The 142,976-nt window shown below is 44.9% G+C and overlaps 2 protein-coding genes and 1 long non-coding RNA gene across 4 annotated transcripts in view; 2 read left to right on the top strand and 1 right to left on the bottom strand.

Moving 5' to 3' along the window:
* The window catches only part of AFG1L (AFG1 like ATPase), a 66,616-nt gene extending 27,564 nt beyond the window's left edge, over positions 1 to 39,052 (top strand). The window contains exons 8-13 of one of the 2 annotated variants that reach the window (XM_027454745.3): positions 13,092 to 13,174; positions 16,346 to 16,416; positions 16,673 to 16,773; positions 32,386 to 32,526; positions 33,910 to 34,023; positions 34,760 to 39,052. In XM_027454745.3, the coding sequence (XP_027310546.2) occupies positions 13,092 to 13,174; positions 16,346 to 16,416; positions 16,673 to 16,773; positions 32,386 to 32,526; positions 33,910 to 34,023; positions 34,760 to 34,894 (645 nt within the window). In that variant the 3' untranslated portion in view covers positions 34,895 to 39,052. The remainder of the gene's footprint in view (positions 1 to 13,091; positions 13,175 to 16,345; positions 16,417 to 16,672; positions 16,774 to 32,385; positions 32,527 to 33,909; positions 34,024 to 34,759) is intronic. The other variant, XM_027454746.3, reaches the window with a different exon arrangement.
* A 7,900-nt stretch (positions 39,053 to 46,952) lies between these two features.
* LOC140002217 (uncharacterized) lies at positions 46,953 to 49,066 on the bottom strand. The gene is made up of 3 exons (XR_011808439.1): positions 48,874 to 49,066; positions 47,235 to 47,411; positions 46,953 to 47,072 (listed from the first exon to the last, which is right to left on the bottom strand). It is a non-coding gene; the product is annotated as an uncharacterized lncRNA (long non-coding RNA).
* Positions 49,067 to 57,697: 8,631 nt separating this feature from the next.
* On the top strand, positions 57,698 to 138,743 carry FOXO3 (forkhead box O3). Its single transcript, XM_038176048.2, has 3 exons — positions 57,698 to 59,243; positions 122,977 to 124,412; positions 135,395 to 138,743. Exons 1-2 carry the CDS (start codon positions 58,644 to 58,646, stop codon positions 124,375 to 124,377), a joined length of 2,001 nt encoding a protein of 666 aa, XP_038031976.2. The 5' UTR covers positions 57,698 to 58,643; the 3' UTR covers positions 124,378 to 124,412; positions 135,395 to 138,743.
* The last annotated feature ends 4,233 nt before the right edge of the window (positions 138,744 to 142,976 follow it).

Raw genomic sequence — 142,976 nt, 5'->3', positions numbered from 1 at the left:
GCATGAGAATGTAACAAAAATAGTAGGTTCTATGCCTGCAAACGTTTAATTTGCTATCTTCTGTACTTTCACCCCATTCTAAACCATGTGTGTCTTGTGTTAGTGTCCTTACAATCTAACCTGTTTTGTGGCAATGGCTTTGACCACTTGGACTAACTTCTGTCTTAGCTTTCTCTGGATTCAGAACCTCCTGCCATGGTTTTGCTTGGGGTTTGGAGCTGGTATTTTTTGTTGCTCTTTGTTTGTTTCAGAAGTTCTCTTTTTATGATCATAAATCTTAAAATAAGGCTTTAGCACAAAAAGTGATTCAACGTAGGAGCTTTGAATTCCTTTAAATAGCTTTATGAAGACAGGATGACTGGAAGATATCAACAGTACGTTTTTGTGAAGAGCTACTTCACTTGAAATAGCACAGATTTCAGGCTGTTTCTATTCTTCGTAAATGGAGTGAATAGCTCCTAGATAACCTGATAAATTAAGCAAAAATCTTTCCTCATCTTTATATGATAGATAAACAGTTTCTGTCTTAGATCTAGAATTACCTATGCTAATCTTTGGTTGTTGTTGTTGTTGTTTTTATTTTATTTAGATTATACAATTCTGGTATCTGTGGTTGAGTTCCTGTTTTTTGCAAAGATAATTATAAACCAATTATAAACCAAGGTAGAATAAGCACAAAGAAGAGACAATGGTCTAGGAAAAATGTAGTTATCCTGCAAAGTTTGCCTATGTTGCCTTTCTAGATGATGGACTACTGTGGACAAGCAATTACTGAACACCTATGGTGGGAGATGCAATTAATAAGTTACTTAAGGCCAGGTAAAAGCTGCAGGTACTACAGCCTGTATCTGTAGTTGGACAGATGGTCCCTGTCCAATCTAAACTTCTCCTAGTGTTCTGATTTTTTTAAGATCTTATGTAGCTAAAAATCTGATTTTTCGGGAATTTTTTCATCCTGTAACACAGTTGTAGGTTTCATAAATAGGGAAACACTCTCAGTGGACTGGTTTGTTGTTGTGGCTAAAATTTTAGGGCAGAATATTCTTTATAGAAGGGCTTAGTTTCTGCAGCAGAAACGGAGTGCTTCTTCAGTCTGTGCAATTTTATAAAAATACAGCTTTTCAGAGATAAGTATTAGGAAGGAAAATCTTTTAATTCTATAATTGCAATTAGATTCAGTCCCTTCTGATTGAGCTTTTAATCTCGCAGCATCACTTACAGAGAATTTTGAAGTGCATGAAACTCCCAAGTGATTTTTTACAAAGGCAGTTCTTGACAAGAAAACCATACGTATTGGTCACAGTTTGTTCAAATGCTTAGAGCAGAAATGCTCCCCAAGTGAATAGTCCAAATCAATATGAAAACTTTATCAACATTTTTAAGCTAGTGTGCAAATAAAACTATACATCTCCAGCAATTTGGTGTAAGATCTAAAGTCATTCTCTTCCAAAAAAAAAAAAAAAAAAAAAAGAGAAAGCACGCTTTATTTTACTGGTTTAGAAGTAATTTGTCAACAGTTGAATTTTTGCAGACAATTAATGAAGATATCTACATTAAATTTTCTTTTTACGTTATTTAATTAAAATATTTGCACTAATCCTTCACTGTTCTGGAATCCTAATTCGGTGGCTAGATCAGTGTTTAATTTTTCAGGCAAACAGGAAGGAAAGCTTCTCAAATATTTTGGTGTGTATAAACTCAAACTTAAACTAGTGTTTTTGACGCTTCCAAATATTTCTTGTAGCCATGAAGTTTTAAACGTCAAGCCAAGTCAAAATACCAAATAATTAACTTCTTTTTTGTTAGATTTTTTTTTTTCCTGCAATAGACATGAAATATCAGAAAGTACTAACTCAAAATCAGGAGGTTTTAGGGATTTATTAGCCTGCATATATCTTCAAAAGGTACGGATTTATGATAATATAAAAAAATCCATCTTTGGTTACCTGTATATTGCTTTAACTAAAGATAAAGAATCAATCAACGAGAAGTCTGTTTTCAGTAGGACATGAAGTTACTGTAAGCTTCCTATAATGAACTTTTTTTTTTCTGCTGCTGCTAGAGACCAAATCATTATTTCTTTTTTAAACTTTGGTTAAAGTGACTCTTAACAATAAGCACTGCAAACACCTTTTGAACAGAAAGCAGTGTATGTACATGCTGTGCTCTGTTTGCTGTTTTTCTCAAATATTGTTATTTGAGAAAATTGACATTACTACCCACTCTGGCCAGTTCTAAATAAAATATACAGATTATTCCAAAGCAATAAATGGAAGGATTTAAAAGTATTTTAAATTTCCAGAAACTATAGGTGAAAATATTTTAAATGTTTTGAATTGTCCCTAAGGAAACTTGCGAGAGTTGGTTTTGTACAAAGGCATTTGGTAGATATAAAATTTCTTTGATTGTGCATTCGGCTTTTGTCCAACCACCTGTGTAAGAAATACAGGGATTTGTTGATTGGCGGATCTGCCTATTTCCAAAAAAAAAAAAGTCATCTCATTGATGAAATTGATTTGTCAGTTTGCTCCATTCTAATGGTGTGATAGCCCAGCAGCTTTCAGTATGTTGAATAGTTAAAACCTGCTTTTGAGGTCAGTGTCAGCCACTCTGACCCCTGTGAACTGTCACCTGAGTCAGAATTGCTGGGATTAATCCTTTGATATTGTGATGGCTTCGCCTATCAATTGACTTTTTCATTACTGAAGATGTTAGGCCTTTTGTTTCCCTTCTTAGTATGTAACCAAGCAAACTCCTAAGTAGAAGGAGCATTTGTTCTTGTTCTCTCTCTCTCTCTTTGCAAGTAATAGAAGCATTCATCTTTTGTGAAGTGTACCTAATTAAACACATAAAAATAGAAAATATAGCATGATTGCAAGTATTTTCATGCCGAGCATCACTGTCATTTATGGGTAATTTGTGTGACAAATTTGTAAGACTTAACTAACAAAATGTTGTATTTTGAAAGCAAGGTGTCAGAGTAGAAGTTATCAGCCCGTTCTGCATCCAGCCTTCAGAGTTTGTATGTTTTAAATGTAAACGTGAGTGTTGCTTGAATTATCTGGCGTAAAGCACTTCACTGCTACAGTATTTTTATAATGAGCCTATTGCTTCAGTGTGCTCTGCAAATATTGAGCTGTTCAGTTTGTTTACTTCCTATAACTGCGTTAAACACACGTGTGCACACATCATCTCTAGACAGTTTATTTAGATGCCGACCAAAACTTGATCAAAGGATAAAATATTTCCTATTGTAGCTCGGTGCGAGGCTCCCTGCCTCCTCACTTCCTTTAATTGTTGTTGTTTCCCAAGCTCTTGCTTGGCTGGTTTGCTCTCTGATTAAAATCAGTAAACCAAAGCATATCGTAGATATGGAATAGTTGATTCCTGATGTATCAGGGTAAATTAGCCTAATTACACGTGGCAGTTTTATTTGCTTGTGATGTAATGTGAAATGAGGTCCTGCCTCCCCCCCCCAAAAAAAAAAAAAAAGCCCGAGCCAATTAATAAAGCTTTTAAGCTCTTTGTCACAGGCCACCGTGGAGGTCTGCAGAGAAGAACTTTAATCCAATAAACATTTCATTTAGATCATGAAAAGAAAGCATGAGGAGAAGCTCCTACAAGAGAGGGTGTTACCAGCAATCCTAGCCATGAAGAGATGTGAGGAATTTGCCAAATTAACCAAGCGGCCTTCATATTTAACACATAAATGTGTCAAAACTAATAATAGAATAATTTAATTTGAGTTGAACCTTATATTGTTAAAATTCTAAGAAGCCACAACTGTTTTCTTCAAAGACTTCGCTGTTGAGCTGGATGGACAGGGCAAGAGGAGGTTGTGAGAAACCCAGATAGCAAATAACACTGGCCGAAGCTGGTGGAAAAAAAAAAAAAAAGGAATAGATAATTAGGTGTAATTAGCGTGTTTGAATTGTTGTCTCCCTGCCCTTGGCTTGAATAAATTTCGGAGAAAAAAAACCCTAGTGGCGAAAATGCTTTGATGTAAGAAGAGTCATTGTGGTTTGGCAGCATAAAGGCAGTGTTTTATACTTCTCGCATAATGGTCGTGATACAGAAAGAGTGAATGGACTCTACACCCCCCAGTCTGCTTTACAGCAAGGACTTTTGGATTCCCTTGAAACAAAATGCATCAGAAGTTTTCAGTTGTTGGTAATGAGGTAGTAGACCTCATCGGAGCTAAGCGTAAGCCATCTTTAGCCTTTGTTTAGCTCTTTAATCGCATTTTTTTCTTATTCTGAGAAATCGAGTTTCGTAAATCAATACTAGTCTTTTTTTTTTTTTCTTCTTCCCTGCCTGCCAACAGTTCTGGCAGGAGCAAAGGCTAACACTGGGAAAAGAAATACAAATCAAACGTTAAAAAGAAAAACAGCAGCAAAAAAAAAAAAAGAAATCTTAGACAAATAACTTCAGGGTAAAATTTCAATGGAGTACACACACTGAGGTGAATTTGACCCTTAGCTTATGAAACATAACGTTATAAACTCAGAGGGAACTTTTGGCTTTGTGTTTTTCTCAGAACAGCAAGGTTTGTTTAGTTGCAGATTGAAAGTTACAGTCATTTTGGTTCTTTAGCAAAACAGAATTTAATTTTTTTAACAGTAAGTTCTTTAATTTATCCTTACTCTGCAAGGACTTTTTTTCTCTCTAAGCAATGTGAAACAGAGAGTGTAATACTTACTGCACGCAAGTTTACTTTTTGCCATTCTTCTGTTCCCTGACTAGAAAAAGGAGAGACTACTTGTCTCCTACTCAGCACTGCCACATCTGTACCTCCTGAATTCTTGTACTTGTGTCTGAATATCTGAAATACTATTCACCCAACAATGCGTTTTAAGAGTCTCTGTCTGTATTCATGCAGCATTATTTTACAAGTTAATTGTCTATTTTTCTTCCTCTTAGGGGGTAGCTGATTTATAGATAGATGTTAAAATAAGTTATTGAAAAGCCGTACAATGGATCTTATGTTCCTTGCGGTAGCAAGAATAGGGAGGTTTCTTAGTTGGTGAAGTTTTGAGGGCTGTAATGTAAACTCATGCAACTTTCACTGAATAAATTTCATCTCAATGCTACCTCTGCCGAACTCTTGGTTTAAGGTTTGATGTGTTCCTGTCACAAGCGTAAGATGTTTTAAAAAATCTATTTGTCAGTATTTGACTTCCTAGAGCTTTGTGCCACGTCCATTTAAAAATAGTTCAAAGGAAATGTTTGCGTTCTGGAGTTAACCTAAGCACGATTAGTTGCACTGACACTATACAGTACACTTGGGTGGCATTTTGAAATTGTTCCTCAATTTTTTTTGCAGTGTTTAAAATTGGAACAAGCGTGATGTGCCTAAGGCTATTGTAGCAATTTCCCGTGTTCCATTATTGCAGGTAATGAAGAATATGGGAAAAAGACTTAAAAATAAAATAAGAAAAAATTAACCCCTTACAGCACTTCACTATTTTTACAGAACAAGTAGGCTTTTGTACTTGAAGTTGATTTGATCTGTGAAAGGCAACACCTGAATATCATGCAAGACTAAGTAATTATGCCTGATTGTAGGTGTTTTTTTTTCCAGGTATAGGTCACAGGAAATTCAGTTAGGGTAGAGAATGTACAAAGCTAAGAAATATGCAGATTTTCTGTTGTAAGATTGTGTAAAAATTATTTACAGTTAATACTTGCATAAAGGTTAGAAAGGTTGATGAAGTGATATTTAGTTTTGCTTTACTATTCACTGCGTGTCAGAATGTAATTATGACTGATTCATGAAACTGTCTTAGCAATGAACCATCTTTATTAAAATGCTGATCAAGACAAGAGCTGACAGTAATAAAGAATAGAACATTTTAGTCTTGTTGCTTTTGAATGATTGCTAATTACCCCAGAGGTCATGTATAGTGCTTATGAGGATTCATTGACATTTTCTTTGAAGTCTACTGTTTCAACAACATGTGAACAGGAAGACAAAAACTGTATGCGTACCCAACAGTGCTCCGACCAAGTTTTTATCCCTCACAAAATACCTGACGATTCTCTTTCTCCTTCTCCCAAGTGCATCTCACTCCCATGAGTCTGTATAGCTGAAAGTTAGACGTCTTAGATTTATAAATTAGATTTAAAAATAAATAGATTTAAAATAAATAGATTTATTTTTAACAAGACCAATTTTAAGCAAGCATTGAAGGTCCTTCATCTGTACCGTGCTTGATTGTAACTACCGGCTGGTTTTCTTGAGGAGTTGAGCCCGAGCAAGGAAACACTGCGTGCATTTCTTGTGCTTCTTGGCAGGCTGTGAAGGGAAGGTAGGCTCCATCTGGCCTCCAGCCCATCTCCTGAGGCCCAGTCAGACCAGTTTCGTCTTCTGAAACGTGCTGGTGATTGCCACTTGCTGATAACTTTGAGGCTAGGCCAAGGTTAAAGCCTACAGTGCATCCTGTAGGCCCAAAACCATGTTTTTCGTGACACACTGCGTTTTGGCTGGAGAGGATTCTTCTTCCACCAGAGTTACGAATCACTTGAGAAAATGCTCATTGTAATGCTATGGAGAAACCTTTTTCTTGAAATCACTTAAAGAATTTTAAGAACAAACAAATAAAATTCAAGTGGATGATTTGGCACGAGGTGGAGTCGATTAACAGAACAAATAGGTAATTGTCGTGAGCTTTGTTGACCTGAGGAACTCTTCCTCTGTTGCTCTCATGGTGTCCACATGTTGTGTAATGTGAGATTTTTCTCTTTCTGGATGGATGTACGTGTATGAGAAGAGTGCCAATGAACAATTGCATTATTTTCAGGTTTGATGGAGGAAAGGAGTATTGGTGATTCTCCATATTATTAATGGAGACCAAATCAGGAAGACAGGTAGGGGTTGGTTGCTGTTTTTTTGTTTTTTTTTTTTTTTTCTTTTCTGGATATAAGCTAATATAAAAAATTAGATGCTGATGATACCTTTGAAAAGGGATGATACCTACATGGAAGGTTTAATTTATTCTATTCAGAAAGAGTGGTTAGAAGTTGCACTTCTCACTTAGCCGTGACACAAGACCTCAGGAAAGGCTGAGGAAATTCAGCAGGTGTGGAAATAGCTGGGTGAGTAATGCTCATCCCAGGATGAATCACTCTTAAGCCTCTGTCACTCTACAGCCTCTGGGGGGGTCCTCAGGTAGGGTTTGTGTGATCCTGTAGGTCAGCAGGACAATGCGTATGCTTTTGTATGTTTTTTGTGCCATTAAAACTCAGAGCAGAGAATGACGATTGCATTGACTTACAGTGGTCTTAAATAAAATTGAGAGATTTCATAGTCATAGGGTGGTTGGGGTTGGAAGGGACCTTAAAGCCTATCCAATTCCAACCCCTCACCATGGGCAGGGACACCTCCCACCAGCCCAGGCTGCCCAAAGCCCCATCCAGCCTGGCCTTGAGCATATCCAGGTATGGGGCAGCCACAGCTCCTCTGGGTAACCTGTGCCAGTGCGTATTTGCTCACCTGCATTATCAAGGGTTTTGAGCTGATCACAATATTTCAGTTGACAGGCACACCTTGCATTTAGTACAGCATCCTTCATGGACCCTAAGGCCATTTATTGGCATTTCAGATTTTTATTTTCGTGATACATGGGAAACAAACATGATAAATTGCAGGTTATCCATCTAACTTTGACTGTCTTTTGAAGTTTTCAGAAAAATTTGTTCCTGTACTTAAGGATCTGTCTTGTCATTTATTTTACGTTCTGGAGTAGTTTAACTATTTTAATAGTTACTACTCAGGAGTGCAGCAACAGAGACGTTAGAGGTGCTTATAGGAAGAAAAACGTATTCACATCAGTCTATGTTTAATAACTTCATACACAAAGTCTAATTTTATCTATTGTATCTGAAGACAGTCATTTGAGGTGTTCTGTCTCAAGTTGAGCCTCGAGGCTTTGTCTTTTTTCCGTCTGGAATAAAAAGTTTTTCTGCCACTTCAGTAGAAATGAGTGCATGATCATGTTGTATTTTTAACTTACTAATTGCGTTTTCAATTTTGTAATTGTATTTGTTCTTTGTATACATAAATACATAAATGACTTCAAAATAAGTTGTATGACTAATTAATTTTATGCATTTGAATTGAATAGGGTAAGTCAGACTTGAAATATCTCAGTGGAATAGAAAATCTGTTGGAAACTGAAAATGGTTCTACAGGAAGAGACTAGATGAGCTGTAGCTTTGATTTTAAGTGTTTATTTCAAAAGAAAAGTAGAAATTTAGCCCAAGTAAATGAAATTTGTAATTTTAAATCTCAGCCTTAAAAAAAAAAGTAAACCAATAATTACAATTGTGGCTTTGACAATTAAGTACTAACAATCTGAGGATGCTGGTTAGTTCTTTGGCTGTTGATTAGGATTCTGTGGTGGTGATTAATGAGTGTGAGGATGCAATCACATCTGTAGGGTTTAATCAGTTCAGTGCTGGAGAAGTTAGTCGGAAGACAGAGGGAGAAACCAGAACTTCTGTATGTAATGCTATCAGGGTTTTTTCCATGCTACCAGAAAATTAAGGGAACAAAGTAGAGAAGCCTACTTTTTTTTTTAATAAGAATTTTTAGGATTTGTGAATGCTAGTATTGTGTTTGTTTTTTTTTTCCTAATTCCATAATAGAGGAGTATAGTGTTGTCGGCACCTACGAAGGGGAGAGAAAATGCATCATGGTACTCACGTGTCCTGTATGACATTCAGTAGTTCATTTGTGTAGCTGTGAGCAGGATTTGTTTCTCCGTGCTGTCAACCACGAATCTGTGCTTTTATTTTTGCAATTCTGATATTGAAAGTTTTTAGCTTTGAAGAATATGATGTTTTTAGCATGTTTTACTTTCTTGTTACACATTTTGATTATAATGCTGGTTTTTTTTTTTTTTTTAACATCTAAAGCATTGACAAATACAAACGTTTTGCCCTGTGCGCTCCGGTGAAACAGATAAGTGAATGTTTACAAGTACAGAAACAAAGAACCTCAGTAGCTAACCTTGACTACAAGGGAAACCCCAAAAGGGAAAACTTTGAGATCTCTGCTCTCTGCATAGCTTCTTTGTGACCTTTTTGACTCTGGCTTTGAGTGAAGGGTGACCAAGTGCTGAGCCCCCCTTTAGAACAACCTTTACCATTGCATTCTCAACCTGGATGAGAAATGCTGCTGTTCCTGCCTGGTGGCATGGGCAATCCTCCCCTAACAGCCCTGTAGCCCACTGGTGCTGTTACCACACCGTTTCTGCAGCGTGCAAGCTGAGTTTGTGGAAATAGCATCGCCCACGCCAGTGTTGTTTGTGTGCTGTTCTGTTGGCATCCACATCTTTCACGTTACCATTTCATGATTGATTACTTTATCCTTGTTTGAGTTTTTTTGTTATTTTCCAGTAGTACCACCTATAGATCTGTGCTGTACTGCCAGACATTCACATAAGGAGAACGTTGTTCCTACCCAACAAAGCTAACAACAGCAGTCACGCTTTAAAGGAATGTTTTCTGGAACATGTTTCTCTACAGATTTTAATAGTTTGTTTTAGTGGCAGGGGCACTAAAACCTGCCATTTAATTTGTATAGTAAATATCCATATTCTATGTATATTTACATAATATAGTGCCTAACACAATAATGGTGAGCTTTGAAATGTTTCACTAAAAATAATTAATTGCAAGCAGCGGTAGATATTTATTTGCACTTATAGAAGGGTTAGGAAGTGCTTGTGCTTTTTTGTCTATGTAGAACATGGATTGTCAGACAGTGGTTGGAGTACACTGATGAGCAGAGCAGCAGTCTGCATGGGAGAGAAGAAACTGGCTTGGAGGTCCAAGTCAGTGTTTTTGGGGACTGAATCTTTAGCATAATTTTTTACTCATTACCAAGTAAAATATAAAGCAAGATTTGAAAGAGAATGCTAGTTTGAAAAATGGAAGACAAAACTGTGTTTGAAAGACAGGACAAAATTACAACAACCACCACCACCCCAAATACATATATATTTATTTAAGACTATACAAAGAATAAGACAGTAAAATGCTCAACACTTTCCATCTTTCAAAAGTTCCAGTTAACAGCCCCCTACATCTATGTTTATACCAGGTGTTACAGGAAACTGTTGTATATTAGAATTGTGGTTTTTTTACCTTGTTTTGTTAAGTTGACCTAGGCCTCCTAAGAAAGCAAACAATCAACAGGACTGTAATAACTATATTTTCTATCTCTCTGAACTAAATGCTGCTGTTGCTTTTCTGGATGAAAGGTGTATATATATAGCCCAGAATATCTAAGAGATATTTTCCAGATAAACTATGTAATGTTACATCACATTAGATTCAATTGTATGCCTACAATAACATGCTACAAGGTTTAGAGGAAGAAGTAATATGTTTCATTTAGGCAACTGCTTTGTAGCTTAAAATACAGCCCAAAATCATAATAAGCTTTTAAGCATACAGACTCTTCTTAACTAGTGTCACTAATGATAGTGATTTTTCCTGAATATTGTTAATACTAATTATTTTGAATAATGAGAAAAGGGAAGAAAGGCAGAAGAAATGCATCTACTTCACAGCTATATCAATAGCATTGATGTCTGCAGTTCTTACCTCCAGAGCTCATTCACTGTAAGGTTACATCACGAGTGATAAAAGACTGTGACTGCATTTGAGGAGCCTTAAGCTTGGAAGCAGAAGGCAAGTAGACTGAAATATATTGTAGCACTGAGTGCTGGTAAGTGTTTCAGCAAGCCTTAGTGGCCTGTGCAGCTTTTCCCAATGTTGCTCTGTATTCGAGCGTGCAGAATGTCTGCCTTACACAGCAGTCATTAGCAGCTGAGCTGCAAGCACCACTGTAAATATCAGCACAAGAAATTTACACCAGCTGTAAAAAGGTGCACTTTGTTCTTCAGGCATACTAAATCACGCAACGCTCTTAAGGATGTGTTCTGCATTCGCTCTTCACTCTGTGTGCAGCACAGCACCCTGAAGGAGTGGTATGGTTTGAAAACCTGCCTTGAAGGCCAACGAGACGAGGCTAAATTCATACAAAAAATACTGTCTGTTGTTTCCAGGAAGAAAAAAGGTATTAAACAGCATTGCTAAATTAAACAACATTGCTAAATAGCAGAGTATCTAAAGTTATTCTAAATAATCACCCATATCCTACATTCTGTAGTAGTATTTAATTCTTGATAATATGAAAAAAATAGTACTTTAGTTAATCTAATACTTTGGAAAAGCAAAGTGTTAGGCAGCAAGATGCCCAGCATCACTGCCTGGCAAGGAAAAGCTAAGTGTGCCAGCTCTGCTGTGAAATTTCAACAATCTTGTTTCTAGCTTTGACTGCCAGACTGATGCTGAAGCAAAACACAGACATCTTCTCTTCTTTGTGTGTGTTATAACATGCCTCTGGAACTTTTTTTCTACTGCTTTTACTCTTTTGCTTTGTAAGCTCTCACCAAAAGAAACGGAATAGATTGTAATAATGATATTGTAGCACCGGTGCTATCGTGTTTGCACTAGCCTTAGCCCAACAAAATGATTTGATTAGCATGGCTTTTTCACTTACCAGAATTAAAATACATGGATTTTCCTGGGTTTCTGTGCTTTCAGGATGATTTTCTCAACATCGTCTAGCTGTGTATCTCTGCAGATCTGTTGAAGGTTTAAAATAAGTACAGAATCCTCAGCAATTGCCAAAGGCAAAAAATTAGTGCGGTGAATCATCACAGTTACTCCTGCAGATATTTGTAATCAATAAGTCCTACGCAATACAATTATTTAAAAGGGACATTGTTACTGAAATCACTGATACTTCTCCTAAAATGTAAGAATGTCTCTGCAATGTAGTTGCTGTAAATGAGATTTGACATTTCCAATTTTGATGTTTGAAAAGCCTCAAGGAGGTTTTAAAAAAATTTGACACAGAATATGAAATCTCTAATGAGAATATTAAAAATAGATGGGCAGTTCACAGTGCAGTGAAGATGCAGAATAATTTAGTGAATTCTAGCAATCCACTCTAATAATTCACAGACCTTGAACTCAAAGAACTCTGTTGAATTACCTACAAAAAAGAAATTGGGTTGCTTTAATTAAATTGGTGATAGAGGTGTATTTTCTGAAATATTTAAACTTTTCCTCCCTTTCCTTTACAGCTTCTTTTGCTTGTGGTTGTATAACAGCCAGCAGTTGTGTATGTTGGCAGTAGTAATAACAGAGAAGCAGAGAGATTCCTTTTGCTAGAGGGTGTAAAATATTGATAACTCTGGGGTTAGTGAGAATTTCGTTCAACTTCAAAGCCTTGAATTAAAACACAACAAAACAAAGTCAAAAAAATCCCACCACCCTTTAGTTCAGTACAGCTGGTTTCTGTTTTTGTTTTTTATGTTTCAAACAGAAGCAATTGTTGTGAGTATTCAGGGACATCTATATCATAAACTTACAGGTCTTGTTTTAATTTTTAAAAAGTTCTTTTCTGAATCAATTCAAACATTACAAAAGCAGAACAAAACCTTTTTGATAGCTTTATTTATTTCCCTTTCCATTTCAGTTGATTTTGTAGCAAGATTTGGCGTGGTTCACATCTTTTGATGTTTGACTCATAAATTTTGTATTCTTAGTGGAAGGAAAAGGTTATAACTAATTTTAGTTGAAAAAGTTGTAGTTTGTCGTCTCTGTTGCTAGAATTTGGATCTTAAATGTTTATTGCTCCTATTTTTCTAAATTTATGTTCTTTAATGCCAAAATAATTATTTCTAATTCCCGCTCCCCAACAAAGTACTACCCAGAGAGAACGAGTAATGCCCACTCTCATTTCATTCACTGTTCCTCAAATCTGTATTCATTTTCTAGCTGATGGACTTTTGAAAATTGTCACTTTTTTTGCTTTGATTGTGGGAATAATTTTCAGCTTCTTTCTTTACTTCAATAAATGTAAAGGAGCCTTCAATTTTGTGGACTTGAATCTGTTTTGTAGGTGATATTCACGCTGATAGCTTATCACAGCAGTGTGCCTTCTCTCTAATGCAGACGATAATAAATACAGCTTTGGCTTGAGGAAAGCTTTTTTTTTTTTGTCTCTGTAGAAATACTGCAGCACAGTCCAGCTTGATTCTGGAATAGACTACAGGAAACGAGTGCTTCCTGCTGCTGGAAAACTTTACTACCTGTAAGTTGATCTATGATATGGTATTTGCCCTCTTTTTCCTTATTAGTCAATAATTTCCTAGTCAATGGGAAACGCAAAATGTGTGGTAGAATTAGCAGGGTGTGACTCTTCCTTTCTTTGCCTTCTGGTCCATTTTGTTCAGCAAACCGCCTTCCATTATGCCTTGATATTAACTTCATTAAACTACGTTTTCAGTATCCACACTAGCATCATTCATAATGTGTGACTGAATAAAAACTAATTAGATTTTTTGGGGAGGTGTGGTGTTTGGAGAACTGAAGTGACAGATGGTTAGAAAGTAATGAATATCCTCTTGTAAGAGATTGCACAATTCTCTTATAATAGAAGAACATCCTTATTGTATTTAAGTAATTAAGTATTTATAGAAATCCAATGACAAGGATTCATTTAATGTTGGGTGTTTCCAGCACTATGGATTAAAAAAAAAAAACACACCACCTATTTTGACGTTGTTTCTGTTTATCATGACTAAAATTCTTTAGCACTTTATTCTGTATTTGCAAATGTATTTAAGGAATACATTCAGAGTTGTGCTTATGGTTGCAACATCTATCAGCTTAATAGGAGCATCTTCTCTTTTTTAATAAGTTCTTTGAAACCTTTGCATTGCATGTGTTTTTTCTGTCTCATACTTGCTCTTAAGTTCCAGTATTATTTAATCAGTAACAACCTGAGCAAGGCAGAAAATAGCCTAAAATGAGGTTTATAACCATGGTATCCTTCAATCCAATGTACAATATTGATTTACAATCATGCTTGCATTAAGAAAGGGCAGTATTTTCATCTATGTCATGAATATTTGGAATGAAGTATGCCCCTATCACTTCACAATAAAACTGGAAGTTGTGCTTTTTCATCTGGAAGAAGCAGTACTGCTTAATAGAATTGCAACAGGTCTTTAACTTCTGTCACATCTTCGAAATACGGTTTGTAGCCACTGTTATCTCAGAGTTGGTCACCATGGCTCTTCCTCCGATGTCTGCTTGGCTGTCCTTGCTTCAGGCTCTGTGTAGCGTGCTTGCTGCACTTTGTGGCCTTCAGTTTGATAGTTCTGGAGAGCCCTTACCATATATTTCTTTCTTCACTCTCCATGCTCTAAAGAAATGGAAGACTGCATATGTGGATTTTAGCAGGTAACAGGCGAAATGTGGCACCTACAGCATCGTATCACAGGAGAAGGAATGTGTGAATAAGCCCCAGGAGCAGTATGCACCCTGAGTATTTATTTCATAGTGTTCTGCTGTAAAACTCGGGACAGAAATATTACCAGTCTCTGACATTCACTTGATACATATTCTGTTGTTAGATAGGTGTTGACTACCTCTAGAACTCATTATGTAATTCATTAGGAAGCAGTGAAAAAATAAGATGAATCCTGTAGCTGTCAATAGAAATAAGATAACTTACTTTATTGTCACTCCTTTCTCTGAGGGAATTGCATTCCTTCTTCTGTTCAGACTTGTTCATTGAAGCTCTCAGCCCTACAGAGCTGGCTTAGTGAGTGTTGTTTTTGATTTACTAGCTACTAGATAATATTTTGTTTCAGATTTTTTTATATGTATTTCACAGTACCTCCCCTAAAAGAAAATCATCTTGTTCAATATCTGTATGTTTCACTACTAATGGTTACAGTAATCATTGTCATTTTTTTAAATCCTCATGTTGCTTCACAATCTGTGTAGCCTTTTCTTCATGTAAAATAAGGGTTGCATCTAAGGATTGCTTAAAGCTGTTTCATACTCATCCGAAAGCAATCAGTGTAACATAATTACGAGATTCCTGATCAAAGCAACTTCCTTGATCTTGGGCTCAGGTGTCTATTTTCAAAACAAACTTTCTTGGCAATTAGGTGCAAATATCTACCTCGACATCATGCTTGGGTGTTTCTTCTTGCAGCCTTTACATCAAACTTTTTGATAGATACATGTGTACACAGGTGCATGCTCTCTGACACACATGCACTCTTTTTTCCTCCTTTATGGCTTTTCTTCTGGGGTTGTCTGTGCTTTTCATTTTATTTTTTAATTTTTAGAGGAAAGCAGCACTGAAATATCAATGTTAAGAGACACACATATATTTTGGAAGGTATTTTATCTAATGCAACCTCTGTTTCCTATCATTAATCTTGAGTTAAAAAGTAGTTATTTCAGTTCTACTGTTAAAATTTTTAAGGTGATTAAGGCCTAATAAAGAGGAAGGTAATTACGTAAGGTGCTGATCATCACTTGTCATTTAGAGGAGGCCTAGAGCTGTGTGAAGCAACATAACTTGATTGCATCGATGATCCACAAAGGTAGACTTTTCAAACCAAATTGGGTTGTACAAACTTCACTGAAGCATTACCTGATGTCTGAGTTCTAGTTTATTGCGTAGCTTAGCTTTAATTTGCTGTTCTCAACTTCTGAACTCAGCTAGAAATATCCATCTTCTCAAAGAATGAAAGACACAGAGATCAGCCCTGTAAGCCATTGTGAAAGAAAACACTCTGGACTGATTTATAATTCTTATGGTACCATAAGTTGAATATAAACTTTATCTGTGAGTACATGTATTTTATACCTGATATCTTACGTTTTCACAGTCTGTGGTTGAGTTTTTCCTAAATAGTATTTTGTGGGCTAGGGGGAAAATAAAACTGATACAATTACTGATGCTGGCATTTTGAATCTGTTTAATTTTAGAAGCTGTTTACAATTTGATTAATACAATCAGTTGACTTTTTTTTTTCTTTAGAAAGCCGCTCCAATATTTAATTCAAAAGTCCCCTCAGAAATTTCAAAGGATACTTCTTTAGGTGCTTGACTGCCTTGCCTTGTCTATTTGCTCTTATTTTGCATGCAAGATAGAGCCAGAAGCCTTTTTTCTCATTGTGTACACATAGTGTTAATGGATCTGCTCTGCCTGTATTGCCTCATTACTGGAAACGGCTCAAAACACAGAAGTCTTTCAGTGTATGCAAATAAGGCAGAATCATCTACCTGAGAGTTAATATTCTCTACTTTTAAGTGTATTCTAAATCTAATGTTTGTATTTAGAGCATAACATCCTGTTCTCTTTTTTATGGGCAAAAAGCTAAGCAGGCTCAGGCAGCTGTTTGATGTTGGCTTCAAGTGTTATTAATTTCATATTCTATTATTCTTTTCACTGTAGCACAAGTGAAGCTGATGTGGAGGCTGTCATGGATAAGTTGTTTGATGAGCTGGCTCAGAAACAAAATGATTGTACGTAAGTTAATTTCTCTTGAAAGAGAATACATTTAGAACACAATGCCCAATCTCCACTGACCAATTAATAAGTTCCATTGCTGTATATGGGTTGATGCCACACTCAAGTGGCAGTCATTGTATCAGCATTTTGTCTAATTTATGTGTTGAATCATGTGCTATTATTCATCAAGCTATGCATTTCCTATCTGTAAGAGATGAATTTTATAGTAATTATCCAGAGAAGATTGAGTCTTTGTTCATGTTCCCATAGTAACTAGACCAAGGATTCTAAAAGTGCAAGGCAGAGAGCTGAGGCTGAATAAAGCATGTGGAACCATTGCAGACTTCACGTTTGAAGAGCTGTGTGACAGAGTGAGTACCCAGTCAAATCTAGATCAGTTAACGCGCAGACTTTTCACAGTTTAAAAAAAAAAAAAAAAACGAACTTGCTGTTTTTCCAAATCTTACTGAATTAAAGGGGCTTTTTTAACTTGCAGAAATATTTTGAATTTAAAAGGGAAAAAAAAAAAAAACACACTAAAAAGAACAGTAATAACTTCCTTTTTAATGATACAGTAAATTCACTCTTAATTAAATCTAAAATTGTCTTCAAAAATCTCAGTAGAGTATATGCCTGGGCTAGCATTCTTGGGATAGTAGTCCCGACATATTCATATGTAAAAGACATTCAGATACTGCCTTTAAAATTTGGAATGTAAGTAGATGGTACTTGAGCAAAGGAGTAGTAATCCTGACACCGCTAGAGTAACGCTGTGCTGCTGTTCTTCTCTGTTGCATACCTTAGTTTTGACTGGCTGTATGAGGGCTGGTTAGTCCCAGACTTCCTCTAAAATTTCCCAGATTTCTCTAAATACTGCCAAATTCTGTTAGACTCCCCTGGGAGTCTTAACTGCAGTGACCTCTCTACTGACATCTGAAGTTACTATTATGTGATCACAACTCTAAGCTGGGCTGATAGCATCGTTTGTTCAGGATGTTGACCAGCCCTTTGATTATAACCTTGTTTTCACTTCCTTGTAGCTACTAAGGTGATAACCAGTGAGATTTCTGTTCAAATAATTATGTTTCAGACTGTAGGTTTTGGGCTTCGCTGTTTTTCAGTGTTGAGCAAAACCAGTTAGCCATTTGTGAGAATGGAGTTGTGCCATGGGTGGAACAGCATGCTTTTCACTAGAAGTTTTGAGACTTCTTTGCTATGCCTCTTAAAATATCAGAAAAAGGTGGTGTGCATAATTAAATAACCACTTGTATAATTATTTAACCCAATATATGCCTCCTGTACCTCAATGGGTTGATACATTGCTTCTAAGGAGATGTGCCCTGGTAGCTGATGCGGCGGCAGCAGCCAGTACTTTGGATCTGAAAGTTGATGATGAATTATCACCAGGGTTTCAGAATAAGTTGGTCTAACAGAGCTAAGTTGCTTGGTTTTCTCCTAGAACAAGACAATCCTTATGAAACACTAAAATTATTTAACAGTATTGTTATTATGTTGATCACCAAGGGTTTGAAATTCATGTTCTCTACATTCCAGAAGCCTTCTGCAGATGTATTACGACAGTCTCTAATGAAATTAGAGAATTTATTGGATTTTATTCTTAATACTAATAACACAGGGCAAACTATAAATGGTTTGCTTTAACAGCTTCTTCAGTCCTTGGGACTATGCCTTTTGTTCTTTGCCTACACATCTATTCATTTATCCTGTTAATTGTTATACACAATTATTTGTTTTGCCATGGTATTTCTCTTGGGATCACTGATATGCCTTCAAATACTACATTGGTATATTCGTAAGGTGGTATCTCTGTGCTTACTTCATGCATAGAGAGCTGAAGACACAAACTTCAGAATCATCTGTTAAATTTGAGTGAGTGGCTTCAGTTGCCTCTTCTTTTTTTAATGAGTATAAACTTTTATGGTATTTTATAGCAACAATAAAGAATTCCTGTTGGCTTAAACTGCATTTGAAAGCTTATACTGTCAGTGAATCAAGCCCTTGAGATTAAGAATCTGGAAAATTTTAAGAACTCGTAAAAAGCTCGTGAAAAAATTTTGGTTTGTGTTTCCCCCTTGTTGCTGTTTGATCTTCCTGCTGCTTCTAAACTCATTGTTAAAAGGCAAAAGAAAAAAATCAGTTGTCAAACCATGAAGCTGTGTTCCTTTTTCATGAAATCTTCTTTGGTGGAAAAATTGATGCATGCACTATCTTTGACGATCAGAATGGAAGTCATTCACAATGATGCCACAAGAAAAGGAAAAATAGGTAGGATGCAGGAGATGATCACTGATGATTCATTGCCAAAAAAGCCCTCAAAGTCAGGAGACATTCACCATGACAAGACTTATAAATACATTCGTATGTATTCAAGTGAGGTGGTTAATAGATGACCCACCTTTTGGTTTTTGGAGTGATTAAGCTGAAAATTGAGGAGCCATAGCTATGAGGTCTTTGATACTGCTTGTGGTTCCAAGTGGTGCATGGGCTGATAGCATCATGAACAAAGCTATTAAGAAAAAAGAAACTGAGGTTGACAAAGACATGATGAAAACGAAGATCAGAAAAAATAAATAAAATGGAGGAGCAAAAATGGAGGGGCTCTAACTGTTGGCTTCAGCTAGAGTGAATCTGCAGGCTCGTTTGTGAAGGGCGAGGGGATAGAGTCCCATGGGAAGGCAGATCCTGTGACTGGACACGGTATTTTGCACCAGGGAAAGTGCTTAACTGGCAGCCCAAGCAAAGTGTCTTAGGTCGATAAATGCAATTTAAAGTTGGTGCATTAGGACCCAATTAAACATTTGATAAGAGAATTGAAAACAAGATTTGCAGTTGGTTTCATATCAGTGATAAGACCAACTGATAAACAAGATAAACAGCAAATTCTCATTAATGGAGAAAAATGACATTTAATTGCTATTAGTGAAACCTCTTGGTGCAATTCATAAAATGGGAATGCAAAATCAGTGCTTACAGCTTGCTTAAGGATAGACTGGCTGAAAGAGGTGGAGGGCAGCGCGCAGTGTTAAAGACACTGGTACCTACCCTAAAGTTAATTAATACAAGGTTCTTGAATACATATCAATCAGCGTGCTAATTAACAAACTTAAGAGGGTAGTACTGACAGGAGCCTGATGTCAACAGAACGAGGCGCGTTACTTCTTGAGCACTTGGCTATAAAAAGCATTTAAAGAAAAAAAAATATGGTTGGACGGGAAGCTTGTGCTGTAGATGAAATGCAGAAAATGGTGAAACGTAATTAGCCTGGAAATTGCAAATGATAATTTTCTAGCATAAAATGTACTGCAGCCAGTACAAGGTCGTTTTGGTTTGAGCAGCTTGACGGTAGCTTATAGTGATGAATGTACCTAGAAATTTGTGTTGCCTACGGCCAATCTCCATAATTTTCTCACATTCAGTGCAACCAAAAGATATTTCCAAACGGTAAAATTTCATATTTGACCATTCAGGAAAAGTAATTCTGAAAAGCAAAAGGAATGCATGACCAAAACGAAGTGGAAAATGTAAAAACAAACAAACCCAGACGGAGAAAGGCAATAAAAGTATGTCCCGTGTTGCTGTCGAAACAAAATCCAGTAGCACAGGATGAAATAGCAAGTAGTTAAGAAGTGCAGGAAAATTAAAGAGAAACTAAAGGTCATGGACAAATATTGCTGCTCAGCTATGAGGCTTGTTGTTGAGTAAAATGGGAGTTTTTATATGGTTTATATTATCTGAACATTACTAGTTTATTCTCAGCGGAGGTGGCTGAACTTCTAATAATGATGTGGAAAAGGGAAACGTTTTTTCAAGGAATACTTGCTTCTAGAGGGGGCTGAGTGAAGTACTCTTTTCACTAGGGATAATAAATAACTTTCAATCTGTTAGTAATTAGAGAACATGTTAAAAATAGTCTGAAAATATATTTCAAACCATTGGTGGCCTGGAAAACTAGGCTGAGAACTCTGCTAGCTTTTTTTATTTTAAGTCAGTGTTGGAGTGCAAGAGAAATGCCACAGCCCTAAAGAGTGCTGCTATGTGCCAATATTTAAAAAAAAAAAAAAAAAAAAGGGGGGGGGGGGCAAAAAACACATGCAGGACCTGTATAACTGCAGGCAATCGGTGGGATTTTAGTCTAGAAACAGTACTGGAAAAGCTGGTTCTGGATTTATAGAGTAGATGGCTAAAGAAAGGAAATTAAATGAAATCAGTCTCCCTGATTTTGCAGGAAAGGTTGACTTTTGTACATACTGTTCCTACTAAGAAATTGGCACGCAGTGTTGGAAAGGATGTGTTAAATGGATTGAGAAGTTAGTTTAATATATAAAAACAGCAAGTACTGAGGGATTGTTGCTGAATGTAGCATTCCTAACGAGCACATTTTTATATCAAGCCCAGTACGTGTGCTTTTTTTTTTTCCCCGGAGATTTTGAACGTAACAAATGGTAACACAAATTTGCTGTAAATTCCAAGCATGGTGTGCATGTGTGTACAGGAGAAGCAATGAAATCGGACATACCATGTACAACAACTTAACTTCTCAGCAGAATTGAGGAAGGATAGGTTTTCTTTTGTCTTTTTTTTTTTTTTTTTTAATCTAAGCAAACACAACATTTTATATACAGGAGTTGGGAACACAGCTCATACCTACAGGAGCAGGAGACTGCATCCTAGGCATAGTGACTTGGAATAGATTTAAGTGTTGTAACAGAAAAGCATCTCAAAATGAGTTTACAGAAATGCTGGAGCATTTACCCTACCCATCACAGATGAAGTTAGGCCTAGAAATAGCCAGGAGGGTAGAAAGATTATTTTAATTTTGGAAGCACCTCAGTGATATTGATGGCAGAATGTTAGGTGTGGTTTTGACATCAGAATTTTAGAGAAGATGTTTTCTAAACCTGAATAGGCTGTTGGAAAAAAAGCACAGGTTGTTTGAGCTGAAGGATTTATGCCCTCATATGACAGATTTGAAGATCAATTTGTTAAACTTACCAAAAAAGAGGACTGGAAGATGATTTTCTAGGACACATGCATCTTATCAGGAAAAAAAACAGAGGTATTAATGGGCTCCTAAACCTAGCAGAAGGTGGCATGAAGAAAGTCAGAGAATACAGAGACACTCAGATTGGAAAAGGGGGAAAAAAAAAAAGGGGGGGAGGGAGCACACTTTCATACATTTAAAATAATGAAAGAAGCCTATTTGTACTATGTTTTGTGTCAAAACTGTATCGTTTTAGGAAGAGGTGTTTGAGCTAAATACTAGTTCTTAGGCTGACTCTCTCTAAAATTCAGAGCAGTGGAGGATCTCATGATCTCTTCTGGTCAGAAGCCAGAGGCATGAGGGAGTTGGGGTCCCCCCGACTGTTGGCTGCTGTCACTACCCCTGTGCATGCAGAACGAAGTACAGCAGCTTGCAGCAGAACGTGCCAAATCCGTCCCGAGGGGATTGTCTGCGCTCAGCCCACTTGTGCTTTTGGGAGATGGATAATATTTAGTCTACTGTCAGTCTAGGTAATGATTTTTCTGAGGCTTGTAACTTCCTTGGGTTTGAGTGATGTTTCACAGGACGTGTATGAGGCATTTCCCTGATACCAAAGCAACCTCTCTTCCAAATTTGATATTCTTGGTCAACACCATGGAAGCACTACAACTTCTCACCAAGTAAAGTTTAACTTCAGAGCAAGTAAGCAGCTTTGCTGTTAGAAATACAGTGACTGACACTTTCACGAGTAATATTCATTCACATATCCAGATGCATATTCTATATGAAGCCATTTAGGATGGAAAAGTTCTAAGATAAAAGTTAGTTTCATAATGGAAATTTAATTTGCATGTTTCTCATAGTAAACATATGCAAGGTTTTTTTTGTGTGAAAATGTTTACATTGTCACCATCTCAGAACAGCTCAAAATATTTAACCGGACTTAGTTAATGCACTTAATTTTAGTTAAAAAATGTTTTGGGAATTATGAACCAAATATATACTATGAGATAGGAGGATAAGTGACTGTAATGAAGGGAATCAGTTGTTTAGGGAAGTTACTTTAGATTATGCTGGGCTGTTGTAATAATGGAGGACTCTGAAAACTCCAGGTAACATCTTTCAAAATTGGCGTATACCAATGCTCATGGTGGCTATCAACACCATTGTCAAAACTTTGTGAATCGATTCCTTTGGCCCCCCATACATAATCCTTAGTGGTTCTGGAAAGAAGATATAATTTGAATTTTGCAAGCCAGCGTGAAAGGATGGGTAGGATGGATGCTTTTGAGTTGGAGAAACAATATATGCAACAATACCTCACACAAATGACTCTGCTTTTATGTTGTTGTGACAATGTCTTATGATCTGGTTATCTATCTTATGATAACTCCATTACAGTGGGGTCCATAGCAATAAACATCCTAAGACCTAAGAGCTCTGATTACATTTGTTGGTGTAGCATTAAGGGATACGTTTCAAATTAGAAGCTTACTTATTGAGACAGTAATTTGGTAACGTGACATGTCATCTAAGGAGTCTAGGAAACTGTTGAAAATTCAGTGATGATCCTTAGAAATGAAATCAATTATGTTTTAAAGAGAAGTATTCAAATATATTTTTCACTATCGTATCTCGTGATTCCATGAAATGTCAGCCAGTATGTAAAAGACGAAAATAGCGAGTCAGCAATTGATAACTTCATAGTAAGTGAAACATTTTGTAGCTTAAAGCAGAATTTTCAAAATAGCTGCCTTTGTAATTAGTACCTGAAGACTTTGGGAGTCAGAGTTGGTGCCATTCTAGGATTATAATACTTCTTTTCTTGTTTCGTATGTAAGCATAAATCTTGTCCTTGTCAACAATATGAGGAGATATTTGTCTAAAACAATGCATAAGATATTGGTAACTAACAGTTGTCCATTAATCTTCATAAAAGTGAAATACAGAAAATAGATTGTGTGCAATGCTGGTGCGGCATGCAGTTGACTCAATAGAAAACATTTTGTTACATCGTGTGCATCAATTTTTAAATAGGCTTTCCAGTTGAGGATAATTCCACGTTTTATCTAATTCAGTTAACATCAAAACCATACACTTAATTTTTTTATTTTACTGTATTATGTGAATATGTGGAGAACTAAAAAATGCTGGATAAGAGAATATTGATATATTTCAGATGCTTTAAAAAAAAAAAAGTAAAAAGCAGCTTTTCAGATCTATGACATGCCCAGGATTTATGTGGCAGTGTGACATGTTGTAGCATTTGTGGTGGCATGAAAGTAGTTACGTACTCATTAGCATGAATTCCTATAAGTGTGCTTCTCCTGTTTGATCTTCTAGAACTGTTCTTATTTATCAAAGGCATTTGTTATCATATCTTCTTTTCAAAGGCTCCAGAAAATGAACAAATTCATCCAAAGGAGGCTGGGAAAGGCACCAAGCAGAATACAGACATACAGTTCCTGAATTTAAATGCTAACACTAGCTTCTCGCCACTCTTTGTGGCCTTCCTTTGCATGAATTTCTCCATTTGTATCATGAAGTGTACATTTGCTGGTGTAGCCAGAGTGCTGTAAAACACAACCACCAAATTTTCAGTGTTTCACAAAGTTTAGGTGAAAATACTTTTTTTTTCTTTTTTCTTTTTTTAAAAAGAGCTATATATAAACTAAATTTTAACATCTCAATATCATAAACGACCAAGTAGTGCAAATAAAGTCATACTACATCAGAGTAAAGTTTTGTTTCTGTGCTTACACGTTAGGGTAACCATTCCTCTTTCTTCACTTTAAATAAAAGTGTTGTTTAAAAATTAGTAATTGTGATAGTTTTTCTTGATTCTTGATCTGTTATAAATATTTTAGGCAACAGTATACCTTATATGTAATTCTCCAAGGTCCTAAGGGAGTAAGAAGCTAAATAACTGTCTAGCTCCCAGTGTTGATTTTTAGTCTTCCTCTCACTTGGGCATAGCAACTGCTGCCCTCTGCTGGCACTACCGACTTCTTAATGTACTCAAGCACAATTTAACCTTTTCTTTACAAAGGTTGAATAACTGTTTCGTGGAGCCTATAAGATTTTCTTTAATTACTTAAATATATCCATTCATCCAAGTACCAATGAACATAGCGTCTTGATATGATAGGAAAATATAAAACTGATTTTGTGGTGGGTAAAGTAAAGAACGGTGATGTTAAATGCCAAAGGTTATTACAGAAACCAAAGGTTATTACAGAAACGTGGAAGTTCATCAGTGACAAGTCGCTGGAACCTGGGAAAATAAATCAGTGAAGTACTACCAAATGCATATCTTGCTCCCATGTTCACCCTAGGCAGCTGCTGCTGGCCACTGTTACAGGATATATTGGTCCAGGTAAATCTTTGGTCTGAGTCCAAGGGTTTTTAACTTCTAAAATAATTTAAATAAGGTCATGTTTTCTGTCTGAGCCAGAAAACAGAGCAAGAGAATTTGGGTTGCTAACTACTAGCAAGCATACCACCACGTAAAAAAGCTAAGAAAATGAATTCAGTATCTGTTGCAAAGGCTGTATTGGGATACATGTATTTTTTATGTGTCTGGAAGTTGTTTAGATTTTCTGCAATGGTCAAAATATTATGTTAGTGTAGATGAGCACAAAACTAAGGATTGGCAAATGTTGTTCTACTGCAGCAGCCACACTGGACTGACCAGAAGGAAGATCCAGTTCCTGACTTCTGAATGGTTTACACTTCAAAGTGAAAGAAGACATAGCCAAGTATTGGAAATAAATTAATTTCCAAAGGCAGCAAGTGATTTAGGAATGTAAACGTCTGGTCTTTAGTCAGTTAAATGTCTCCCCAACATGATGGCACAGTTCAAGCTGCCTTGGCAGTTTAATGGTTCTGAATCGTTTTGAGAGAATTGCTTTCAGTGAGAACTGTTGTATGTATCCACTGTATAATTTAGTGTTTTCTCTGGGATTGTAGGATTGTTAGGTGTAGTTCTAAATAAAAGTACTATGGAGTTGTTCAAAAGTGAATATTGTTTTCACTAACTTTTCAGAACTGTGGTTTTCCTCAGTTTGATTTTAATCTTAGCTTCATTCCCAGCAGGAGATGAGCTTTTGCACCTTGGGCTCTGCACTGAGCCTCTGTCTTTGGTTAGCTACATTTGCTGTAAGGACTTAAACAGTTTCTACCCCAAAGAAATATGTTGCCTTATCTAACTGAAGAGTATATTTTCTAAAATACATTTGGAAACTTCTTTCTGGTGGAAATATTATAGTGTAGTAATACTGTTAGCCAAGCCTCATTTCAGTTTTATACCTTACTCAGCATGTGTCAGGGCTTAACTTTGGAAAGCACTCCCATCAGTGAAAGCTGCACAGGCTTTGAAGGTTTAGATCCTGTACGATCCTGTATTCCTGGCCCAAGGAATACACCAAGCCAGCTTTAAAAATCTTGATTCTAGTTTTAAGGGTCTGCCTTTTTAATTCTTTTTTTTTTTTTTTTTAATGCCTGAGTGTAGGTAATGTTTAAAAGCTTTGTTGCCTATGGTTCTGAAATCTTAACAGTAATTGTTAATATTTAACTAGAGCTATAAATAGAATGACCTATGAATCCATAGTTTCTGTGTTCTTTTGAAGACTTAAAATACATGTATATGTATTAAAAAATTGAGAGATCATTTGAATTGTCATCTAGTAACTTATTTAAGGAGGACTTACTTTCACACGCACTTTTGATGTATATTTATATATATATGTACTTGTTTCTTATGGTCTTCAGAATTGCACCTGCTTATACGTTCTTTTTTTAAGCCTCCAGTAGCTTTTGACCTTTTCATTGACGAGTGCCACAGTGGAGCTGTAAATAAGTCAATGAAGGATTTGAGGGCTGAACATGCCCTGTGCTGTTCCACCAGTCTCTAGCCAGCTCTGACTGCATGGTAGGTCTTTGAGACACCTCCCTTTTCTAGGTTCAGCGTGGCTATCTGAAGCTACTTAGTAGTTAAGTTCCTCTAAAGCAGGAGTTACTGCTAAGTGGTAAATGAACAGGAGCATGCTCTCATAAGAGTAACATTTCAACTCAATTGGGCTAAAGCAGAGAAATTGGCAAAAGAAGTATTTGTATGTGGAAAAAAGGAGCTCAAGTAGAACAGGTAGGTGCAGGAAGGGTATACTGAGAGAGTCCAGACTAAAACAGCATCCATGTTGTGGTCACAGACAGGGTGGGGATGCAAGAAAAAGCAAGAACCTCATGCACCTCACTTGCTCCCAAATAAATACCAAGAATGGAAAAACACTATTTGGCTTGATAGATAGCACTGTCGTACAAAAATAGAAAATTCTTCAATTCTTCAATACCAAAAAGCTGGAAGTTATAACCATCTTCTTACTCATCAAGAATGACTTTGTGAAACAACTTTCCATTTTGAGAGATGGGAGTAAAACCAAAACAAACTTCTGCAGTAAGATCAATCAAAAATTTTACCAGGATTCTATGATGAGGTCACCTGAGATAGCAGGAGACTTGAGCCAGAAGATATCTTCTACCCCAGGGTTTATAAATCTCAAATTCCTGTTCTACTGATCACCCATGTAGGTGTCAATCAAGCTGGAAAACAGCTTACACAGGGGATGTAACAGAGGTATCAGATGACGTGCTATCAAAACCAAAATGCAGTTAGGACATTGCACAGCATCAGTCATTCTGGAATCTGATTTGATCCTCTTTCTGCATATATCATTGTTATGGGGTATTTTAATTGCAGGATCACGTACTTCTCCCAGTGCTTCCCCCAAGAACTGATGCTTCATTCAGGAATGAACTAACTTGGAGGTGATTCAGGCTGCATAAGAAGCCTTGACCTGTAGGGCCCATGCCTTGTTTTCACTTTCTTGAATCACAGCCATAGTTGGGAGGTGAATTCCTTACTACAGGTGAAGTACCTAGTTGTTGTTGTAACAAAAGCTTAAGAAGAGCAACATAATTCTTCTTCTGCACAAGCATTGGAGAAGTCCATGAAAAATGAGACCTTGTGACACGCCGATAAAGAGGACAAAGCATGTACTGATGAATGTGCTTTATGTGAGAATCACTGTTCTGCATGCTGGGGGGTCAAGGGTCCTGCGTGAGAGGGGGAGCATCAGATAAAGCAATTCAAGACGATATCATATATTCAAGAGATTATGGAGCACACAGACAACTGTCTAACATCTGACTTTTCAGTTTTAATGATGTTTTTTCAATGTAGCCTTAATTTGTGTGATTAGCAGTGGGGGCATTACTGTTGCGTTTATTTTTGGTGTCTTCCATCTGAGAGTAGTTAAAACACACTTTAAAGTGAGTATTTTAGAAGGAAGAATAATGAATCATCAAAACAGATTTAAAGTTGCAGGCCAACTCACAATGCTTAGTTAGGAAACACCGAAACAAAACTGCATGTTATTTTGATCTTTCCTTGGTACGTCTTCTTATGTGACGTGCCTATTAATTTATTTATTTTTGACACAAGACCCCTTCACTAAAACTTGGGAAGGAATTTTCTTCTCCATTAAATTCTCAGCATATTACTAGTATGTGAAATAAACATCTCTTCTTTGCCTGTAACTTATAAAACTTGCCAGAAGATGTGCACTGCCTTCAGCATCTTTAAATTTCTTTATTGAGTTAGCTGTACCCTGAATGTTTTATGCTTTTATTTAAATATACAGTTGCATTCAGAGTTCATGCTTCAGGATTTTCTATTCCTTTCTGGAATTGTGATGTTGGTTACCTTGATTACCTTGGTGCTCTGTTTTATCAGCCGTAGTAGTGATAGTGTCTGGCTCCTTAGGAAACAACAGAAAAGCTCTGTAGTTTTCTGTTTTTGCTCAATGTCTAAGTCGTAAATATTACATAAGTTGTAAATATTATATAGTCTTAAACCATATTTTGTTTTTAGGAAGTTTTTGGAGTATTGGAGTTTCTGCACTAAATTATAGCTATTCTGGATCGCAACTCTTCTGTGTTATATTAGAATTGGCTCTGGAATATCTTCCAATATCAACAAACGTAGATTTTCTCTGAAGATGAAATATCTTTTTCTAACATATGTAAAGTGTTTTGTATTCTTCAGGCAATCTCTAAAAGATGAGATACTTTGTTGCTGGTGAGTCAACAAAGAAGGATGCTTTATACTTTAATTAATGGCATATATAATAGGAACAGAAGACAGCTAACTCTTAAAACAGTCCACAGAGAGCTCCAAATAATAAACATCCTACTTGAACTGAGATGATGGTAGCTGAAAATGCATTAAGTAGGCAGAGAAACAAAAACAAATGAAGGTGAGAACTCAGTCAAGCAGGCTGAAGTGGCGTAAACACTTTGTCGGGAGGGTAGCCCATGCTCGTGCTAATGCGTTTTGCATTAGTACAGAGCGTATAAAATACTGACTCCTGGCATCAGAGTTAATGACAAAAATCTGCAGCAGTTTTACCGTGTGCAGGAACAATACCACAAGAAAGATCCTTACCTGTTCATGTTTCTTGGCACAAAAAATAAAACCACATCAAGTAAAAAAAGCTGGTAAGAAATGGCTAGTGACAATTGTTCTATTTATGTGTTACGGTTCTGAAGTTCAGTTTTGATCAATAATTGTTGAAAGAAAAAAGATCAGACAGCACCAGAAGCGCACACCAAATTAAGCTGTTATTTTTAGATTGCTGTTCAGAGGACCAGATTAATCAGGCTGAACTTCTAGTAAGACAATTACATAGATGTGTGTCAATTAGGAGGATTTCTAGTTTCATTAGCAACTTCAGAGCAACAAATACCTTTATGTGTGCTACTGAACAAAATAGATTACTTTCTGTGACTAAATGAGGTTCATAAAATAAACTTCATCCCTGAAGAGTTACATACAGGGCAGCGGTAAGTGTCTGAAATCATTTGTCCCTAATCTTGTCCAAGCCTATACTGCTTGAAGTCAGGACCCAGCCAACACTGAGTGTCTCGCTGCAACACGAGCAGAAGGGCCTGTAGGCAATCCTGGAGATTTGGGTGGCAGGCTGTTGGCTGTTGTGATAGTGGAAATCTGTTCCTAGTTAGTTGGAGCTTCTACATGTAGAATACACGCCCAGCATCTCTGGCAGTGGTGTTATTTCAACTTGAACCCATTTTTCTGTCTCCATTTCCTTTGTGGCACATTGGTATGTGGGTGTGTGTGCAATGCTGTCTTTACGAGGACAACAGGGCAGTGAGGACAAGAAGCTGCAGCATCTCTGAAGAAGAGAAGCTGTCAGGGTGCCCCAGCAGCGTCATCTCCTCCATTTACAGCACTGCTAGCACACCGGGTGAGATAAAAAAGCTTCTAAGCAATTGCAGGCGGCATAGAAATTGGGCTACTACTAAAATTAGGGGAGTACAATACAGAATTAGAACTGCCCCCAGTGTTTGCAAGTTGGCTGGTTGTTCCTTCTTTTTACAAAAAGTAGAATAAGGCAGAAGGAATTTCAAAGGACTTCTCCAGGATGAGAGCAGCTCATGTTGAGAACAAGATGAAAAGCTTTGTCTTCATCTCCAGGGTTACATCTCCCCAAACCCTAAAAGTAGAGGTTTGAGGATGTTTCTACGTGGAGAACTACAGCTGGTGCCAGCTGAGCCATGTGTAACAACGACTGGCTGATGGGGAGTTTTGGTGGTGTCTCAGCAGGCACGAGCCTTGGCAGGGAGGTACCCACTGACTGTTAAAATAGAAATGGCTGCTAGGCTCAGACCTTTCTCATCATAACACTTGGGAGTCTCCACAGGCATGTTTCTGCCAACATTTACAGAATATTATCACTTAGCACCGGTGTAGGTGTTTCAGAAATTCTTGTTAAAACACTCGAGATGATCTGCCTTTTATGTCTGTAATTAGAGGAATTTTGAATTGCCTGCGTTTTGAACTACAGGAGTAGATGGAGTTCTCGTCTGGCTGTGGTAAAGATGCATATTGTAACCCTCTATAAACTGTGTTTTGTCTGTATAAAAGAAAAAAAAAGTGTTTTTTTTGTCTTCCTTTCTTCACATTTGAAATGCATTAGCCTTATTTTTGTCCTCTACCTTCTTCCTTCCTCCCAACCCCTACGTTTTCGATTTCCATTTGTGGATATCCACCGAGATGCCCACTAAATTCTTACTTTAATTCTATGAAAGTGTGTATCTTGGTGCAAATTTTGCAAAAGTTTGAAGTTCTTTAATTTCCTCTTTTTTTTTTTCTTTCTTGGAATCAGATTTTAATATTTGAGGTTATCTTTGTGAAACGAGGAGGGTACGTTCGTATGGTTTAGGGCAGAATATGCATAGTGTTCGAGGCAAGAGAGAGTAATTCCTCAGGGTTGTGGGCTTCGGCAGGAGAGTGCTCAGGTTCATCGTGTGATAAAAGAATGAATCTAAACAGCAGTTTATTTATTTAGATATCCCTAATTTCTTAACTAAAAAGAGAGGTTTCATTCCTTTCTCATGTGCAATCAGACCATTGTACCTTCAGGTGTTCAACATACAGGTGTATTTGGTTTTCTCTGGACTTAGCAGTGTTTCAACCCTAAATGTGAAAGAAAAAATATCATTACCTGAATCATTTGCTTAATCTTAAAATCTCCAGCAGCATCCTAGCATGTTATGCTTTTAGTATTTCCATTACTTTCTTGTGTACTTGATAAGATTGTTGTCCACCTAGACATGACTCGTAGCTGACGGTAAGATATGAAGTGGGCTGTCTCTGCCGTGTTTCTGTCCACCAGTTCCTTTGGCTTCCTTGAATATTTCCATGCTTTCTTTTATCGAAGCGTTACAAGTCCAGGTACAGCCAGAGACTGTTTCTATGGGTTTTTCATGCTTATGTCTAAATAAAACCCAAGGTCCTGGTCAAGGATAGTCATTAATAATTGCCCTTAATTTCTTGAAGGATTCTAATGAAGCAGTTACGCTTGGCCTGCAGCGAGTTAGTCTAGCAATATGTTATATAAAATATTTTTGGTTTTCTGTTTTTAAGACATTAGCAGTATCGCAGTGCTTTATAACCATACTCTCCTGTTGGGACGATGCATTTCGTTAGCTAGGAGGAGAGTTGTAGCAGGATTATGCAAAATGCTGCTGATCTTACTCTGTGGAGTGGTTGCATCCAATATATTGAAGTACTTGCGCAAGTAAAACTACTGAGATGGGTTTCAGGAGTATGAAGCTTTTTTTCCTGAATACTGTGACTTGATACCTTAAGATAAAATACTGCCTGCAGGACTAATAGGGTAGATCTTCCAGGAAAAAAAGACCTTCCATGTAATGAAAGGCATTTAAAATGAATGTATTTGAATGAGTTACCACTATTTGTCTGTGTCTTCTGTTGATGGGTTAGATGCACCAATATGCAAGTTCTTATTAAATGTACAATACAAGCTCTTCTTAAAGCTTTTCATTTCATTCTTACAGGTGAAGCCACAAACAAAAGAACTGCTATAAATTGTCTTCTTGTCCTTTTCCTGTTGTATTCAGTGCTTAGACATGAGGTTATTTTTGTTTGAGTTGTTGATAGGTGAACCAAATGTCGCTGTACTCTAGGATTTAGTAACTGGCCTGTGCATTTGAAAATCTTGCTACTGGAGAGCATCCTAATAGCTGTTCGTTATTTGTGTTTCAGGTTGTTGTTGTAGCTTGACCATATTTATTCTTCTGTGTGTTATGGTTTACAATGGTTGTTTTATTTGAGTTGTAAGGTCATAATCCTGCCAGGGCATGGAAGAGCCAAACTTCCAACAATCAAACACGGTTCAGGTGCAGCAGACAGTTCAGTGAGGACCCACATTTGCCTATGTCAGTAAGGGCAAACTGAAGCTTTCCTGAAGTAAGATAGGAGGGAACAAAAATAATATGATCGGGGCTTTTCACTCATTCTTCTGTAACTGTAGTATTACATGATAAAGTGTTCATGTATCTTTCTCTCATGGGTTTCTATTTCACATGGTTTTTGTTTCAGCCTCTTGGGGCCAGTGACTATTTGGAAATATCAAAGCATTTTGACACAGTCTTTGTTCGTGAAATTCCGCTTCTTACCATGGCAAAGAGGACACAAGCTCGTCGTTTCATTACTCTTATTGATACCTTCTACGAGCATAAGGTGAGAACCAAGCCTTTCATATACATGTAGGAATAATATTGAGAGCCCTAAAACCTGCCTCTTACCACAAGCCAATTCTTTACTAATCATCTGTAAAATACAAGCAGCAAAGACTGCAAAGAAACATCATTCCAGGTTCACAGGAAGGTCCCATTACAGTAAGGCTAATATGTAGGTATTTTTTTTTGATTTTTGTGGGTATTCAACATGACCATAAATATAGGCTAGGGGATAGTTGTCTTTCTTGAATAGGGATGTAATTTCTTTCCTATCTCAAAAAATAAGCAAGAAAACTGAAGCCATCATTTTAATAATGAAATTTTAATAATGAAGGATTGTGTTGCTAACTGTGCTGGGGCTGAACTGAGAGTGATCTGTATGGGCAGTTGGTCAGGGATCAGTGTCTTCCTGAACAGGGTACGAAGGAGTTAATAGAGTAGTTGTGTTATTAATTTTAGAGGAAACAGTCACTTGAGGCTTCACATGGAATAGTAACGATAAATTCGGCACTTCACTTGGATTTACAGAGGCTTCAATTATGGAAAAAGCAAAATCAGCATTATTAGAACAAGGAAAAAAAGAGAAGTTGATGTTTAAAATGATTTTTTTAAGTAATGAAAGGTGAGATTTCCTATCTTGTGTGTGACTGTCTATGCATACACTTAAATATTTATGCAATCAGGAAATATCAATTGAGATTTTTTTTCAAGAGTGTCCTGGCAAGATGATCAGAAAGGCCCCGATCCAGCAAGGTGTTGAGCTGAGCTTGGGAGCAGTCTCATTCACATCAGCCAGCTTCCTTGTGCTCGCTGTCTGTGCAAGCCTGTTTGTGTGGACCTGTCCAAAATGCAAACGTATACACATAGTATCTCCTCCCAGCAGACATGAAAACAACATTTATTATTGTTATATCAAGCAGTGTGCACCTGAGTATCTTAGGTGAAAGTAGAGTGGCCCAGCTCAGCCGTTGGGGATATTTTGAAGTTGTGTATTCCTTAGATGGAAATATGCACGCAGTGCACTTACCTAACCATGGGGGGAAAGCAGGCATTGTTTACTAATATTTTATAGCTGTTAGTGTACAAAAATAAATTTGATTTCATTCATTGCCCATATAGCAGATATTCTATGTATTTAATAGCACAGTTGTGCTGTTCTCTGAGTAAAAGTTTCTTGAGGTGTTAAGAAAAAGATCCCATGAGGTTAATATTCCAAACGACAACGTAAGGTTAATCTTCTATGGCAGTATTAATGAGAGAAAGGAAAAACACCTGGAAAAAAAAAAAAGATCCTACTTAAGTTTGCTTTTCATAAAACATGCGTTTCATCCCTCTTCTATAAAGCACAGGTGTTGAATATTGTTGCCTCTCTTCTTTCTTTCAGGTGCGTATTATTTGTTCTGCAGTGACTCCTCTCCAAAGCTTGTTCCTGGTCGAACATGACAATGGTGAGCTGGAGGACAACAGAGTGTTGATGGATGATTTGGACTTGAGCCAGGTACATGATATTAGCATCGTCTCCCTTTTGTAACAAAATTGGTTTTGGTCTCATAATTACAGCAGCGTTTTAGGAAGAGGAATCAAGTAAACGTTTAACCAGTGATGTGCTGCTTTTGCTGCAGCGTGTCTGTCTCTTCCGTAATTGCACGTTATGTTAGTTTCTCATAGTCAAAGAAAATACCGCAATATATAGAACCATTTGGCATAAGTTTTAGGGTCATTTTGACTGTTAATCATTATATTTGTTTAATCATGTAGGAAATACTGATTTAAGCTTCGTTACAACATTTAAAGTACAGAAATAAAAAATGATCTGTTCTACCTCTTCGTAGACTGTACAGAGCTGCCTTGCAAATCCTCACAGACAATTTTGCATGTTGCATATTCTGTTTTTCCTTTTCCCTATAACCTATTGTTAATGGATCTTTAAGTGATTTGTCTCAATCACTGTACAGTTAATCAACAGAAAAGTGGAAGTAGATGGTTAGTGTGTTACCATGTTTTAACTCCAAATTATTACTTTTCTGTGCTCTTTCAAAGCATTGTTTAAATTAAATTGGTGTTTTTGTTTAATATTAGGGGCTTAATTTTGTTTTCCATTGGTGCCTTGCTGCTGTCCTTTATTGTCCCCGTCTGTAAAGCACTCAGCATAAAGAGTTAGATAGGATGAACTTTCACAGGATGAACAGCTGTTTCTCACAGTTTTTTGGTACTGTTTTTGTGTATTAATATAGGATTCTGCCAAAGGACTCTCCATGTTTACAGGAGAAGAGGAAATCTTCGCATTTCAGCGTACTATCTCACGGCTTACAGAAATGCAGACTGAGCAGTACTGGAAGGAAGGGGACAGAAGTAAAAAACAGTCGTAATTAAAAGTTGCAATTAGAAGTTATATAAAAACACCAAAAAGTATGCAGAGAAGTACAACTACAGAATTGGAAAGCTTTGTAGCACAACTGAAATAACAATTGCACTTTATCATCTGGACCATGTTTCTTTGCTCAAGTGGTTTTCATGTTTAGGACATGAAGACTGATTTAATTTTCTGTGCCACCAGCATGTGAACATGTGAAATTTTACCTTAATTTTCTTTTCTGTAAGGCACAGCTTTGATGTTCAGGAAGTTTAACTGGATTCGATTTTTTTTCTGGAGTATTGCTGTAGAGATAGAGTCTGGATTATTCAGGGTAGATTGATAATGTTATGTGAGGAGGGCACTTTGTGGTTCATGCACTACGTCTGTCACATACAATGCAATTTGCACAAGAAAGATTGAATGCTTGCTTTATGAATCTCCTGATGTTCTGTAGTTCTCTCCTAGAATCCTAGAACTACACTGTAGTGTATTCTGTTTTCTTTCTTTTTTTCTTTTCCTCTGTGTAGCCATCTGCTGACTTTCAGACTCTAAGAGTTTCATGTAATCAGCCTGTTGCTCAGTCTGGTTATTTGAAAATGAGCAGTTTGATCCAAGGGACAAGACTGAGGAGGAGCTTGAAGGCACTTGAAACCTCAGAGGATTAAACCCAAGTAATCATGTATGGTAAAAGAAACCATAAAACAGGGTATACTGTAACATGTAAGTGCAAGTTAATACTTTTATTTTCCATTTCTTGCAAGCTGTGTGTCTTGCATTCACATTACTGATATATTTCTATCCTGAATTATCTCAGGCTTCATCTCTGTGGCACCTTGCACTGCTACTAGCACATCAGCCCTGATCTGGGGATGGTGGTACGCAGTGCCACTGAGGCAGATTGTAATCATATTACAATACAAATGTGTTCTATAAAAAAGGTGATGGGGCTGATTCCCAAAATCACATCATTCATCTTCACGTTTGTTGGAAGCTTTCTTCAAGTTAAAACCACAATTAATTGTTGTGTCATTCTTGGCTTTAATCTGACTGAAACAAAAGACGGTACTGCTTGTATCAGTTTATACTATATTTTTATAAAAAAAAAAAAAAAAGGCACATTTTTAAAACCCCAAATGTAGAAAAATATTACGCAGATGAGCTGAAAAGGCTAAAAAAAAATTGTCTCAATTTCTCATGGAGGAGGTATATAACAAATCACCCACAAATTTGAGGGTTTTTCTTGGATATTGCAGTGTGACTTTTTCTTGTCACCGTATTTATTATTACCACTAATATTAGTTTCTGCCTTTATTAAGCCTGATTAAATTGTCTGAATCCTAACCCCCATCGCTAATACAGAAGGTTTTTAAAAGGGACTTTTTGGTAGGGGAAGTGAGGACTGGAGAGGTCCTGTGTGCGTGGATGTCTTACAGCAATACAGATGCTTTGGGAGTCGTGTGCTCAAGTCTGGTTTCCTGTTCTGACCACTTCTGTTTGCCCTGGAAGCTACTTGAACTGGCTACACCTGTTCTCCAAATAACTTTTAGAAGCTCTGCTTATCATTTACAATTTGTGCAACCATGTTATTCGCACAAGAGTGACTACAAGTGAGAATTTTAATGTATATTTACGGAAAATCCGATAAGAATGTATTGCAGTTAGATTAATTCTTCAGCAATTCCTAAGTATGTCTTCAGAGATTTTAAGTTTCTCAGTGGAGAGACTATTGAGATCCATGTGGGTGTGTCCGTGTGTATAGATGTATACTTCATTCATACATACATGAACATAGATAAAGCTAATATATATAATTTAAGTGTGTATGGTTACATATTTATATACATCAGTCTGTACTATCAGCCTGGCCTCAGCTAGGCTGTAACTGCCCTGAAGTTTCTGCTGAGTCTGGACTTTTTCTTCTAATAGCATTCAAGTGCCTCTGGCCTTGTCCAAACCAGAATTTGTTGTGGGAAAATGGGAGGTGGCACTGTGTTCCCTAAAGCATCCTGCATCTAGATATTTATCTGCATTATTTAAAGAAGCGTGCATGTTTAGCTCGTATGTCTTCCTCCATCATGTGGCAAATAACTGCAGAAACACAGGTGAGGCATCTGGGAGGCGTGAGAGAGGGGTTTGGCAGGCTTTGTGTTCCCACAGAGTCTCAGGCCGTGGAAGTGAAGTGGTTTTCCATGGTCTGTGTGGGTAACAACCAACCTCCTTCAACCAGGGTCTCCAGGAGCCCCCAGGCAGATGTTCCTGTGCTCAACCCAGTGCAGCAAATACTGAACAGGATTTGAGGCGTTTCTGCGTTGTGTGTGCTGATCCCAAAGTTGGATACTCCAACTTTTTTGGAAGCACAGCTCCTAACACAGCAGGGCAGTGGAATCACTGAAAGCCTCCTGGGATGCAGGTGAACTCTGTCAAGCCGTGGGAGGGAAGTCAAGTCTGGGATTCGCTGGTAGGTGCTGGCAGCAATCAGGCAGAGGAAACGGGGAGTACTTCAGGAGCGTTTTGGGGCTGAAAGAGACTGAAAACAGGAAAAGCTGCTTAAATCACTGTGCAGTACTTGTGGTTGCACCAGAGAGTGTGGATTGCTGCTTTGAGGTCAGGACCACAGGGGGAGGTTGATGGGACCAATTTGTCAGGCAGCCCGGACCTGCCCAAGGTGCTCAGTGCCCTGGCAGTCCCATCCCCTGCTGCCTGGCAGGCAGCAGCTGTCCTTCGCTCTCTGCTCCCACCTTAAGATGTTTCACTTGCCAAAATGTAACCAGTGAAATGCCTGCGAATGGATTGCACGCACACCTTAATGGCCTTAAAATTGCTGGATTTATGCTATATGCTTCCACCCATCAGGTCTGGAATGTTTTTATCTACCCTTTAGTCATTCAGCAAACGTTGTTGCTTAGTTGTTATTTTAAACATCTTTTTGAGTAACCTCGGGGATGTGGTATGAAATTTTGCTGTCACCGAAAGTAAAATCCTTGTGGTTATGGACCACGTGAAGGATTTCACATTGGTTTACGAAGGCCGTGTCCTGGCTGAGAATCTCTTGGTAACTTGTTTCAAATTACCAATTGACAAAGCTGTTCACAATCCCCAACAACTTAAACTACAACCTCTAGGAGTGTAGTTACTCCATCCCTACAGACTATCTTGAAAGATGTATTTGCAGTTCACGTTCTTGTGCTGTAGCTCTTATTTATTTATTAATAAATAAGACACAACTGTGTCTGTCTATCTAAACTATTGTTTTTCAGTATTTACCTTTGCACAAATAGAGGGAACAATTACCCCAAACAGGGTATAAGGAGACAGTCTACTAAAGGTCTTCACAGGAACTGAAGATGCACTTCTTGCTCTTGTCATTATTTTGATCTAAAAGGGAAAAACATTAATGGGTTTTTGTGAGTAAATGTGATCACAACAACACTACAGCTGGGTAGATGTCACCAGTTCTGCAGCAATGTAAACGCGAACAAAATGACCAGGTTTCAAGCAGTGCTCAGCATGGTCACCAGACACCTAACAAGGAGGGAGAACAGTCTCTCCGTCAAGACCTGTCTGAGAGGATCAAGATTTAGGGATTTCTTTCTGCAGTTGTCTGGATCTTTGTTACCCCTGCACCTCCGTTTCCTCGTTGATAAAATGGGAATTGTGTTATTTTCTTATTTGCTAGCCCTGGAGTGCTGCCAGGCTTGCTTAACTCATTAATATTCTAAGATGTTTTCTGAGGCTCTGGGATGAAAATACTTCAGTAAAGTATGTAAATAGTGCAAAAAATAATTTAGCTACTCCAAGTGGATTAGTTTCCTTGTTTGGGCTACAGAATTAATACCTTCAACTAAACACCATGTGCCTCTTTGTACAACACGTCTGCTTTAAAGAAAAAGAATATCTGAGGTATGTGATTAAAACCCCAACCAGTTCATGTAGTTTTTCTTCTACCTGTAATGACAGATTTCCTTTATGATTTATTACAACCTGAGCTCCCGTACCTGTGAACTGCAGTGGCTTTGTAAATTTTGTTGAGGTTTTCATTTGAATGTATACTGAGAATTTTTTAAACACAGAATTGAGTCTAATATATAACAAACCGAACCCTGTTAAATCTGTCTTAATTGAAAATATTTTGTTGTAACAAAGAAAAAAATAAATCCAGATTTTATAAGCATTTAACATGCTGTTCGTGCTGTTTTTCTGTACCTGTTCGGAATAGGTAAGAGTTGTAGTAACTCTGCAGTGAGCTGCTTGTCTCTGTCTCCGTCTGGGCTGCCTGGATCAGCCAGAACACCCCAGGCCATTCTTCATATTTAAAATAGCAATCTGCAAAATGTTTGACTGCTTTGCTTTTTAAATCAGGAAAAGAATCAGGAAAAGGATGCAGCACATCTTAGCGTTGTAAATGGGAGAACCTTTCACTGGAAACCTTCGATCTCCTCACTTCTTCCAAAGAAAGGAATTGGCATGTTGAAGATGGAGCCACCACCACTTCGCTTCAGTGTGTTGCCTGCAGCAGCAGTGATATCCACTGTTAGAGAAGAGCATCCAGAAAACTTCTAAGTCACTAATAAAAGTTAGCAATTCACCGAGGTGTATGAGGCAGGAGACTGCAACCTCACTTTGTTATCCATGTAAACATTAGGTCCTTCTCTAAGATGCCTTAAGATTTTTTAAAATTTTTATTTATTTTTTTTTGCCTCAAACATCCTGCAGTAGTTAAGTCTCTGGGGTCCAAATAAACATTTTGCTCAAAAAAAGGTCCCTTTGTAGCTTCTTACAAAAATACTTCAAAAACAGATGCAGTCTATCTGCCTTTGCAGGTTTTTTCCATCTTATACACATCTCTCTCATGCCCCTCTGGTCTGTTTGTCTTCTCAGAGGTGAGCAAACCCCAGCAGTGTGGGTTTGGGGATACTTTATCTTATTTTATTTTTATTTTTTTGTCTTGCAACCTTGTTTCTTGAGGCGAGGGCACAGGTTTGCAGAGGCTCAGCTTCCCTGAAGCCCCTGGGCTTGGAGCATCCTCCTGTTGGCTTTGAGCATCAAGAGCTTTGGCGTGTACAAAATTCGGGGCACGGGGTCTGGGTGGAGGTCAGAGAGTACCAGTCCTGGGTCAGAGACCACAACAGGATCCTTGGTGAACTCCTGGCCCAACCAACCTGTCGCGTGTTGATTGCACGCTTGGATTTTGTTTCTTACCTCGCTTCAGCTGCCCCCAGTGACAGCCATGCTCCAGAGCTGGCAGCATCCCATGAGGTGCTGGTTAAATTATCATTAACCATTAAAATGTTGCCACCCTCTGGGTGTTATTTTGCATGTCAAAATGTTTTTTTCTTAATTTATGGAGAAAAAGACATTGACGGTGTAGATATGTTTAATTCTACCCCCTTTATCCTGCTATAAACGGGGTGGCAATGCAGCTTCTCGCTGCATTTCCCTTGGTTACCTTTTTCCGTGGAGGTTCTGCAGAAGCTCAGTGCTGCTTCTCTTGGGGCAGGGTGCCAAACAGCAGGGATGTGGCCCAGCACCCATGGCCCTGCAACATGGAAGATGCTTTTGACCCTTGGGCTGTGGCAGCGGCCGTGTTTTCCTTTCTGTCTGCCGAAGAGGAGGACTCGCAGTGGCAGCTCCTTGTGCAAGAGCGGAGGGAGGACAGAGCAGATGGAGGATGCAGGCCACTTGCTCCCCCTCCAGCTTTCTGCATTCTCCGCATATTTGTAAAACAACTTTTGTTGTACATTGAATTGAATTCTAAGAGCGCCATTAAAACACAGAAGCGCTTCTCTCTGACCTATTACTCTGCATTCATGTTGGTAAAATTTTGGATGAGTTTCCGTCGTCCTCCCGCCAGTTCTTTGTCAGGGTGAAGGGTTTAGTTGGCTGCGCTCAGCCACTCTCTAGCTGAAATTGTTCATTTAAATCGTTATAAAAATCCACTCTTTTCCAATGCGAATCCTATAGCCCCAGATTCAGGCACCGCTGCCAGTGCAAAGATTTCGAATTCTTTCAGTGCAATCGCACTGCGTCAGTCCAAAGCCAAATTACAAACACTTATCCGCAATTCCCCTTACTCAGCTTTACGCTAATTTTTTTTTTCCAGCAGGCAACAATAGCCATGGAAGTATAGGAAAAGATTATTAGAGGGGCTTAAGACATGCTCGATCAATTCCTTCGAAAGCTGTGGTATAATTCTAGCACAGCTTCTCACCGCAGAAGGAAAACCGTTCAGCTCTGTCGCTGAATATATTTTTAGTGCGCGGTTCTTTAATGTCCCAGTAATTAAGAGAGATCACCGCCACGGGAAGATGAAGCACGCAACAAAAGATCAAGTGATTGTTTAAGCTAGAGTTAAATGAGCCAGGGCGAGCAAGCTCACTGACGTGGAGAAAAAGCCTCCTTTGTATCCTCTGTTCTTTCGCAATTAGCAGAGCCAAGCGCACTTGTGGGACTTGTTTGTTCTACCTCCAGTGATGGATAGCGCTCAGGTCACGAAGCGACGCCTTGGTCGGTCGGGATTTTTCCTGCGGGCTTGTTAAAACATCCCTCACGTCAGGCCTGTCCTGGAGCCCGGGGATGAGGGACCGGCCCTGCTTCCCCCTTAGCCAAGGTTCAGCCCCCCTGCAGGCAGCTACCAGAGTTGGTTGGGGTGCGAGGGGGCAAAGCCTGCTGCAAACACGGGCAGAAGAGCGGGCTCCAGTTGTGGCGGCGTCTCACGAGAAGCAAAATTTCCGCGGCCAGCGGAGAGAGGAGCGATCACCGTCCAGCAAAATTACAATCTGAATGGTCTGCCATTTTCGGTTCTGGGATGGGATGGCAGCGATTGCTATAGAAACTTCTGCGAGCGAGACAGAGAGGTTTTCCAGCACTGGGAACTGCAAATCGAGGAGGTTAGACTGGGTGCAAAGCCCATTCAGTGAGGCAGCTGCCAGTTGAGCCTCTTTGCCAAGTAAATTGGAGGAAAAGCTGAATAAAATGGCCCCCGAACGCACCAGGCAAATTAAATTTCAATCCCAGCCTCCTGGCTGGGGCTGGTGGGAGATGGCTCGGGCGCGGGGTGCACCTGCGGGCGCTCGTGCTCTGCCTGGGGCACGGCAGGGCACCGGTGAGATGAGGGATGGAGGGGGGGCTGATAAAGGGGGTCTGTGGGGACAAAGCAAAAACACCTCTCTATGAATCGATGGGATTGCCTGTCTTCCTGTCTTGCACTTTCCAAGGATCCTGGTCCTTCACTGGAAAAAAAATCTTGCGTTGAAGTACAACAAATTATATGGCACGTGTTCACAGGAGCAGTGCAATTTGTCTTACAGCATCGGGGTGAAAAATGTAGCAATGTAGAGCTTATCGAATCCATGAAGTGTTTACCGGACGTAATACTTCTCTGCAGAAACAAACGATGCACTTTTGGTATTAAGTGTAATTACCAGTTCACTCTAACTCTATTCATTTACAATTTCTAAATACAGAGATCTTTAAATCTTACAGACATCCTCCTCTGCTATCGGAGCATCTGAAGACTGCTTGCTCTGATTAAGACAACGTCTGTTGTTGTCCACTTTTTTTTTTTTTAATGTGCATTGATTATTTGTTTTACTAATGGCTAATACGGAGCTGCCACACGGCAGGTACCTATACACACACGTGTATGTGTACTCGAGGGCCTACTAATGGGCTTTTCAGCCCTTGTGGACTGTAACTGCTCCCGCAGTCAGGAGTTAAGGCTTGGTTAATGGACTCTAATCTGTCAATTCTTGAGCAATTTAGGAAATTAGTTATTGACATAATGGAGAAATTATCTGAGTGTATCACAGCAACCCATACTTGAGGACACCTCCATCTGCTAAGGTTGACCCTAATAATTAACAGCCTTGCCCAGAGCCCCAGAGGTGCTTTACAAGGCACAAGGCTGAAGGTTAAATAGCTTCTGTGCATCAGATGTGCTCATTACACCAGGATGTCTGTAATCACTTTCCTGAAGCCACAGCAGCTTGTTAATTGATTGCTCTCATTTTACCATCCTTCCATGGCTCCCCTGGACCATTGCGAAGCTTTGCCCTTGTCCTTGCCTGGTTGCCTTTGGCTGTTCAGCTTGCGACCAGGTGTGCCAGGCAGGACACCAGCGGCCTCCTGTCCAACCTTGTGCCACCACAGCCAGGTATCCCGGCTCCTCCTTTTGGTTCCTCAGGCTTTGTCTAACTTACAGTTTTCCAAAATGAGAAGGTGGTGATGAATCCAAGGCGAGGTGTCATAAGTGGCTTGGTGTGTGAGAGCTGCTACAGCTGGAAAAGCCCAGCAAAACGAACAAGAAAACACAACAGAAAAGCCTTCTGAGCGGACAACTCCTTTGCCAGCCAATGTGGAGCTGTTAATGACATGCTCCTGCCTATATCCCAAATGAGAAACAGGCTGCAAAAGCCTTGATCCTCTGGTCTAAATCCTCCAATGCACTTGGGTACCTCATTAGAGTAAAAGATATTTCCCTAGTAGCAGGAGTAGGGCTTCAGCACCCAGTCTTTTCAGCACAAAGACGTTTGAGTTCATGTGCCTTGTGTATAACTGTAAGCAGGGGCTAAAAACAGGGGTTTCAGCAGTGCTTCTCATTTCTTGGCTTAAAAACAGACACAAGCTCCCCTCTTCCCATTGCTTTTGCTCCACAGCACTTCCCACGCTCATACAAAGGGGATGCACAAAGACCTCTGAGCCCCTAGGAAGATTTTACTAGGGCTGAGATACTCCTGGTGAGCTGAAGGAAGAGGCCAGACAAGAAGTCAGGATTTGTTAATTCCCCGTTAACTTTGGTACATTTAGCACCAGTGCCAATAGACAAGTTCACTGCTGTATTTTAGGCGGCATCAGGCAATGCTGTTCCATAACCTAGCCAAAAATGTAGAACCCAGGCTGAAACGGGATAAGCTGAAAATGAACATGAAATTCTGCACCTGAGCACAGGAAGCCAGCCCCTGGCCCTATTCTGCAGAAATACCTTTGTACTTGGACTGTGGAGGCCGAACCCCTCATCTGCCATCATCTAGCTCCACCATGTGTTGGGATCTCTTGCCATAGGGGAGAGATTCGTTTATTTTTCCTCATGCCAACTTGCAAGCAACAGCGATATTCTCCCTAAAATGTTGTGCTTCAATACTAGCAGGCAGTTCCACATAAATCACACGTTATTTGTGAGGTTTGGTAGCTCCTTCTGCTGAAACTTGTTCCCTGTTCTCCTTCATTTGTCTTCTCCAGAACACGCATATCTGGCCTCTTCGCTGGCCAAAAAAATAGCAAGCTGGGACTATGAAATTCAGGTTTTGCAAAGATGTATCTAGGTACCTGTCCTTAGAACAAAGGAAGGAGCCACAAGGACAGCTGTGACCCCCACAAAACTTGCATCTCCTGGGGCTCTGACAACTTGCCCACCTGCTCTTTAGTCAATTATTTATTGGGGGATTGAACTAGATGACCTCTCAAGGTCCCTTCCAGTCCCCAAAATTCTGTGATTATGTGATGTATCCCTGATGATAAAATGGGTTGTGTGAACAAGGACTGTGACTAAGGCTTTCTCTTACTCTTATTTATTTAATAACTTTACTAATTAAAAACTGCATTGGTAAACTTACCGAAAAAAAAAGCTCTGGGATCTGTCAAGACTCGGTTGGCGTTTGCCTGCAAGTAAGAGGAAGACCACGAGATGGCAGGGTCGTATCACGGCATCGGTCCTGCTGGTTTGAAGCCACCTGGAAAGGGAGGAGGGATTTGATGCTGCTTCTGCCACGCTGTTGTGCAAGCTAACATTGACAGCCTCTGGCCGGATAATCGCTGTTGCTGTCAAAGATTTTATTTTATTTTTTCCCCTACAATTTCCAAGAAAGTAAGAAGTGGATAAAATATGCAGATGGCTTTCAACTTGCTGCTAGACTGAGAACAAAATAAAATACGTATACAGTACTAACTTGGATGGAGGTGGACTTTAGGAAGTACCAGGAAAAAAAGAAAAAAAAAGAAAAAAGAAAAAGAAAAAAGTAAACTCTAAATACCTGTGCCCCTGGCACAGCATAAAACTTCAGGCTCTCTTCAGTGCCCTTTGGCAGATCTGGCTTATGCTGCAACTGCCAGGGCTGAGCAAGCGATGTGCTTTATGACCACGTATTAAGAAGTCAGTTCAACTTTTCAGACCCACCTTGGTGGTTTCGCTTCGGAGTGCACACTGACATTGGTGTGACTAATGCCCCCAGCCACCTAGAAAGGTCTCAGCCAAGGCTTTGTTCTGGCACTGCCTTTGTGCAGACACATCGACAGATCCCTGTGTTGCAATTGGCCTCTGGGGCTTCATTTAATTCTGGGATGCTCAGCGCATGCACGGGTGGCCGTGTGACAAAGGGAGAATTACCCAACTTCAGGTGCAGCTGTGAATTGCCCAACTTCAAGGCAGCTGCGATGACAAGATACTGTCTGTATCTCAGTGAGGAAATCTCCTTAGTGCAATGTCTTCCTCTTCATCTGCCGGGATCCTGACGTTGTTCTCAAAAACTCATGACACCTGGAACAGATTTGGAGTTGACATGACCTCATTTCTTCCCAGTAGTATGAGCCTGTGGCCTTTAGCTGGAGAAGTCTGGCTTTTGAACAAGCCCAAAACTCTGCTGCTTTGAGATTTGGAGCACTTATAGGATTTGTCTTACAGTGGACTTCTCAAAGAAAACTCCATGACTATACCTCTACAAAAAGCGATGGACCTTCCCTGGGCTTGCTGTGGTAAGAGCTTTGGGAAGCTCACCAGTCCTGTTCTGCCACCTCTTCATCACCACAGTCTCTCCACTCCTCCTCCTGCACGTGGTTCAGCCTGCAGCAATCCTGTCCACTGCCTATGCCCTGAGGAGAACGAGCAGGCTGTGCCTGCCACACCACAAGTGTGAAGAAGGCAGGGAAGGCGATGGCTCAACCTCCCTTTAACATGTCATGTACTCTCGTTGCTTTGCTGCTTGTTGTTTGCTTGGTTGTTGTGGTGGAAGCTCTTTGTGGGGGCTTCCCTCCGTGACTTCCTTTTCCAGGCTCATATCCTCGGCTGGCTGGTTCAAGCAGGTCCTTGCATGGTCAGGTTTTGCTCTTTTGAGGCACCCAACTCTCCTCACATACTGTGCAAGCACCCCTCACGGCATTCAGAGAGCTGGATATTTGAACGGTCAGTATTGTGGCACATTGAAGAGCCTTTTGGGCTGGATATCTTAGTCCTCAAGCTCTAAAAATGCTTTGATGGAACTGACTTTTCTGGAAAATGAGCTGGATCGCCGGGGTAACCAAATCACAAAAGCACACAGGACACGACCAACACTCAGAGGGATACAGATGCTTGCCGAAAAGTTCTATGGGCACGACAAAATGAAACGAAACTGGATGTCCTAGAAAACAGTTTTTTACTTTCATCATGTCTCTTGGCTGGATTCCACGGCATCGCAGAAACGTTCCTGCAAGAATTGATTACTTCTCTCATCCTGGGCCCTGGAGAGCTTCCCACACCACTCAGAATAGGTAGGACTTTTTGAGCACTGGCTTAGAGGTGAGATCTCAGCCAGCTGGGCAAAGCTACCATCTTTCAGTTACACATTACTATGCATATGACTGAATCTTGCCATTGGCGAGCCAAATGAAAGGGGAGTAAAAGTCCTAGCATCTTATTTTACCCACATGGAGCAGCAGGATGTGCAAATAAATGCGGATGAACCACATGGGGGATGGGGTGGGACAGCAAGCTGAACCAGAGAGCAAAGGTGGATGTTTTCCTGACACTGAGAATAATCTTCGTCTGCCTATTGAGTGAGCAAGTGGAGCCAAGCAACGGAGTCAAGTCAAAAGCAGCATCTCCCCTCAGTTTTGAAGAATTGTTATTATATTCATGGGTTCAGTTCAGCCTAGAATTCAATACCACAAGTGAACGTTCTCTAAAGTTTGGGAATATTCCGGATCGGCTCCTGCCTTGGTCTGTGTTCAGCTGCAGTCTTTGCAGATAAGATCAGCCATTGCAAGGCTTCATGTGGTGCCCCGACTGAGCCGCTGCCAGCTCTCCAGCCACAGCCTGATCCTTCTTGTGTCCTCTGTGCCCTCCTGGGTTGGAGCTCTTTGCTCATGTAGATACTCCTGCTTTCCTCAGGCATGTGGGACTCTGACTTTTTACCAGCTGCATGGAAACCTACTTGCATTTCCTCAAAGAAGAAAGAAGACAAGAATTTAAAAGTGTTTCTTACTCTTAAAAAGATATATTTTCAACATAGAAATAAGCTCAGGAGTCTCAGTGTTTGGAGATCTTAGTTCAAATCTCTGATCTACTTCTGAATTCCCATGTTTCATATGTAGACTCCACGTACCAGGTTAACAGCTCATGGGTATTGACAATAACCGGATCTCTCTCCATCCCTCTGTTTGCCTTGTTTCAGCTCTCACTTTGTACCCTCTGGAGGTAGACTTTAATTAGAGCTCAAGAGAACAGCAAATTCTTACATCGTCCCAAGCAGGTGGGGAGAAAGTGCGAGAGCACCGGGACCCTGGAAAAGGCAACAGGAAATGAGAAATTCTTGATTTCCAACAGCAATTGGTTTTCCAGGAGAGAAGTCTTGTTTTTAAAATGAGATTAGGACACTTCTCTAGGTACAGGTTGCAGGAGAAGTTATTTTGCAAAGACACCTTTGCATGTCAAGAGCTAGAGTATCTACAGATTTGAACTTCTGAATTAAAGAAACTTTTATCAAAATTCTCCTGACAAGCTCTTATCTAAGCACAAAGCCTCCATGTGAAATCTGTGGAAGAGAGAACTCGTTGTCAAATTATGAGAAATAAATGATCCCAGAATAAGTAAAAATGCCTCCAAGATCTCCTGCACCAGAAGCTATCAATGTTGCACAGTACACTGAACCTGGTGGCAAAGGAAATACAAGGAAATGGGTTCTGAGGAAACTAGGAGGCCTGGAGGACGGGTGAGCATGAAGTTTGAGAAGATGAAATAACAACAAACAAAAAGGAAACTACTCATCCAAACTATTGCACGAGCAGCTGGGCATCACAGCTTTTTACTCACACTCTAGTAAGATGAAAGACACTGCGGGCTTGTGGACTGGAGAAAAACTGGTATTGAAATTGGTGTTGAGAATACAGCAATGGAGCCCTGAGCGGGTGAAAGATACAGCCCTCAGACACAGGGCACATTAGTGTGCCAGCGACGGGGCTGTCGTTTCAATCCTTCCCTTCCGCTTTCTGCTCAGTGCTATTTTTCTCAGTCTCTGAGAGGTTAAGGACAGATGGGAACCGTTAGATCTTCGTAGATCCTCTGGGAACTGTAAGTCAGACCTCCTGTATATCACAGCCCTTCAAACCTCACCTGCTTACCTTGACTTAGACTTGCCTACAGCATCCTTCGTGCTTTGAGATGCAGTTAGAGCCCATCCATCAGAAACAAGCCCATCTTGGCTTGGGCATACCTGTAAAACGTGCCAACTGCCCTGACAGCTTGTTGCAGTGATTAATCACCTTCAGCCTAACAAATTTGTGCTCAGGTTTTCATATTAATTTATCTGGTTTCAGCTTCCTGCTACACATTCCCATAACTTACCAGATTAAAGAGCCTTTCGGTACCTGATATTTTTCTCCCAATGAAGTTCCTTAGCCACTGTAATCAATTCTCTGCTCAGTCTTTCTTTGATAAGCTAGAGAGAGTGAGCGCTGCAAGTCTCCAATTGCAAAGCATTTTCTTCAGGGTCTGAATCATTTCATGTGGGGAAAAGTGGTCTGGGGAGAAGATAATCCCCTCCACGTTTGAGTAGAAGGGAACAAAAATACGTGATGGCTAACATTTTATAAGATAGGGTTTGACTAGAACAACAGACACTTTATCTTCTGGCACAGAGTTTTCTCCCTCATGTTATGTCAGTGGCAGAAAATGCTGAATCACAAACCTGGAGCTTAAAAAAAAAAAAAAAGAAGTACTTCATAAGCAGAAGAAACATATCTTACATCATTTCATGCTTCCTGCTCTGCTCTCTGGTGCCACGTTCCTCATTTTCAGGCTGTTTTAAAGGTCAATTTCACAGAACAAATCCGGCATGGGAAATATGCTGCCTCATCACTCTGGGATCTCTTCTCACGTGATGAGTCTCAAGTCCCATTCCCACAAGTAGAACAGTTCCCATCATCAATGCTGCATTAAAGAAAAAAAATATATATCTTTTTTATAAGATATTTTTTTCTTTCTGTTCTCCAAGTTAATATTCATTGCCACCACCGCCTCATTTCATAGGCTGGGGGCTTCTTCAACAGTGTTATGCTGGTGCCATCTATGGGCAAGTAGCAATGCTACCAGCCCTACAAAGTAGGAATATATACCTAAACTGACAACTATTCTCAGGAAAGTTTGAAAGGGCTTTAAAGAGGATTTTATTTAAGATCACCCAACAGCTACAATATAGGATCTGGATAAAAACTAATCACAGACAGTAATTATTTCTGGTGTTTGTCTTAATCCTAACTGTGTATTCGTTCAACTGGCTTCATCTTGCCTGAGGAATTTTGATGCTATAATTTGGGCAGGAGAGGTCATGGTGCCAATCCAGAAGAAGTATGCATACTCTATTTATTTAAAACAGAAGAATTTGGACATATTTGAAATGACTGCTATTGATTATCAAATGTTTAAAGAATGATGGAGGGCATGACAGTGATAAACAAGCTTCAGTGCTATGGGAAAGTTGCAGGTTAATTTACTTGCTTAATAAATTTAACTCTCCTAAAAATGTAAGAGTTTAAACTTAATAGAGGAACCAGTCAGCTACTCTACTGGTTATGAATTACAAATAGATAGTGACAAAATAGTTTGATTGAGGTATTAAAGTTACTCCAAACTCCTGCTGGCACAAAGTGCATGGCCAACTTGCCAGGCTCAACCTCTTGGTCTTGGTACCTGCAGAACTGGTGAAACAAAAACGTTTAGGTCCTGAGAGCAAAGACTGCCCTGCAGCTTGTCATTCAGCAACAAGCAAGTGGCTCGGGCCCTTCGCAAGAAGAAGGTCCGTAAGGCTGTAGGACTGCAAGACCAAACGTCAAGGGAAGGGCTGCAGCAGTCGCACGAAAAGAACTGAGGCGAAAAGTCCCCTGCTAATGGAGCTAGAACAAAAACGTTTGGCTAGGATTTCTGGAAGAAGGAGCCAGAGGTGTTTGCGAATAAGCACAAGAATAGGCACTTCCAGTTACTGCCGAATTGTAAACAAAAGTACTTTTGTGTGCACCCGGATTACTTGCTCTTATTTTCTCTTGCAGTCACATGCTTATGTGGGCCTGTACGGTCTGACAGCATGATTCATTAAGGCATCTTAAACTGCAACCAAGTATTGTACGATTTAATATGACTTTGCTTTAACTTTCCTGTTACTTAGTATAATTTATTTCATAACCGTATTGCTTACATGGCCAAATCCCCAGTGAATTATTTCAAAGTTTTTGTTGCTATATGCACTATATTTCCAAAGTGGTTCAGATTTATGGGCTCCCCCCCTCCCCCCCCCATCATTGTTTCATTGTTTCGGGGGCATCCCCTTCTTTTCAGCAGATTGAAACATCCAGTAATGTGAAACAGATTTGGTGACCCTATAGCACTAAATCACGCTTTGCAGTGCTTTATTCCTGCTCCAAAAGACTTTATGCATTAGCGGGTACATAAAATTGCACCAGAGAGTGAATACATATTGAAAAGTAATAAATGATTCCATATGGCCTTAATTTTTCAAAGCAGCTCACCGCTGTTTTAAAGCAATAGCGTTTAATTTTCCAATTAGGAAGATTTTTAAATAGCTCTTCTGACCCATTGATATGGGAACACTCTCACTTCAGGTATTTTCCCCCAGCTTGAGAGATTTGGGTGCACCAACAATTTTCACAGTCAAATTGTGTCCTTGGTTAGCTGGCTAGCAAGGATACAATTAGCCATGGTGGTTAATTTCTTCCTTTTTTTTTTCTTCAGAAAAGCTTGTGTCATCACTGCTGCGAAGACACAGGTCACAAAGCCTCTGTGAGCAAACTGAATAGCCGGTGTTCCTCTTGGAGCTTCTTGTACTTGAACATCTGTCAGACCTATAGTTCCTCCCCGATTTTCCATGTCACTTCCAAGGAAAAAAAATCCATTTTGTTAAAACAAGGCTTACAATAGCTCTACCTTGATATGTTTTAAGCTAAATAGGCCTATTATGAAGAGCAGCTCCTGCGTTTAGAAGCAGCAGGCTCTTCAGCAGATCAGTTCTCAGCGTGTAATCAATTATATGTGCTCACACAAATACCACACCAAAAAAAAATATAAAAATAAATAAAATAAAAATAAATAAAAATCAGGTTTCACTTTTAGTAAAATCCAGTTTTACTCCAGAGGTAAACAGCGGTGAGTGGCTTAAGCCACGCATCTCTTGCACAGTGGTGTGCGAGGCTGAAGGAAATGATTTCGCAGGGCAGGGTACGTACAGACGAGGGAATTCAATTTCTCAGATTCCAGGAGGAGTTTGCAGGGCAGTTAGCTGTAATTGCATGCCCCAAGTGCGCTGAAGTGACATTCACATAAGCCAGAGGAATGCAAGTCCTCTCATACCCAGAGCAGGTCCTGGGCTGAGCTGAGGCATTCAAGTCCAGAACCACCGCCCCAAACACTCCTGCTCCTGCTGCCTGATCCTACAGGCTCCTATTTTTAGTCTGTGAAGATGCAGGACATTCTGCTTTGGGCATACCCAGAACCGCCCCACGCTGGGCAGCTCCACACCTCTCCTCCCCCTCGACCCAGCTCAGGAATTGGGCGCTCGGACACGTCCCCGTGCAAGATGAGCCCCACGGCCTCCTCTGAGCACACCCAGCGCATACCAGCGGGCTCCAGCCCCCCGACACAGCCCTGCTGCCACCGCTGTTCCCAAAAGGGGGTGGCGGGCAGGAGGTGCCACAGCAGGGACACTCCGAAAATGTCACCCCATCCCCACCCCCCCAGCTGGAGGCAGCTCCTGAGTCAGCAGCCGCCCGGTTCCTCGGGCTGGCGGGGAGAGGAGCAGCTGCAAGTGCTTATCATCGACTTCCCCACCACGTGCCCAGACGACCGGCTGCTTTTGCTTAGCACTTCACCAGCCCCTTTGAACCCTTTCTCAGCTCCTCAGGGGGGCTTCCTTTCCTCCTCGCCCCAGTGACAGGAGATTTGGGGTCATCTTCTCCCCTTTTTGCCTGGTGGGGCTCGGATGGATCTCCCTGAGCTTCCTGAAGAGCACCTCAGGCTGGCCCTACACGTGCTCTGTGTCCAGCCAGCCTGCCCAACTCGTACTGCTGCCTGAGGGAGAGGGTGGGGATGTGGGACTCATGGGCATGATCACGGAAAGGCCATGACCTAGCAGTAATAATATGGCCATGGGGAAGGGAGGGAGGGCACAGCCCTGGTGTTCAGCCCCCTTGTTCCCATCTGCCTGTGTCGAATGTTTGTCTGAGGGCAAAAGGACTTTATGGGCTGCCCAGAGAGGTTGGGGGTGCCCCATCCCTGGAGGTGCTCAAGGCCAGGCTGGATGGGGCTCTGGGCAGCCTGGGCTGGTGAGAGGCATCCCTGCCCATGGCAGGGGGGTGGAATGAGGTTTTTAAGGTCCCTTCCAGCACAAATTATTCTGTGGTAAGGACCAGCACCTACAAGCTCTGACAGAGACGTGCAAGGAGAGGCGCTGGGCGCTCGGATTTCTCCCAGTCACCTCAGACTGGAGAAAAATGGGGCAGCCCACAGCCTCCTCAACCAGCAGCCATATAGGGCCGGTCATCAGCTGAGGGACTGGGGCAGCACCACAACCATCGTGCCAGTTATTTAGGGCCATTTATTACACAGGGGACTCGTGCAGCAGCACCATGGCTGCGAGGGCTATCACTCAGCTCCCCTCAGCTAACGGCGCACCGGGCAGGGGCAGCCCCTGAGGGGCAGCGGTCCCCAGCGGCCGTTTAACGGCCCCCTGAGGCAGCCCCGCCGCCCCCCACCCCGCTTTACTCGATTGTTTATTATTTTCCAGGGGGCGGTGGCGGGGCGGAGGCGCCGGCCAATGGGAGGCGGCGCCGCCTTGACGGGCGTGGGGCTCCGGCCAATAGGCGGCGAGGGCGGGCCCCGGCGGTCACGCGCGGCTCCAGAGCATGACATCATCTGTTTGCACGCCGCAGCCTAGCTTGGTGCGGGCGGGGCCGCGGACAGGGGGCGGGGCCTCGCCGAGGGGGCGGGGCCTCAGCGAAGGGGCGGGGTTTAGGGCGGGAGCGGGCGTTAACGGCCGCGGCCTAGCGCGGGCTGCCGTGACTGAGGGGACGGGGGGGACGGGGGGGGCGGTTAAACGGCCCCCGCGGCGCTGACAGGATTAAATCCTCTGATGCCACCTGAGCTGAATGCCACAAAATAAAAATAATAATAATAATAAAGTGTTTCTCGATGGGTCTTACTGGTTTGGTTCACTTCACCGTAACACAAGCCCGGTTATTGCGTTTACTCCCGAGTGTTCACAAGCTATGGTGCAAAGTTAAAAAAAATACAATAAAAATCAGATTTAAAAGGTTTTGTAAAAGGCAATCAGTTTTCTTATTTATTTTTTTTTTTCTATTCCTGGCCCTAGAAGTGTGCTTGGGCCACGTCCACGGCGCGTCAGAAACTTGGCTGCTGGTTAAGATGGAAGCCGAGCGCCGTGTCCTTAACACGACTTTAAAAAAAGGGGATTTCAGGAAAACACCACTATTCTGGGGCTTGTAAATAAAGCTGAGAGAGCTGGTGGCACAGCTGTGTGGGGTTATGTGTGGCTGTTATTAGGTGAATTAAATACTGATGGAAACCCTTCTCCATCCATGAGAAGCTGGGAGTCTTGTCCTACAAGGAGGGAAGCCTCTAATAACAATTTGAAGATACAGGGTTGAATTTTCCCACCTCCAGTTGTCGGTTTTTTTTTAATATTATTTGGTTGGTTTTGAGGGTTCAGTTGTAAAGGTTGTGCTCCCCAAACCATCAAGATCATTGGGGGAAGAGTAGTAATGTTGCCGTTTCCTTCTGCTGCTGCACTTCTCTTCCTTCCCCTCCCCTCTGTTACAGTGTTTGGTCAGCCAGTTCATAGGCTGAGATCCAACTTCAACTGATCTCTAAATTGCAGCTCATCCCTTTGAGGAAAATTTTGGAGTGGGAACTCTGTCACTGTCTTTGGCAACCCCCTCGTGTCTCCACGGCACCGTTTGGACCCTTGCTCTGTGTCTATCTGCCAGTCAGCCAATCTTTCCCTAATAACTTTGGAGCCCATTAGCCAGTTTTAGCCAAATTGGGCAGAAAAGCTAAAGTCTCAAAGTCTGAAGCTGGCTGGCTCCTAGATGACATTTTCTAATCAGTGCTCAGGTTGCTCTGAATTGGGCGCAAAACCCGCTGCCCTTTGCCCAGCCTGTGTTTAGTAACGAACTGTGGGAAGAACAAAAAAAATAGTCAGAAGTTGCCGATGGGAGGGCTAGGCACAGTTATTGCAGTGGGCACGAAGCCTTTGGAGACCTGGCTGCAGGTGGCTCACAAAAGGGCCCGTTATGTACTTGGTTGTGTGAAGTCCATGCAGACAATGCAGCCATTGTTTAAGGTAACTGCAGTATAACATTGTCTTGCTGAACAGCAGTTACTCTTTACAATGGATGGTGATAAGGGTGAGGAAAAGTTCCAGGTCTGCCCCCCCACCCCAAGGCAACTTTAGCTGTGCCTCCAAGTGTACACCTATGCTTCTGCAATAGCCTGTTTGTAGAAAGAGGCAAAGCCAGAAACGTGACCTGCACTTCTCCAGCTACCAGCCCAGCGGGAATGTAGGTTATGGCAGAAGGAAGGAGTGATCAGATCTGGGTTACTGCTAGAAACTGGTGCACGAACATCTGATGAGAAGCTGACTTTCTGAATCAACAAAATGGAAGACTCGGGAGGAAAACTGAGCTGACAATAGCCTTCTGTAGTCGAACATAAAAGCTTAAAAGACTTAATCTCAACAAAGAAAAATCACTTATAAGGATTGCCACCCAGAGGGTTGTCATAGGACTGCTACTTTCCCCTAGGCACTATGCCATAGGCCCCTCATCTCACGGGTCTTGAATGGTCCATGTGTGACCTGGATAACACACAGCAATGACTCAGCTGCAAAGGAGCTGTGACCCCACTGGATCCATATCGGGTCCTGCCTATGGCATGGAGAACAGCTTTTAAAGGAATACATTACTTAAAAAGGTGTAGGACAGCTTGCCAACACATACATTGTTACGGAGGTCCTTCCTGTGATTCAATGAAAATACATGGTTGCATAGAAGTAACTGAACTCCATTTTCTATCCAAGAAAGTGATTGCCACGCAACTCTCTCTGTAAGAAGGTGGCTGCCTAATCCACCATACTTGATACTTGTTCCTAATGGATACTTGTTCCTAGTATCTGCTCTCCTTACTCAAGTGTATAAAAGGAGGTGCAGAGGAAGACACAGCACTGAAACACTCTCAGTCTAAGTAGGCACAGTAAGTGAGTGAGTTTTTCAGATGGCCTCGGGGCTGGCCTAACTTTATTCCTGTTGAAGTTAGCGATAAAACTCCCATAAACTGAGACTTTCTGAAAATCCCACCCTGGGGGCATTGAAGTACTTAACAGAAGAGACTGGAAATCGTGCAGGTTTTAGATTCAATTTTGATCAGTTTTTATACTTCACTGCAGTGGTCCCAGTCACAGCACAGTGGTAACAACGGGTTCCTCTGTCTTTCCATGTGGCTCGCACACATCTGGTAAGCCAAATGTATAGGAACAATTAAGCTGTGGTTTTAAGCCTGCCTCTAAATGGCACTATAACGCGCACACAAATGCTGCGCGGAGGTATGGGGAACCGGTACAGTGACTTGCACGATTAATGCTGCGTGGCTGCAACACCCGTGGATTTTGAGGAGGAAAGGTAATCCTGCAGTAAAGGGCCGGGGCTGGCACTCGGGAGATCTGGTTTTATTTCTCAGTTCTGACACGGGCTTCCTGTATGACCTCAGCAGAGTCATGTAATTGCTCAGTGCCTCAGTCCATCATCTCTTTAATAGGGTTACTACTTATTTCCTTTCTCCCGCCCTGGCCTGCCTTACTTAGGCTGCAATTCTGTCTGGGAGTGGAGCATTTCTGACCACGTGCAGGGCCTTCACCTAGTACAATGAGCCCTAATGGTGATGCCTGTGCAGTAATGCAATGCCAATTAAATAAATAAATGAAGACGATAATATCATTTAGGACGAGATTTTCAGCTTGTAATCCAGCCCAAGGTCAGAGCACTGCAATTCCCCGGAACCTCGGGACCTGAGGAAACGCTCTGCGGGGAGGTTTCAGCGCCGGCCACACGCAGCCCCGAGCACCGGCAGGTTTTGGGAAAGGCTTTGGTGTCCGGCACAGCTTGGCAGCTGCTCTGGCTCTGCTGCATGTCACAAGCAGGGCCTCCTCGTGGACGAACGAGGTCGTTGGCCAAGCACCTTCCCATCACACACCCTCTTGGTTCGTGACTCTTCAGTGTTACTGTACTCCTCCTCCCCTAGCAGCTGCTAAAAAATGTTCCCAACACCATCAGTAGCTGGTGGTGTCCTTCTGAGGGACCCAGCTGCCTCGCATTCCCGTGAGGGGCCGTGTCGCAACGAGAGCCGCAGCGGGGCACGCGATGTGGTGACCCAAAAGGGAGCTGCAGTGAAAATCATTTCCATGACCCGAACCTGCATTTATTCTGATTAATTCAGTGTCTCCTGCTATATTTAGACAGCTGAGGATTAATTGTATGCATGCTGAAACGCTGTCCCTGGTAATAAAATCACGCTGAACTACTCCTAACGAGTGCCACTTGAATTCGAAGCCTATCTGGAGCCGGAGGGCTGTTGCCCTTACTTAGCAGGACGTGTGAGGCATCCGGGATCAGGGCCTTCCTGCTCTCTAATCGCACCGAACGGTTTTCAAACCTCATCGCTCGTCTGCGATGCCAGATAAATCAGGAATAATTTGTCTAGAAAATAGCAGTTCTATGGAGAAACGCTTCAGAAGCACGCGTGCTTTTTTGTCTGGTGCCCGAGCCGACCCTGTTTTTGCCCTGAATCTAGTCCGTGACGAGGCTGACCCAAGACCGGGCAAGAACTGATAGGTACACGTCGCTATGTTCTGTATTTGTAACGACATCCGTATTAATAGCTCTATATCCTTCGGCTTTGTGGGTCAGCCCTTCTCCCAACCCGTAATTAGCTGCGTCGTCAGGCGAGCTGCTCCGGCGGGCTCTCTGCAACAGCCTTGTGCTCGGGGCAGCGGGACTGCGCGCACGTGGGTGCATGGAAGTCCTGAGAAGTGGCAGGATGAATCGGGCTCCCCAAAATAAAGCTCGCTGCTGTAACTTGTACACCAATTTATGGCCCATGAGGGTGATTTGGAGGGGAAGCAGCGTGGCTGTGGCAGCCAGCGCTGGTTTTCAGTCAGAGCAAGGTGCTGAAGAGGTGTTGGACGTGACGAAAAAACCCAAAGTATGGATTTGCGTCGCTTAAAAACCACAAGAAGTGAGGAATATGGGAATACGGGGTCCCTTGGAGCACCACGCCGCACTCCGCACACCTCAGCACCTCCCACAGCACCCAGCCACTCGGGCCGGCCCCCCAAGCCCCAAAACCTCCCCCAGCTCCCCTCGGGGGACCAGAGGAGGAGCTGGGGGACAGCACGGGGACACGGGGACCACGCAGCGGCCGCCCCGATCCCACCCCGGTCCCTCCCCGCCGGGGCGGCCCCTGCGCGACACCGCCCGTGGGCGGGCCAGGCGGCGCCGTGCGGTTAGGTTGCGGCTCCCTGCGTGCGCCTATAACTTTGTGTTGCTGCCCGTGGTTGTTAGGAGGAGGAGGAGGAGGAGGGATGTGCAAGGAGCCGGCGACCAGCCGAGTGACAGCCTGCTGCTGCTCTTCGGGAGGGCTGCGGCAGCCCGGCTGCTGGGATCGCTCGGCTCTCGCCAGCCGCTCGCGGAGGCTCCGCCGCTTTCGCCTCCTTCGCCTTTAAAGGGAAGGCTCCGAGGAGCCCAAGGCGCAGGAGCAGGAGGAGCAGGAGCAGCAGGAGCCGTGCGGCAGCGCTGCTTTTGCCTCCCCGGCAATCGGGATCGCTGCTGCTGCCGCTGCTGCTGGCGGCGAGGAGGTGGCCGCGGACACCCCCCCCCCCCCCCCCCCCCCGCATCCCCTCCCGGTGCTGCTCTCCCCCGCTGTGCCCGGGCTCGGGGAATGACTTGAGCGAAAAGGGGGGAAAGCTGTCAAGATGGCAGCAGCAGGAGCAAGGAGGTTATGAGCGTGGTGTTGCTGCTGGAACAAAACCCCTGCTCGGCGGCGGCGGCCCTGGGGAGGGCTGAAAGCTTCCGGACCTGTTGGAAGACCGGCGATTTGATCTGCTCCCTGCGAGAAGAAGGATTTAATCGGCGATTTTTTTTTTTTTTAATCGTTATTATTATTTTTTGTTGAAGCCCCCGGGGTGGCCTTCACCAGATTTTGGGGCGGAGGGGGCACCGCAAAGTGACGGGCTCCCGCTAGCATGCACCTGGCCGGCTGCAAAGACTCGGGCTCCCTTTAGGGCGCTCTGAAGAAAAGAGGGAAAAAAAAAAAAAGAAAAAGGAAAAACCACAAAGTCTCGGCTGTACCCCGAAGGCTCCGGGACCAAAGGGGTGTGTGTGTGTGTGGGGAGGGTCCTGTCCTGTCCTGCCCGCATGGAGTGAAGCGCCCCGGGGCCAAGATGGCAGAGGCGTCGCCCCCCGCCCCGCTGTCGCCGCTGGCCGTGGAGCTGGACCCCGAGTTCGAGCCGCAGAGCCGCCCCCGCTCCTGCACCTGGCCCCTGCAGAGGCCCGAGCTGCAGCCCAGCCCCGCCAAGCCCCCGGGCGAGCCGCCCGCCGACGCCGCCTCCATGATCCCCGAGGAGGAGGACGACGACGACGAGGGGGGCGCCTCGGCCATGGCCGTCGGCGGCGGCGGCGAGGAGGAGGCGGCGGCGGCGGCCGCGGTGGTGCCGGAGGAGGCGGCTCGGCTGCTGGCCCCGCTGCCCGGGGGGGGCTCGGAGGGGCCGAGCTCATCCCCAGGGGGTGCTGCAGGAGGAGGAGGAGGAGGAGGAGGAGGGGGGCTCGGTGGGAGCCCGGCGGCGGCGGCGGCGGCAGCGCCGAGGAAGTGCTCGTCGCGGCGCAACGCCTGGGGCAACCTGTCGTACGCCGACCTGATCACCCGCGCCATCGAGAGCTCGCCCGAGAAGCGGCTCACCCTGTCGCAGATCTACGACTGGATGGTCCGCTGCGTGCCCTACTTCAAGGACAAGGGCGACAGCAACAGCTCGGCCGGCTGGAAGGTGAGGGGAAGAAATTGGGGGTCGCCCCGTCGCCTGCCGCGAGTGGGATGTGGCAGCCGGCGTGGGGTTTTGATTAAAAATTGGGTTAACGGGGGTAAAATGGGGTGTGTGGGGGGTGTGGGGTGCGTCGCTGGTGCCCTGTGCAGGTGGTGGAGTGAGGGGAGATGCTGGAGCAGGCTGGTCTGCTGTAGGTGGGGGCGAGCAGGAAGAGGATAAAAAGTGCCCCCAAAAGTCTAAAAAGGGCTTTATTTAAAGCCATAAACATTATTCTCCAAGGCTTGTTGTTTTGAAGTTGCACGCACCGTATTGCTCGCGATTGCAGTGAGCGGAGTTGCTTTCACGCAGCGCCAGCCCTAGTCTCAAAGCTCAGCGCCAGAGCAGCTCCTGTTTCCTTCAAGGAAAAAAAAAAAGCAACAAAAAAAATCACAAAACCACAGCAGCACAGCAAACCCAGCGATCTGCCACACGTGCCCCACAGGCAGCAGAGGGAAACCCGGGGCTTGGCGTCTCTCCGGGACGCTGGCCGAGCCGTGGAGCTGGTGGCCGTGTGGCCACCCCGCACATTGGCTTGGCGTCCCCTGCGCTGACGGTGCTGCTCTCGGGGCTGCTCCTCCCGTGGTGGTGCCAGCCAGCAGCCCGGATCGCTGCTGTTTCAATAAGTGAGCTGAAAAGAAGCCGATGGAGCCCGGTCTGTGGGTTGTTTACCCAGCGCACGCGGCGTGCAGCTGGGGCTTTGCGCTCCTGCGCGCAGCCCGAGGCCTAGCAGCGGCTGGTGCGGCATGCGAGGCAGGCTGCGAGCTCGTCCCGGACCTGCTCCATCCTTCCCCGCTCCCTAGGGCCGTCCCTCGGTGTCCCTGATGCTGAAATGTCAGGTCCACGCAGCCAGGAGGGTGCTGCTGGACGCGGCTCCCGGCTGGGGAGGGAGATCCTGGTGGGATGGAGCCGAGGGATGATGTTCGGGGCATCCGACGGGGAGTGAGCAAAAGGTAAATTGGTGGGGGAGTTTGTTGGTTTTACAGGGAAATCGGCTTTACCCTGCGGATCTCTCAGTCTTTGGAGCAGGGGATAACTTCTGTGCGGCGAATCAGTCAGAGGTATCACGGGGATGAAACATCTCCGGCTGTGCTCGTGCCAGCAGCTCTGTCTCACATTTCGGTTCCCGAGTAGGACCTGCTGTCAGGAGCTGAATTTTGCAGCTGTACGGTTTTTACCTTCCAGGCGGAGCCCTGTAGAGGAAGCATTCTGCTGATGTGCTCATCTCAGGCTTGGGGAGGTACGAGCACAAAGTTTATATCGGTGGCACAGCTGGTTCGAGACAAGGCTCTGAAAAGACAGGGATCGGTCATGCAGCTTTCGCTGCCGTGCGAGGTGCAGGGCTTTGAAGTGACTTTACGAATGTGACACGGATCGTGACAAAGGGTTAAACCTCACCACGGCAGCCCCGGCCTCCTTGAGTAGTTTGGCATCATGTGCAGAGAGAGGCAGGGGCTTTAGCTGTCAGCTGCTGTGACAAATCCTGCTTTTTTTATCTGATCCTTTGAATTTTCAGTAAATACCTGCCTTGAAAGACAACTCACCAGGTTATCAAGCTGGTAGCATTTTGGCTGAATTGGGTGGCAAAACTCCCATTCGCTTCAGCAGAAGCAGGATCCGGGCCGTAACGCCAAGTGCTTTACATCGATTAGTATGCTTAATACAGTCACATTTTTTTTTTCTGACAATTTATACTGTTAATTTGATATTGATTCCTTTTCTGAGCAGCATTAACTGGTACTTGGAGCTAATTAAAATGTTAAAAACTTGGATCCCTTGAGATTTCTCCGATATAATTTAGTTCAGAAGTTCCTCGCAAGCCTTCAGGATGACCTTTTGCAGAACGTGCAGGCATGTCGGTGGCAGAAAAATCTCCCTCTTTAAATGACTGTGAGCTGCCTTTGAAAGTTAGGGTAAGGCGTTGGGTCGTGTTCAGGGAGCGTGAGTTTGTGTGTGGGTGGTAGGGGCGTCCTGAAAGGGGCAAAGGAGAGGTCAGGAGCTAATCATTTGCTAGGCTTCCAGAACTGCAAAATGTAGCTCCTAGCAGGGCGAGAGTTCCTTTCAAGCCGTGCCTGTACGTTCAGGAGAGAAATACTTCAGTCGCCTGGAAAGTAAATGAGTTTCTGCAGAGGCACCACTCTTAAATAGAGACTCCATCTTAGTCTCCCGATGCTAAAACACATTATATGTTATTATCAGCTCTGTTTCCCTCACAGGTAATGAATACAACTCTTCAGGAACTAATGTCAGCTTTTCACATCAGACTTTTTTTCAGATTGCTAGTTACCCTGAGGTTTTAAATGAACAGAAAATACTTCTGCATCAGGAGGCTTTTATCTTAATTTAGAATATTTTTACACAACCAAGTTCATCCTTGAAGGCTGTAAGTACATTTAGCAACGTTCTCCTCTAGCCCTGAGAGGGAAAATTGTCATTTTAAACAAAGGTAACTTGTTTTGTTATGTGTTATTATATGTGAAATATTAATGCTGTTTCCAGTGAGATGTGCTGAAGACCATAATCCGTAAGCATAGCCAGGATTACACTCCTCAAAACAATTATTCTAAGAGCTATAAATTAAAGTTACAACTATCGTTCGGCTACACTTTTTTTTTTCTTTTTTTTTTTTTTTCTTTTTCGCCTAGGGCATTAAAGCAGAAGTGAATATTTCAGATGTGGTTAGGAAGGCATATATTACGTTTCCGCTCCTTCAGATAAGGTTTGCCCCGTGCACACGCCAGCAGCCTCCTTGCTTTGTCCCCCGGTGGGATGTCAGCTACACCAGCGCTGCCCGGCAGCTCAGAGGGGCAGCAGCCTGCAGGGCGTCCCCCTGGAGCCGGCGTGCTTCACACGCTGGTGCATGCCACCCTCAGCCCAGCTCAGTGTGATCCTGCGTGCTTTTGAATCACGGGGAAGGGTTTAGATGCATGCTTCGATATCTGCTGACTGTCTGGAATAGTTGTGGGAAGGCAGCGTTTAAATCCGCTATCACCGGAGCTGGGGGGAAAGGTTTGCGAGGGAGCTGGCTCCACTGCAAGGCCGGGTGTTGCAGTTACTTCCACGGGGTTCCTCGATGGGTAGAGCTCCCCGTGTTCCCAAATACAAGTGTCTGTTTCCCAACCCACGTCCTGCAGTCACAGAACTAGTGTGGTGACTTTTTTTTCCCCATTTTTTTTTTCCCCAAATACTTAGGATGCAGCAATTTGCTATACTCCGTAGTCTTAAAATAGAAAACCAAACAGCCTTCTATCCACGTATATAGTAGAGGTTCCTGGTGTCACCCGAGCATGTTGAAGTACTTCCCTACCTTTTCCTATAACGCTATTTTGTGATTTCTTGCAGCACTGTCTTGTGAAACGCAGCCTTTTCTGCATGAAGAGCACACTAGGGGGACTGTTTTCCTCTTGGTTGAGCAGTATCGCAAGACTGCGAATCTGGTCCCTCATACGCAGATATCAGTGACTCCCAAATTTAAATACAGCTGATTTGCTTAGTTTTGCTTTTATACCAGAAGCCTGTTTGCTTTACACCTGTGGCATTTGTCTTCCTCGAGAAAGATAAATACTAACCGCTGGGATATTTACTTTGGAGCATAGATTTTTGGAAACTTTGTACACAGACGTTCATTACCTTGCTTTATTGACCAGCGTGTCCTGAAGTCTTGCAATTCCTTCAGTGTGGCAAACACGCGAGTCTTTTCTCTGATTACTGAGACTTGAAAAGACTCGAGAAATTTGCCAGCCATGTAGACAGATGCCTAAATCTGTTAGCCAGATGCTAATATGCAAGATGTGTGGGACGTTTTTTATCATCTTTTTGCAAAGGATGTGGGAAGGAAGCAACACCACTCTCTGTTCTTCTTATTTCTTCTTCCTCAGAACAGCAAATAGTTTCTTTATCAGGAGCAGCAGTGTAAAACTGGAATTTGCATCAGCTTCATTTTTCTCTGTTGCTTTCTTTTTAAGACCTTGTTTCCCAGTTAACTGCTAGCATTAGTATTTTTTTTTCCAACCTTCTATTATATTATTTTTTTCCCTAATTTTGAGCTGCCTTGCTTGCCCATGCAGAAGGGTGTAGGTTACAAACTGTAGTCTGTTCATTTTAAGTTTTGATCTAGTGGGGCAAGCACGGGTTTAAGCACGTGAATAGTTCCTTGGGACTTCTCTGGGATTACTTGTGCGCTTAAACTTACAGCTTAAGCATCTTACCTGATCAAAGCCTTACTAGGCTGTAATTTCACAAAATGCTGTGTAACATTTATAAGTGAAGTTTGTGCTGAGCAGAACAGAGAGATACACAATTCCAGCCCCAAATTCAGAACTGCTAGGTAACAGCTTCTTGCATCAAACAGGAATATAGTTTAGTGTCAAAGTAATAAATGACTTTTTAAACTCTCCAGTAGAAGCCACATGTAGCTACTAGCACACATCGTTATTTTGTATCAGTAACATACATCAAAGATCTCACTTTTCCCTTGCTCATGAGGGCAGGTAACAGCTATTAGAGGAGGGGCAGGTCTTGGGTAGCTCTGGAGAGTCACTGACATTGTTTCTTCACCGATGCAACAGTAAGGAGCACGTCTGCTTAGGGGCTTGCTAAATGCAGATATAAACACATCGCCTCAGTGAACGTCATCAGCTGTAAAGAGTCCCAGGCTCTGGTATGGGCAAACAAGTGTTTTTCAGGAAAGATCCAGTTCTCCTCATATTCATACAGTAGGTTTCTGGGCCCCAGGCACAGACTCCAGGGCCGTGCAGTGAGATGGAGATGATCACACTTGGGAAGAGAGGTGGGCAGCATTCCTGCTGTGGGATGTCCTGCCTCCACTTGGCTTTGCCCACATACAGCCAGCAGTGTCTCTTGCACGAGGCCATTTTGCATTCGGGTCATTTTGGTGCTTCTGCAATGCTTTGCTGTAATCTGGGGAGAAGAAGGAGGGCTAGGCACATGCTGGTGCATTGAAAAGGCAAGCGGTGAGGGTCACCCTGGCCGTTTTGTGAAGGCTTTTTGTGCTGCCGTGGGCAAAGTGGGCATCCTGAGCCAGGAGGAGCCCTTTGTAGAAGGCTGGCCCCAGAAACCTCACCACAGCAGCCAGGAGCTTGGAGGAGTGGACAGGGAGAACGTGCAATCGGCATGAAATCACCCCCAAAATCACGGCGGGTGCACTTAGTCCAGAGGGGGTGAAGCGACCGTCTTGGGGATGAGGCACATCTCAGGGCGAGCAGCCAGATCATTTCTCAAGGTGGCAGCCTCCTAAATGTGCCCTGCAAGGTTTTGGCAGCCAACTTGTTGGTGTGAAATCTGGAAACTCCGTTGTGAAGATCGCTTCTTGCTTGCAGGGCAATTACAGCGGTTCGTGGTGCAGCGGCAGCTTGCCAGGGGAGAAACCAAAAATGCTCCCGAGTGCAAGTTGCTACTCAGACTAAAACCTTCACATGTTCTTGTTTCTCTCCCGCTTCTGGAACAGCTTTCCTACTATCTCTGTCACGGAAAAAGTGCCCAAGGGCAGGGTTGTAATATGGCAGCTAGAGATTACCTTTTAAAGGTGTACGGCCCTCCTCATCTCGAGGCAGGATCTCTCCGGAGGAGGGTGAGCTCCGAGCATCTGACTGACGTTCCTGCTGCGGCCAAAAGCTCCCGTTCCCAAATCCACATGGAAAAGGGGCCACAGCCTCGGCATGTCCTGGGGCTCAGGGCCCGCAGCGAGCACCGGGGCCGCCGATAACGTGGCGCCGAGGGAGCCGCGGGTTTTTTGATGTGGCTTTTCTGGGGGCTGACAATCCGTGCAGCGGTTCGGTAGCACAAAAAACAAAATGTTGAAGTCATGTGCGCTGCCGTTCGGTTTTCAGTACTGCTGGCTCAGAACACCAGGAGTTAAGTGAAGATCAGGTTTAACCTTTTGTTGGCTCTTTGTTTCTACTTCTACAAACTTGGACTGTTCCTCCTTATTACAATTTCCTGAGCGTTGCCACACACTAAGCTTGGAAAATGAGGTGTATTTAGCCAATTTATGGCCTGACATATGTTAATTAACATTAATTACCTGCTTGAATAGTCCATTTAGCACTTATTATTAAAAAGTGGCTTGTCTACAGAAGGGGATTTTCCTTCGGAGGGAGATGTTTTGTTCTAACTTGCTTCAGACCAAGCCAGGATGGGGCACACCGTGCTTCTTCGCGAGGCTGTGCTGGCTTTCTTGTGCTCCAGTTGTGCGTGACGGGATCCTATCGCAGCACGGACGCTGGGCAAAAGTTGTCACAGGTCTAAAACCTGTGAGGTGAGGACAGCCATAAGCAGAGATCACTCGCCCAGTCTCCAAAGTGCCGGTATTTCATTAAAAATCCCATTCCTCGTTTCTCCAACCCCCAAGTCCTCATTCCTGTCTCGGGAGACTCCAGAGGTGTTATTAAGGCTATTGAAAGATCCCTACCGATACTAAATGCCTCTGCAAGATTTTGCTGATGGAAAAACGCCTTTCTGGGGATTTGTACTGATAAATGCCTTGCGAAGATTGGGTCTTCTAACACACTTGCAGTAACGAACAGAATTAATTGCTTGCTTGATCAAAACATGCTATGTACTCGCGAGCTGAATTATGAAATGCGGTGTTCTCACTTGAACTCGTTTATTCAGCAAGGTGTTCTGCTTTTTTTTTTTTTTTTTTTTTTTTTCCTTCTGCTTTTATTTTGCTATTAATTTCTCCCCTGCTGGCAGGGCTGGCACTCACTGGGGTCTGCCCACCCCAGGGCTTTCCTGGACCTCCATCTCCTCCTGAAGAGCACCCTGGGGACATGCGTGACACGGTCCTAAGGAAAAGTTTTGGGGAGGTTTGCTGGCTCCCCAGTCTCATGAGGAGGAAGGAGCCGAACCGGGCTGGATGCCAGCGTTTTGGCAGGGAGGTGACATCTGTTTATCGTGACCCCAGAGGGCTGGGAGGCCAGCAGATAAGCGGGGAGGCTGGTGAGGAGCGGGCGCAGCCTGCTGTGGGAGAGCAGATAGAGGGGCACCCAAACACGCGGGCACACGGCCACGCAGCTTTCAGTGGGGGCACAAATCCTTCTGCAGGGGTCCAGCCCAGTTTATCACAGTCCACAGGTATCTGAGAGCAGGGCCTGACTCTTAAAATTCTAAGATTTTTTTAAAATTCCTCTTAAAATGTATTTATTTCGAATAAATTATTTCAGGACATGACTTCAGCGTTGTATTTTTTTTTTTTATCTAGGGTGTGGACCACATTATCTAGATATATCCTCCAGTTGTGCATCTCTTAAAACCTCCTGTATTTTTTTTTCCTCTCCATGCAAGCTCTTCAAGCAGACATTTCAGCGCCCTGTAGATGGGTGGTGACAAAAGGTCGCCCCACCTTCCCACATGAAATTCGCTGTGTAAACACACTTTAAAACGCAAGACGTAATCCAGATTAAAACTTTCGGACTGGGGGTGTTTGTGAAGTCAGACTGTGAACTCCTAATCTTGGGTAAACATATTTGCTAGTGCTTCATGGAGGATTTATTGGTTTCATATATAAAGTTCTAGATATACTTAGGACATAAAATGGGTTCCTGATAAGAGTGAACAGTGCTAAACAAAGAGTGTTTCAGTGTAAGACGTCCACAGACTCCCTCATTATCACCTTTTTTTGCCGGTTGGTTTTGCTCTGAGAGCAGTGATGCGGTTTCTTGAAAGCCTATAACCTGTTGTTTGCTCTGCAAAGCTGCTCTGGCCCTTACCTAATTTCAAGAGAATATTTTTTCCAGGAATTCTTAGGAGAAGGTGACGCCGGTTCAGGCCGTGTCCTGAGATGCGCTGTAAGCTGAGACTGGTGAGGCCGCTGTCCCTGCTTTGTGCAACACTATCTGCTGGGTTTAAAAGTGTGGGGGAACTCAAAACCATTTGTCTGCCATGTCGGGTTTCAGAGTGACTGGTAGTTCTTGAAGTATTCATCAAGCCCTGCAGCGGGAGGTGGCTGTGCCTGCTCTGCCTTTGGAGGAGAATAGCCTTGACGCCAAGAGCGATGCTGCCACCAAGAAGCTGTAAAAAAAACCCTTGAACATTTTGTGAACCTTGTGCGAGCAGCTTCTACTCCGGTACAGCCTGAGCCATGTATGTGGCCCAGATAAGTAGGCCACGTCTAAAATCTTGGAACTGAAAATGGAAATCGTGTCAGAGCTCTGAATGGCTCGGGCCAGAGGTTTCCAGCCTGCAGACCTTACGTGATTATTCGCATCGTTACAGTGGCAGTGTGATTCTCAACTTCCCCAAGCTGATTTATTTCTTGCCCCACTGCTCTTACAGCTTGGTTCCTGCGTGGTGAAAGCACTTCAGATTAAAACGTGCGAGGAGGTTTGCGTAATTGAAGTGAGAGAGAAATCTCTTACGAAGAGGGGTTTTCCAGAAAACCCTGGGAAAGGGAGCTGTAAAGTTACAAAGGTGTTTGAAAATCAACAGCAAGGCCATTTGAAATAGGAAAACTGAGGGAAAAGTGTGGGGTTGGAGGAGGAAGGGCACTGCGAGCGAGCAGTGGGAAGTAAATCAACCCGAGGTATGTCTGTAGGCATCTGATGTCTACGGGGCCTAGTGGGGTAGCTTGGAGCAGGTGGAGGAAGCATACTGTTTACCTAATTAGAAACATAAATAAAATCTTTCCAACGTTTTACTCAATTAAAACGCATCGGAAGCATATGTCAGGCTTCTCACAGCCAGGAAAGCTCGCTCGTGCCCCGCCGTTCCCCGGGGAGGATCCTCCTAGCCCACCTTCTTCAGGGCTCTGTGGGGTAGCAGCCCTCCTGGCCGGAGGGTGCAGGGGGAGCAGTGGGATGAGGTGTGTGTCATTTGGGGAACTGGAAATTTGAGGAAAAAGGTGATGATTGGAATCAGTGAGGGCAGGATTTCACCTCTGTGTGCTTACTGAGGAGTGGTGGTGGGCAGCAGGGCCTGGGCTGCTGCACGGTACGAGCAGCTCCGTCTCCCCAGTGGATTTTAGGCACCGAGGAGACACCGATGATGCTAATTGCAAGAGAGACTACTTAACTGCTGTGTGCTCTGTTTGAAACGAAGGGGGAATAACGCTGATTGAATGACCTATTTTGACTTTCTCAGTGTAATACGTTTAGTGTTGTAATCTGTTTCTGGACGGTGAATTATAATTTTATCAAATCCTGCTGGAAATGGGTACGGTGCTGGGTAAAGGATTTCAGCCTTGCAGTTTTAACCACGGAGTTCCTCTTGCCACTCGACTCGGTGGCAAGAAGAGCTTTTTCTCTTTCGTCTGGAAAGGTCCTTTGCTATGCAACACAGTGACAGCAGGTTTTTTTTTAATACAAAATAGGGACCTGTCAGGAAGAATATAAAACGGGGCACTGAAGGAGTCTAATTTAGAAGCAGAAAGGGCATAAATCTCCACCTCTTTCTGATGACAGTAGGCCAAAGTACAGAAATGTTTCCCTGCTTGTAAAATGCAGCCCTGATAGCAGGAAGAAGTTGTGTTAAAGGCACAGCTGTACCTAACCCCGCCGCAAGTTTTTCCACGTTCTTTGCAGTACAGGGCTGGATGTTACATAAGGGGATTCTTGGATGACGAAGTGCCTCTGTTAGGATGTGCTCTGCTTATTGTGTAGTTACAGAAATTGTTTGCTGTTTTGGACCAGTGTCAGGCAGCATAATACTGAATAAGTCCCAGATGAATGTGGGTGGTGAAAGGAGAAAAATAACTTCAAATAAAGAGGGGTATTATCAACTGAACAGCCAGCGTTGATCCTATGGTGCTGAAAAATGGAAGCAGAAAAGAAGTAGTCTATTTTTTTCTTTTCTTTTTTTTCTTTTTTTCAAAATGGAAAATCTTAGCCGAAGGATCTGTTTGGACGAGAGTTTGGTGCACTTCTTAAACTTGCAGCGAGCTGGCGTTGGCGCAGCAGTGCCGTGAAGTACACAGAGAGAGGCCGGGAGTACAAACAAGCCTCCCAAACTTGAGCGCGTCGTCAGATTCTTTGTCCTTTTCGGACAACGTGACCTGTAGCGTCACTTGCAGCTGCTGGATCCAAGAGTATAAATAGTGAAAAGAACACTGATTTGGCCAGGATAAAATGTTCATTTTGGGTTTTTCCAACAGCTGTGTCAGGACTTTACCCTGGCAAAAGCTTCTCACATGTCTTTTTTTTTTTTTAATTCAGGCTCATACTAAGCATGTAGTATGACAACACTTTCTAGTTAAAGGAAAAAAAAATAGTAGCAAGTTGAGAAATAATGTGGATTTGGTGTACTCTCAGCCTGAAGGAAAAACGGTTTGCTTGAACGCTATGGTAACAATAGCTTCAGAAATTAAGTATGGATTTCCTTCGATTGTAGTTGAATCATCACCTCTTACTAAATTTATCCAGTCTTGAGTGCCTGGTTTCTGGTTTGACATTTTCCTTTGGATGGTGGTTGCTTTTTTAAAGCTCCGCATGGGCTGAGGGATGATAGCTTCCTTATTTTCTGCAGGAAACGCTGTCGAGTAGCAAACCACCAATTCCTCCTCGTAGCTCAGGGCCGCAGCTTTAGCCCCAGATATGGCGGGTGGGGTGCAAGCCATGGCAGCCACGTGCCTTTCCCATCTGCCAGGAGCAGACAGGGAGCAGGAAAGTTGGATTTTGCATGGCTTGAGTATCTGGAGTATTCCTGTGGATACTCCATGACTCCTGGAGAATCTGCCTGGATAGTTCTCACTGCTCAGTGAAGTGCCAAACAGAAAGTACTGAGTGAGAGCGTACTTCATTTATACTGAAATCTACACCAAAAAAGAAATGTTTCTATATAAAATCCAAGTGCTTGGAAGTTGAAAGTGTCGGAGTCGCCTCTCTGGCGTGGAATTTCTTCTCTCGTTCCCTGCGACACCATCATTAGTAACAAGCTCACACGCTCTGTCCACCCCCAGCCTCTAGTTGGGCTGGGTGCTTCAAGGGGTATCAGGGTTTCAGTTCATCCGCGGCGCTCTCTGCGTGGGCTCCATGCCATGCTGGTTGCACAGCGCTCACACTCAGCTCTGAGTAAGGAAATACGCCCTTCCCTGCCTGCTGCTCTGGGTCATCGCCTCCCCAGCATCCCTGTGCTCCCAGGAGAGCATCGTCCCCCTGCTCCTGGCCAGCGCCAGCCCTGCATCCTCTCCCAACCCCAAGCTCCTGCTCTATGCATCTCTCCTTCCTTTCCCCATCATCTCTCACTTCCTCACTTTCCATATCTGCTCTCATCTATCTAGCCAAGTTCTTTATCCAGCTCTTGGTTCCCAATTTCTCCCTTCTCCACGGATTTCCTATTTCCAGCCTCTTGCCTAGCCCAGGCTGCTTACCCTATTTCCAATCATACTTTCAGTTTAGGTTTGCAAAGCTATTAGCAACTGGGAGCAGGATTTTATAAGAGGAAGTGTTGGACAATATGAGGTGTAGGTGGGGCGCACAGCACCACCTCTAATTTACAACTTTGTTTATTTTCTTAACTAATCCAGCCATAGGTAAGCAGTCCTGGAGCTGTCGGTGTGCAAATCCTTAGTCATTTGAGTAGTCTTATTCACTGCTGATACCGTGTAAGTAGGGATTGCTCCTTTGTGTAAGCGATGACCCAGCCTTAGAGAGACCTCAGTCTACTGTGGTGTGTCCTGAGCAAGACAGCTAACACTGTCTGAGATGATTCATTTCATGGTGCTGCTGCACAGTCCTTAAAATAGTGATGATTTTGGACAAAAATCTTGGAATCCTGCTCCTTGCCTGCTTTGTGACGTGTTGAAGTAGGTGTTTGACTGCCCTCCTTTCCCCACCCCACTGCAAATTGCAAGGTTTTGTTGGGAGAGGATGAAGGTGGCTTCCTACCTGGATGAATGGGTTGTGATATGGGTTGGAAGTGCTCTCTGGCTCCTCTCCGACCTTCCTGCGTTCGAACAGGCAGCCACAAGGTCAAAATAAGCTCATCACCCATTTTATCACTTACCCAGTGGTCCCCACCTGATTGATCGTTTTGCTGATGCGTGCTAGTTCAGTGACCTGCACTGTTGGCTAATTGTCTTTGATATTCCACCAAAGTCAAAAGAGAAATTAAGCATCAGCTCCTGAAAAGCTTGTGATGTATTTAATGGTACATGTAGTGATGGTTGTAATTTCCTTGGTGAGAGGCTGATCCTTTTTCCTTCCCTATTGCTGAGGAGAGACTAGACATTACAAGTTCCTCACTGATAGTATATAAGATAAGAAAGCATACAGTCCACAGGCAGAGCATATCCTGCATCCCTCTGTCTTGGTATGTTTATTTTAGAAAATATTTGAGCCTTTTGTTAATGTAACTCCTTGGTTTTCTTCTATCTTCTGCATCTACTGCAAGCTTCGTGCCTTGTCTTTGATGATCCTGGTAATCATCACCTAGCTTTTGCCATAGTCAGGAGGCAGCTTGCTATGGACCTGGAGCTAGGTGAACTCATGTACGGGCACGAATAACCCTATATTGATCTTTCAAAGAGCTTAAGTGCCGAGCACGTGGTTTATGAGCTCCTTATTTTGAGCCTTATCATGAAGGAACTTTAATCAGGTAATAGTCGGGCCTTTTTTCCACAGCAATAAAGTGCATGCACACAGGTATTGCAACAAGTGGTGCAAAGGCAAATCTGGCAAATCTCCTGCAAGAGAAACCTGCAGTTTGTTCTCCACCTCTCCTCTCCCAGCCACTCCAGTGGCTCGGGAGGCTGAGGGGTTCACGAGCAGTGGCTGATAGGGTTTGGATACCGTGCTTCAGTTTCCCAGGCTATTGATAACAGCTGTTTGGTCACAGACCCCCGGGTCATGATGTACTGGGATTTTCTGCTGGTTGTGACCTTGGGGGGGAATTAGACTGGATGTAATGCTTCCAAGAATTGGAGACGCCTGTGCCATCGAGCTGGGACACATTGCTGGATCAATTACTAGCACTGGCAGGATTTTGCTGTAGGGGAATCTTGCAGCTCCATCGCAGTCTTGTTGTTAGTAGATTATTGTTAATTGGCTTTAATACAAAGCCAGATATTTGCAGGGAGGGGGGACCTTATATAGCTGGTTTCTGTGAAGTGGTTTCCCTGTGTGCAGCCCTGGTGCAGTGCATCCCCTGGTGCTGCACATTTGGCCTGGAATCGACTTCCCCAAAGGAGGAATTGCTGCATGGTGGCCCCAGCCTTCTCCAAAGCAGCCAGCGGTGACACCAGAACTGTCTGCATGGTCATAGCATTTTTGTAATGTGGCTATGAGTCGTGGTTCGGGGACTTGGCACTTCTGCAACTCAAGCTGCCGTGGCCTAGGCCCTCCGCGAGCTTCGGAGGCCGGGTGGCTTCCCGGTGACCCGGGCAGGTTTCATGTACAGCCCCGGGGCTAAATCCAGGCCACAGTCAGGCGACACGGGGCAGTCATTACGCGATGTGCTGGGCCACATTTAACTCCTGACCTCACAGATCCCCAATGTGCTTCTTCGCAGGGCACCAGCGAGCGCGCCGTGACCCCGCTTCATGGGCTCTCAGCCCCGTGTTTCGGCCTGAAGGATCAGAGCCAGCCCCGGGGGGGTCATTTACCCCTTTTAGCCCCTTTTTCCTTCTCAATGTCTGTCTCTGCACAGCACGGTGTTGGCACAGGGCGGGCGAGCCGCAGCCCTGTTTGTGTTCACACGTGCTCATGTGGCGGCTCGAGTCACTGGGAAGCTTTCCTCTGTGGAAATGCGGCTCCCCCCTAATCCAGGCCGCCCGCTATTTACTTCCTTTGTAATTGCCTGTCAAAGCATCGCATTGAATTCCAGCCCTCGTAGGGTTTTCCTCAAAATGCCCGCGTGGTATTAAGCCGGGCAGGAGCTCCGAATGTAAACATGTTTACACAAAAACGGGGAGCCAGCAGCGCTTTAGCGGCCAAAAGCAGAGCGATTACGTGCTGTAGGGGCACTAAAAAAGATGGTTTTGCCTCCAGAAGTAAATCCTGACGAGAAGTGCCTGTGTGTGCCGGGCCTGGTGATGCCTCGGGGAGGGAGAAATGGTCTGGGAGCCTGTGGGGACGCTCCTCGGGGCCTGAAGGATGCTCGTCGGGCCCTGAAGGAAAACTTGAAAAGCTGAGGGAGATCCTAGGCTGTCTCTACCAGCTCTTTGTTTTAGATTTTCCCGGGCAGCAATGAGGAGTGCTAGGAGGGTGCTGTTTCATAACTGGGAGTTGGGCGTCCTTCCCGGGCTGTCGTATTTGGGGCCGGCACACTCGCCTCCCCCCCCCCCCCCAGCACATTGTTTACTTCCTCCGTACGTTCTGGGACATTCAGTCCTAAGGAGCACGATACGCTTGCATAAACACTGCAGCCAGATTTATCTCTCAATCCTATCTTTCCTTTCCAGTCTTGGAAAGTGATTAATCTCCAGCACACATTTTGTTCTTTGATTGCAGGGCGGTTCTTCTGTAATCATTTACAGTTCTGCAGAGCCGGGGTGCTGACTTGCCGGAGCGTTTCTGCCGTGCCTCCGCTGCTCCTGCTAAGGGAGAGGCTTTGGGAGCGGGGCAATCCGCTCTGCAGCCCTGTTCAGCGTACGAAACCACGTGCTTGTACTTTGTGTGCTCTCCGAGCATGGAAAAAAAAAGCGAAATGCACTCATCTACAAGCGCAGACGGGCGTCCGCGCAGCGGGACAGGCTGGGGGTTGGTTTACGGATTGTAAAACTGTTAGGGTGCATTTGTGGGTTTAAATAACTTTTATTTCCCATGCACATCGCGTATTGAAGCTTACACCAGGTAAAAATCGTCAGCCTGTGTGGTTATAAGAAGCTGCACGTGCCACTTAGTGTCTGAGGAAAACAGAAAAGTGAAGAATCGAATCAGAAAATCTGCCCTGTCTCTCCTGCATCGAGGTTTTTCCATGCGCCCTTTGTATTTTTTTGTTTGCTTTCCGTGTTTTCCAGCGTGTGGTGTACAATAAGGCAGAAAGGAGGTAGGAGAGGTGACAACCTTGAGTTAACACGCCGTGGGTTAGAGATTAGGCTGTGAAGCAGAGCTTTGTTTGGCGCGAGCGTCCAAGCTGTGAACTGGTCATTCTTCTTTCAGTAAAACTGTGAAAATTAGGTGCAAAAAAAATCAGAGAAAGCCACGTGATTTTGGGGTGAGACTACAGTTTTGGGTTCTGATGCATTGCTAGTTGTCCCACACACCACTTAGGACAAAGCACTTCCCGTCACTTTACAACAAACCAAAAAAAGCCGGACACCACCCCACTAATGTACTGTCTGCAAAGGGCAGGAAAAGCTGAGGGCACTGCAAGTGCAGGGTGTCTGTTCAGTGAAATGCCCAGGGGACCCCAGGCCAGAAATCAGGACAAAAAAAATCTGCCAACAGCCTTCCCTGTTGGTCTGATCTCGAGAGCAGGGCAGGACAAAGGAGGGGGGTTTCCTCTGACTGCAAATCCAGCAGCTGTTTTAGATAGGCGGATGTCAGAAGAGGATCCTGGCCACCCCGTGCCAGGAGGAGCACCAGCAGTGACACGGGGCTGTTCTTGTAACCCCCAGCCCCTGCTTTACTGGCACAGAGGGATGTCCAGAGCATCTGATCACAAATTTCACTTCTGTCTTCAGCATTTCAGCAGTTAGTTGCATTGTTCCTTCCATGAAGTTGTGCATATATTTTTTTCTAATTTATCCTAGAAGTGCAAATTTCTGTAAAATCCTTTTGCAAAGTCCTCAATTATGAACAAAAGGGGATTTAAAAGCAAGGAGGAGGAAGACAAAAGCTCTTGTAAAGCGATGTCTCTTTAGGAAAACTGCCAAATGGTGTAAAGAAGAGACAAATTCAGAGGGTGTGCGTGTATACAGGTACCCAACTGCTTGGTTGGACTCAGTGCTGTGATAAAGGCAGCTGTCCGATGGCTGAAGGAGGGGAACATGCTGCTTCGGGCTGTGAATTGGCACCATCTCCGTGCCAGTGGGCTTAGCCCCTTGGTTAGGTCATATCTGAGGAAGGGACCATGTAAATAACATTTTCCTGTGGTTGTGAGCACAGCTGTCCACGGAAGGGTTTCTAGGAAATGCTGGGCTCAGTACAAAGCAGCCATACACTGAAAACCTGAGGCCCCATCCCAGCAGGCAGAAAGGAGCCTTCACCTCACTATGGGTTAATTATTTGTTCATAGCTGGCCGAGCAGGCAGGGTGGTCGTGGATGAGGCATGAGGCTGTGAGACTATGTCCAGGGGACAGTAACCTTCCTGAGAGTCAGGAGGTGTCATCCTTAGCCCTCCCAAAATGTAATGTCATGAGCACATTAGGGATCGTGCAAAAACCTTGGAAAGAAAAGAAGTTTGGGGCTTGAATGCATTCGATTATGGAAAGATACATGTGCTGACAGCAGGATGTTTTCGAGTGGGACGGGTACCTTGGAGGGAAGTTTTGGCCGAGGACCAGCTGCTGGGAACATCTGTCTGAACATCCTGACCGCAGGCTGGCTGGGCGCAGTCGCGAGCTGCTTCTTGGAGCCCTTCTGAAAGCTTGGTGTGACTGCTGGGTGGAGGTGGCTGTTCCTCCGTATGGGCCCCTCGGCTTTTTAACTGTGAGGTTAACTCGGCTTTTTTGCCTGCTGTGAGGGAGAATGGGAACAAGATGTTCTGTTGCTAGAGATGGTCATTTTTCCAGCCAGACCTACGTTTGTGTGAGGAAGACCCTTTGCCAGGCTGGACGGGTGAGTGTAGGAAGGACACAGGGGGAAGCCACTGGCTTCTTATCACACATCCCATCCGTGGACAACCCCTGAACTGTGAAGGTGTCCCAGAAGAGTGGAAGAAGCTGTTAAACTGCATGCTACCACCGTGCCCTCTCCTTGTTGCCTCTCCCAGTGCAGCCAGAGTGTGTATTCATCTTCACCCAAGGAATTAGTTTTCACGTGGAGTGAGACCTGCCCCATGTCCTATTTTTTGGTCACCCGTAAAGAAACCTGGGTATTATGTTCTAAACTCCTAACGAGGCTACAGTTTAATTTCTTTATTTCACGCTAAAAGTTGGTTCAGGGTGCAGTCTTGAAAGCACCTCCTGTGCAACGTAGAACGGGGCCCAAAGAGAGGAAATGAAATCAGAAATGGAGAAAAGTTATTTTAATCATAAATAGCTGCGGTAGGAAGGTAGCTGTTTATATGTGCAATAGTACAGTACCTACTGTGTGTATTTTGGGAGAACCTGAGAATAGCAGCTGCGCTGAAATACTTGACAGCAAAGTCAAATATAGTTTAGGTTTAAAAAGAGAAAAAAAAAAAGTGCTGCCGAGGGTAGAATGGCAGCCTGTGGGTGTTATCTCTCTCCCCTGCAGGGCACGGGGCAGCCTGTGACTGCGGTGTTTGTTTGGGAACACGGAGTTCCAGTAACGGGATCTGTACCTCTCCTATCAGTGCTGGTAGGCACCCCATAACATTTCCCCGGGTCCTGCACGAGGCTGACAGCTCCGTCTCCCCTTCTCTGCCTTCCCAAACACCGCATTTTCAGGGGTTTTGCAGCTGATGGACCTGGCGGGTTGCAGATCTACGGGACCGGGAAGCAGCAAAGCCACAGGCACCAAACCCAGGGCGCTTGCAAACACGCTGAGGTCAGAAGGATCAAAACCTAAATTAAACTTGTCCCTGAAATTTGGGGCTGAATCACAAATTCAGGAAGTTGTACATGAAAATTGGTCTGGGCACTGTTTCCTTCCTAAGAGTTCTGCAGCTAAAAATAATGTCTTGCGCCATAGTTATAAATAATACGGGCTTTTTTTTTTTTCTTTTTCTTTTTTTTTCCCCCTTCTAATTAAATTGTTACTCTTGCCATGGTGAAAGGAAAGGGAAAAGATAATAACATGAATCTGGCTGAACAAGTACGTAGCTTGCAGGTTTCAGCCGGAGTGTTTGCAACTGCACCCAGTGCTGATGGTCTCACACTAATACATTTAGTTGTCAGAATTCAAAGAAGGTGCTCGGGAGGGATCTGCAGGGGGTTTGTGTCTCTGTCGTTTGAGAAATATTGTTGTTCCTGCAATCTCACCCCAAGTGGGCTTTCCTTGTGCTTCCAAAGTAGAGAAGTTACTTTTTGAAAGGAACTATAGTGTTTTTTTTTCTAAATTTTGGATGAGCGGGTATCAATCCCACCTATTTCAGGCTCGGCGTCAACGCTGAGGGAAGTTGCCTGCATTTTGCTGCTGGGATCTGCTCGCTGCCTTTTAGCAGAATTTGCTGTTTGCTGAGGATCGCCCCAGAGCCCACTTGCAGCAGCACGGATCCTGCCAGCGCACCGCTAATGGCCAGTGAAAGCAGTAATCCCGGAGGCCTAAGGGGATAACGACAGTCAATAACATGGCTGCCCATCTTTCAGCTTAATCGTGACATCTTTTGAGGTGGAGAGAGGGTGATTTTTCCGCGTGGGTCCACGGTTTGGGGAAAAAGCAGCGTCCTAAAAATCAGGAGAGGGCAGTGAAGTCGGTGTGCCTGGGTGACAAGTGATACGTACCACGGCTACCTAGCGCTGGGCACACACTCAAGTATTTACTGGGCTGAAATTTGCTATCACACACACACAGACATTAAAAAAAAAAAAAAAAAAGGCGGCGAGGCAGCTGTGTGGTTTCCCTGGCAGTGATGCAACGCTGCTGACACACTGGGACAGGACGGAGCAGCACGTTCTGTGACAGCACGGCGTGTTCCCCGTGCCACCCGAGCGGCGTTGCACAGGCTGAAGGCTGTCTCTAATGCCAGCACTTCGCCAAGAGCTTCATTTTCAAGCCGGTGTTTGGACATAACAGCTCAAGGAGCGTTTTTGAAATTAACACGTAGCTATTGCATGGCTATGATTTCTAAAACAATTCCCTTCGCCGTGCCTTCCCGTGGCTTCTATTTGCTGTATTTTAAGAGGTTTAAGACTTTATTTTTTTTAATTACAACGCAGACAAGGTATTTACCAATTTCTCATTCACTTGTCAGCTGCTCCGCAAGAATGCAAATCTAGCAGGAAAAAGGAAAACCAAAACAAACAAAAAATGTACTCGAATGTGCTTGCAAACAGCAAGCAGAACTCCCAGTATGCTTTTTATTGGTTTACTGCTTTGTCCCATCATCGTCTGCTGGCCTCCCAGAACAAGCTACAGCACAGGCAGAAAGAATACTGTCATACTGAAAGACCTGAAGAGAAAAAATGTAAGCACACACACAAAAAAAATAAAATGAAAAGGGGGTCAGAGAGAAAATCGGTGAGTAAGTGAGTCTGTTTGGTTAAGGAATTGAATGGGTAGCAAATACTTCGCTGTGCGTGTGGAAAATATGAGTTGGCTTTTGCAACAGCATTTTATGGGAAGGAAGATCAAGGGTTCATGAGCAGAAATACTTATTCATAAAACATAGCTACAAAGACAAGCTACTTGTTGTGCTTCTGCCCATTTGCTTTAAGTCCAATCTGGCTGAATCATTTCTAGGAATGGAGTGGGTAACTGGATTTCCAGCTTCCTCTTAGTCCCTGGCTTTTCTCCGGTGTGGCTGCTGATTAGTGCTGGTTGTACCGAGTTTTATGTTAAGGGCATGTGCCTGTCTGCTTGATTGCTAAAGTGTTTACCACCTTGGGATCTAAGCACAATCCACTTGAAACTGGATTAAAACAGCCGCCTCGTTTCACAGAGGCCTTTTAACAGCTATCAGACAGCAAGCAGCAGCTGACCTGGGTGGGATTTTGATCTGATGCTCAGAAAATGAAAGGCTCTTTCCCATCACCAGTCCTATCACCACACTCTCTGTGTGGTTTTTGACAAAAGCAAACCTAACCCAAGGATTTCCCTGAGTGTCTGAGGTCTGTTAACAAGCTGAAGATGTGGTGAAGCCAAGCTCTGCAGCAGGTGTAACATTTATTAGTGTGATCAGTAGGATTTGTTGTATGTTTCTGTGCAGAATTTTGCTTTTCTTCAGGTACAACCCCACAGAGGTCTGCTTTCAGTTCCTGAAGTTGGCTTATATAGAGCCCCAAAAAATTGTCACCTTTTCTGTCCCATTCTTCCTGACTGCTGGGGTCGTGTTGCCTCTGTTCATCAAGTGTACTGAAGTTTTATTTTTATTTTTTTTTTAATTTGGTAGTAGAGAAGCAGAAAGCTCAGTGTGTGCTTTTCAGAGGGTCTGGGCCCCTGCTGTCTTTGTCATGATTCAGAAATGGTTGGTGCCATATCTGAGGACTTGGTTAGCACTTCTGTTGGAAGGCAAGGGACCCAGTCCCTGCAACACAAGCAAAATTTTCATTTGGCTACAAAAACCTCACTTATCTCGTTGACGAATATAAACCTTTGGGTGTTAGCTAGCAAGTTCTAGCATTTACTATTTTGATTTTTGAAACTCGACTCTGAAAGAGTCACAGTTCGGAGCGTGTGTTCTTTTTCTTCTGAAAGAGGAACGTTATTTTTTTAAGGCAGTCTTGGTACAAGGTGTAAACTGATTTTTTTTAGCAGCAAGTGATGAAGCTTTCTAGAGGAAGAAGGTTCTCAGTAAAGCTGTCACCTCTGTGTTCTGCAATTAACCTAGGCTTAACAAATGGCTTGCAATGTCTAACAAAGTTTATTAAAAGCAATTTATTTACCTAAACCAAGGCTGTGTGAAGATGCCGTGACTGAATGGACTCAAAACCGTCTATAATGATTTTGTGGGGACAAGAGAAGTTTTTGATTTTAATCCTTTAATGCGATCTTTTCCCCCTTCGCTCCTGGCTTTTCTACCTCTGTGCCCATTTTTTTTTTGAGAGTGTTTGTGTGATCCTCCGCTGTTATCAGCCCAAATTAGATTTCAGGTTCCTTGGGGCAGCAGCCTTGCCTTGCCTCATGGCTCTGAAAGGGCTCCACGCAGCCAAACAGATCCCGGCTATTTACAGTTACCACCCTGTTTTTATTGCGTGCCTCTCTCAGGTTCTTCTGCCGAGGCGATGCTGCAGCCAGATAAGAAACCTTCCTCCTGCTTTGGAGCAGCTATTGCACCTCGGGGGGACGCCTGCTGTGGGGGAGGATGGAGCAGCCAGGGCAGAGCAGCTTCAGCCGGGACGCTCACAGCTTTCTGTGCCCTCTGCTGGGGTCTGCCCCTCCTGCTGGCATCGGCAATACCCAGTGTCCGTCTCAATTATCCTTCTCGTAGGTCTGAGATGTCTTTTGGTGTCCACCCAGAAAACTTTGCACTAATGTAATCTCCGAGGCAGCTTTTTCTGGGGCTGGGCTGCTTCTCCAGGTGTTGGCTCTGCAAGCTCTCAACTGAAGCCAAAGAAATATTTCACCCTGCCCTTACCGCTCGCCCTGACTCTTTCTGTGTTTAAAACGAACAGCATATAAATTAATGTGAAAATCAGCCAAGTCAGTGCCAGCAGCTTTATGATGGCAAAATAGTAATTAACAGCTGCTATCTCTTTCCTTCTCATGGGCTGCCAGGTCAGCCTTTTCTGTCTGTCCTGTTCACAGTGCCAGGTGAGGCCGGGCTGACCCACAGCTCCTACCCCTCGGTCCCACTGCCATTTTGTCTTCGGGGCCACTCTTTGACCCCAGAGCTGGGGAGTACCAAACCCTGGCGTGTGAGACCCTTTGGCATGGTGTGCAGGAGTCAGGGGTGTTTTAGGAATTTTCTGCCTCTTTTTCCCCCCAGCCACCTGAGGAAAGCAAACCTCTTTCTTACAGAAATAAATATTTCTTTCGCTATTATCCCTAATACATGAAGCAATTAAGATCGTTCGTTATTCTGCAAGACAAGCAAAAACGAAGACGCTCCTCTCTTCCCCCAACCCCTTCCATGTTGTGCAAGTGGTTTCACTCGGAGTCCGTGTGTTTCTGGAAGTTTCCTGACTTCTTGCATGTTAGGCCGGCGAAATTTAAATCCAAAGGTTTCGAGGCAACTGCCTACGTGATCTTGCAAACGTTGTCTCGTATGGGGTGATCCGACCAGGCCATTTGAAGATGGAGGATGTTTACACCTTCTCGCGGCGCGTGGTTTGTGGATATCCTCCCTCAGGCGCTAGGGCATGGACGGCTTCCCCGGCAGGGAGCACAGGGCTGAGCGAGGCTTCAGCGCTTGGCCTCGGTGGCCTGGTCAGGGCCATCAGCCTCAGTGAATCCCAAATAAAGCTCTGCTCCTCATATATTTTTATTTTTTAATTTCTATTATTAAATGGAGCTCCATAAGAATGGACCCCGGCACTGCCTGTGCAGGAGGCCGCAGAGGTTGGAGCACTGCCGTCACCTTCAGGGGCATCGCCAAGCACTGTCCCTGCCCTGTCCCTGACACTGACTTGTCCTCTGCCAGCCTCTTCCCAGCGTGCAGGGTCCAGCCCCTGTCAGAAATGGTCCTCAAAAGCCCCTGGGATCTGGGGGGACAGTCCAGGAGGAGAAAGAGCAGCGAGCTGTGTAGGTGTGAGCTGTGCACTGCCCTTGGGCTTCAACTCCCTGGTGTCTTGTATTTAGTACTGTAGGTGTAGCCTGAGGGCTTTTAGCCTTTGGTGGGACACAACACCTCCTCCAGTGCTGCTGTCTCGCTGCCATCTGGCTAATCCTCCTCCTTTCGTTAGCTGTGTTGTCTGAGCACCAGCCAACCAAGGAACCAGAGGCCCAGGGGGATCAGGCTGGATACAGGCTGGGCTGTGGTGTTTTCAGCTTTAAATCTCCTACTTCGTGTATCTGTTCACGAGGAGATGCAGACCTCCAGGAAACCTGTTACATTGCTTGGGGATGCTAATTCCACTGCTTAGGACAGAGGGGAACTGGCTTTAGGATCCACCCATTTCACTGTAGTGCTCTCCCTCAGAGCAGCCTTTCCTTTTTTCTCTTTCTAGCATAGTCTTTAGCCTACTTGGAGATGTACATTTGTTCTCACAAAAGAGCTGCAACATGTGGTCTCTGTCTCTGGCATTTTAGCATGAAGAGGATGTTGCTGCTTGGCAGGTTCTTGGGACAGGACCAATTCACCCTCCCAGAGCCACCTTACAAAAAGGCTCCATTGGATACAGTGTCCAGAAACGTAGCTCAGAAATCTGAAGTTTCCTTTGTGGTAGTTTAAAGATGTAATTCTGTGTAGGTAACTAGGTCTGTTCAGAACAAGCATATGATGTACCTAGTCTTCTGTGCATCATTTCCCTGTGGCTTATAGCAGTAGGTTGCTGTTATCACTGGATCACTCTTTTGGTCGGGAGCTATCTCTCCGTAGCAGAATGAAGATGTGCTAATAATATCGCTGCGTAATACAACAGGTGAAACAGTTCCTCCTAAGCAGAAATCATTTTAGGATTTGGGTTTAATTGAATCGATTTGAGAACAAGTTTTTAAATCCCTTACTTATTTTAGATAGTTCCCAGTGATTAGGTTTATTTGCCCTCCAGTAACCTCTCCTGGTTCTTTGTCTCTAGTGATTATTTTTGTGTTTCATTATTTCTTAGCCCTGTGTGCATGGTGGTCAGTTTGCTGTCTGGCACGAGTTACTTGGATTCTAAGCAAGAAGAAAATGAAAAATAATTTGTAGTTGCATACTTGTCATTTTGATTTTATACAAGTACAGATGCAGGATTATGCCAGACAATTCATACATACACCTAATATGCCATAAGCTTATGGTTTAATGCAGGATGGTCTTCTGTATCGTTTAACTCAGAGAAGTGGGAATGAAAATCGACTTAATGTCATAATGATTACATTCATTTTAGACCAGAGCTGTTTTTTCCATAGGGTCTTAAGGAACGGTGTGAATTTTTCCAAACAATAAAAGAACATACTGATTGATATATATATTTATGTATGTTTTAGTTCCCATGTTCAGGCATCATTTTACAATCTCTTGCTTCAGCATGACAGTTGTTCCATCAAAGTCAGTATGGCTCGGTATGGGGAGAGTTTTTAGGCTGGGCATAAACAAGTGCTGTCAAGAAGTTGCATTTTCCCATTAACGTCCTCTTTTCAAGACAGGGACTTGCAGGAGCATTCCCACAACACACAGTAGCTCCTGCTTAGCAGCTGTAGAGCTTTGCAACTGTCTCTGCTGGGCACGCATCTCAGAGGCAAAAGGACATCGCTTTAACTTGCAGTCAAGCAGGACACTTCTGTGTAAGCACCAAAGTCCCATTAAGGCAGCACAAAAGCTAGCTCATTTAGTGTTGAAAGGCTCAGCGGTCTGCCTGTCTGTGTTGGTAGCCTCTCTGCTCGAGAAGAAAGTCATTTGGGAGTTTGACTATTATTATTATTGTTTTCAGTCTGTCTTGACGTGTTGTTGGAATGTAGCTCAGACGGTTACAGTGTTATGACAAGCTGACTAAAATTAGTACCATATTTTACATTGTTTTAGAGAGTGACCTCCCCTCACTTGGGAAATATTAAGAAGCTCATCTTATTTCCCAGCATCTCTTTATAAATGTATGTTAATTTACTCTAGCTTGGACTGAATTTATAACACGGGAAATGAAGTCAGATTTAGAAGATTTAAAAGAGCTGGTTCTTGAACTTTAGAGGTTCCTCTTAAGTAGTCTAGACAGTTCTAAATGTCTGCTTTTTTTTCCTTCTTCTTTATTCATTTATTTTTAAATTTCTTCTTGTTTTCCATTCTGGAATACCTGAACCAGATAAAGGAGATTTCCAGTATTGCTTCTCTGGAAATTTATCTGTGCATTCCATGATACTTTAGCTAAAAAGATCACCAAAGAAAACACAGACCTAAAGCTGTTTCATTCCTTTTACGTTGTTAATCTGATTATTTAAATGTGATCTTAAGGCAACCAAGAATGAGAGAGCGTATACAAGCTCTTTTTGTTGAATTTTTTGAATTGCACTGCATTTCTCAATCACAAATCTGGCATGTGGATGAAAAGACCACCGGGTTTCCTCCACAGCAGTTGCCTTCCATGTTCCTCTGCTTGGATGGATGGATGGTGTTTGCAACCTTGTGTCCTGAACCCTCTTCTCTAATCACTTGCTAAGACAGATATGCAAGATGCTCTTTATTTTCTTTTATTATTGTTGTTATTATTTATTTTATTTAAAAATTACAAGCACCAAAGTAGAACTTAGTCTAACATCTAGTGTTTTATATCAGAGGAATTACCAATGGGTTTGAATGTCCTGAACAGCTGTGAGGGAAGTGCTTGGAAGTGCTTGTATTCACCACTGAATTGCTTCCCTCAGAGCTTTGGTCAAAAGTATTTGGGAGCAAATTAGTAGGTTTTTCTTTATAAAACCAATTTTAATTCATTTATTTCTAAAACTGAAGGACCTGATATCTTCTCTAGCCAGTGACCTTTACAGCAACTTTTATCAGTTGAAGAGAAAAATGCTTGTGATGCACTCTTTGGATAATTGCAGTTTTCTCTAACAAGGTTGACATAGTTGAGATGGGAGCTGCTTGGAGATTTTTCCCACAGCAGTCAGAGCCTTTGGACCTGAATCATCTCGGGCTGATGAACATTTTGAGATAAAAAGATGGGCGTCCCGCAGGGCTTTCAGGGGTCCTGAGGGCTGCTGCAAACCTCAGCTGTCTTTTTGATGTTCGTGCCTCTAGCAGCAGCTTGTGCCCATATTTATAAGTTTCTGAGCACTCAGAAACCTGTTTCTGATGGACAAAAAGGTGACCTCTTGTTGAATTTAAGTCAGGCAACTTTAGCTGTGGTCTTCATGCAGAGTGTTCAGCGGAGAGCAGACATCTCCATCTAGCTGGATGAGCAGCTTTTTGAACATAGACAAACCTTCGCCTTTATTAGCAGATGGGTGATTATTGCCTTAGGGCACCTTTTGCATTGCATTTTGTAAATTTTTGGGGGTGGGAGGACCTGTTAGGCACAGCCCGAGCCTGCCGGTGTCTTGCTGTGCCCATTGCTCTGTTGATACCAGAGAGCATCCCCCGGCCCGGCCCGCGTGGTCCCACACATCCATTCTAGCTGCGGGGGCTTCTCTGCTTCAGGTGCCTGGACTTCTTAGCGTTTTGACTCTTTCTCATGTTCTCAAATTAAAATTTCCCAGCTTTTTAGGGCTCGTACTTCTCCCATCTTTCAGGAATTCAGATTAGAGGCAAGTGAGAAGTGGTGGTTGTCGGCCGTGGACCCAGTCCCAGCTGAAGCTCGGGCAGTAATCTCGTTTTGTCAAAAGCAAACAAAAGCTGTGCTCTCCTCAGCAGCCAGCAAAATGGCTGACCTGAGCAAATCTGCTCATTAGGTCCGTAACTTGCTTCATCTCCCTCCCATGCAATTACTCGCAGAGAGGAAAACTCCCAGCGCATATTTTCATTTGCCCCATCCAGGCTTGAGGACTTAGTCTAGAAAGATTAAACTTGTGTTTGTACTCACTGCCAAGACACTGTGTGTTTTTTCTCCACTGGAGAATAAATTAATTCCCTTTTGCTGAGTGAGAATTGAAAGCTGTTTGTTACGAAGGGAAAGAAGGCGCCAAATCTTTCGCCTTCTGTCTCGTAGACGTGGGCATGTGAACTGGACCAGCCCTGCTTTTGACCCTCCATCCCCCCTTTCCCAGGGATGTTGAGTGTACATCAGCACCAGAATTCAGTTTCTGAAGCCAGGTGGCTTGAATTTAAAGGCCTTTTAATTTATATTTATAGTCAATCATGCTGTCTGGTGTTTGCATTGGAACAGTGATGAGGAGACCATCAGGTGTCCTGGAAGACGTGGTCTCGCAGCTCCCCTTGGTTTTTAGCGGGGTGTGAGCAAAAAGCTGTCCTCGAAAGATCCCTCCATGAACGCCTAGCGTTTTGTGATGAGTTGGTCTTTCTCCAGCAGTCTTTGAAGCTACTGTTTTCCTGAACTTACCAGAACTACCAACCGAGGCTTTCTATTCAAATATTTAAAAGATCGTAATTGCTTTAATTAAAAAAAAAACATGCACACACCTGCACTTGATTTATATTACAAATACCTGTATTATCAGGTTGTATTTGCCAGGGTAAATACCTGAAAGGTTTTCAGAAACTCATTACACCGAAGCTCGTGGACTGAGCTGGCCTGTTTCTCAGGTTTCACAAGGTTTTGTCCTATCTTTTTGCGTGTACGCATGTTTATATGGGTGGATGTGTGCCCTTACATCTACCCTACCAAGAAGCAACTCGTGCGAAGAGCTGCGATCACCCTCGCTCAGGCCAAATACTCATTGCCATATTTTCAAGAATTATTGCAAACGCTGTTAAACTTGTCTCGATTCCCAAGTTGGCTCAAACCTAGATGGGCCGAGTCTCTCTTCTAGATGCAAACTAAAGCAACGTGAACGAGCTTTGCTGCACCTGAGAGCCCGGCCTGGAGTAATCACCCCTTTGTGCCTAGGAGCATACATTCACCCCAATAATGTCATATACAGCAAAGTGAGAATTGCTGTCATGAAAATGGGGGCCACAGATAATGATCTGCTACCTTGAAATTTGTTGTATGTGCCTTAAACATGGAAAAATTGTGAAAAAGCCCTAACCAGCAAGCCCCAGAGGTGAGGGAAGGTGGTGGGAAGGTGGGACACTGTTTCTCCTCACCTTTGTCCAAGGAGTGGAGCTGTTTTGGCATTTCCTACCCGAGTGATGGAGGGTGTCGCTGGCCTGGTGGTTGGTGGGAAGACACACGTGCAAAATCTGGAAGGAGCTTTCAGTTCTCAGTGCAAAAAGCCATCTCTGTTCGAAAGTGGTCTCGTGAAGGAGTCGAGCAAACAATGCTATCATAATGCATCTTCTCTTTCTTTGCGTGCAGTTGTCACTAGAGATTTGTAACTCTTTTCTTGGTTCATTGTTCCCTGGCTAGTGTGTACTCTCCATTCAGTAGTGCCAGAATTAAGATGAAGCCTGCCTGTTTCAATAAGGCTGCTTTGTTGTCAAAATGGCAGCGCTTGTATAGAAATTGGACTGACTCCAACAGAGCTTGCACGATACACTGCAAAACTATTGTCATATGATCCTTTTTATTTCTAAGAAAAAGCCTGTTCTCAAAAAAAAAAAAAAAACGACAGAACGGTCCTTTTTTTTTTTTCCTGTTTTGTTAGGAAAAAAAAAATCACCAGAAAATTCTTTCTATGAATAATTAGCTGCAAATTTGAAAAACATGCCTGGTGATTGAGTGTAATAAAGAGGTTGGATTAAGTGAAGTGACATTAATGTAGAAATATGATGGAGCTGCATCTACTTCATTTTATGTAGCAGCGGCCCCGATTGATCAAGTCACAAGTGTAAGCGAGCACGTAGTGTTCAGCGAGAAGGGATGGAGGACAATTGCCTTCATGAAGAGGAAGGGAGAGACATTAGAGGCATGCAAAATGCCATTGTGGTTTCGGAAAATGAAGTTCCTCTTGCCTACCTGCCTTTCGTCAAGGCATGGAGAAGGGATGGCGTGCTCTAAATGAGGGTGAGAGGAGAGCATCTCTTGGTCCTCTGTGCTCACCGAGCACTTAGTGCCACCAGGCCCTCATCCAGGCCAGGCAGAGGGCAGGACGTGTCCTTATGAGAAAGAAATTAACTGCTAATGCCTGCTAGTGCTAATAATGGAAATTGCTGTTTTAACTCAAAGTATTTTAATTTCTAAGAATTATTTCCTCCATGCTGGAAAAAAAAATCATGTGTTAAGAGAATACTTCTTATCAACTAAGGTCCAGGTGTTGGATTTGAAAAGAGAGCTCTCCTCCTTTTATTATTTTTTCTTCCATTCGTGTGCAAAAAAATAGGCGAAGACATTTTATGATAATTATTGATACTAATCATTAACCAAGAAATGTTATTATAAGAATTGTGTGTTACTGCTAGGGTAATGTAAGGAGAAATTGCCTTAGGTCTAGATGAATTTTGTAAAGTGTGTCGTTTTCTTTTTTTTTTATTAGTGCACTTTTTCTTAATATGCAAGAAGTCTCCTTTTTGATGCTTTGTGACGTTTAAATCTTTCTTCTTTGGCTTGTGTTTTGCAGTGGTGTGATAATATTTGTATAGGTTTTGCTAGCTACAAATTGTAATTGAGTTCCCAGCACATACAGACTGGAATTAATAGCTTTTAAAGCTGGAGGGACCCATTATGCTCATTGTCTGACGGCTGCGTGAATACAGGACATTGAATTTCATCTAATAATTCTTGCATCAAGCACATAAATCCTGGCTGGGCTTGAGGGTACTTTAAAGGCATCCAGTCCTGATTTAAAGACTTGAGATGATAAAGCTCTTGGAATTTTTTGCAGTGGTTAATTACCCTCTTTTTTTTTTTTTTTTTTGGTAAGGATTTTGGTACTGCTGTTCCACTCTGAATTTGTCAAGCCACTTTTAATTTTCTGCCTTTTTAATTTTCATATGCTAACTTCAGCTGATATCTGCTATCAGAGATCTTTGGTTCATACGTATGACCAAGTCACCTCTCAGGCTTCTCTTAGATAACCTGAATAAATTGGACTCCCATCTTCTCTTGCTTGTTATGTGTGTTTGTTTGTTTGTTTTCCCTATTATGGACACTCCAAGCTTTTTTTGAATCTTCTCCCCCCATCCCTTCCCAGGCTGGCAAAAGTTATCTGGACACCAAGACTGACACCAAGCTCTTGGGTCTCATCAAGGGTGGTGAGATTTCTCATGATGGTCATATATCACAAGCAGAAATCAAATTGAAATTTGTAGTTACTGTTGGATAAACCAACCTGTTCACTGTGAGCTACAGAACTCAGTACTGTTGGTGACTTCTTTATCTTCTGTTGCAATAATTTGTATGTATAAATTAAGTGTATAAGCCAGGCAAGACTTACAGGAATAGGTAAGTTACTGAACAGAGACATTACACATAAATACATGTATATTGCTGAACAGAGGAATTCCCAAACCATCTCAGACGTTCATTCAGATGCCCACAGCCCTTTGGTCTGCAGATTTAGCCATAAGGCTTGGAGTTGCCTCACAGAAATGCAGATCTGATTCCTTGTCTCCCAACCTTCAGCCATCGCAGAGTGGGCACCAAGTGTGGACACTTCATTGTACCCGAGTCTCTTGATCCACTGCTACACCAGCAGCATCTGTCTTTGTAACAGGGTATGAAAGGCCATGAAAGTTCATTTCTTTTAGAAATTTTCTTTCAGTAATAGATTTTGTAGTGACCATCAAGTTTTTCCTCTATTTTCTCTTCTCTTCTCTTCTCTTCTCTTCTCTTCTCTTCTCTTCTCTTCTCTTCTCTTCTCTTCTCTTCTCTTCTCTTCTCTTCTCTTCTCTTCTCTTCTCTTCTCTTCTCTTCTCTTCTCTTCTCTTCTCTTCTCTTCTCTTCTCTTCTCTTCTCTTCTCTTCTCTTCTCTTCTCTTCTCTTCTCTTCTCTTCTCTTCTCTTCTCTTCTCTTCTCTTCTCTTCTCTTCTCTTCTCTTCTCTTCTCTTCTCTTCTCTTCTCTTCTCTTCTCTTCTCTTCTCTTCTCTTCTCTTCTCTTCTCTTCTCTTCTCTTCTCTTCTCTTCTCTTCTCTTCTCTTCTCTTCTCTTCTCTTCTCTTCTCTTCTCTTCTCTTCTCTTCTCTTCTCTCTTCTCTTCTCTTCTCTTCTCTTCTCTTCTCTTCTCTTCTCTTCTCTTCTCTTCTCTTCTCTTCTCTTCTCTTCTCTTCTCTTCTCTTCTCTTCTCTTCTCTTCTCTTCTCTTCTCTTCTCTTCTCTTCTCTTCTCTTCTCTTCTCTTCTCTTCTCTTCTCTTCTCTTCTCTTCTCTTCTCTTCTCTTCTCTTCTCTTCTCTTCTCTTCTATTGTATTTGCTTTGTGGATTTTTGTTTGTGTGGCATTGTAGTTGACTACATTTCTTATGTCAGAGTTCCAGAATCTTCCTTTCTCCCTCAAGCCCTCTCTTCTGGGAAGGATAGATTTCTTTACCTGCTCTTGAGATACATGAAGTGTTTGAGTGTTTTAAGTGCTAAGTGTTCTAAGTTTTAAGTGGGAATAATGTGCAACCTCCATTCCGTCAGTCATGTCCCCACAAAGTAGAGGTATATTCATTCCTTGGCAGCCCACGGGGAGCTCTGTGACCATTTTGGGTTGCTCCTGCCTTAATCCAAATCCACAGCTCTCCAAGTCTGTGGCACGAGGCAGGTTACTGCGGGTCACTTGGCAGCGTGCAGGTTGAGCGAGGCGCCCACGTGGCGCTTGTGCAGGGGACGGGAGCCTGACAGGTAAGCTGAGTAAATGGATTAGCTGTAAGCAGGCCTATTGTTGGCACCGCCTGGGGATGGATTGGGAACCGCGCAGTCACGTCCTGCGAGCGATACCCTTTCATCCGCCGCTTACAGGAGGAGTATCACAAATAGACTGGCCTACATCGAAACCATTCCTGGAGGAGAGGGGCAACTTGGAGCAAAGCCACACCGTTTCCAAGAAGGAGGGGAGGGCGAGCGGGGAAGGAGCATTAAGCTGAGCGTGTCTCTGCCCGTCTCTGCCTGAGTGCTTGAGATGCTACGGACAAATGATTCCTTCGAGGCACGCGGCGCTGCTGTCTTCCTCAGGACCTTTGTGGAGTAGCTTTTACCTTTAACTATTTTTAGAGGTTGGCTTGAGGGGCAGACAGACGAGGAAGGTCGCTGAAGAGGGCGCCTGTGCGTTTTATGAACGCGAATGCTTGGGAGAGGGAACCGCTGTTAAAAGAACCATTGTGTGCTTCTTCAGCCTTAGCGTTTTTAGAGAAAGTGCTGGTCTGCCAACAAAAATCACGGTGTATTCCTACACTCCCTGTCCAGGAGGGATACCCAGCCCTATCCTCTTTGCCCAAAATGTGAGGGAACGTGGCTCCCGGCACCGGCTGGGCCACCGCTGATGGTGCCCTACGGCTTCTCTGCAGGGTGAGCTTCCCAATCCACAGCTCTGGGGCTTGCTTTTGGTGGCGTGGTTTGAGCTGTGCTTCTGGTGTCTGCCCCCAGAGCTCCTGGAAATGCTGAGGAAGGTTTGCAGCATTGCAAGTGTTCGGCTGGGTGACTTGCTGCGATCAAAGGAGGCTTTGGGATGGATGTTTATGCGGGTGTTTATTACCTGCTATTGTCTCTCGTATTATATAAGATCACCATAGCTGAAAGAGCTCAGGCAGAACACAGTTGTCCCTCTGATTTTCCTTTTTGTTCTCTTTGCGCTCTGGAGGGATGGGCAGTCTGCTGTCCCCCTTCCTTCAGGGGCACGCGGGGTCCCGAGGAGCAGCCTCCTGGATTAGGTCTTTGCTGGCTTAAGTTGTGCTGTTGAGGAAACTCTCTTTACTCCCAGTCTTTCCCCTTCTGGCACTTCGGCACCCAAGGTCCCAAGGAGTGATCTTTTTAGGTGAGAAGACTTCCCCAGTCCCAGCATCAGGTGGGCTTTCCACCTGGGTATAAAGAAACCTCTTCAGGCAAGCTGTGTAGGACTGCAAACACACAGAGCTCCTGGGCAATTCCCAGCCCTAGCCCCACCCTCTCTCTTTCTCTTTTTTCCTTTTCCTTTTTTCATTTTATTAAGCTAATGCGTTTTTGAGATGATAGCAGGTCTTTGATGAAGATAAAGACATTTTCATTGTGCTCATGAAAGCCCCGTGTAAGGTAAACGACTGCCACGCAAACCGCATAGCTTAGGAGTCCTGCTTGTTTCTGCGATAGGGAGTTGTGTGAATTAACGCCGTTTTATCACCTAGAAACAATCTTTTTGCTATCTGCGGGCAAAAAGAGTCCAGGAAATAGAATAAAAATCTGGGTGATTTGTATGTGCAAGCTAGGGCTGCTCAGAGGGCACACTGAGCACTGGAGGATGGCAGGAACAACTTCCCTCTGGGACTTGTCCTCGCCCCACCACAGCCCCCATCCTGAAAGGCACAGACTTCTCTGAGTCATCTGTGGGAGATGGGACAAAGAGTCCATCCCCAAAACGTGCACGTTCAGGATCTGTCCGTCCTCTCCTCTGTCTCCCCCACGGATTGTGCCCATTGTCAGAGGCTGCAGAGCCACCCGGGTCTGCGTCAGATTTGTTGCCACACGTAAGTGGAACAAATTTTGCAATTTCATCAAGTGCGCGTCTATCTTTTGATGTTTCTCCCCCTGAGTAACAGGATTGCAAGTCACAGCGGTGGTGCAAGCTGAGTTAGATCCCTTTTCAGACGTCGGGCTGCACAGGACATGGCGTGGCAGGCGATGGGCAGTGGGGCATGTGCCGTGTCCAGCACAGCGCTCCCTGAGGAACACTTACATAAATGTTCTCCAAAGAAATTCACTGGCAACATGGAAAAGGAAAAGGTCGTCCTTTCTTTTGACAGAGGCAATGAGGCTTTGATTTGTGCGAGGCTGCAGCAGAGGCTGTTGATGGTTTCAGGCCCAGCAAAGGCCTGGAGGTTCTCTCTCATTGCTCCAACCAGGCCTGGAGAAGCAGCAGCAGAAGTTCCTAACGCACTGGCGTTCAGTTAAAACATCTACCTATTTAATTTTCAGATTGAAACAGCCGAGGTCTCCTCTAATTTGCTTGTTAGGACAGACAGATTTTAGGATGAGAGAGACCCACGTATCCATTTATCCAGAGCTGCCCACATCAGGTCAGAGCCCGTTGGAAGCACGGCACATTTTTTAGGAAGACATTGACTTTAAACAATTGGTCTAATAGGATTACTCATTTTCTGATGCGTTTGATTTTAAATCTTTGTAAATCTCCACATGGCTCATTTCCCCCTCAAAATCATTTTTCTTTTTTCCATGTGAAATATCGCACACTCACACTGAACAGAATTCATATTAACATAGCATGGAAATAATGCAATTTGAGTAGGTCCAATTTCCATTTGATTTTTTTTTTTAAAGGCTTTATATTAATGCAGATCTTAGAATACCGTACAACATTGCCTGCAAATACAGGCATGAAATTACCGTGCTGCTTAACTGCCTGCAATTCACCAGCCAGGCTGAAGAGCTTTCTCAGTGCCTTGCAGCAGGTCAAAGGAACTACTTCAGCTGCATTCTTCCCCTGCCATTTGTGTGATTGCACATTGCTGCTACCATAGGAATGTTGAAGTGGTATTTCACATAATTTTGCTCCTTTGGCAGTTCTTCACAGAGGACTTTGTGAAGCTGCAATGATCCATTTGAACTCCACTTCAGGCATTTAACGTGTCAAAGAGCGGGTATGTGCCATCAGCTCGGGCCTCATTTTATGTGAAGAATTGATGAATTTCGCTTCAGGAATGTTAATCAACCCATTTCGAGTTCAGGTACGAACTCCTTACATAACTGCCTTTTATAGAGGGAACGAATCCACACAACCCTTGCCTGTCCCTCCTCGCTTCTGCGATTTCTTTCTCCCCCTGCAGCCCTGCTCATCGCTTATTCCCCTGAGAGGATTCCATAATCTAGATTATGGCCCAAGGCGAGACCTACATAAGCATATGGTGCACGTTGCACGTTGCATTATCTGAAGTCATGAGGGTGTGATTAATGGGCTTAGAGTTTTAATTTGGCCTGCCTTACTCTTATGTCTCTCCCAAGTGAGGTGGCAAAGCCTGACAAGTGACTGCTGGATGCACACACAGCGTGTTGAGGTGACACTCACCTCCTTAGGCAGCTGTTGGAGGTAAACCTGTGGTGAGGGCAGGAGGGAAGCTCCCAGCTTGCTTCCTCTGGTGGGGTTCATCAGACGTGCAGGTGCTGTCAAAGAAGAGCATGCATGAGCTCTGTAGACCAGGGAATAAAACCCTCCCTGTACTGTCAACGCTGCTGAGCCAGGAGTCCAGTCTGCCTGGCCAATTCATCATTTGGAAGTTGAAGGTTGTACCTTCTTTGTGAAATTTAGTGCATAAAATGATTTGTTAACATAATACATGGCTGTCCAGGAAAAATACGGTAGGAGGCTGTTCTGCACAAATAACGAGATGCAGTGGCTGGCCGGGCAGCTCTGTGCTGGAGGGACAGGGGCTGTCTGCACTGCTGTACTGTCTGGTGCAGTGGGAGAGGATGAGTACCTGAAAACAGCTGGTGTAGGGGCTCCTGTATCTATGCTAAATTCAAACTTTGCATCTTATTCCACATTAGATTTCACAGAATCACAGAATTGAAGGGGTTGGAAGGGACCTCGAAAGATCATCAGGTCCAACCCCGCTGCCAAAGCAGGTTCCTTAGAGCAGGCTGCCCAGGTAGGCATCCAGACGGGCCTTAAATATCTCCAGAGAAGGAGACTCCACAGATTTACTCAGATTTTACACAGATTTACACAGATTTACTCCAGCGATAGGTACTGGTGGGCTACCGCACCTCCTACTACCACCCCATCTGCTGCAAGGAAGATGGGTTGAGCTCTCCAGGTGAAAACTGGTTTATTGCAGCTGAGTGCCCTCCAAGTATTTCCAAGTATTGGCCTCTTTTGCAACAAAACACGCATTTCATTCATAAAATAATTTGGAATGGATAGCCCTAAGTGTGGGACGTGCTTGTCAAGAGATCAGCTTGCTTGTCAGCCATGTTATCTAACTAATATTTCAACTGCAATAGAAAGAGTTGTGTTTGCTTGTAGTAACCCGTTGTAGAAAGGAAAAAAGCTTGTTTCAGGCCAGCTTGCTTAAGGTAGCGAAATTAGCTTTAGAGATACAGCAGTTGCAGTTGTATCTGTTTTATCCGTGGTGCAGTGTTCAAACAAACTAAATTGGACGCATTGTTTGTGGGCTGATAGTCAGAATTCTAAGTTTTTATTTATCTTGGAAAGATCTAATGGTTTGTTTTTAGTAAAAACAATTCTGCTAATTTTTACGTTAGGCAGCCAAACGTTGTTGGCTTAGCTATCTATGTCCTCAGAACTGCTGTTTTTAATTTTTGGATTTGGAACAAAAACAGCATCCTATGTTCAATGCAAAACTTTCCTCAGCAGGTTGAGACAAAAAAGAAAGCGATTGTATCACGGACTGTATGTGCTTAGCAGCTGAGCTTTCTGAATCCATGGTTACAACAACAACCCCCCCCCAAACATGCATATAGCCAGCTTGTAATTTTATTGTTGAAGTCGGATGGCCTTTCCTAAAACGAATTTTAATGGACAAGCAAGCACGAATGTATTCCTGTACTTGTGCAACTGAAGTTTATGAAATATGATTGGAAAAATACACAGAATAATTGGGCACATCCTGTACTTAGTGAATCACCAGGCTAGTGCAATAAACATTGCTGCGTTCAGGAATTTAGATCTATGCCCCGCTTTGCCAAGAACATTGGGAATTGCTTGGGATCGTGGATGATCTACAGCACAGGCTACCTGAACCGTACTCTGTGCGAGGGTTTGCTTCTCCGCCTGTTTTGTGTGCTGAGGTAATTGCAGGTTTCATGACACAGGCATTAGTCCAAGGCTGTGACACCTCACATCTGCTCACACTAACAGGGTGGGACCTAGGAAACAAAACAGGAGCTGTGGCTGGACCTGTGCATACATTGTTATGACAAAGAAGAAAGGGTCCTGAGCACCGAAGTACATGTCCTAAACAACATATTTCTTCCGAGAAACAGCCTTTTGTCTTCAAAAGTAAAAGCAAAAGCTACGAGCATTTGATAGCTCCAATATTGTTTGGCAGATAACAGGGATAAATTTGTGGACATGTTTAAGAAATTACTGAATTTCCAGAAAACAGGCTGTTACTTAAGGAACATGAAAACCATTACGAAGCCAGAAACAAACACAGTGTCAAAATCTGCTCCTGAACCCACACGTGGCTCTCACAAAATCTGAGGGCGCAGCACATGCACAGACTTAATGGGATCTTGATGGAAACCATCCAGGGCTGGAGTCTGGCTCCTGGTGAAATGAGGACTGCTGTCTGGCTAGGGCTGACGTTCAGGTCTCAAGCTGGGGATGTTTTCTTCCTTCAAGGAAATCTGCGGGTAGTAATCAAACAGAAAGATGGGGCGGCTGGCGTGCAAGGCTCCTGCACGCAACGTTGGGCTTCCTCCATCTTCTTCGCATTTATGGTATCATTGAACCAAAAGGGAGAATGTAAGTGCTCTATCAAAGCCAACAGTAGGTTCATCAGGAGTCTGCAAGGATGGAGTCACAGGTCTCCCAGGGAACATCTAGGGAACAAGAGCCAAGAAAGTTGGAATAGGTTGGAAAAGTTGTAGTAGCCCTTTGCTGGGAAATTTGGAGAGTTGCTTCTGCTCAGAGTAGCAGGACAGACGGCAAGAAATGGCATCCCTGACATTTCTAAATACATTGACAAAATTTTTGGAGGTTGAACTTCAAAAGTGTCGCCTTTTATGTTGAAGTGGTAGCCTCTCTAGGGGGAAGAGAGATGGATTCAACCAGCAGAAGGTGCGCACAGATCTCCTCGCCCTCCCGGCTAAAAGCAGTAATGGTGCAGAATGTTCTGGGGGAGGCGAGATCAATTTTCTGCACTTCAACGCAGCTGCAGCAGCGCTGGCCATACAGTAAGTGGCTCAATCTATGGTGATCTTTTTTAATGATGAAACTATTATGTGCTACATCTCCCATAAAGGCATTTTGTTTTCTAATTCTCTACCCCAGGTTCCCAGAAACATGAGTAATGAGGCTTTTAGCAGAGAGGTGGAAATGCTCCCTGAGACGTGCCACCAGGATAGGACGTGTGCTGCTGGTTCACGCCGTGGCTGGTATTAGGGAGATGGGGGCTTAATTGGCTTGAACTTTTGTTCACCCCTAAAATTAAATCCAAAGCGTTTTTATCAAGTTCAGATGAGGTCCCAGCAGAGCTCCGTCCTAGAGTGGAAGTCCCGATGTTGTCCCTGCTCCTGCTTGGGGTTTCAGTGGGGATGGCAGCACGTTTTGGGTGGAGTAGGTGAACCCTCACCTGCAAGACGCAGCGGGCTCAGGTGGTGAGGGAAGGCAGTTTGTTACTCCGAGAGCTGCCTTTCCCACATCCAAATCAAGTAGATTTGCATCAGGCCATTGCATGAATCAGATCTCGATCTTCATTATCATAAAATGCAGTGAGGAAAATCCCTTTCCGAGCGCCTTCCTACAGCGTACGGATCCAGAGATCAAGCACTGTGCCATGCCCAGCGAATGGGCCTTGTATGTATTTTATTAATGCAAGTGTAATGTAATTATTCTCTTGTCCATCTGGCAGGTGGTGTTTTCATTAAGAAGTGAATAATCTAAGCTATAGGCTCTGTAAAGGGGGATGAGTATGGAGGAGATTCAGGTCATCTGCTGGGGGACCATAAATAGAAGCTAACAAGGGAGTCCTTTCTGTCCTTGCCTACAAAACCCGAAAATCTGTTGCTTTTATTTTTCCTTTAGCAGGCTGCTCGCAAGCTTAGAAGCTGGTCTGTTAATGAAATCTTTTCACCATCACGCAGTTTAACTCCTCATTTCTGGTAGTGGCTGGAGGCTCAGCGTGAAAAAATAGGTGTTATATAAGAGAAGGAAAATTAAGTCCTTATATAAACCACTATGCATAGGAAAACGAGATTAAAATCACATTTCTGGAGGTGAACAGCACATCTCGGGGTGTAAGCACTGTTTGAAAAAAGAAATATGGATTACCTAAAGCTTTTTATTAATGTAGAAGGTCTTGATTTAAAAAAAAAAGGCTAAAAATCATGCAGAAAATGAACAACAGGCCTGAGCCGTCCTACAGAAAGTTTTGCGAAGTGTGTGCAGAGCCTACACTTTCCAAACAAAATCCGATTGCTCTGTGACCTTCTGCGTGGCATCTTCTGTTTCCGGACAAAGTTTTCAGATGTCCACATGGAAACGAGAGCAATTTCCTCTTTCCATGTCCTAGCAAGACTTTTCTTGGCACAAGTGACAGCACAAGGCCTACTTTTGAGTTCTGCCCTGGAAAGATATAAATATCCTGGCAGCGTCCCAGGAACGTTCAAGCAAGGATTAGGTTTTATTTTTTATCTGGTAGCATTCAGGGAAACCTATCAGGGTGACCAGACTGGGAGGGGTGTTCACTTGGTAAAGCCTGTAAGTCTAGAAGAAAACTGAGCTTTTTTTTTTTTTTTTTAATTCTGTCCTTTTAAATTTAGGAGGGGTGCTAAAACGACGACACCGGGCATCGTTTCCTCATGTGTGCTGTGGGTATTGACAGGCAGGAGGTTAGAGATTGCGTTGCTGCTGTGTAAAGGAGCAGATTTCCATTCAGACAGGCTTGTTATTTCCCAGAGGAGCCTGCTTCTTTTTCTTCCTGGTAAAGCTCAGGTCGACTGGCATCCACGTTCGGTGGCTGTTCAGATGTGGTGGAGCGTGGAGGAGGATGCTCTGCCCCGTGCCTCATCTCCCTGACTTCCAGCAAAGCACCTGTGTGGATGCTCCTCGTGGCAGAGCCATCCTGAAGTGATGGAAACCACAACCAAACCCGAGCAGCAGCCCCTCAAAAATCGCTCTAGAGGCTGGGTGCCAAACAACGTGGTGTTGTCTGGAGTTGTTGATGTAATTCCTTCCAGTTTAGGATGCTGCCGAGCCTCTTTCTTTTGTAGGTACTGAGAATATCCGAGAGGAGATATTTAACCACTGCACAAGCTGCTCGGTGCAAGGAGCAATGGAAGCTGGAATAGTAAATGGAGCATCCTACGCAGATGTTGAGCGAGAGCTCTGCAAGGCTGTAAAAAGCAGGGGTGACCCTGTGCCAGGCATGCTCTTTCCTCTCTATTTAAAATGTTATTTATACCCCAGACTTCCCCGGGTGTTATCCGAAAAGAGGGACTGTGCAGATCGCTCTTTATCCTAAGGCTTCTTTGATATCCTTTGCTTAGGAGGGTTCCTCAGTTTTTGCCAGTCGGTGATGTAAATGTTTTAACAGTTTTATTGTTTCAAACAAGAATCAGCTTCTCTGACTGTATCAAGCCTCAGTCATTTGTATGGATGTGTGAAGGTCAGCGGGCTTGTCAGATACCCTATCGTAAATCCTGTCACTAAATCAATTTCTTTTAATTAAAAAAATGCGCTGCTCTTCGGAAGAAGTGCCTCCTTTCATGGAGACAAAACCCATTACATCCCAGTGAAAACACAACGCCCACGAGCTCTCTGCTGCTCTCAAGCTGCCTGTTTGCTGCAGCAGGTGAGTTTTTTGGGTGTTTAAAACCTTGGTGGTCAGAAGGAGCTCCTCTTTACCCTGCTCTGAAGGAAATGGCCCCTGTGGTGACAACATCACCTAACTTTGCAAGGTCAAACACAGAAAAAGCCAACAGCAGAAACCAGGTAGCCAAGCCAACAGGTGAGAGACGTCCAAGCCCCCTTCCTGCTCCCCCTGCCACGTTTGCACCAGCACCACAAGCAGGTCTGACACAACGGCGAAGAGCAAGCCAGGATTTCTCATTCGTTTAGTAATTCCCTTGGGGTTATACTCTTAGATTACTTAATGACTTAGTGTATACCCCGTCTGGAAGATAAGCAGGCATAATTCATTGCAGGCAGGTCATTCATCCTGGGAGATAACCAGCAACTACGTGCCATAGGGAGCAGGGAGATAAAGATACTATACATCAGCAGCAGTAGTTCAAGGTTTCAACCTCTCCGCCTCCTTCTGTGACCCAGAAGTCATTTGCAGTTGATTATTCAGCCATTTGCTCTCTTTAGAGAGGAGTACACTGGCAGCACTAGTAGAAGTGAATGCATTTTCCTTTCTGCCCGGGCCTTTCAACACAGCCCTAGCAGATCTGTGCCTGGAAGTATGCGTCCTTGTGTAGCTTACAGGCTTTAGTGCTGGTTTTGAAAAGTTATTGTAAAATGTTCTCAGTTTTTCTGGAGTTATTTAAGTGGTGACGGTTGCTCATCTGCTTCTTGCAGTGCTGAAAGGGGGAGAGAGCAGGAGGTGCATCGCTGGTGAGTGTGCAAAGTCTGTGCTCATGGCAGTGTGTAGCCCTGCACATGCTTGCACCTTGCTAACTTCCAGGTTCAGTCCAAGAGAAGCTTTTAGGGGTCCAGTTTTGGCCATATGTATGTTTCAAACTGAGGCAGAAAGATAGAAAGGGTCCATGTTGCATAGTATATAGCATTACGTGGTTTTCCTGTAAAAATAAAATTATTTTCAGCATCAGCGTTTACATTTTAAAATTGAACAAGTTGCATCAAAACACGCCGCTCCTAAGTCAGCAAATACTCGGATCAAACATCCAACGTGACCTCTCTCTAGTTAACATTCCCTCCTCCGAAAATCTGCAGTGTGTAATCAGAAATCAACATCTTGAGATACCCTGCGTGGCGAAGATAACAATTGACTCAGCAGGTATTTTATGATGACTAACTCTCGGCGAAAGATTTTTCTCTTCTCTCCACACACAGCAGAAGAAATAGCAAGTACAAGGCTTTTGGATACGGACATGTGATGGCCGTGGTGTGATTCAGTGTGTGATGTTGCTCTATTCGAGGAGGAGGGGAGGGAGAGAAAGAGACTATTTGTTTGTTTGTTTTCTAATTACTTGAGCTGTTTTTTTCTTTGACTCAGCAACTGCGAACAGTACGTACTGTACTACTGTAACCGGCAGTCAGGGCTGGGAAGTCAAACGGCGGTGATGATAAAAGTAAATATCCTGCATCCTCAGAAGGGATTAGGAGGAGATGGAGGAATTAGTCTCGTTGTGGCTTTGTGTGGTGTTAGGGTCCCTTTCTGCATCAGTGCTATTCGGTAGGTAATTTTCAGAACTGTATTAAGCGAGGTACTACAAACAAACGAGAAACCAGAGCAGTTTTATTTTCTCTAAATATTCTCCGTTTATGAAACCTACCTGGTTAGATGAAGGAAATATTGACCTTGCACCAGAAACCACTCTGCAAAGAAAATGAGTCTTTACTTCAGTAGTGCTTATGACTGATTTGGAGAGCGTCTGAAGAAAGGAGTGGAGAGTGAATGTCACTTGATTGCCATGAAATACCCCAAACCTTATGATGCTTGCCTGTCAGTCTGCGTGCTACACATCAAAACTTCTGCTCTTTATGGCACTATTTGCTTGGTTGTCTTATTCAAAACAGCGTGAATTCTAGCTTCCAAGGCAAGCCCATACTACTTCTAAAGGTGCTAAGTAGCATTTGTGTTTTCACGTAGAGAAGCAAACTTGTAATGGATTGCAAGGGATTCTCTCTGCAGGACCCCAAGAAGAATTTGCAGCCTGGTGACTGCTTTGTGCAAGAAGGGGTGCCCACTACTGCACTTGGTGTGTTTGCGAGTTTTGCCAGTCTGCTTCATTAATGCAAGATGTTCACGTGTCAGGTTATGTCAGGTTATACAAGGTTTTCTGGCTCTGTGGGGGAAGAGCCCCACTTTAGCCAGTCGTTCACTGGGGTTAGCTGGGTCTGCATTTTAAGCTGGATGTCCAGACAGAAAAGTTGCTGTTGGTGGTCCCTGGGGAGCAAATTCCAGAGACTTTCTCTTTGAAAGAGCCACGGACCTTCAATAACTGGGAATTGTAAAATGGTTACTGCTGTGTCTCACGGGCTAGAAGCCCTGCAAACCGTGTTCCTCCACTTTCTCAGGTGCTCTTCTGAGAAGTTGCAAGAGTTGAGGAGGTTTTGTGGGAAGACAGTGGGGGTGGATGGGCTTCCCACCCAGCTTCTTGCATGAGCAACAGCTCCCGTCAGCTTCTTCCCAGTGGCTGTGACAGTTTTTGAATGCTTTACTCTATACTCTTGCTTCCAAAGCTCATGGCAGTACTAAAAAAACTTAAATGTGTCCTCTTGCAGCCTTTAATTATGTGATAAAAGCCATGTCTATTTTAAAGCCTATTCTTTTTTCTGGCCAGTGTGACCTGTGGATGGCATTGTCTGGTAAAGAAATAGGACTTCACATTTGCTTGTGCTGTCTTTTCCCTGTTCCCTACCATACTTTTTTTTCACTCCAGAATGGCTCTCTGTGATTGTAATTGCAGTAAGTACATTTGATAATACAGAAGTGACCTATTTTGAGCACAGTTCAGCTGGTTCAGCTGATTCTGCAGTTGCCTGTAGGGTTTGCTGGTGATGTTCGTCAGTTGCTCCTGGGCTCACAAAAGCCCAGTAGGATAAGTATGGCCAGCACGACATGCAGGAGGCCAGGAAAGTTCACGGTGGTGGAGGAGGATGGACCAGGCAGGTGTGAATGGGCTGAACCGAGTGCTATAAGGCAGGGTGGAAGCCTCTGGAGCAGATGGGAGGACCAAAACAGGCCTCATTAATAACTGTTGGAGGTCCCTTGTACAAGTTGGTTGATACCCCAGTGACATGGCCAGACGTTGTGCCAAATACCGTGCTCACCAGTGAACGTGTGATACTGCTAGCATCTGAGGAATGTGCTCAAGTATTAAAAATGAGATGACCTGGGACCCGTGACCATAAGCAGATGACCTGGGTAAAGCATCGTATGCAGCACAAGGCCTGGTAGCTGCAGAAGAGAAAGGTTCTTGAATATGGCTTATTTTTCCTGAGTTTGGTCCCAAACCAGAGGTGAAATAATGGCAGAATTTGCTCTCTTAGAAGCTGCAGTCACCTCCATGCTCATGAAGATTCAAGGTGCAGTTCTTTGGCCTAGAGGCTGGGTATAGATGTATGTCTGTAGTGCTTGCCTTTTTTTTTTCCCCCTTAAATCTCACAGAAGACACCGTGAAGTACTTCCTCACTCTTCACTGCAAAGCACTTTAATACCTATCTTTCATCTAAACCTGACTCAAAATGTGAAAGTTGCCATTACTGATTTCAAACGAGATGAATCCAGGTATGTCTATCATAAAGTGGATCTTTAAATTTTACGGCTCTTGGAGGGCAGCTTTTGGGAAGATTAACAAGTCAAATTCAGTAAGACAAAATGCGTAGAGAAGCCAAGTTCACGCCACTGTTTAGGGACAGATTATTAAAGATTGCCAGTAAAGGTTTTAGAAGATAAGCACATTACACAGTGATACGGCATATCCAGCAATTAGTGCTAATCATACACTGCTTCAGTTTGTAGCGAGGCTGGACATGTGCGAGTGGCTTTCTTCAGATGAAAATTAAAACGTTAAAAATAAGTTAGGATAATCTGTACTCGCATATCACAGTCTGGGTGCATTACAGGGAGTTAAAAATAACTGAGTTTTTAAACTCCGTAGTGAGAAGTTAACATCTTGGCCTTAAAAAAAAAAGAAAAAAAAAAAAGAAGAAACACAAGGGAAAAAAACAGATTCAAGAAGTGTAAAGAGCCTTGTTTACCAAAATACGTAGACATGTAATTAAGTTCATCTTTCTTCAGAAAAGCAGGCGAGCACCTGCTTAAATCTAAATGTGCTTAAGTAGTGTTTACTTCAAGAAACACTTAAGCATGTTTGAAGTTAATCATACACACAAAGATCTTCCCGAGTGAAGCCTTGCCTACAGACAAAGGGAGAAAGGTGCTTCACAACTCCCGGATGATTATAGGTGTGCGCCGCCGTGCTGATTTCGGAACCTGGAGGAAGTTGGTGCCCAGATCTAATTGAAAGTCAATGAGCCTGCAGCATCTAATTGTCTGAGGTCCCTCTGAAAGCCTCGACCTCTTTTAAATGCTGACAAACGAGCAAGGTGCTGGCTCCGACGAACTGATTTCGCAGCTCACCAACGCCGCGTTGCGCCCCAGATGCTCGGCGTTGAGGACGTGTTTCTCCAGTGCTGCCAAACGCCGGTGCTGCTTTCCAGATTTTTGTGAACTGACAAAAAAAAAAAGGCATCAATCCCAGCGTGTTTACATGTATGTATCGCCCGACTCGCAGGTTGCTCCCATCGAGGAGTCTTGCATAACGGGGCCTGCGGGATCTCCCAGACGGCCTTTGTTTTTGTTATTAAAGATGACTGGCAGCAATATGCCCTTCCAAAGTTTGCATACTTCTCCATTTGCTCTTCCACTTGCACGTAGACAAGTAGAGCCCAACTCGCGCAGCAGCCTGTCACATGCGATTTGTATTCTTTGTTTGAGAAGCAGCTCATAGACAAAAACCCGTTTGCTTCTCCCTTTTGTTGCATTAAGCCATTACCGAGGGGATTTCAGAGGCACAGACGAGTTAGGCACCTGATTTCTGCTGACTTGAGTAGGAATCAAGGCACCTGCCACAGGCCTCTGGTGACTGAAAATCTCCCCACAGGCTTTGGCTCGCCGAAAGCTTCTTCATTTCATTTGGAAAGGGATGAATAAGCAGCACGTGCTCTTTGGGGGTGATGGCCTCGTCTCGTTAGAGCTTTTAGCATGCACGCTACACGAAATCCAGCCATAAATGCTAGGGCAGCTTTGCCATGGCTTTTCTGCAGTCACCTACCTCCGTCGCAGCGAGTGATCACTACCTGAGCCTCAAATCTTTTCCACTTTGTCTCCTGTACCATCAAAGTGTGATTTCTCAGTGACTTTTTGATTAACCCTGGTTATTATATTTTTTTGGGAGGGGAGGTGGACCGTTCAGCTGCAGGAGTTTGCAAGCGCTGGAGCAACACAGCGGCGCAGGTAATGGCAGGCTTTGCATAGCTAGGAGGTTTCAAAAGCTCGTACCAAAGACTGTTTTTAAACAGGGAAGCACTTTGAAGGAAACTGAAAGCGTTTCGCATGGTGCAATCTGCACGTCCTATCTCACATCTTTTCCTGTCTCTCTATACACTAGCCAATCCTTGCTAGGGTATAAGCACCAGAAAAGCTTAATTTTCCCTAGATGCTGTTATGTTTCAATCGGGGCAAGTTAAAACGTTTAATAATTTAAAATTGTGCATGCAGCCTAATTGGGTTTCTGGTTTGCTCTCTGTGGCTGAGTTTCCAGCCCTGTGCTTACAGCTGCCCTGGCGCAGAGGGGCACGCTCTGCCCCTGCTCTGCCCCCACACACAGCTCAGGAGGAAAGACCAGGACCTGTTTTTAAAATTTATTTATTTTTAACTGCTTATTTATTTTTAGCTGCTTGTTTTTTGAGCTGCAGGCTCGGGGCTCCCAGCGCTAAGGCAGAGGTTAATCGCCGCCGCCTCGATTGCCGCGGCACAGCCACTCCTGCACCTGAGTCCCCTGGGAGCAGCGCTGAGAGCGGCGGCTGCTGCCCCGTTTGCTTTCGCGTGACACCCACAGAGTTCATCTGTTTCACCGCTTGCTCGCCTGCACTTCTCGAACAATGTATGCTGTGTGCATTGTTCGTTTTTCTGGCTGTCACTCAAGCAGAAAGCCAACTTTTTGCACTTGAAGCCAAAAGCGAGAGAAGTATTCTCGCCATATTCGTAATTAGACTCGGTAATGAGTTAACCCATTGAATACCTCTTGCAAAGTACGCTCGGTGGCAGGATTGAAAAATTGTTGTAGTTCAGGCACGTACTGAAATTTAAGTACTTCTACTTTACTGGATGATGCATAGAAACTCCAGGCAGTAAGAAATACAGGGGAACTCGCAGTGAGATCTTGAGCAGTCATTAGTGTGGATGATTTTGATACATAGATTAATGCACAACAAATAATACATGTTCTGGTTTTTGAGCCAAGGCTATAATTCAGCTAAGAGGCTTGCACATAGTACAAATGAAGGCAGCATCAAAATTGGCTCCCTTCTCTTTTATTTGTACAGCTTCTTTCGAACCTTTCCTCCCGTCCTTTATTGGGCTCTCTAAGAAAGAAACACACAAAAGGCTACTGGGTATAACCTGTGATTTTCGTGTCATTCTGCTTATTTATACAGGACTGCTTTTCACCACTTCTATGCCTTCAGTGGAAAGGGGCTTGGCAGCAGCGCTGTGAGTCCTAGGAAAGGTGCTGCCATTCAGCTGGCAGGGCACGGGAACGCTGCAAAGCGTATTACAGGCATGTAATATCCCTCATTACAATCACGAGCGCGAGGATATTAATGTTGTGACATGTGAATTATTATTTTGCAACGCCAGTCACTGCCAGCATGCTCTGTTGCGCTGGCTGTGGGGAGCAGCATGTAGGGCCGAGACAATAAATTATCAGGGAAGAAAATAAAGCGGGTTGCAAGCGTTTCCCGTAACACGCTGTTTGTTTTCACCACAGCATTTTTTGGTAGTTCTGACAACAGCGGCGTAGTAACGCTGATTTTGGTGCAGAGCTTTTTGGGAGGAGAGTGCAGCACGAGGGCCCTTCACCGGGATCGCTAATGACAGGGCGCAGTAGCCTCACCGCTGCCTTATTAGCGCAATATTAAGGACGTGCTCGGTGGAGGCTCCATCAATCGCACTGCCAGCTCTCCACATGCAGCAGGAGCAAGGTCTCCATTAGGACCTTGACTCACCAGGCGGCGGGGTGAAGCTCACACCTCGTCCTTGCTGGTGGAGGTTCACCCCGGAGGGAAGGCGGGCGGCGTTGGCCCCGTCAGCCCAGCCCCGAGGGCTGTGCCGGGGCCGGACGGCTTCGTTTTGTGGATAGGACAGGAGACATAGCCTGATCCTGTGGGTGGGGATCAGGGCTGGAGGCTGCCCACGGGGCGTGATGGAGGAGTTCACGGGGCTGTGCTGGTGGGGTGCTGTCTGTCCCTGTCCCACAGGCTGTCCCTGCTGTCTCTGTGCACAACTAATGCCATTAATGTGGGGTTTTGGGGCTTGCCCTGTGTGGTCCCATGGTCTGACCCACAGGTGCATCCTCTGGGGACGTGGCAGTGGCTCCTAGTAGTGCCCACATCGTCATGGCCTCCACGTGTAGGCCTCGGCCAGCATGGCTGGGCTCCCGTCTCGTTGCTCGCCTGCCTGCTTGTGTCCCCTTGGCTCTGGCCTCTAATCCCGGCTTGAAATTTCAAATATTGACCAAGTTCATTCTTGACTGCTTACAGCTGCAGAAACCGGGCTCCGATAAGGCTGTGTTTAATGAGGATATTGGTGGTAAAGAGCTTTGTTGGCTAGACAGAGCTTTGCCTTGCCGAGCTGCGCTGCGGTGGGCGAGGAAGAGGAGCTCCCCCTGCTTGGGCAGCATGGCAGCAGGTAGGAAAACCGGGGGGCAATGCCTCTTTCTCCCCCCAAGAGTTACCCCACAGAGCCTCTTCACAGCAGCTGCGAGCAGCGCGAGCAGCCAGAGTAAACGTACTGCTGCGGAGAGCCTTAACTCTTCAACAAATGCCAAAAATAAAAGCAGCTTACCTTACTTTTTCCACCTTACATAGCAGTTTCCAACCACATCAAGTGAAACATCTAGGTGGGTGTATAGTGTTTATCATCACTGAGTAATACACGTTACATTAACTGGGACGTGTGTTTTGTTCCTGGCTACTGCTTTTAAAATGGTTTTTCGTGAGGGCAGGAAAAATGATTGAAGCTAGATTGTCGCTTTATAGATAGCAAGGTGTTCCTGTTTTGGGGAGGAGAGCTAGGAAAGTAATACCTTTATTAAAAAAAAAATAATCCTTCCACTACAGTTGTAAATAGCCTGCAAGACAGGCAGTGGACAGACGTACAGAATCCAGTGGTGCAGGTCTGCTTTCTGTAAGAGATGCTGTTAGAGTGGTTTTCTGCTCACATTCATCTGCAGCAATTGTGACTTCCAGGATCTGAGAATTGTTTACATAGCTGACAGCAAAATTTTCTACCCAAAGCAACAAAAAATTGCAAACAGAAGCTGTGCGTTTTTCCCCCACACTCTCTTTTGTGTTTGCTCTGCAAGCCTCTTCCCGGTGAGGGGTGCACTCAAAGGTGGGAGCTACCCAAGCTGAGGAGGGGGGCACACGGGATGCAGGCTGTGGCCGAGCATCCTTACCCAGAGTGGCAATTTGGGGTGCAAGGAGGGCTGGAGACCACCGAGGGGACAGCACAAATGGTGCTGCTGGTGCAACGATGCTTTGTAAATGAAGGGGCTTCTGTCCGCTCCGTAAAATCAGGGTGAGGTGAAGACTGAGTCTACTGTTTTTTTCCAGGCTCTGAAAGTTAGAAATGCACTGAATATAGACCCAGAGGATATGCGGGAGCTAGGGTGAGGGGAGTGCTGCTGCATCTGGAGATGCTGGACAAAGAAAACCTTGTTACCTTGCGGCACTTCAGCCTTTGATGCATTCATTTCAGTCACAAGATGTTCAAGTTTAACCAGGGGTTGGCAGCCAGACGGACCGTGAGGCAGCTCACAGAGTGAGTCAGTCTAGGCGAGAGTGGAGAGTCATCCACATAAAGGTAACCTATTAAAACATTTTCACAGAAAGTTGTGCTTTTTTTTTTTTTCATCCTCTCCAGGTTTTCATGTTTTTGTAGTAAAATTTTAGGTTTTCATTCCTGTTAGTTTTCCAGTTGATACCTTGCTTCCTGCCTGCTCTGCCACCCAGTCGCATCCCCACTTCCTCAGAAGAGAGATGGGGGCATTTTGTTTGCCTGACCCATAGCCCGGCCATTCTTGATGGTCAGATAACCTCGCCTTTTTGAGGAGCTGTCAGGCAGAAGTACAGTCAGCATAAAAACTTGCAGCAATGTCTCTGTGTTTCTTCACCACTTCCCCGCTCCCCGTCTCCAGCTGCAGCAGCTGTACTTCCTTTTGTCGGGTCCCAGACACCCTTTTGCCTCTTTGAGGACTGAAAAGCAGCTGTAAATTTAAGGCACGCAGTTGGCTGCCCGTGGCTTGGTGTGGCCCCAGTTCTGTAGTCAGACAGACTCTTCAGGAACAACTGTTTGCTTGCCTTTCTTTCTAGAAAGTTGCAGCCTTCGGGCTGCATCACATGGTGGTGTTTTTCTCCCCAAATGAAGAGGGGAGAAAAGAAGTCCATTTGTTTATGCCAGATTTTCTCAGACGGAGACAAATGGGAAACTTTCTGATCCAAACTAGGGTAGAGACATGCCTTTGATTGAGGTTTATCGGTTTGTTATCTTGTCATTTGATGCCAGTTTAATTACTGTAGAAGCGCCACAGTGAGGAGCTAGTGATTTTTTTCAGAAGTAAGAGAAACAAAAAAGAAGGATTAAACAGTTTTACTATCTAAGGCTAAAATTGCAGGTATCCAGCGCTTCATCTGCTTCACTGGAAGAGAAACCTTTGGTGCTCTGAAACAAGCCTCATGTCTGGGACAAACTGGGGACACAGGGAGCCTTGACTGTCAGCTTTGGCATCTGGGATACCCAAAATGGGGCAGCATGGCTCGTCCTGCTCTCCATCCCTCTCTTCTTTGCCCTCTTTGCCAGCATGGCGCTCCTCTCCTGTAGGGGATGGAGAGGGTGTGCTGGGCTGTTTACTGTAGGGCTCTGTGGGGCTGCTTTAATAGCAAAATAGTTTAAAAAAAAACAACCAGGTAGGCAAGACAGTGGCTGCTGGTAAAATGACTCTGGGAAGATGCCTCAGGGGGGATTAAGATACAATGCCTGAGCTATTAACTGGGAAGATCCTACCTCCTCAGCTCCAGTTTGTTTTGCCAGTGCTGAGAAGGAACAGATCAAAGGCGCTATAAACGGTTAAAAAAATCTCTCCAGGCAGAAAGGAGGCAGTTGTTTGGGAGCTGCTTGCTGGGAGCAGACACCTGCCCGCCAGTCTGCAGGAATCCCAGCTTCTCGGCAGCTCCCGAAACATGTGGTGGTGCGGGACCCGGCGAGGAAAGACATATGTCCCTTACTGCATCGGGTTTGGGAAACATTATGCCACCTCCCTTCTGTTAGTGGTAAACCTTGTGGAAGCTGTTTCATGATGCTGCCGGCAGCCAACAGGCCCTGGGGACCCCGAGTGCTGCTCTGTGGGGTCCCTGAGCCCCGCAGGCACTTTTGGAGGGATGCAGCTGTGGCAGGGAGCCTGAGCATCGCTGCTCACCGTGTTGGTGTGAGCTGCTCCGGCACACCCTGGGGCAAGCCAAAAATCCCTGCTGGGCAGGAGGGTGCTCAGGGGCTTGGCAGGTAACGCTGCCTTCCTTCCAGCCCCAGCCACAGAGCAGCATCCTTAGCAGGAGGTGAATATGGCCACAGGTTCAGCCCTCAGCTCAAGGCCTGTAGGTCCAGGGGGGCTGGGCATGCTGAGCAGTCTCCTTTGCAATCCATCGTGTCTTCTCTGAGGGTTTCCAAAATCAGAGAAATCCATCTCCTCTGTGTCAGGCACAGTTCTCCCCTCACGACCCTGACTTCTCCACAGCAGGACCGGGGCACGGCGTGACGGAGAAACCTGCGGCCGAACCTGCTGCAGGCATGACGTGAGGCGAATTTGGGAGGCGTAAGCTCTGCCCTTTCCATCTCTTTCCTGCCACACGTTGCTTCTCGCCGTCAAGTTGTTTGCTCGGCTGGACGGCGGCATCCTCTGGCTGGTGCTATCTCCGCAGGCCCATATGGTCCTGCTGATAGCGCGCCCCGCCTCAGAGCCGGGGGTGGCGGTGGCCCAGGCAGGAAGAAATGGGCTGCGAGCGAGGCTCTGCACATCCCATCTGCCCAGGGGAAGCACCAGTCAGCTCTTATCGGCCACGAGGTGTAGAAATCGAGTTAGCAGGCGAGTCGATGGCCGACTTCAGCGCTCGGGGCGAGGTGATAACCCAGGGCCCCTTGCGGGTGGCGCTCCTCGTGTCAGTTGTGAGGGCTGCCATGGAAAGGGAAACCCGGCAGTGCACTTCTGCTTCCATCTCGCTTTCCCCCCTCCTTTCCTTCGTGCTCAAAACGTTGTTCTCGCTGTCATTCGGGGCAAGAGGAGCGGAGCCTGTCCTTGCTGTGGAAGCAGAGAAGGCTTTGCCCTGTTATTTCACGAAGCGCGTTGTTGTGACACACCGCCCGGCTCCTCGCATCACTCAGTGCTTCATTAGTCTGTCACTGTACGAGCGTATTAAATGACAAGCTAAAAAAAAAAAAAAACAACACAAGACGGCACAACAGGCCATTAAAATTCATAGAGGATATCAAATATTTGAAGTTAAGGGCTGCAAAAAGCAGCAGTTTGCTGTAAAGACCCATACCTGGGGTTGCACAAATGGATTGAAGAACTGGGAATCCCGGTGGCCGGCTGCTTCCAGTGTGTTTTTCACATGATCAATCACCTTCAGTGCTAACCTGCATATGTTCGGCTGTAGTTTTAGCTCCCAAATATTTGGGCTGTGCTAAGCCTTTGCTAGAAGGACAGTCCCCGGCCTCCTCTACCCCAGTCTGTAATAGGTAAGTTTTTTGAGGCTTCTATCTCCAGCATTTCTAAAACCAAGTTCGTCTTGGAATCCAGTCAACATGAGGAAAGCGAGGTGCTGATCAGGTGAAGTCACACCGAAGTCCTGCACCGCATCCCGCCGGCTGTCAGTACCAGCAAGTGTTGCTACATACCACGGGGAAGGTGATACCCCAGCCTCTCCTCAGGGCCTGAAAGCTCTCGTTTCATTGCTTTCCTGGTCTCCGTTACCTGCTGACGTGTGTCCCAGGCTTCTCCTTGCAGTTTTACATGCTGGGACAGCAGTGAAAGCACTCGCATCGCGTCCTGCAGGATGTTGAATTTCTCTGTTCGCTGTTCCTCAAAGCAGTGGTGGGGGTGTGCCACATCTGCTGTGTGCTTTTTATTTCACCCCGTGCTCAGGAATGGGTAGATCCCCCTCCTGATGAGCATGTGACAGCCATTAATACAAGAGTTTGGCTTTGTGTTACCACCTGAGCTCCTCTGGTGTCAGGCCGACCTCTCTCGCTCTGTCCCGGGGATCTAGGAGCCGTCCTGTCCCCATTTTGTGCCGCTGCGTGCTGCTCCAGCCCTGCCAGCTGGCTCCTGCCCCACCAAGGACAGAGCAGCAGGAGCTGGGCTGCCCCTATCCCTGCTTTGTCCTGAGCTGACCCCCACCCACCGGGGTCTCGTGGTGCCGGGAGCGGGACGAGAGCGGCGTGCTCACCGCACCAGGTCATGCCAGAGCGCCTTGGCAGCCGTCCCCGGGTCTGTGTGCGTGCAAAGCGGATTACTCGCAGCCTTTGTCTTCATTTTGCTACACTTGTAAGCAGAACGTGCGAGCCCCGGCTTCATTTTTTGAGGCAGTGGATCGGAGATACGATCCTGTCGCTGTACAATGCCTCCTTTTTCTGTCAGGGCGTGTGGTTGCAAACAGTAGGGTGTCAGGTTCTAGCGCTGTCCTAATCCCAGGGCAGAGCGGGGAAGGAGAGGGGGCAAGGCAGAAGAAAGCGTGCCCTGCTGCCCAAAGCCATGCCACCGGTTTGAGGCACTGTTATTACCAGGGACTGCTTTCCAAGCATGTCTATCATCCCAAAATACAGCGGCGAGCCAGAGCGAAGTGACATGTACGTGCACGTAAATAGTGGCGTAAGTAAGTTTTGCCTTTCACCAAATAAAAAAATAAATCTGGATGTGAAAAGGAGTGGAGGAAAAAAAAAAAAGGGGGCAGAGTACCAAACTGCGGCTCATTCAAAGCAGCTTGGGAAAATATCTTGAGGTAGCCTTTCCTGAAAGCCTTTGAAATTCAAACCGTGGACTCTTGCCTCCTGGCGCACAGACCAATTCCTCCTCCTGGAAGACTGTGACTAACAGTTGCCCTTTCTCTCCCTCTTTTCAATACCCTTGAATCACAGAGCTTGCAGTTCTGCTTCCCTTGGTTCAGCTCTGAAGCCTGAAGGACCGTGTCAGGGCAGCGAAGAGAACAGCGAGTACTGGACGCAGGGGAAGGCAGAGGGAGGACATTGCCCTGTCTTCAGGCCCTCACCTTGCAAATCTTTTCTCCTGCAGAGGGTCAGGCAGGTTTGGGAAAGGTGGACACAAGCACTCGTGGCCTTCCCAGGGGCTCCCTGGTGGCGTGGGACTGTTCCCTGCGTGCCGTGTGCCCCGTGGGCTCCCCTGCACCGTGCCTCTGTCCCACCAGGATGCAGCAGCTGGCGGAGCTGGCAGCTGCTGCAGATGCAGGGAAACGCCGGTCCCTCAGCTGCTCCCTCCCACTTCCTTCCCCGATGTCAGCGGGGACGTTTGTCCGGCTGAAACCTCACGTCTGCCACCAAAGGAGCACACCCAGAGGCCGTGCTGCCTCCCCGTCTCTCCCCGTGTCGCGGGAGGAAAAAAAGCCTCGATGGAGATGGGTTGTGCGGGGTCATCCCGTTGTACCTGCGGTGATGGCAACACTTGGTGGCTGAAGCATTTGATTTGTTAACCTTAGAAAAGGATGCCATTAAACACTGTATTTAGCTCCTCAGGGGAAGCAGCCTAGTTTCTCCTTCATTTTCCTTTTCTCATCCCGGTTTTAACATCAGTGACTCAGCTGTCACTCCGCTTCCGAAGGACCGCTGGGGTTATAACTGCGGTTGGACAGCACCGGGAACCCACTTCTGCTGGAAACAATTAATATGGTCTATTTTCACCTCAAAGATAGAAAACTGCTAGAAGGTTTTCATTAACTTTTGCAAGCTTTGAAACTTGCCTATGGAAGAAATTGGAAACAAAGATGTGTGCCTATCCCCATAAGCATTTGCCGCTCACTGCTCCTTTCTTTTCTGCCCTCATCTGCTCAGCTGCAACTCCAAGGGACCTGTTCCTTAGGTGCCTTTATTATGAAAATGATACCTGGCGTGCTTAGGAGGCCTGGCATTCTTGAGCTGTGAATAATGCGAACAGAGTCATAGAGCAAATAGCGATGAACAACGGCACCGTCATTCTTAGCATTGTCCTTTTAAAATCCACCCATGTCTTGGCCACGTAGGTGTGAAAAAAGGGCTTCTTTTCAAGCGATGGAGCTCCACTAACATAAGTCACTAACGCCACTTGCTGTATCCCATCCCAAACAGGTCTTGAAACCCATTGCCCTCGTGTCTCACAGCTGCCTCTGAAAAATGGCCTAGTCCGGAGCGATACAAACTCAAAGGCCCCATCGTGGCCGAGCGTTGGCTTCAGGATGTGTGACTCACGGGTGCAGGTTCAAGTTGGGAACATGAAAGGGCTCCACTCATCCTTCTGCTATTCGGGCCCTGCTGTCGGGGCGGGGTGCTAAGAAGGCACAGGGAGGTGCCGGGGCGCTCGGACCCGGCCTGGCTGTGTGCTCGACATTTAGCACCTGTGACTGGGATCATAGCGTTGGCATCAATGGTAGCTTCCCGGATTAGGTAAAAGAGCTTAAAAAAAAAGATGAGAGATTTTCATACCTGTGCATTTACCTCAATTCTGAGGTTTCTGGGATGGTGCTGCTGCCAGTTACGTGTGAAACAGGAATGTCCTGCTTGCTGTAGCAAAGGACTGATTCATTGGCAGCATAATAGGTGTCATCTTCCCTTTTGTCAGCTCCTGAGGTGTACTTTGCCCCTGCAATGAACAGAAAATAAATTAAAAAAAAAAAAATCCAGTAAAACCAGTAACGTGCAAGTCATCCGAGTGAGCTGAGGTCCGGTTCAAACAGAGTTAGGTCAGGCTGAGATGAACCTGAAAGGGTGGAAGGAGAGCTTGGTGTGAGCGAGGATGAGCTCCCGGGATGCTGCCGTGCCCTGCGAGGCGCAGGGAGGGACCTTCCCAAAGCAGGCACAGAGCCGTATCGCACTCACCCAGGCTGGGGGAGGCAAATCAACTTTTAAGGCTCTAGAAAGCTTTTTTTCTGTAGGAAATAAAAATCAAATCATGGGAGAACGCAGGCAGGGCACCGCAGCATGGCAGGCTGAGCCCTGTGCCTCTGCTGAGTTTTTGGCAGGGCTGTTTTGGGGGCTGGGTGTCCCTGCCCCAACATGATGCTCCCATGGAAGTGAGGTTGCAGGAGAGGCTGAGGAAGGGCTGCTGATGTGAACCCGTGGTGTAAAACTGGTGAGAAGATGGGTATTTTTGTCTGTCCATTTCATCTGGCATAGCATGAGCTTTGTATTTGCAGAAAGCAAAGTCTGTGTGATTTTTCAAGTATATTCCTAAGTGTTCAAAGTATGTTCCCCAACACTGAGGGAGAAACTAGGAAGCCATAAGAAACAGAGAAGGAAAAGGCTTAGGGGGACTTGTATTCTCTAGCCTATACCCGGGATGAAACAAGGACCCACATCAGAACCCATCAAAAGGAAAACTGATGACTTTGTACCTTCCCAAAGTATTAATATTTCATGGCTACCATTATGTTCTGAAGAGCACACGGCTCATGTGTTTGTTGGTAGTACCACAGCCGCCCGGCGAAAGAGAAGACCCCCGTTCTTCAAGCTGCTCTGTTCCCTCACCCTAATTTGCAGCCCATCCTTTCACACTGGTGCTGACTCTGGATTTTGGGAGGTGCAGCTCTGCTTTGTCACCCAGCCTGATGTCCCCAAGGGCCGCTGCCCCAAAAGCCAGAGCCAGACCAGGTGCCTTCAGGCACATCCCTTGTGTCCCCCATGCCCAGGGGTGCGGAGCAGGAGCCCGTGTCCCTTCCCCGTGCCCGCTGCCAGCTGAAGTGCATCGTATTTTAAAATGCACTTACTTGTTTTTAATCAGATAATGTCTACTGGTTCGATAATAAACTAATTACGGGCTTAAAATAGCGCGGGAGAGGGGTCCTGTTTCAGATTAGTCACATAATAGAGATGCCCAGGGCTGTTCTGGAGGTTGCTTGAAGGCTTTCTCGTGCGAGAAGGTCTCGTGTGCCTGCTCCAGCTTTTGAAGGGCTTACTCAGGCCTGGTCAAACTCGGTCGGCCGACAGCGTATCAGATCTGTTCCTCTAATCAGTCACATGTTAGGCAGAACTGTCACCAGATTTGCAATTTAATAGGTGCAGCTCAACACTTCCAATTAATGCAGGCCGTGTACTTAGCGATCTATCATTTCAGAGCTGTGTCACTTCAGAGCTGGCACTTGGCAGAGCCGCCTGCGAGACAGCGCTGTGCTTTGCTAAGGCAACTCACCCCGACTTTAGTTGCATTTCCCAGGCTTAGCAAGTGTTCAAAAAAATCAACACATAGCTGCAGAAACCTCTAAAACAAATCACAGAAGGGCTGAGGTGGGCAGGGACCTCAGGAGGCCACTTGCTCCAACCCCTGCTCAAGCAGGGGCACCCAGAGCTGCTTGCCCAGGATGTGTCCAGGGGGCTTTTGGAGATGTCCAGGAAGCCTCTCTGAGCAACCTGTGCTCCTTCACTCCATCACCCACACAGCAACGTGCTCAGAGGGAGCCTCTGTGTTTCTCTTTGTGCCCATTGCCCCTGGGCACCGCTGAATTGTGCATAAATACAGATTTATAATAGGTGATTCAGCATCGACGGGCTTCTGTGTGATCTTCCCTGGGAAGCTGCTATTTTTAGTGAATTATTATAAGCGGTAGCATCACTCCCATTTATTTATAAAGGCACGAAAGAACACCCATACACGTTTCCAAATAGTCTATGTGTAGTAGCGGCCATATGCTGAGAGTGAGCAGAAACACAGCCTCAGCACCCTGGTTTCCACAACGCTGCGTGGGGGTTTTGCTGGGACCTTTGCATCTAGGAAACAAAAAGCAGAGGGGAAAGTTCTTCTTCTAGTTAAGAGAAACAAACCCAAAGGCTTCAGGGTGGAAGCCTGCCTCGCAGTGAAATTGCATCGTTTTCATTGAGGTCTCACTCAGTGACCACTGAGGTTTGGGCGGACTCTCCCGTTAGCTTCAGCAGCTGCTGGATCAGGTGCACAATGAAAATAGGAGCTATTTTTATGAAAGATACCACGTGGATGATATTCGGGTTGATGAGGTTGCGTGTGCTTGCACATCTCCTGGGTCTCCTGGTGGAACAGAGGAGGAGAAGTGCATCAGTGCCCTACCAGAGGTGCTCTACAAATACAGGGTGATGCCATTTCCAGAGTCAATACCATGGAAACACTTGAAATGCTGGGGTTATCCTAAAAAAAAAAAAATAGAGAAAAAAAAAAAGTTATCTGTGTGTGTCCATCGTGTCTTTTTTTATGCAACCCCTTGCGTTTAAGGTCCCTTAAAAAACAGTAAGTGGTGACGTTTTTTGGTTTTACCAATCGTGTTTGTGTGGCAGTCAAGCCCGCACTGATGTGCCTTGGGATTTTCACGAATTCAGCACCTTGCAAGATCAATGTCTGAAAGTAAATTCCTGCTCTTAATTAAGTTCAACCCTTTGATTGAAATTAATTGCGTTCTTTAATTTTGTGCAGACTCGGTACAAAGCAGGTGGAAAGGGATGAAAAAGGAGGCTCTTGACAAGGTGCCTTTAGCAACTCCCGATGCTGCCATGTGGTTCTGGAGCCTTAATCCCATTTTAATACAGAAAAGCATCAGCTCCTTATACAGAGGCAAGCACTTACATTTTTACCAGCTTATATTTTTACAGCGTAGGTGTCTGCTGGCACAGGGAGCAGTTGCTGAGTGCCCAGGCGAAGGGGGGACATGGCCGTGGGCTGGGTTGCAGGAAGGGGATGTTCTCCCCAGCCCTCCAGGAATGAAAACAGCTGGGCAAGAGCTTGCTCAGGCAGCTTATAAACATATAAAAAAAATACATATACACGCTGTATGGCCTTTGCTGTTGCTCTTGATGGAGTTGTTACACTTTTTATCCTCAGACCATGTTCCTTCTCCGCAGCTGCACTAGTTAAACTACCAGCATTTCCCTCGCCCTGTTTCCCTTCTCCCCACATGCAGTGGAAAAAAAATAAACTGCAAGCAGCGTGCTCTGCTCACAGCAAAACAAATGTTATTTATTAGAGTCCTCCTGTGGTCAGTAGACGTCTGACTGTAAAATAACTGGAGATTTTTCTGCTAACTGGAAGTGTGATGCGCTGAGACGATTTCCAGGCAGCGTATATTTTCAGCTGAGCTTTATTTACGTCAGCGTAGTGATTTGCAATATCAGTGTTTGCAAAGAGTGAGGCAGCAGTTGTTTTAATTAGACTTTTTTTTTTTTTTTGGTGGAAAAGCTTTTAATTACGCTGTGACTAAGTCCCCTCAGCTCCGCATTTCGAGATGCCTTTCCCTTAGGAAGGGAGGGCACCCACCTCCTCTGGGGGCACGCATCCTGCCCTTGTGTAAGGGAGCAGCCCCGGGGCACGAGGCGTGCATCTCGGGGTTTGTTTGCCCTCCTCTAATCAAGTTCTTCCGTCATAATTTGGCATAGTGCAGAGTCCTTGGTTTGGGACCGCTGGAGGTATGTGCCCTGCTCGTCTGTGGTTGGTTCTCAAAAAAGATCTCTCTTTTTTTTATGTAATTTGCTTAATGCTGTTTTTTTCCCCTGAAACTTTCATAATTTAGGGAGACTACAACAAACCAAAAATACGTGATTTTTGGTTTTGTATGGAAAAAAATACAGGCAATTAAAAAGATGTAAGACATGGCTGGGCAAATACTGTTGGAGGACTTTTCTTGTGTTTTAATTCTTGCTTTTTCTCTATCTCCAGTACCTTCACCACTTTATTACATTATTTTTTTTCCTGATTTGCAAAAACTTATGGGAAAGATGAGCTCTGAGACCCATTTGGGCTGGGGATGCTTAAGCTCCTTGAGAAGAGCAGCACTGCAGCCTTTCCCTACTGAGTGGCTACCATACAACCTCATCTGGTGAAGTTAGAGCATTAAATATGTTAATAAAGTGTAAAATGAAGTATAGTTCTCCCAAGTGAGCGTTAGCAGCAGTTACGGGCCTGCAGATCGTGTTTGTTTTCCTCTCATCGTTTCCCAGTATCCCAATTGTTAAAATAAACCTCTGCTTTTGATTTGTAGTAGCAACTTTACGGCTTAGGAGCCCGTATCTGAAAGAATGAATTAACTTCTCCTTGCAAAACACTGAAATGAAAACAGAGCAGTGTGTAACTTGGACCCGGCAGCCACCAGCTGCACCTCATCTTGCTAATCTTCAGCCTCCTTTTTTTTCTTTTTTTTTTGGGCCTCTAAGAGTTAAGTTACACAACTCTCTTTATTTTTAAAGTGAGTGGATTCCTTGTTGCGTGGTTGAGAATGATAAATTGATACCACATGTTGCTCCCAGACAAAAAAGACTCTGTGTTGCAGTGGAAGCACTTGCAGCTGGTGTCTGAGTTAATGGACAGGCTCCACAAGGTAAACACAGTTTGGAAGAGGCTGAAGCAGACACGGGCTGGAGGAGCTTGGGGGGGGGGGGGGGGATTTTGTCTGTCTTAAAGGCTCGAGCATTTGCTGCTTTGGCTCGGCCAGGGCTGTGTGTTGAAATAACGCATGGCCTAAGCTTTTCCGGGAGGCTCGTGTATATGTTTGCACCAAATCAGGTATACGGCGTGATGGAAATGTTTGAGTGTCCTCCCTGGGAGCTTATCCGTCCGCACTCGTACCAAAATACCAAGAGGGATGTGTAATTAGGACATGGTAGCCGATTTCATTTATTTTCCTGAGCAAAAATGTGGCCGATTCCCTTAAGGAGCATTAATAAAAACGGGAGCAGCGGATCAGCGCTGCCCCTGGTCAGCAGTGACTCCCCGTGTGGCCCCGGGTTTTGGAGTAGTAGTGTCACCCCATGTATTGCTGCTTGGACTCCTACGAGGTGCTCAGCTCCGATTTATTGCTAGTCAGTGCTGGTATGCTATCTTGCCACCCCTTGACCTGCTGTTTCACAAAACCAGGCAGGTTTAGATGAAAACCCAAGGGGCGTGAGGTGTATGATGAAGAGAAGAGCCTAGCAAAGGGGGTAGGGAAGATCATCACCCCTCCTGATACCACCATCAAGCTTTCCTCATCCCAAGGGCTGCCTTTGGGAAGCCTCATATCCCACAGACTCAGCATGTCGAGGCAGGATCCCGCTGTCCCCAGCTCTGTCAGGGCTGAGTGCCCACCCTTCCTCCGCCATTTTCCCTGTGGCGCCATTGCTTGGCCTCACAGCGCCTTCTTCTGACGCCTTCCCCTTCAGCTCTGCGTGGGTCTGCTCCACCCCACAATGCTGCTGTCCCCTTCTCCAGATGTCCTGGTCCTCTCCTTCCGTCTCTCCACCTTCCATGCTCAGCTTCTGGCCTCCCCAGCAGCGTCACTCCACCTGCCCATCTCCTCACAGCCTTGCCCCCCACTTGACTGTCAGAGGCACGTAATCCCCCTCACAGACATATGTATTTTAATTTAACGAAAGTGCGCCTTCCTGAGGCGCTGTACCACATCAGCCCTGCCTCGTCTGCTCCTCTCTGCTGGGTCTTCCTCGCCTTCAGGGCCAAAAACTTTTCATCAGGACCACTTCCAGAGGGACTGGGACCCAGCTGGGCCAGGCACAGTGCCGTATGTTCTTCATCTTATCTGCAGGAACCTCAGTCTTCTGGCTCTTGGTAGGGCATGCAGCCTACTTCAAGTCGGGTATAAATAGTAACGCTAATAAAGGGAGGAGCTCGTCATATTTATTTTCTGCTCTGCTCTTGTACAGTCCTTGTGTTGTAGCCTTCAGTGGTATGTGAGCTCTTTCCAAGGTGTCTGCAGCCTGGCTAGCATCTGTCCCGCGGACATATGGTCTCCAGGACAGATTCATGGGCGTTCCTTTCTAGATCTTTTAAAGTTTCTCGTTGCATTTTGGCATGGAAAAATGTGTTTTGTTTCCATCATAGTGGCCTACTCCTTCCCTCAAATAAGCCAGAACAAATTCCCATTAATTGGAGCAGCAGCGGGTTCAAATCGCAAACTGTGTTTTTGTTCCTTCCCCACCTCCTCTGTGGTTTGTCGCAGGATCATACGTTGCTAGTGCACGTGCCTGGGAGCAGAAGTTGTGCCACAACGTTTTCCTATACTTTATGCAGCCATCAACATTCATTGACAATCCTGAAACAGGTAGCAAGCACAATTATTTCCATCCAGGTAGCAGCCTGGTAGCCCAGCGCAGCAGCCTTCACTCGCTGATTTCCGTAGCAAAACTCGCTTGTGAAAGCATAGTAGGGTCCAGCCATAATTTGATTTGGCAGGGCATCCAACACATGGGGAAACCAAGAAACTCAGATACTGTTGTTGAAGAGGTTAGCGGGGGAGGCTACATGAAAGAAGTGGGTTTCAAGGCAGTGTTTGAACAGAGGGTGGAGATGAGGTACACAAAAATAAATTGGCCCATAATTATGCGTAAGAAAACAGTTTTTCTGCAGGAGAAAAGTAAAGAAAAACAGAAGCTGGAGCATAAATGGCATATTGTATAACGTAAAGGAAAACAAACTGCTTGGATTTTTTCATAGCTAACAATTTTCAGTGCAAAAGTATTATTACATTCTGCTATTATTTGTGTGATACCAACACTGAGCGAAAAGATATTATAGGGAGATTACGCATGTGCACATATATCTACACATGCAGGAACCCTCATCCTAAAATGTTCTTCAATTTCACATTTTTACCAACTGACCATTTGGGATTTTTCGTGGTTTTAGACCAGATGTTTTCATACTACACCTACCACCAGCAGAAATTCATGAGAATACCAGAGGTCACACACTGTTAGCTGCTGGCACTTGGGCTGAGTGTTTTCACATTTGAAGCTGTATGGCAGTCTACATATGCCACCTTGGGTGTTTCTTTTCTGCTTTTGGAGAATTTTATCATCTATAGGTATCACTGTGGTGCTTATTCTTGTATCCAGCATTTGTAGGTTGTGTACGTGACAGTGTTTGGTGTGGTGTTCTAGCTCTGGTCATCCTAATCCAGCCACCCGGAGAGATTCCCATGCAGATATTCTCACATGTAGTTGTCACAGGGGATGAATGCAAGAGCTACCTGCGCTGATGCGGTACAATCTGGAATATCAGGAAATATTTTAAAATAGAAATTAAAAATAAAAATATCAACAAAAACAAAACCAGCGGTCTGCAGCCAGTTGAGAGAAACATGAGGAAGTTAGCAGTGGTGCCTAGTTATTAGAAGTTAGAAACAGACTTTTACCAGGCTCAGAATACAGTTAAATATGTTCATCAGCTAAACAATAAGAAACTTTTCCCTCCTTAGACTGAAGAGTTATGGTGCTGCACCTCACTCCAACATATTTTAATGGCATTATAGTTCCTTGGAAGTAGATGAGTTTACAGTTGAAGTGCTGACCCAAACTTGTCTCGAGTGCGTCTGCAAAGCCTGGTCTGCTGTTTTGTGCGAATGGTTTAAAACGGAACAGTTGCTATTTTGAACCGCAGTCAATACGATTTCTCTTTTCATCGCAAACGCGTCTGCTGTCTGCATGTGAGAAGAACTTCAGGCATGTTTTCCATTTCACAATCTGACAAAAACCACAACACTTAGAGGGGGGAGAAGGCATCTTATGCTGAGAAGAATTGTTTAAAAAAAAAAGCTGGGCTGTATTTCTTCATACATCCAGCATGTCTCCAGTTCACATATGTCAAGCATCCATTTATCCTTACGAGGCAAGTGCTGAGATGCTTGTGAATGATTTGCTGATTGATGCGTTCTTTGCACATTTAAACCTGGAATTTTTTCAGTGCTTTGTAAATTAAGGTCATTTATTCTGGGTGGTTTGATCATGCTATCGTCCTGTTGACACTGTGCTTTTAAAGCGTGCTGGTAGAACAAATGTAATTTTATTCTCTTTATAGCTGGTATTTGCTGAAATTTAGGGAAAAGTGCAACTTTTTAAACCTGACCGTCTTTAACATGCAGGAATAGCACAACTGTTTTGTCAAAAGAATATGGCATCACTCCAAAAATCTTTGACTTGCACATGGGGAAAAAAAATCCAGCCCCTTGGAAGCATTCTCAGTTGCCAATACTACTTGCATGTCCTTTCTTGAGCCTTATATTAAGCCCCAAATCAGCAGGATGAGTAGAGCTGGATTTTTTTTCCCAGTTTTTGGGGTGTAAATCAGGTGGTGTTTCACTGGGGCTAACACAGGAGCTGTTTTTTGTGGCATCCTCTACAACACAGGGTAGACGGCTTTGTGCAACTTCATACGGATGAGTAGGATACTATGAGGATACTATAGCGGGGGGGCAGCTGGCCAGCTGCTGTGGTACGGGCGTAATTCTGGTGCCTCTCATGGAGGAAGAAGGCACACCTTGGTCTACCACCCAAGAAACCCACGGTGATGTCCTACAGGGCCCGTTGTTTTTACCGATGTGGTCTTCATGTGATGTTGGTTTTGTGGTGGAGGTTTTGGGGTAGCAAAAGAAGTGCTGGCCTTGACGTTTCCTTTTCTTCCTTTCCCACAGAACTCCATCCGGCACAACTTGTCGCTCCACAGCCGCTTCATCAGGGTGCAGAACGAGGGCACCGGGAAGAGCTCCTGGTGGATGATCAATCCAGATGGCGGAAAAGTGGGCAAGGCGCCACGCAGACGCGCCGTGTCCATGGACAACAGCAACAAGTACACCAAGAGCAGAGGGCGGGCGGCTAAGAAAAAGGCGGCCCTGCAAACGGCCCAGGAGGCAAGCGAGGACAGCCCTTCCCAGCTCTCCAAGTGGCCGGGGAGCCCAACGTCCCGCAGCAGCGATGAGCTGGACGCCTGGACGGATTTTCGCTCCCGGACGAATTCCAACGCCAGTACGATAAGCGGCCGCTTGTCCCCCATTTTGGCAAGCACCGAGCTAGATGATGTTCAAGACGACGACGCTCCGCTTTCTCCCATGCTGTACAGCAGTCCATCGAGCTTGTCCCCCTCGGTAAACAAACCGTGTACCGTGGAGTTGCCTAGGTTGACTGATATGGCCGGGACAATGAATTTGAACGATGGACTGACAGATAACCTCATGGATGATCTCTTGGACAATATAACACTCCCTTCCTCCCAGCAGTCGCCCACGGGAGGGATGATGCAGAGGAGCTCCAGCTTTCCGTATGGTTCCAAAGGTTCGGGGCTGGGTTCCCCCTCAAGTAGTTTCAACAACGCCGTGTTCGGGCCCTCGTCCCTGAACTCCCTCCGCCAGTCGCCCATGCAGACCATTCAGGAGAACAAGCAGGCCACCTTCTCTTCCATGTCCCATTACAACAACCAGACGCTGCAGGATCTGCTCGCCTCGGACGCGCTCAGTCACAGCGATGTCATGATGACGCAGTCCGACCCGCTCATGTCCCAAGCCAGCACAGCTGTGTCCGCCCAAAACTCCCGCAGGAACATCATGCTCCGCAACGACCCCATGATGTCGTTTGCCGCGCAGTCCAGCCAGGGCGGTCTGGTCAATCAGAGCCTGCCCCATCACCAGCACCAGTCTCACAGCTCTCCTCTTAGCGGCAGCCGTGCCTTGTCCAATTCCATCAGTAACATAGGCTTGAGTGACTCGAACAGCTTGGGTTCCTCCAAACATCAGCAGTCACCCGTCAACCAGTCTATGCAAACACTTTCTGACCCGCTCTCAGGCTCCTCTTTGTACTCCTCTAGCGTGAACCTCCCGGTCATGGGACACGAGAAATTCCCGAGTGACTTGGACCTGGATATTTTCAATGGGAGCTTGGAGTGTGACATGGAGTCCATCATCCGCAGTGAACTCATGGATGCAGATGGGCTGGATTTTAACTTTGATTCCCTCATCTCAGCTCAGAACGTTGTCAGTCTGAATGTGGGGAACTTCACTGGTGCTAAACAGGCTTCATCACAGAGTTGGGTACCAGGCTGAAGGATCTTTCAGAACAGGGAAAAATGGGCAAACAGGTCAGTGCCCCGTGGATGTGCTAAAATGCTGGGTTCCGTAGTTTTATTGGAGTCTGCACCAAACACTTAATTGTTAGCGCACACTAATGGCACTAATTGGGCTTGTGATGGCTTGCTATGTTTTGGTATGCAACAGCTACAACCAAGAAAAATTCGGAGGTGTGGAGGGAAATGAGGCTAAGCTATAAAAGCAGCTCAGCTGCTACCGTGTCAGCACGCATCTGATGCTACGTGTCCTTCTTAATTTAGGCATAAGAAATGTTAATGACAAATCAGGCAAACCGAGGCGGAATATTTGTGGGTTCCAGGAATCAGAGAGCCCCAGCTTGCCTGCTTTGAAGTCGCAACAGGTGGATCCATCTCTGCAGCCGATGCTGCACGTAGCCAAGCCGTGTTACACGGGCACGGGGCGAGGGGCTTTGCAGTCAGTGCAGCAATACTGCGGCAGGGGAGGAGGGAGAGTGCCCTTGAAAGATCAGTGCTGGCACTGAGGACCGGGTGTGCGGCACAGATCTGGGCTGAATTAGAGGTGTACTGCTGCTGCGGTACAGCTGCGCTACTGCAATTGTTTGGTTTTAGTCTTTAATGTAATTGCTAACAAAAGAAAAGTGGCAAATCAAGGGATTATATTTTGAAATAACAAAGGTAGGATCCTGGTTGCAGGAACATCCTGTTCTAAGTGCTTTAAATACGCAGAAAAATTGTTGGTCCCTCTCAGGACTTGTGTAGATATTGTTTCCTTTTGGACTCCACCAAGAGAATAGCTCTAGGTTTGGGTTCTGACACCAGTGCTTTTGAAATATTTGCCTCCTCAGATTATTTTTTTCCAGATTTTTGTGGTTTTTCTCAGTGGTTTTTTTCCACATCTGGGGACACCAGAGCCTGTAAATGTTGTTCCTGTCATCCTTTGTGATTCTGCAGGTTGCTGCCCATACCCCTCTGCCTGCTTCCACGTACATACTCCCTGACTCATCGAGTAGGTTCCACACAAAGTGCCCTTTCTCGTTTGTTTATTTATTAGTATAAGAGGGTAGATTTCAGAACACAGTAGGATAAAAGGTTAGCTATAAATTATTGAAAGTATTGTGTTAACTTCAGAACAGTGTGCAGAGCATCCCAACACTGAGGCTAAAAGAGGCATTCACTCGGTTTGCAGCTGACTTCCAACTTTCTTATTTCCTTTCTTACTATCCTGTAGAGGACTCGTGCATGGGATGGCATCGTGGCAAGGACAGGGCACCAGCTGAATTCTGCTTTTATTTCAGCTCCAGTGCTTGATAATATAAGAAAGGAAAGGGGGAGAAAAAGGAAAAGTGGTTCATGAACTGGGAAGCAAAAACTTGCAGCAGGTCGCGCTTGTTGATCAGTTGCCTCTTCCTCCAGGTGCATGAGCTTTTTGGATTTAGAAACCCTCTTTGCCTGAGGTGAAACACCCAAGGGTACATTCTGCTTAAAGCAGAGATGTTATTGACAGCTGTGCTTGACACACTTCCAGTAGGGTGATGTTTTAGCATCATCACTTACTGTGTGTGGGTAGAAGGTGCCGGGGGAGACCCACCAGCAGCACCAGGGAGGCACTCCACCTCGCCAGGGCTCCCAGCTGCCTCTCAACCCTGTCCTGCACCACACAGGGAGAGCAAAATCACCCCATCCTTCCGAGGTTGTGCCCTCAGAGGAGAGGATCCGACACATCTGTGTGCAAGGAGCCTCGTTTCAGAGGACAGATTTATTAAGGAGATGGCTCTCCTCAGTGAATTAACATCTACTCATCTGTGGAAGCCTTTTTCTCTCTCTCTGGCAGCCGCACTGGCTGCTATGGGGTGCCTCCGGTGTCAGGGGTGAGTGCAGGTGATTTCTGCTGTGCCGGTTCACCCCCACAGGTCCTGCTCTGCTGAGCATCACCACTGAAGAGCTGGCCTCTGAGTGAGTGCCTCCCGTTTTGGTAGGAGCATCTCACGTGAAGTCAGGTGTCATCAGCCTGAGTTGTTTTCTCAGCTATTTTTCTGCCTCGCTGTAGCACAGGGACCCCCTGAATTAAAATCTCCTCTCAGCGCTTTTCATGACCCCAATAACAAAGCTTTGTGGGCTTGGAGGCTGGGAAACACTTTCAGCAGAACAGCCTGATGCTTGCTCATGTTAAATCCATTCCACGAAGTGAAGCAGTCACAATGGGCTCCTGGCATACCTCAGAGTGCTGTGATTTCTATGAAAAATAAGGGAAAAGCTGGAGTCAGCTTTCAGGAAGAAAAGAAAGCAGCCAAATACACAGTTCTTTAGCTTATACGTACCCTACGTATAGAACCGAATTCGTTTGGATTTTCCTCCTACAAAAAGGAAAGAAGGAAATCAACGTGTTTTTTTCTGACGTTATTCACACAGCCATGATTTTCCCCTATCCCTGCTTGCTTCCCAAGAGCACTGAATCTGCCCTCCACCCACTCAGGTAATCATCAGGTTGTTTCTTCAGCCCATTTATCAGTACGTGAAGACATCACTATTGCCTAGCCTTTCTCCAGAATGCCTTTTATTTATAACCCAGTGGGTCCTCCCTCGCTCTGCTGGTGTTCCCACCGCTTTGGCTCTTTGCTCTGTGCTCCTTCTCAGCCCAAGGGAGTTGTATTCACCCGAAGAGCAGCCCCAAGCAAACCGATGGGGGCTCTCCCCATCAATTTGGGGCAGAAATGGGGGATATACGGGGAGCTGATGATCAGCAACCGCTCTGGCACCAAAACCCCTTGAAGAAGCTGATTTTCTCTCAGTTATTCCAGCAATCCAGCTTTTGAGAGAGCCCCGCAGCCGGTGATGCTGGCAGGGCTTGGGAAGGGGGTGGAGGGCGGCTTCGTGCAAGTAGGGCAGGAACTTCTTGAGCTGGTTTTGCTGTCTGCAAAACTCATCTAGCTGCATCTTCTGGGAGAGGTTTTAATGTGCCATTTAGCCGGATCCCTCTGGGCGCTGTAACAGAGCTGTGCTGAAGCCACGTTGACTTGTTTGAAAGTGAGAAGCAAAATACTTCACAGAGCAGTTAGAGCCACTCCTCTTACCCGAGCATCGCTGAAGTCCCAAGTCATCTTACTGTAGGAGTGCACGAGTCTCTAAGAGCAGTGTCCTGAATTAATTCGCAGAATCTGATGGTTAACATCACTGATAAATCAAAATCCCAAGAGATGTAATAAAAGGCCTGTTTGTGTTTCATTAGTCTGTATCTGTTAGGACTAGCTGTTGATTTGTTCATTTACATTCGGCCTGTTTCTGGGCAAAATTCATACCAACGACAAACCCGTAGGCCTGAGGATGACTAAAAGACCATCTTAAAAGTTGAAATAGTAAAGAGATCCCTTTGGATGCAGTTTGTCCCCATTGAATCAGAGCACTCTGACTGGACAATGTGCCACGAGGAGGGTGATTGTCATTCTTTTCCACAAACCTTGCTTTCTGCTTGTTAAAGCTGACACGTGGAGGGCAGATCTGGTGGACCCTGGCTGCCTCAGCCCCATGGCTGCGCTCCCTCCTCTCTCCGTTTCCAAAATGAGGTCTTACGGGCAGGGCTGACAGGTTTCCTGTGCGGCTCCCTTGAAGAAATCCAGAGGCAATTCAAGAGGAGCAAATTCTTCTGCTCCATTTCTAACAGGTCGGTGGTTAAGGCGGTGGCGCGCTTTTCGTGTTTCAGCGCTGTTTCAGCCAGCCCGCGTTTTGAGAAGTGGTTTTGCGACCAGCCGAGCGTCATGCGCGCCAAGTTCAGTCTTTGAGCAAAAAATATCCCTGTGGAAAACTTGGTATTTATCTGCAAACAGGGATCCTATTAACTCCAGGGAGGGCCTGCCCCGAGCAGGCTCCCCAGGGGCCTGCCCTATGCCTGTGGGGAAGCTGCAGCCTTTACTGCTGTACTGCTGCCACCTCAGGCACCGCTGGGCCTTGGTCCCTGCTGTGGCGTTGCCGACGGCCACTGTCCCCAGCTCGGCTCCAGAAAGTCCTTGTCACGGCCCCGTGTCGACAGGAAGCAGCAGCAGATGGGGCTGCTCCACTCCAGGCCGGGCCGGCTGAGCCAGGAGGGTGCTCACAGGGCCTCAGCGGGGGTGAAGGGACAGGAACGTGATGGATCCCCTCGCTCCTCCTGGAAGAGCTTGGGCTATTTATTTATTTAAACCTAAGTTTTTGTTTTCGGGTTATTACCCGAGGGGAAGGGTCCCTCAAAACTAGCTCTCTGTCCGCAGGCTCAGCGGTCGGCAGCCGAAGCCCAGATAGTGGTCTGCTCCTGTGGTTTGGGTGTTCTGTTTTTGCGATATATATATCCATATTTCGGTGCCTCATGCTTTGTCATGTGATTCAGCAGCAATAATTAGGCAGAAACTTGCTGTCCCTGCAGATGCCAAGATTACAGGATGACATACTCTCACCAGATGACAGCACAAACTGGTATTTTTAGAACAGCCCGCATCAACTGGTCTCCCCAGTGCTTTCCTCCCCGGATCGGCAGCGCTTGGGTTTCATTAGAGAACGAGTCTTGCAAATGTCTTTTTTCACGTGAATGAGCCGTTATATGAGCGTTTAGAGCTGAGGATCAGCGTTCGTCCCAGGTCATGCTCTTGCCCAATAGCTGGGCTGGTTACAGGTGGTTTGGTTTTTTATTTCTTCCTTTTCATCCGGGCCTTTAAACAGCCCCCTAAAAAGCATATTTTCTTCAAGAAGTGCATAATAAGAGAGGGTTTTTTTTAGAAACACAGCATCATGCAGCTGAGGAAAGGTCAGGATCTTCTTTCATGGCAATTCAGTGCTCAGCCACAGTGATGAACTGACAGGCAGAGAGGCTTGAGTCTTAGCTTCATGACAGCCAAAGGGCACAGGTACGGCGTGGGCAGCAGGAGTGCACGCAGCTGAGCAGTGCTGTGAGTAAATAGCTGGGCTTTTTATCCTGGCCTGAAGAAAGATTGTGAGGGACGGATGCTTGCACAGCCTCCTTCCTGGGCTCCTGGTGCTGGAGGTGGAGAGCGAGAGTCTCCTGCAGGGTGATCGCAGCAGCGTTGCCCCCCATCGAGCCTCCACGTGGGGACACCGGCCCCATTAACTCAGGTACCAGCAGTTGGGTGGCAGGGCCGCTCAACTCCAGCTCAGTTTGTGGGGCCGTTTAATCAGCTTTTCCACTCAGATTACCACACGGGGCAGCCGTTGTGGAGTCTGGCGGAGCAGACATCTGTTGGGCAGCAAGCGGACGGGGACACGGCTCAGCTAACAGAGGCTGCTGAGTCGCCGAGGCTGTCTGCGATTGCTCCAGGGAAAAAAAGGATACTTCCCAGAGGGTGCCGTGGAGAATAGCGTGTGTTCGTGCACTTTTTCATCTGAGTTGAGTGCCTAGCCCGTTGTTCTTCCCTGCGCTGACTTCTGCAAACTGCTTCTCTCAGCTTCCACAGGTATTTCATACAAGTATAGGGAAGATCTGGTTTAGAGGAAGGGCCTTGCCTCTCTTGCCTCCTCCTAACACTTCCAAGTCCTGGTAGAGGAGGTTCTGCCTTACATCAGCTTGGTAGAAATCCTTCTCAGTGATCCATGTGAGCATTATTGGCCTGTGCTTGGCAGAGAAAAAGAGACAGTCTATGAGGACATTCAGAAAAAGTACATAGCAGGTTTCCATGGCACTGTAAAATGCGTAATTCACGATGTTTCCAGTCAGGTAGGTACCCTTTACTCTCCAGCTTGGAAAGCAACATTTGTTCTCCAGATTCAAAGGCATAAGCTAAATCCTTCTCTGTATTTGCACAGGTATAGTAGTTATCCATCCTCTTCTCATCCACAGCAGAGGTCTCTTTGCCAGTGCTCCCATGGGCCTGTTACTCAGTTGATATACTCTCCCCCTTTTAAAAGTTATATTTTGCAAGCATTTTGGTTCTTCTTGGTTGTCCAGGGCAGGGGATTGAACCCAGCCAGATGTGGATGGTTCTCAAAAGCAATTGGAAGTCAGCAGTGCTTGTGCTGGAAAGCCAGCGTAGCTGCACGTTGGCATCTCTGTAGGTGTAAAAACAAGTGGCACAACATATGGTCTTTTTGTATGGGCAACAACACAGTGACATATGCAGTGTCGTCTGTACGAGCCTGCTCCTCTTGCAAACAAGTGCAGAATTTCCTGTGGATTGGGTGCTTTAGTACCAGGTCCCAAGACATAAGGAAAACCCCAATCTGTTTTTCCTTGAAGTGTGTGAGCATGGTTGGGCCAATTTCTCTGTAGGTGTCTTCTTTTCCTCTGTAAAATGGGTAGAAGGGACCTCAGCCACCTTTGAGTGGGAAGTGAACTGTCCAGAGGACCCTGCCTTGCTGGAAATTTGCCAGGCTTTCCTTGACAAGGCTTTGAGTAATCTAACCTAAGCTTCAGAAGAAGATTGGTCCAGATGATGTTCAGAAGTCCCCTCCAGCCTAGACTTCTCTATGATTCCATGAAGAGTAGTTCTTCAACAGCTTCATAAACAGTTGTGAAAATTCAACATTTTTTTTTAACCTGTTCATATGCATAAAAGAGATGGCAATGTATTAATAATTAGATTGCATTCAATACATGTTTATTAGAAAAGTAGAAGAGAAAAAATCTTCTCTTTCTTTTGTTTTTCCCCTGTTGTCCTGACAAACTATAAAGTGTATGGCAAGGTAAATGTAGATTTTAGATGAGTAAGTGCTGAGATCAGGAGGGCTAACGTCATTTTGTGCTCATCTCCTCGCCATGCAGTCTGGTTTAAATCTTCACAGAGGCTTATTCTGTACAGGGGTGTGAAAAGAAAGGCCCAGCTTTTGATCAAGTTGTGAACTTCTGTGATGCTGCAGGTTGGTTGTGCAGGAGCAAGCAGCAGTGGTGTTACAGATACAACAAACAGCACGGGCCTCTGCAAGGAGAAAGGAGGCAGAGGAAGGTCTATCAGAACAGCATTCATGCCAGTAGCTGTGGCACCTCGCTGAGGTCCCGGGCAAGCCTTTTGTTGCAGAGCTAATACAGGGAGAACGATTTGACATCTGCAGGTGCATTTACTTCCAAAGCATTTGGTTGTCTGCTATGGTTTGCAGTGTGTTTTGGAGAGAAGCAGCAGCCACAGAAGGAAAGGATACACTTTCGTGCTCTACGTGCCTGTGCAAGTACCAGCACAGCAAATTTTTAGCTCCCATATGTCCCAGTTCTCTGCTGCTCTCTTCCTCTTTCCATTCTTTTCCCCTTGTTCTCTGAGTCTGAACCAGAAAAAAAATAATCTATTTTTCTGAGTACAGTTCAAAGAGGAAAAGTGAAGTTGCAACATGCCTGAAAGTTCAGGCCCATGTGAGACAGTGCATGAAGCTGCCAGCTCTCTGCTTTCCCTTGGACTTTGCATCCTGACCTCAGCGTTGCATTTTGGCACGGTGCCACTCCGGTGCAGCATATGCTTGGCCTGTATGGGAGCACAGTGACATACCTGCCATGGCACCAGCATTTTTATTCTGCTCTTGCCCAGGGAAGCTGTGGATGCCCCATCCCTGGAGGTGGTCAAGGCCAGGCTGGATGGGGCTTTGGGCAGCCTGGGCTGGTGGGAGGTGTCCCTGCCCATGGCAGGGAGGATGGGACTGGATGGTGCTGAAGACCCCTTGCAACCCAAACCATTCTGTGGTTCTATGAAAAACCTCACGCTGCAACTTTGTCATTGCAGAAGGCCACAACAGTTACTTTCCTTGTTCAGTTCTAGCAAGTACTTTGTACTTTTTGGTGTTGAACTATGAAAACCTATAGCAGAATACTAACTTAAGAAAAAGGCGGTAAGCATGCCTAATCATGCCCTGCTTTTGAGCCTAACCCCATTTTAGAGAAGAAATGACATGACAGAAGCAAGGGACAGAGGCACTGGAACAAATGCACATCTGTCACTAAAGGACACGAGTTTCCTTCAAAATGTTTACATTTTTACAGTCTGTGGACTTGTAAAAGGCATTATTGGGATTTCTTGTCTCTGGGGAGTCATACTGAGCAGCACCCAGGGAAAATTCTTGCCTTACAGACCTTTGGGTGGTGATATTTTTCAAGATGCAATATCCACTCAGCAAGGTTTCCAGCCAAATCAGCGGGTCCTCAGTGGGCTACTTTGCAGAGGAGCTGTGTGTTGAGGGTGCAGTGTCAAGTACTACGATCAAGGAAAGGATCACATCCGTTTTCTTTTTGCAAACCACTGCAGGAATTTCCAGTGCTGCAGTAGGAACCAAAGGGAGAAAGCAGCACGGAGCAGATGAGGCTTCAGAGCTTGTCTGATGGAGCATAAACTGGCAAGGGGCTTGGGAACCTTCCCCTTAGGTGGTGGAGACGTGATGTGAGACAGAGGTGAGGAAAATGTTATTGCTGGGAGGGACGTCACAGCATTAAGCCACACATTAAGGCAAAAGCAGCATTTATAGGAGGTCAGTAGCAAGGTAGAGGATGGGAGGGCATAGGAAAGGACAGAAGGAATACAGAAATCTTTGCTTTTCTCTTCCACCAAATAGGATAAACAGATTTAGCATCTAGGGCTCAGATGTCTGTGGGAAGTGATGAAGCAAGACTTCATCCCAAACTACCCCTAATTTAATGCTTTTTCTGTTTCTCTTTTAAAGTTGTCATTTTCACCAACCACATGCATGCGTGGTTGCACAAGCTGTAGTTTGATACAGTACTTGGGCTTCTCCTGATGTCCGGCAGATGGGTCTTGTCCAAGCCTTCTGTGCCCAAGGGGTCAAAACACCAGAGTGGGATTGCGCTGCTTCCAGTGCGAGCCCAGGTGTCAGCTCAGTTGTGGTGACTGCACTTCAGAAGAAAATCCTGATTTTCTTAGAAAGTCTAAGAAAAGACTGAGCAAAGAAAGTCTACAACACTTCAGGAGAAAGTCTAAAATGCCTTTCCATTCTCTGATGATTGGAAATGGGCTTCAGGTTTGGCAGAGGAGCTGAGGAGCTTTTTAAGGGAGAAGTGAATTTTCCAGAGGGTGGCTTAGGGAGTGTAGGCAAAGGATGCCCTTCCTCTGTCTGGGAGTCCCCCCTAGCTTTGGGGAATGAGACCGTGCTGCAGATAAGAGCCAGGGGAATGGGTTTGCTGCAGTGAGTGAGCCATGGCAACCTCCCAGCTGCTGCCAAAGCACTGCTTTCGAGCACTGATCTCTAACCCACCAGCCCTGCTAGATTTCCTTTTTCTTCTATCTATCCGTTGCCTCTATTCCATATATTTTTGCAGTCACTCCCATGCACGTGCCTCTGTTGCTTTTTCCCCAAAAAAGGGGCCCTAGGAGTAAGTAAAGGCCAGAAAACAGAACAAAGGGGGACTGCAGCACCTTACCTGGAGAGCTGCTTGTTGCCCATAAGGGTCAGCATTGTCCTGCCTCACCGGAGGAGATTCCCCTGCAGACACGCAGCTTTCCCTAATGCCACGGGGAACGGGAGAAAACGTGGTGGAGAACCACTGCTACATGAAGATGTAGGCAGAGCGTTTGCTTCCCTGCTTGGCATGGTGTTCAGTGCCGTGAACCTAACTCAGGGTTGACGGAGGCTTTTTGTGGTCAGACAGAAAGTGAGAGCGCATGGGTCTGCTACGGACTGCAGCGGGGTAATTCAAAGGCGTGTGGGTTAAGGCTTTGATCTACTCCTTGCCATTTTTTAATCCATCTGCAAAGTCTGCGTAAACAGAACCGTGAAAATCGAGCGTGTTTCGGTTCTGCTATGAGCAGCTTCCACCTCCTCCGTGCGTTTGTCTTGGGTAAGCCCCAGTCCCACGAAGGTTTGGAGGAGAAGCACCAGGCAGAGCCACTGACACAAATCCTGCCTGTGATCGCCTGTCCCCCTCTTTTTTCCTTTGTCTCCTCGTTCGGTAGCATTGTGCTTTACATACGTTTTTAATTTAAATGTTAAACACCGCGCTGGTACTTACTCAGGAGTTTCTCTCCTTATTTCCTTTTAATTAATGCCCCATTTGGAACCAGCAGGACTCACTCGGGTTAAGCCCGTGGGTGCTGACTGAGCCGTGCCCTCCTGAGGAGCCTGGGCCTTGGGAAGCCACCAGCCTCCAGCCTCCCTGCAAAGGGATGCACTCGTTTGGTCTGCAGACAGGCCACTGGTTATACTGGGACTTACTGGGCCCGTCTGGGGAACTCGTGGTGACCTTGTTGTGGCCGCGGGGACACGCTTACCCAGCGGAGCCGTTGCCAGACAGTCACATTAGCAGAGGGCTAGCATTAATTTGCTCTTTGGAAATGAAGAAATCAATATGTTGATCCAGTCGGAAATCCCTTTATTCGTCGAACAGTCTCCCCCAAAACCCTGCCCGTAATTAAGGCTAAAGCCAAATTTTGTTTGGGCGAAAGGCACAATCTGTCTGCTCCCTAAGCCACCCTGAATGCAGCTCTCCCCTAATGGCGCGGGGAGCAGCTGTCGCCCTGGTGCTCTAATAACCGTCAGACAAAATGATTAAAGTCCCATCCATCATTCAGCATTATCGGGATAGGTCATTTTAATAAAACTCTATTGTAGGATCAGTGCCTGGCACCTTAGAAAGGAGGATCCTGGGGACAGTCTGAGCAGGAACCATACCCCGTCGGGTGGTTTCCCTCACAGGAGCCGCGCTGCGAGATCAGGCCAGCAGTGCCCCTACACGTTCCCGGGCATTTTAGAGAGTAAAAACATTCCTGTAATCGACTTGGGTTGCTTCAGCAAGTGTCCCCGTGTTCTTACATTGTATAAAAAATCACCAGTCGTTCATCACAGAAGGCCCTCATGAGGCTTTGGGTGGTGGTGGGGACTAGGCCCCAGTTTGAGAAGCCACCTGAGGCAGATACTTAGGAGGAGTTACGTGACAGCACTTGGCTGTATGTCGAACCTTCTGGGTGCCAACAAATCAAAATTGCTTATCAGTGCAAACTCAATGGGTTTGGAGGTTTACTCAGGTGGCTTTTTGTTGTAGCTTTGTGGGTTGTTTTTTTTCCTACACTTTCTCACAATCTCACTCTTCTCTTTTTCTTCCTCTCCAGGCCCTCAAACTGACACGAGATGTAGAGAGAGAACCCTTTGCCAAATCTGCTGTCAGCAAGTGGACAGTGATACTGTTTACAGCTTACGACCTTTGTGAACCCTGCATTATTTTCCTAATGAAGCAGACTGTTAATAGGCCCCACACCTGAGTGAAGATCCTCTTCTTTTTTTTTTTTTCTCTTACTTTTTTTTTTTTGGAATTGAACTCATTCTGAAGTATGCAAAATCTTCCTTTTCTGGGATGGCCAAGCACCTGCTGTGGAGACAATGTTCAGCACCATCCTGTTAAGAACACACTGTGTAGCCTTTACAGTAGTTACTTGTCAATGAGTATGTGGTGTTTCAATATATTAATGGTTTATGGGATGTTTTAAGTTGGCTTTTCTTTTTGGAGGTTTTTCCTGTCTGCCCGCCCTCCTCCCCCCCCAGCCTCCAGTTTGATTTCCTTAGATTTTTTTTGACCATTTTTGCTTTCTCTCCCTGGGGAATCTGAAACACTGCTTACGCTCGAGGAAGCGATCACAACCCACCGCCAGGGCTTTCCAAATATACAGCATCCATTACGCCAAGCGACCGGCCGAATTCCAGAGGGAGGCGATCTCGTGTGGTCTGTTTGCCCGTTGGGTTGCTTTGTTTCTTTTCCTTTCTTAATTCTTTTCCTTCAACTTCATGGTACGCCCCCATGTTCAAGCATCGAGCCAGGGCTGATGGCAAAGCGAGGGAGAACCGGCGAGGGAAACCTCCCGGCTGGTGCTGGCGAGGACAGGACGGACTGACCATGGGTGCCGCTGCCCTCCTCGCCTCCTGGGCCGCAGGACCCCGCTCGCTGCCCACCAGAGCAGGCTCCCCACCTGCTGTACGTTAGTTAGAAGTTTTAGGCTGAGCTGCCCTTTGCTGCTGGACGCGGTGAGAGTCACCACCCGGAGGGATCAGTCTGGAGAAGAGAAAATGAAGGGAAACGCCGCTTCGCAGGAGAGGGGAGCCAACGGGCAGTGCATCAGCAAGTCACTCGCACAGGTCATTGCAGTGTGTTATTGCATCAGTGATCCTTTTTTTTTTTCCTTTTTTTTTTTGACATATCCTTGATGATTTTTTTCCTTCTCGTCGTTGTCTAACCCACTGTGGAAGAAGAAGCAGGAGAGGGAATGGCAAGGTGACAATACACAAATGGCTTTTCATCCGAGCATAGATTGTAACAGGATAAATGACACTGAAAGACAAGGCAGTTTTATATATTTTGCTTCTTGAGATTTTTCTTTTGTAAAATGAATAATAATTAATAATAATGAATAAAAGGTATGGTGCTGTATAGATCCTCTCTATAATCTGGAAAGTTTGATTACTTTTTATTAGTATCTTGGGGGGGAGGGATACAAAAAAAAAGAGGGGAAAACACCAATGGTACATAAGAACTTGGTATGAAGACGTTCTGAATAGGACAGTGTATACATAATTCTCCAAAGCGATATATGACGTTTTGTTTTTGTTTTGTTTTGTTTTTTTCTTTGCATAAAGGCATTATGCATATAAATATATAAATATATTTTATTATGTACAGAAATGGATCATTATGCATGGATGTTAGGAAAACCGACTAGCATTTTAACCCAAAGTTTCCGTGCATGAGCTGCCACCGGTCCGTGTACCATGCAACGTGGAGTGACTCCCTCGCGCCACTGCCACCGCACACGCACACGCACAGTCATGCACGCCCACGCCAGCGCTCGTGGGCCCTCCCTCGCTCCTCACGTCCCAGGTCCCCGAGGTGACGTTGGTGAAATAACAGCTCCCCCCCTAACCCCGTGTGATGGAAGTTTTGTTCCGTATCGTAGCCCCCCTCGCGCTCACGCTCTTCCCCTACAGGCGCTCCTCTTGGTTTCGCCCCGTGGTTATGACTGTGTAAAACTCTGTGCAGTTGTGGTTATCGTCGCCCCGTAGCATATCGACTCTTCCAAGCAGCCGAGGGTTTACCATCCTCATTTTTTTATTTTTAAAAAAAGGAAACTTCTCCCCATGCCCCGTGGATTCGGACACAGGACACACCGCGCCCCTACCTTGGAGACTATCCCAGCACCCACTGAAGAGGGATGGTCTTGGACAACCTCTTCAGTTTGGTTTGGTTTCTGCTGCTCATTTTTGTGGCCAAAACTTTCAAACTGAAGTGCCTCACGACGGGCATCACAAGTCTGGGGCTTGGATGTGGTGTCACGGGGCTGTCGCTCCTCAAACTGTGGTGCCTCAAGGGCCACCCCGTCCGCATGCTGAGGTGCCTAAAAATTGCCCTCGTCTCCAGAGGTGCCGAGCAAATAAATGCATCCTAATGAATTGAAAAGGTCACTTGTTTAGGTGTCAAAATACAGATAAAAATTGCTAATTTGGGGAAAATACCTTTTGAAAACTTTGGCCTTTTGAGTTTTTGAATATTCTCCCGCATAGTTTTCCCTCTGAAACCACATAAAACAGATAACGGCCCAGAAAATTACACAGGAGTCACTTAAACACTCTGTCTAAACAGAAGGTCTAAGGTGGCATTTACGCAGTTTCCTACTCACAGTTTTGGGGGTTTATTTCATAATTTTGTCATTTCTTTTTTTCTTCCTCATGAGAACAATTGGATAGTTGGCCACTGCTTAACTCCGGAAATCTTTGTGCCACTGCTTCAAAAAGTTAACCTTTTAGGTCATGTATTTCTCTCGAATGATGTCATTGCTTGGCAATCAGTGTCCTGTAATTGTTTTTAGTACACGATACGCATTAGGAATTGCCAACAGATGCGAAGGGGGACCAGACACATTTCGTTACTATGGGTTGGAAAAATGGATTGTACATTTGGCTTCACATGTTTAACTTTTTTTAAAAAAAGTTGCATGATTGGAAAAAATATGTATACAGTATCTGTAAAACTGTTTTATCTGTTTTTGTTTCAAGCCATGTAAATTGGAAGAATATGAAATCCACAGCCTTAGCGCGCATGGCCGTCTTGACATACCGAAGAGCTGAACAGTTTATACTTTTCATTTGGGCTATCTTGTACTTTCATTTGAAAGCAGACACTCTCATGTTGCAGTCTTACTGAGGATTTTATAAAATAAGAATAATTAAAAGATAAAAAAAAAAAAAAAAAAGATGCTGCCCTGGATGAATATACTACCTTACTACACAGAGATCGGAAGGAAGTTTGTTTTGGAGCAAATCCTGCCCCGTTCCAGACGAAGTAGCGACGCAGTGCTTACTCCACTTGGTGTTAGTAGATATTGCCTTGTGTATTCCATTTTAAATTGTAATCTAGTTTGTAAAAGAGATGGTGACGCATGTAAATAAAGCATAATGGATCTCTACATTGCACAATCGCCTTCGCTCTGCTTTGTTGTCCTGGGCGTCTAGAGCATGGAAGAGGGGTGGGGAGGGGACACCAGCGGTGGCAGGGGACACCAGGCAGCGGGCTGCACGAGGTCCTGTGGCTCTGCAGAGGCATCTCCAGGAGGGTTGCCCATGAATTCATGTCCCTTTGGCTGTAGGAAACATGCAAGGCAGAGTTAAAACCACCCGTCCCAGGTGCTGCACAAGGGGACTGTCCCCAGGGTGTTGGGTGGGCAAGCAGGCTCGGTGCCCCTCTGCAAATATCTGAAGGGCAGCAGAGCAGCGAGGATGCCAGGTGAGGGTGGTGACACCAAACCCTGCTCGCTCACCAGATGGAGAAAAATCCTTCCAACGTTGCACCCCGCTGCTGCAGCCCAGCTTGAGCTTCCCGGGAGAAAACCAGCCCGACTGTAACCCAGCCAGAAGAGCTGCATCCCCCTGGGCTTGGCTGGCTTTCAAACCATGCTCGAAAAATGTCTGGAGCACTTGAAACCACCCATTTGGGATTTGGGATAAGAAACCCAGCAGCCTGACTCAGCAGAAAGTTGTATCGGCGGCTCTGGCCGAGGCACAGGAGAGCGTGCTGAGAAACATGAGACGCGTCGGCAGAAGTTGCCCTCCCGCCCTGACGGGAAGCCACAGATGTGTATGTTTTCTGGAGTCGCTTTTCAAAAGCAAATGATAGTTCCAAAAAAGAGGAGCCTTTTCGTGCAGCAGGGAGAGGTTATGGTGGTGCTGGGGGTGCCTTGTCCGTGCAAGGCTTGCTGCGAAGTGCTGCAGCACAAACGCAGCCTGGATAAGGCTGGCTTGAAGTATTACAGGATACAGTCAGAAAATAGCTTTTTATTAAGAATTGTGCATTATCTCCCAGAAAATTGATCTATTTGCTGAGTTTTCCAGGGGCTCCTCCAGCTCTGGCCCTCCTCCTCCTTGTCATTGCTCCCCAGGCATTTGGGACGATCAGTGAGAGCCCTCAGCCCCGTGAGGTGCCAACGTGGAGGGGCCTCAGCCTCGACCCGAATTTAGGTGGGGGCAGCAGCAACTTCGAGCCGATCGAATCCCATAAAAGCTCTGCGCTAAGCCGACTTGGTTGTGTTGTGCAATGTCTTCACGGCGACCTGCGGTTCACCCGGCCTTGAAATAAATAGATCATCTTTATCTTGCCGAATACTTTCAAAATAAAGCCCAAACATCTTGGAGTTCTCCAAGTCCCAGGAGACAAAAAGGCCTTTCGAGCTGCTGCCGAGACTGGTGAGGCAACCCTGAGCTATTTCGGGAGCTCCCCACCGCATGTGCTGAGTCGCTGGTTAGGCCAGCCCAGGGAAAACAACTTTTTACAGCTATTGCTTGGCTACTGCTGCCAAGGAAGTTAGGGGTGCTTTCAAGAAGCTCGAGATAAGCAAATCTGGGAGTCTGCCTCTTTTTTTTTTTTTTTTGTGATGCAGTCATGGTGACTGATATCTCGCTTTTCAAAAGGAGGACTTCTCGGGCCAAGTGGAGCCCAAGCCAGATGAAGCAGATATGCAGATATCTCCGCCTGGCACACGGAGTCATCCCACCACTGGCGACTTCTGCGGTGCCTCATCGCTTCCCTCTTTGCCCTACCCAGCCCACATAGCTTTTTTTCCCACTCCCTCTGCCTGTGCCATTTTTTTTTCCTTTTTCTTCTTCTTTTTTTTTTCCTTTTTTTTTTTTTTAAATGCTATTATCATGCAAAAATGAAACAGAAAATTCCATTAGAAGGAACAAAAAAAAAAGAGTTAAGTGTATTTCTTTTACTGTTATTTAAATCTTTAGAAAACTTCGCAATTGTCTGGTAAAATTCTGAAACTTCGTTCTGGATTTTTTTTTTTTCTTTTTGCACTCGGATTTTCTTTTCATACTAATGACACCCGTAGTTTTGCATGTGCCACAACATTTACTTGATAGAACAAAGCGTCTCCTGTTTGTATTATTTGATGCTTTGATGACATACCAAGGAGAAGATTTTATCTGGAAAACAAGATAAAATGTCTCGATTCAGAAGTAGCGATTGGCCTAAATGATGTGCAGGTTTAACGATATCTATATCCTGTGAATGACACCTAATGAAACGGGAGAAAAATAATAAAAATGTCATCTCATAAAAGTCTTTCCAGTTTCCAAAAGGAAAATGAGCCAGATCAGGTGCTTCCCCCTTGAACTCTCCTTCTTTTCTAGGGGACACCTTAAAATTTTGTGCTCGAAGCGCAGCGAAATTGCCAAGTGCTGCCTTTCCCATGGAGGGCTGAGCATGCAGGTGAGGGATGGGAGCTCTCAAACAAACATCCCTTCACTCAGCAGGATGGGGACACGGGGAGCCCACGGCTTCAGGACAAGCTCCTTGGAGGACTTGGCCTCCCTTGGTGTGTAGGTCAGACTTGGACCTGCACAGGAGGAGCAGAGCCCCCAGACTCTTGGCACCCTCCTATCCAGGATACCAAGGTCCAGCCTTTCCAAGCCTCCACCATGAACAAGGGGTATTATATCTATGCAGCCTCTCATGTTGCATTTATTTTTTCAGTCAAAAAAAAAAGAGCATATTTTACCAGCACTTTATTTCAAATCCCTATAGGCTCCTCTATTTTAAGGCTATCCAGGCTTGTATACCATAACTAGTTTATGGATGAATGTCCTGGAGAAAAGTCAGTACTTAGAAGCAATTTGTAAGACATGAAATGCTATTTTTTAAAAAAAAAAAAAAAAAGTAATCCTTTTATTCATTAAATGAAATCCATTGTCATTTGCACTACTCTTGAGAGTCATACTTGCAATATCAAACTGGGTTATCAGCCTCAGTGTGCATCCATTAAGAAAAATTTATAGCAATGCTGTCTCATTTCTACAGAAGTTTCTGCTATGCACTGTCACTCAGCCTGGTAGACTCCTATGGAAAAGCCGCAATTTAAGTCAAAACTCCACTGTGCCTGAGTGGTTTTAAAATTACAGCATCCTTCAGAGCTAGGAGGTATCCCGGTCTCCCCCTGAGGAAGGCAGCTACCTTTGGGTGTCTGCTCTCAAGCCTCTGCATTTGGGACTCTAGCTAGAACCAGGTAGGATGGGGGAAGGTCAGGTGTGGATGTACGAGTGCCTTCACTTTGTAACTGAGTTGTGGTTGCTCTGCAGTCGGAGTAAGGCAGGACTTGTCTTCACCAAGGGGTCAGTGCAAACTGGCTTACTGCAGCACTTTTGGGGAAATCGCCCCCGAGCAGCTCATACATGTAGACACAAAGCCTCCCTCCCTTTTCTCCAGCTCATCTGCAGCTAGCATTTTAAGGTAATTTCGCCCTGTTTCCTTTCTCTCGGTTTTTCATTAGAGGACACAAAGGTGATAATTAATCTGCAGAAAGTGCCCTGAATTGCTGGGCCCTGGGGGACCTGGCTGAGATTCTGCTGCTGCGTTTCCAAACTCTGAAAGCTCCTGCCTGAATATCTTTGCTTTTCTGAAGTTTCTTCACCTTACCTTGCTAAAGCTTTGTTCCCTTTCTGAGGAAGGGCCTTAGGGGAGATGACACGATGTTGCTGTTAGCAGGAGTCTCTCACGGTTTGGTTCTCCCTCACAAATGCATGGGTTGATCTGCTCCCACCTGGCCTGCATCATGGCATATGCTTTAGAGTGGACTTTTTTTGTACAAGCAGAGAAAATTGCGAGATGTGAGGAAGACAGGAATCTCAAGTAAAGCAATGCATGGAAAAGGCCCAATAAAATGCAGTCCTTTAAGTCATATGTTGCTGTGGGGGCACCTGAAACACTCTTTCGTGCCCTTCAAGCATTCTTCGATCCACATCTGAAGCCACCCATGTTTCCCACTGCTGTCAGAAATGGTCTTCCTAACCTCTGATCTTCAGAAGTCTTTCTTTGAATTGATTTTTTTTTTCCCTCTGACTTTTTTTTACATTCTCTGGTTTTCTAAGGCCAGATATTAAAATGTTTGTGGGCACAGTAATGTCGGTTATGGGTATGATTATTTTTAATGATGTTTTTATACAAGCAAGAATCCCAGCGTAGACACAGTTGGCTGGCAGGAGCTGTTTGCCAGTACAACTCACTTCATTCCAGCTATGCTGGCAAGAAGCTGTCTTTTTTTTTGCTGCTACAAACTATGTCTGAGTCTGAAGACCGAGTTTGCTGGCCCAGCTACACCAGCCACCTTTTTTAAATATATGCTAAAGTGTAAATGTTATTTTGCACAGAATGGCAAG

Source organism: Anas platyrhynchos, chromosome 3, assembly GCF_047663525.1.
Source record: "Anas platyrhynchos isolate ZD024472 breed Pekin duck chromosome 3, IASCAAS_PekinDuck_T2T, whole genome shotgun sequence".
In the NCBI taxonomy this organism is placed as follows: Eukaryota; Metazoa; Chordata; class Aves; order Anseriformes; family Anatidae; genus Anas; species Anas platyrhynchos.
This window is presented reverse-complemented; position numbering and strand designations above follow the sequence as displayed.

What these genes read in the sequence shown, in the direction of transcription:
- FOXO3 (XM_038176048.2), top strand. Translation starts at nt 58,644, where the DNA reads ATGGCAGAGGCGTCGCCCCCCGCCCCGCTGTCGCCGCTGGCCGTGGAG. An exon ending in ACAGCTCGGCCGGCTGGAAG is followed by an intron (nt 59,244 to 122,976) that starts GTGAGGGGAAGA and finishes CCTTTCCCACAG; the next exon opens with AACTCCATCCGGCACAACTT.